Source organism: Halichoerus grypus, chromosome 1 (genome assembly GCF_964656455.1).
Source record: "Halichoerus grypus chromosome 1, mHalGry1.hap1.1, whole genome shotgun sequence".
Classification (NCBI taxonomy): domain Eukaryota; kingdom Metazoa; phylum Chordata; class Mammalia; order Carnivora; family Phocidae; genus Halichoerus; species Halichoerus grypus.
In genome coordinates this window covers 147,847,339-147,991,517 of record NC_135712.1, presented here as the reverse complement: position 1 = coordinate 147,991,517, position 144,179 = coordinate 147,847,339, and the positions used below count along the sequence as shown (strand labels likewise).

At 41.9% G+C, this 144,179-nt stretch overlaps 1 protein-coding gene across 3 annotated transcripts; it reads right to left on the bottom strand.

Annotated features, from left to right (window-relative positions):
• Positions 1-46,422: 46,422 nt before the first annotated feature.
• Positions 46,423-138,857, bottom strand: SCN10A (sodium voltage-gated channel alpha subunit 10). 3 transcript variants are annotated; one of them, XM_078061249.1, is made up of 27 exons: positions 138,588-138,857; positions 137,274-137,401; positions 134,180-134,260; positions 115,699-115,827; positions 115,037-115,128; positions 112,871-113,062; positions 112,373-112,439; positions 108,580-108,721; positions 108,242-108,439; positions 107,354-107,524; positions 103,851-104,141; positions 101,348-101,459; positions 91,285-91,523; positions 88,910-89,083; positions 78,131-78,490; positions 76,175-76,621; positions 74,658-74,798; positions 72,871-72,994; positions 71,666-71,820; positions 68,402-68,575; positions 61,579-61,701; positions 60,037-60,321; positions 59,270-59,323; positions 58,292-58,429; positions 55,843-55,947; positions 50,529-50,799; positions 46,423-47,636 (listed from the first exon to the last, which is right to left on the bottom strand). In XM_078061249.1, the coding sequence occupies exons 1-27, from the start codon at positions 138,855-138,857 to the stop codon at positions 46,423-46,425; spliced, it is 5,877 nt and encodes a 1,958-aa protein (XP_077917375.1). The 3 variants fall into 3 exon arrangements, with proteins under 3 accessions (XP_077917375.1, XP_077917383.1, XP_077917384.1); XM_078061257.1 differs by having other exon boundaries at positions 74,658-74,795; XM_078061258.1 differs by lacking the exon at positions 103,851-104,141.
• Between the last annotated feature and the right edge of the window lie 5,322 nt (positions 138,858-144,179).

Here is a 144,179-nt window from a genome sequence, read left to right as displayed (position 1 = left end):
TATTACAGTCTGTTTATCCTGTTGATGGACATTTGGTTTGTTTCTAGTTTTTTTAAAAAATATATTCTAGACCCAAGTCCTTTACTAGATTTGTATTTTGCAGATATTTTCTTCCAGTGTGTGGATTGTCTTTTCATTTTCTTAATGTCTTTTTCAGAACAGGAGCTTTACATTTTAATGCTGTATAATTTATTTATTTTCTTTTTATATATATTGCTTTTTGTGTTGTATCTAAGAAATATTTGCCTAGTCTAAGGTAAAAAAATATTTCTTCTATATTTTCTTCTAGGAGTTTTATAGTTTTCGGGTTTACAGTCCACTTAGAGTTAATCTTCGTATATGATGCAAAGTATGGATTGAGGTTCTTTTTCTTTGCATATGGATGTCCAATCGTTCCAGCACTGTTTGTTTAGAAAACCATTCTTTCTCCATTGAATTGCCCTTGTCAAAAATCAATTCACCGTATATATGCGGATCTATTTTTGGGCTCTCTATTCTGTTCCATTAATCTACATGTGTCTCCTGTTATTAATACTGCACTTCCTGATTACTAATGATTTATAGTAAATGAATCTGGAATGAGAAATTTCCAATTTTTTTCTTGAAAAATATTTTGGCTATTCTAGTTTCTTTGCCTCTTCGTATAAATCTTGGAAACAGCTTGTCCTATTTTTACAAAAAATTATGCTGGGATTGATTGAGAATATATTGAATCTATAGATCAATCTGGGGGAGAATTGACATCTTAGCAATATTGAGTCTTCCAATTCATGAACAACTCAATTCATGAATATTTATTTATTTCTTCTTTGATTTCTTACACTGTGTTTTGTAATTTTCAACTTGCATCTCCTGTACATATTATTTTGTTATATTTATACCAAGTATTTAATGTTGGTGCTATTGTAAAAATTTTTTTTAAATTTCAATTTGTATTTCACCTTGGACGAAACATCTCAACATGCTTCAGATCCTTTGGAAATTTTTACTGAGGTTCTATGTCCTTTCATTTTAATGGAGTTTATCTCAAATTCTCTTGTTCACATCTGTCTTGCTAAGGCAACTAAAGAACTTGCTATTTCCAGCTGACCAGATCTAATCAGCATAATATCAAGAATGAAGTATGCTGTTGTGTAGAATGTCAATATGATGATTTCTGCAGACTATATCATTGCAGAGAACAGGCAAGTTTATTAGCCCTGTGGCAAAACTGTGCAATAGTATTGTTAGCCATGCCAGGTAAAAGCAAATTGCTTTTGGTAATCTTTTCAAATTTATATGGAGGAAAAAGCATTTGCAAGGTCAATAGCTACATATGGGTGCCAGGGGCTATGTTGATTTATTCCAATAAAGCTACTACCTATGAAACAGCAAGTGCCATTAAAGCCACCTCCTGATTAGGTTAACAATAATCCACAGTAATTCTCCAAGATCCATCTGCCTCCTGCACAAGACAAACTAGTGAGTTAAATGGAATGTGATAGATGTCATTACCTCTACATCTTTAAAGTCTTTGTTGGTGGCGCTAATCTTTTAAATTCCCCCAGGAGTGTGATACTGCTTTGGTTTACTCTCTGGATAAAGATAGCAAATTCAAGGAGCTTTCACTTGGCCCTGTCTATTATGATAGTCCTTACACCATTATGTCGAAGAGCCAATGTGGGGATTTTGCCTGTTGTCAACTATGCCATTCCAACTGTCAGGGGTCAGCAAACTTTTTTGGTAAGGTACCAGATATTAAATGTTTGTGGGACAGATAGTTGTCTTCTCCTCCTTCTCAACACTTTAAAAATGTAGCCAACAAATTGGACAACCTCGAAGAAATGAATAAATTCCTAGAAACATATAACCTTCCAAAACTGAATCAAGAAGAAATAGAAAATTTGAACAGACCAATTACTAGCAATGAGATTGAATCAGTAATCGAAAAACTCCCAAAAACAAAAGTCCAGGACCAGATGCCTTCACAAGTGAATTCTACAAAACATTTAAAGAAGACTTAATACCTATTCTTCTTAAACTGTTCCAAAAAAAAAAAAAAAAAAAGGTAGAAGAGGAATAAAGGCTTCCAAATTCAGTCTATGAGGCCAGCATTATCTTGATACCAAAACCGGATAAAGACATTACAAAAAAAAAAAAAAAAAGAGAAAACTATAGGCCAATATCTTTGATGAACATAGTTGCAAAAATCCTTAACAAAATATTAGCAAACTGAATCCAATGATACATTAAGAAAATCATTCACTACAATTGAGTGTGATTTATTTCAGGGAAGTAAAAAAAAAGAAAAGAAAAGATAAGAACCTTTCTTAGCTTTCAGGCCATGCCAAAAGATCCCCAAAACCAAAGAACAAATAAAAGAAACAAAACAAAATGAAACTCCAACAACAACAACAACAACAAAACAAAAAGAAGAAAAAGGCAAAAGGCCAGATTTGGCCCACAGGCCATAATTTGTTAATCCCTGGTCTAGACCAGTGCTGCCCAATAAAACTTCCAGTGATAGTGGAAATTTAAATTTAAATAGCTACATGTGGCTAGTAGTGACTACATTGAACTACGCAGATCTAGATTCAGTAACTAGAGAATGGGTCAGTGAATCTACAGGATCTACTATGATTTGACCTTGACGTTATTCATCATCTGACCCTCATAAACCCCCAGTTTGACCAGTAGACCATAGAGGCATTTTGTTCCCCCCCCAAATTAGTGTCGATTCAGAGTCAGTGTTTTGTAACCTTTGAAAGGTCTGGGTATTTCCTTTTTCCCAGTGCACAGTTACTATAGTAAATGCTTGCAGATCCCTTTGAGAAAAGCCTGGTAGAAGATTTACAGTATATACTTATGGAGCTCTGCAATACATTCTTCAAGGAGAATTTGTCTTCCTTTCAAGTGAAGGGATCTTAGTCTGTGTTAAGGAGGAGAGGCTTGCTCTTAATTGTAGTGACTCAAGTTATGTTTCTGGCCACTGGATCTGGAGTTTCTCCTGTTAAATAGATCAAGTGAATTTTAGTAGGCTTCCCATCTATTTCATTCCCATTAATTAGCCATCCTCAGTGATTGCTATATTGCAAATTATTTTGATTACCTCTTCTCCTTTGCTGCCTATTATAGTAAAAGTACACTCCCCTGTCTTTTAATTAAGGCAGTTACACACTGCCTTTTGGCCTCTGCTACTCTGGAATTCCATCATCCCACTGAAATCAAGGCACCCAGGTCACTGACAGCATATACCATCATTATACCTGATTGCAGAAGACAGACACTACAGAGCCTTTCAAAGATGCTGGTTCTCCCCCCTCATTAGTGTATTTTTCAGTGCCTTGGAGAAGGGAAGGCTCTTTGACTATTTGGAGAGTTAGACTGGGAAGGGCTGATATGCAGGTCACACATAATAAATCTACTCCAACATTTCATGCTAGGGAACTTCCTAATATTATGTTAGGGAAATTCTGTCACTTCAACTTTATTAAATGTAGGCCACCATTGACTCCAAGTGGCACAAGCTGAGCATTCTTCTCTTTTTGCCAGGCTGTCAGCTAGAGGTGGTGGGGTGGTGGCAGTCTAATCAGTGGTTGGGCTGAGTTTGAAGCTTTCTTTTATTGGCTTTAGGTCTTCCTTTTGTGCTGTCCTTCTGAGGGAATCAATTTCCTGCAGCTTTCAGTTGTATTCCACTGTTATTTTTATAGGACACTTGCTAGCATGATGGTGGGCAGCAGGGAGGGAAACATCCTTTGATGTATTGACTTAGCCTCAGTCTTGGGAGGGTATGTGAACCTGGATCTTGGGAATGTAGCCTTCAAAGTTGTTCCTGCCTCTCCATAGAATGCTGGGTCTCCCACATATTCCTGTCTCCCCTTGCCCTCGGGGAGTTTTTGTTTTTTTGTCTGTTTGTTTTGTCTCCCAGCTGTAGTGGGTTTCCACCATGCTCTCAGGTTCATGTTTTGTCCTTCCCATTGCAGAAGAAGCCTTTGTTTTTAAGAAGAGATTAGGGAGCACTGGTCTGGGTGGAGTTCTGGCAGTGGCTGCTGTTCTTCTTCCCCAGCCAGCACTAGGGAAGGAGCTTTATCAAGATTCTTCTTAATCTTCCTTGTGAAAGTCAGGTGGAGTTCCTGGAGAAAAAGGATGCAAGAGGATGTGAACCCCTATTTCTGGGCCCCTCCAAGAACTTTACACTCTCAAGCTTCTCACTGGCTTATATGGCATTTCAAGGATCTGTCCCTGTTACACAAACGCTCAGGTCTTGTTCTTCCTTACAGAGCCTGTCTCAATCCAGATATTGGGTTAGTTGTTGCCTGTGAACTGCATTCTCTCAGTTCTCTGCTAATATCAAAAACAGGATTATGATGCCCGCTCTCACTGCCACTGATCAACATTGCTCAGGAGGCCCTCAGTGCATTAAGAGAAGAAAGGAAATGGAGGCCGAAGGGCTGAAAGGAAGACACAAAACATTTACTTACAAAAGTCAGACTGTCTACAAGGAAAATCTAAGAGAATGTGCAAACATAGCACTAGTAAGAGTTCAAAAGGTTTCCAGATACAAGATCAGCATTTGAAAATCAATAGCATTCCTGTCCAATAGCAAAAATCATAGGAGGTACTCATAAAAGGTAAAATGTACCTTTCTGCTATCATCTGAATATTTGTGTCCTCCTAAAATTCATATGCTGAAATCCTAATCTTCAAGGTGATGGCAATAGGAGGTGGGTCTTTGGGAGTGGGATTAGAGCCCTTACAAAGGAGACCCCAAAGAGTTCCCTAGCCCCTTTCTCCATGTGAGGATACAATGAGAAATCTAATCCAGAAGAAGACTCTCACCTAACTATGCTGGCACCCTGATCTTGCACTTGCAGCTTCCAGAACTGTCTGAACTAAGTTTCTGTGGTTCATAGGCCCTACTTCTATGGTATTTTGTTATAGTAGCATGAATGAACCAAGATATTTTCATAATAGCAACACAGTATTTCCCAGGAATAAATATAATAAAAACTTGCAAGTATTTTATGAAAATTATGTTCAGATGTTATTGAAGGACATAAAGATCTGAATAAATGGAAAGCTATATTTTGATATTGGATTGGAAGACTGAATATTTTCAAGATGTCATTTCTTTCCTAATAATCTATGAATTCAGTATATTCTAAATAAATATTCTAGCAGGTGATTTTGTGGAACAAATAATAATTCAAAAATTCATATGGACAATGAAAAGGCCAGGACAGTAATAAAATTCTGAGTGAGACCAGGGAAGGGAGACTGCTTGCCAGAGTTACTAGAGTAATTTACATAGTGTAAATAGTAATTTACATTGTGTGTTACAAGTACAGGGACAGAGAAGTAGGTTAGTGGGATTGCACAGAGTGCCCATAAACAGATCCAAGCATATGTAGGAACTTGATACTATATATGTCAGAGGTGGTATTTCAAATCACTTGGGGTGTGGAAGGCTCTCAAAAAAATGATATTGGAGGGGGGCGGAGCAAGATGGAGGAGGAGTAGGAGACCTAAATTTTGTCTGGTCTCAGGAATTCAGCTGCATAGGGATCAAACCATTCTGAACACCTATGAACTCAACAGGAGATCAGAGAAAAGAATAGCAGCAACTCTCTGAACAGAAAAGCGACCACTTTCTGGAAGGTAGGACTTGCGGAGAAATGAATTTGAGGCGATATTCAGGAAGATAGATGGCGGGGGAGGGGGCCTCCTTCCGCCGCTTCTGGCAAGTGATAGAGCAGCAGAGCACAAAATCGGAAATTTTGGAAGTTGGCTCCGCTGAGGGATGTCGCTCTAGTGGCTAAGCAGGGGGTGGAAACCTCACTGGGACAGTGTGGTCTCAGGACCCTCGGGGTCACAGAAAGACTGGGGGTGCCTGAGTGTGGCAGAGCTCCCACATATTGGAGCGGGGAAGCTGGCTGCAGAGATGGAGCCGAGGAGTGGGCTCTTAGCTTGGGGTTGCCATAAACCATGATCTGCGGCACAGTCAGGTGGGAGCAAACTGCAGGGATCTGCTGGGTTTGGAGACTCCACATGGGGTCGGGTGCCAGAGATAGAAATGCTCGGTCACAGGCTGGGTGAGCACAGAGTGCGGCCGGAGACCGGGGAGATGGGAGTGATTGACAGCTTTTCTCTGGGGTGCACTGAGGAGTGGGGCCCCGAGTTCTCGGCTCCTCCAGGGTGGAGATTGGGAGGCCACCATTTTCACTCTCGTCCTCCAAAGCTGTACTGAAAGCTTGCAGGGAACAAAAGCTCCCAAGAGCAAACCCGAGCAGGTTACTTAGCCCAGACCCGGCAAGGGCAGGGCAATTCTGCCTCCAGCAAAGACATTTGGGAACCATGGCAACAAGCCCCTCCCCCAGAAGATCAGCAAGAACAGCCAGCGAAGACCAAGTTTACCGATCAATGAGAACGGCAGAACTCCAGCACTAGGGGAATACAGCACATAGAATTCATAGCTTTCCCCCCCCATGATTCTTTAGTCTTTCAAAGTTAATTTTTTTTAATTTTCTTTTTCTATTTTTTTAATTTTTCTTTTTCCCTTTTTCAACCAACATCTTATCAATCCCTTTTTAAAAAATCTTTTTGATTTTTCATTTTTAGAGTCATATTCTATCCCTTCATTGTAGTTAACCTTATTTTTGGTATATATATAAATTGTTCTCTCTTTAAAATTTTGGGATACAGTTTCTTCTAACAGACCAAAATATACCCTAAATCTCTAGTGTATGGCTTTGTTCTAGTCTCCTGCCTGATCACATTCTCTCTCTCTCTTTTTTTTTTTTTAAATTTCTCTTCTTTCTTTTTTCAACCAACTTCTTGTCTTATCAATTCCTTTTATAAAATATTTTATAATTTTCATCTTTACAGTCATATTCCATCCCTTCATCATATTTACCCTTATTTTTGTACATATATAAGTTTTTTCTTTCTTTAAAATTTTGGGAGGCAGTTTCTTCTAACAGACCAAAATATGCCCAAAATCTAGTGTGTGGCACTGATCTGTTCACCAGCCTGATCATATTTGATCATATTCTTTTTTCCCCCTCTTCTTTTTCTTTTTCTTTCTTTCCCTTTCTTTCCCCCAAGTTTCAGGTCTCTTCTGATTTGTTTAGTGTATATTTTTCTGGGGACGTTGTTACCCTGTTAGCATTTTGTTCTCTCACTCATCTATTCTCCTCTGGACAAAATGACAAGACGGAAAAAATCACCTCAAAAAAAAAAAAAAAAAAAAAAAAACCAGGAGGCAGTACCAACTGCCAGGGACCTAATCAATATGGACATTAGTGAGATGTCAGAACTAGAGTTCAGAATGACGATTATAAAGATACTAGCTGGGCTTGAAAAAAGCATGGAAGATACTAGAGAGACCCTTTCTGGAGAAATAAAAGAGCTAAAATCTAACTAAGTCAAAATCAAGAAGGGTATTAGTGAGGGGCAATCAAAAATGGAGGCTCTAACTGCTAGGATAAATGAGGCAGAAGAGAGGATCAGTGATATAGAAGACCAAATGATGGAAAATAAAGAAGCTGAGAAAAAGAGAGATAAACAACTACTGGATCACAAGGGCAGAATTTGAGAGCTAAGTGATACCATAAGATGAAACAATAATAGAGTAATTGGGATCCCAGAAGAAGAGGAAAGAGAAAGAGGGGCAGAAGATATATTGGAGCAAATTATAGCAGAGAACTTCCCTAATTTGGGGAAGGAAACAGGCATCAAAATCCAGGAAGCACAGAGAACCCCCCTCAAAATCAATAAAAATAGGTCAACACCCTGACATCTAATAGTAAAACGTACAAGTCTCAGAGACAAAGAGAAAATCCTGAAAGCAGCTCAGGACAAGAGGTCTGTAACCTACAATGGTAGAAACATTAGATTGGCAACAGACCTATCCACAGAGACCTGGCAGGCCAGAAAGGACTGGCAGGATATATTCAGAGCACTAAATGAGAAAAATATGCAGCCAAGAATACTATATCCAGCTAGGCTGTCACTGAAAATAAAAGGAGAGATAAAAATCTTCCAGGACAAACAAAAGCTAAAAGAATTTGCAAACACGAAACCAGCCCTACCAGAAATATTGAAAGGGGTCCTCTAAGCAAAGAGAGAGCCTAAAAGTAACATAGACCAGAAAGGAACAGAGACAATATACAATAACAGTCACCTTACAGGCAATACAATGGCACTAAATTCATATCTTTCAATAGTTACCCTGAATGTAAATGGGCTAAATACCCCAATCAAAAGACACAGGGTATCAGATTGGATAAAAAAACAAGACCCATTGATATGCTGTCTGCAAGAGACTCATTTTAGACCCAAAGACACCCCCAGATTGAAAGTGAGGGGGTGGAAAACAATTTACCATGCTAATGGACATCAAAAGAAAGCTGGGGTGGCAATCCTTATATCTGACAAATTGGATTTTAAACCAAAGACTATAATAAGAGATGAAGTAGGACACTATATCATACTTAAAGGGTCTATCCAACAAGAAGATCTAACAATTGTAAGTATCTATGCCCCTAACATGGGAGCAGCCAATTATATAAGCCAATTAATAACAAAATCAAAGAAACACATCGACAACAGTACAATAATAGTGGGGGACTTTAACACCCCCCTCACTGAAATGGACAGATCATCTAAGCAAAAGATCAACAAGGAAATAAAGACTTTAAATGACACACTGGACCAAATGGACTTCACAGATATATTCAGAACATTCCATCCCAAAGTAACAGAATACACATTCTTCTCTAGTGCCCATGGAACATTCTCCAGAATACATCACATCCTAGGTCACAAATCAGGTCTCAACCAATACCAAAAGATTGGGATCATTCCCTGCATATTTTCAGACCACAATGCTCTGAAACTAGAACTCAATCACAAGAGGAAAGTTGGAAAGAACTCAAATACATGGAGGCTAAAGAGCATCCTATTAAAGAATGAATGGGTCACCCAGGAAATTAAAGAAGAATTAAAAAAATTCATGGAAACCAATGAAAATGAAAACACAACTGCTCAAAATCTTTGGGATGCAGCAGAGGCGGTCCTAAGAGGAAAGTATATAGCAATACAAGCCTTTCTCAAGAAACAAGAAAGGTCTCAAATACACAACCTAACCCTACACCTAAAGGAGTTGGAGAAAGAACAGCAAATAAAGCCTAAACCCAGCAGGAGAAGAGAAATAGTAACGATCAGAGCAGAAATCAATGAAATAGAAACCAAAAGAACAGTGGAACAGATCAACGAAACTAGGAGCTGGTTCTTTGAAAAAATTAACAAGATTGATAACCCCTGGCCAGATTTATCAAAAAGAAAAGAGAAAGGATCCAAAGAAATAAAATCATGAATGAAAGAGGAGAGAACACAACCAACACCAAAGAAATACAAACAATTATAAGAACATATTATGAGGAACTCTATGCCAGCAAATTAGATAATCTGGAAGAAATGGATGCATTCCTAGAGATGTATAAACTACCAAAACTGAACCAGGAAGAAATAGAAAACCTGAACAGACCCATAATCACTAAGGAAGTTGAAGCAGTAATCAAAAATCTCCCAACAAACAAGAACTCAGGGCCAAATGGCTTCCCAGGGGAATTCTACCAAACATTTCAAGAAGAATTAATACCTATTCTTCTGAAACTCTTCCAAAAAATAGAAATGGAAGGAAAACTTCCAAACTCATTTTATGAGGCCACCATTACCTCGATCGCCAAATCAGACAAAGACCCCATCAAAAAGGACAATTACAGACCAGTATCCCTGATGAACATGGATGCAAAAATTCTCACTAAAATACTAGCCAATAGGATCCAACAGTACATTAAAAGGATTATTCACCATGGCCAAGTGGGATTTATCCCTGGGCTGCCAGTTTGGTTCAACATCCACAAATCAAACAATGTGATACAATACATTAATAAAAGAAAGAACAAGAACCATATAATCCTCTCAATAGATGCAGAAAAAGCATTTGACAAAGTACAGCATCCTTTCTTGATTAAAACTTTTCAGAGTGTAGGGATAGAGGGTACATACCTCAATATCATAAAAGCCATCTATGAAAAACCCACAGCAAATATCATTCTCAATGGGGAAAAACTGAGAGCTTTCCCCCTAAGGTCAGGAACGCGGCAGGGATGTCCACTATCACCACTGCTATTCAACATAGTATTAGAAGTCCTAGCCACAGCAATCAGACAACAAAAAGAAATAAAAGGCATCCGAATCGGCAAAGAAGAAGTCAAACTCTCACTCTTTGCAGATGATATGATACTTTATGTGAAAAACCCAAAAGACTCCACCCCAAAACTGCTAGGACTCATACAGGAATTCAGTAAAGTGGCAGGATATAAAATCAATGCACAGAAATCAGTTGCATTTCTATACACCAACAACAAGACAGAAGAAAGAGAAATTAAGGAGTCAATCCCATTTACAATTGCACTCAAAACCGTAAGATACCTAGGAATAAATCTAACCAAAGAGGCAAAGAATCTGTACTCAGAAAGCTATAAAATACTCATGAAAGATATTGAGGAAGACACAAAGGAATGGAAAAACGTTCCATGCTCATGGATTGGAAGAACAAATATCGTGAAGATGTCAATGCTACCTAGAGCAATCTACACACTTAATGCAATCCCTGTCAAAATACTATCAACTTTTTTTCAAAGAAAAGGAACAAACAATCCTAAAATTTGTATCGAACCAGAAAAACCCTGAATAGCCACAGGAATGTTGAAAAAGCAAAGCAAAGCTGGTGGCATCACAATTCCAGACTTCAAGCTCTATTACAAAGCTGTAATCATCAAGACAGTATGGTACTGGCACAAAAACAGACACATAGATCAATGGAACAGAATAGAGAGCCCAGAAATGGACCCTCAACTCTATGGTCAACTAATCTTCGACAAAGCAGGAAAGAATGTCCATTGGAAAAAAGACAGTCTCTTCCACAAATGGTGTTGGGAAAACTGGACAGCCACATGCAGAAGAATGAATCTGGACCATTTCTTTACACCACACACAAAAATAGACTCAAAATGGATGAAAGACCTAAATGTGAGACAGGAGTCCATCAAAATCCTAGAGGAGAACACAGGCAGCAACCTCTTTGACCTCAGCTGCAACATCTTCTTCCTAGAAACATCTCCAAAGTCAAGGGAAGCAAGGGCAAAAATGAACTATTGGGACTTCATCAAGATAAAAAGCTTTTGCACAGCAAAGGAAACAGTCAACAAAACCAAAAGACAACCGACAGAATGGGAAAAGATATTTGCAAATGACATATCAGATAAAGGGCTAGTATCCAAAATCTATAAAGAACTTCTTAAACTCAACACCCAAAGAACAAATGATCCAATCAAGAAATGGGCAGAAGACATGAACAGACATTTTTCCAAAGAAGACATCCAAATGGCCAACAGACACATGAAAAAGTGCTCAACATTGCTCGGCATCAGAGAAATCCAAATCAAAACCTCAATGAGATACCAACTCACACCAGTCAGAATGGCTAAAATTAACAAGTCAGGAAATGACAGATGTTGGCGGGGATGCGGAGAAAGGGGACCCCTCCTACACTGTTGGTGGGAATGCAAGCTGGTGCAGCCACTCTGGGAAACGGTATGGAGGCTCCTCAAAAAGTTGAAAATACAGGGGTGCCTGGGTGGCTCAGATGGTTGGGCATCTGCCTTCGGCTCAGGTCATGATCCCGGAGTCCTGGGATCGAGCCCCACATCGGGCTCCTGGCTCAGCGGGGAGTCTGCTTCTTCCTCTCCCTCTGCCTCTCCCACTGCTCGTGCTCTCTTTCTCTCTCTGTATCTCTGTGTCTCAAATGAATAAATAAAATCTTTAAAAATAAATAAATAAATAAAAAGTTGAAAATACAGCTACTGTAGGACCCAGCAATTGCACTACTGGATATTTACCCCAAAGATACAAATGTAGTGATCCGAAGGGGTACATGTACCCCAATGTTTATAGCAGCAATGTCCACAATAGCCAAGCTATGGAAAGAGTCAAGATGTCCATCAACAGATGAATGGATAAAGAAGATGTGGTATATATATACAATGGAATATTATGCAGCCATCAAAAAAACCCACACAAAATCTTGCCATTTGCAACAACATGGATGGAACTAGAGGGTATTATGCTAAATGAAATAAGTCAATCAGAGAAAGACATGTATCATATGATCTCACTGATATGAGGAATTCTTAATCTCAGGAAACAAACTGAGGGTTGCTGGAGTGGTGGGGGTTGGGGGCATTGGGGTTGCTGGGTGATGGATATTGGGGAGGGTATGTGCTATGGTGAGCACTGTGAATTGTGTAAAACTGATGAATCACAGACCTGTACCCCTGAAACAAATAATACATTATATGTTAAAAAAAAAAAAAAAGAAGATAGTAGAAAGGGAAAAATGAAGAGGGGGAAATCTGAGGGGGAGACAAACCATGAGAGATTATGGACTCTGAGAAACAAACTGAGGGTTCTAGAGGGGAGGGGGATGGGGGGATGGGTTAGCCTGGTGATGGGTGTTAAAGAGGGCACATATTGAATGGAGCACTGGGTGTTATACACAAAACAATGAATCATGGAACACTACATCAAAAACTAATGATGTAATGTATGGATTAACATAACAATAAAATAAAATTAAAAAAATAAATAAAATAAAAAAATGATATTGGAACAAATGATAAGTAATATAGAAAAATATTGAATTCTATGATAGAGATAATCTGTTTTCAGAGTAATAGAATTTTCAGTTGGGCACATTGCCACTGTATCAGTCAAGGTCCTGTTAGGAGACAGAAACCACACTAGTTATTCACATAGGAAAATGCAAAGTATTATGAACTAGTAGAAAGTGCTTAGCTACTAAAAGGAGTAAAGAAGACTTTAATGGATCCAAAAGTAGCAGATGTGACAAATAGCCACCATAGGACAGAGGGAGAGTGGAAAAAAAATTATTAGGAGCATGCCACCCCCAAGGCTATTTGAGGATGATAATGGCTACCACAGGAACACACAGCCTGTGGGTGGTAGAGAAATTTACCATAGAGTGTGGGTTTGGAGTTGGTCTTCAGAATTGGTCACCATTGGCTGAGACTGTGGGTAGGCCAGACCTGACCTGAAGAAGTGATTTAATGGACGGTGTGCCATTCCCCAAGTGTGCAGCCAGAGCTGGTCTCCTCCTCCTCCTTCTCCTCCTCCTCCTCCTCCTCCTCCTTCTTCTTCTTCTTCTTTTCTCCTCCTCCTTCTCCTCCTCCTCCTCTTCCTCCTTCTCCCCCTCTTCCTCCTCCCCCTTCTCCTCCTCCTTCTCCTCCTCCTCTTCCTTCTCCTCCTCTCCTCCTCCTCCTTCTCCTCCTCCTCCTTCTTCTTCATCTTCTTCGCCGTCTTCTCCTCCTCCTCCTCCTCCTTCTTTTAACATTTTTAAGAAAGATTTTATTTATTTATTTGACAGAGAGAGAGTGAGAGGGAGCACTAGCACAAGCAGAGGGAGCATCAGGCAGAGGGAGAGGCAGAAGCAGACTCCCCGCTGAGCAAGGAGCCCAACGCGGGGCTTGAGTCCAGGATCCTGGGATCATGACCTGAGCTGAAGACAGACACTTAACCAACTAAGCTACCCAGGTGCCCCAGAGCTGGTCTTCTGTGATGAATAATTATAATGGAGGCCCAGAACCTGGAAGGGAATGTGTTCTTGTTAGAACCTAGTCATGTGGCAACATCTAGCTGTGTGGGGGGTTGTGAGAGAAGAAATGTGGGCAACTCCAAGTTATGCATTTAGAGGAGAGAATGTGTACTTCCTTTTCCTGCTTCACACTGGCTGGAATGTGGATGTAACAGCAGGAGCCAGAGCAACCCTTTTGGACCATGAGATGGAAGCTTCATGGTGAAGATATCAGAACAGCATGATAAAAGGAGCCTTGGCTCCTGATCATTCTCTTGCTGCCCTTCCAGTCCCACACGACTTGCCTAGACTTTTATGTGGCAGGGAAATGAACCTTGAACTGTTTAAGCCTCTGTTAATATGGTTCTCTCTGTTACAGCAGCCAAGGCTATATCCTAACCAACATAGACCCATACTTCATATATCAAAGAATAAAATTCCAGGTGAATTAAAGACTAACACGTAAAAACAAAACACACAAAAATTTAAACCTTTAGAAGAATCACAGAAAAATATCTTTATATTTTCTATCATATAAGGAGTAATTTCTTAGATAAATCATAAAAAGGGAAGAGATTGGCATATATGACTACATTTAGATTAAAATCTTTTTTTTTTTTTTACAAAAATCATTAAAAATAAAGAAATAGTAACTAACATGTATGGTGAGGATTTATTCTTTGCAAGTGATTGTTCTGAATTTCTCTTTAGTTATTACATATTTATGGTCAAAACAATGCTCTGAAGTTTGTGTCATTGCTATCTCATGTTGTCAATGAGGAAATGAAGGCACAGACAGGCTATGCCATTTGCCCATAGTCATAGGCTTAGTAAGTAGTAGAAGTGGGGCTTGAAACTTGGCAGTGTTGTGCCAGAGGCCACATACATGATCACCATATTATGCTGCTCTAAATTAATTTCTAAATAGACTAGAAAGAGAGAATATAGGCCTGGAGAAGACGTTTTCAGTGTAGATAATGAATTTATATCTGGAATACACAAAGAACTTTCACAAATTTAGAAGAAGACAAACAATGCAAGAGACAAGGGGACAAAAAATACAAAAAGGCAGTCCATAGTAGAGGAGGTCCGAATGGCAAAAATTTTTTTAAAAAGAATCATATTTACATATCTTCCAGAAAATGAAAGAGGAGAGAATACTTCCCAACTCATTTTATGAAACCAATATTACTCTGATATCAAAACCAAAGACAGTACCAAAAAAGAAAAGAGAGACCAATATCTCTTATGATATTAGATGCAAAAATCATCAAAAAAATTAATAAATTCAACCCAGCAATGCATGAAAATTATTATGCACCACTGCCAAGTGTGATTTACTCCAGGTATTCAAAGCTGGTTGGAAAATAATTTGAATCTTTGAAAATAAATTAACGTGATCACCATACCAACAGGCATTAAAAAAGAAAAATGTTATGATCATATCAACTGATGCAGAAGAAAGAATTTGACAAAATCTAACACCTATTCATGATAAAAACTCTCAGCAAGTTAGGAATAGAGGGGAACTTCCTCAACTTGATAAAGAACGTCTACCAAAAAACCTTCAGCTAACCTATTTAAAAGTGAAAGACCAAATGCTTTTTCCTCTAAGATTAGGAATGAGGCAAGAATGTCCACTCTTACCACACTTTTCAACATAATACTGGAAGTTCTAGCCAGTACAATAAGGCAATAAAACAAAACCCAAAAAACAGAAAAGCATGCAGAGTAGAAAGAAAGAAAGAAAACTGTCCCTATTTGTAAGTGACATGATTGTCTAGTAGAAAATCTCAAGGACTCTACAAAAACAAACTCCCAGAACTAATCAACGAGTTAAGCAAGATGGCAGGATACAAGATCAATACACAAATTTCAGTTACATTTCTATATACTAACAATGAGCACACAGAAACTGAAATTAAAACCCCAGTATCATTATAATTACTCCAAAGAAAATGAAATACTCAGGTATAAATATAACAAAACAAGTACAGAATCTAGATCTTGAAAATTACAATATGGTGGATAAAAAAATTCAAGAAGATCTAAATAAATGGGAGAGACATACCTTATTCATGGATTTTAAGACTCAATAGGGTAAAGATGTCAATTCTGCCCAAATTAATCTATAAATTTAGTGCAATTCCTATAAAAAATCTCAGCAATAGTTTTTGTAGACATTGACAAGCTTATTCTAAATTTTATATGGAAAGACCCAGGATCTGGAATAGCTAAAATAACTCTGAAAAAAAGAGTGGGAGCGTCATTCTACTTGATGCTAAGGCATAGCATAGCTACACTGCATAGCTACAGTGATCCAGACAGTATAGCAGTGGTGGAGGGATCAACACATTGATCAATAAAATAGAACAGAGAACTCAGAAATAGACCCATGCAAATATGTCCAAATGATTTTTGACAAAGGTACAAAAACAATTTAATGGAGAAAGGATAGACTTTTTAACAAATGGTTTTGGGGCAATTAGACATCTGTGGGCAAAAATGTGAACCTAAACCACAAAGATAACTCAAAATAGATCACACACATAAATGTAAATGTAGATCTAAAAACCTTAGGAAAATATGTCAGATTTCAGGTCTTAGACTTTGACACCAAACATATGATCCATAAAAGGAAAACTTGATAAATTGCATTTCATCAAAATTTAAAACTTTTGCAGCCCCAAAGACCCTGTTAAGAGGATGAAAAGACAAGTTACAGTCAGGGAGAAAATATTTGCAAACCACATATCTGGCAAAGGACTATTACCTAGAATATGTATAGAATTCTCAAATCTCAACATGAAAACATTGAATAATACTGACAAAACACCAGGAAAAAAAATGAAAAATGAACATAGACATGAACAGACATTTCACTAAAGAAGATTTACAGATGGCAAAGACATGAAAAGATGTTCAACATCATTAATCATTAAGGAAATGCAAATTAAAATCAAGGGGAGATATCACTGTATACTTATTCCAATGGCTAAAATACAAAATAGTGATAACACCAAATGCTGATGACAATATGGAGAAATTGGGTCACTCAGACATTGCTGGTAAGAATGTAAAATGGTAGTCATTCTGGAAAATAGTAATTTCTTACAAAAGCAAACATGCATTTATATCATCCAGCAATGGCACTTACCTTAGTCCATTTGGGTTTCTATAACAAAATATCACAGACTGGGTGGCTTATGAACAATAAACATTTATTTCTCACAGTTCTGAGGCTGGGGAGTCCAAGATCAAGGCCACGGCAGATGTGCCATCTGGTGAGGTCCTCTTCCTGGTTCACAGATGGCTGTCTTCACAATGTGTCCACATGTGGTGGAAGGGGCAAGGGAAATCTCTGGGGTCTTTTATATAAGGGCACTAATCCCATTCACAGGGGTTCTGCCCTCATGACCTAACACCTCCCAAAAGCTGCACTTACAAACACCATCATAATGGGGATTAAGTTTCAACACATGAATTTGGGGGGGGACACAAACATTCAGTCTATAGAAGCACTCTAGGACATTTATCCCAGAGAAATGAAAACTTATGTTTGTATGAAAACTTGTACATAAATGTTCATAGCAGCTTTATTCTTTTTTTTTAAAGAGAGAGAGAGTGCACACGTGCTAGCAAGGGGTGAGGGTGGGGGAGGGGCAAGAGGGAGAAGGAGAGCGAGAATACCAAGCAGGGCTTGATCTCATCACCCTGAGATCATAACCTGAGCCAAAATGAAAAGTCAGCTGCTTAACCAACTGAGCCACCCAGGCACCCCCATAGCAGCCTTTATTCTTTTTTTTTTTTTTGTATTTTTTCTTCTTCTTTTTTTTATTATGTTATGTTAATCACCATACATTACATCATTAGTTTTTGATGTGGTGTTCCATGATTCGTTGTTTGCGTATAACACCCAGTGCTCCATTTAGTATGTGCCTTCTTTAATACCCATCACCAGGCTAACCCATCCCCCCACCCCCTCCTCTCTAGGACCCTCAGTTTGTTTCTCAGAGTCCATAGTTTCTCATGGTTTGTCTCCCCTTCCTATTTCCCCCCCTTCATTTCTCCCTTCCTACTATCTTCTTTTTTTTTTTTTTAACATATAATGTATTATTTGTTTCAGAGGTACAGGTCCGTGATTCAACAGTCTTACACAATTCACAGTGCTCACCATAGCACATACCCTCCCCAATGTCTACCACCCAGCCACCCCATCCCTCCCAGCCCCCACCACTCCAGCAACCCTCAGTTTGTTTCCTGAGATTAATGTCTTTCTCTGATTGACTTATTTCACTTAGCATAATACCCTCTAGTTCCATCCACGTCGTTGCAAATGGCAAGATTTCATTCCTTTTGATGGCTGCATAATATTCTTAATAGCTGAATACTGGAAACAACCCAGATGTCTTTCAATGAGTAAATGGTTAAACAAATTGTGACATCCATACGTGTATCATGTGACTCAGCAATTGAAAAGAATAAACTATTGATACACCCAATGATTTGGAAGGAAAGAAAATAAATTACATATGAATCAAAGACTACATATTGCATGATTCTGTTTAGTAACATTATTGAGATGGCAAAATTGTAGAGAGGGAGAACGGATTAGTGGTTGCCAGAGTTTAGGGGTGGGATAGAGAGGGTGGTGACTGGCTGTTAAGGGGAACACAAGAAATCTTTGTAATGAATTTGTTCTGTGCCTTGACCTTGGCTGTCATATGAATCGCTGTAAGTGATAAAATTGCATAGAACAAAATACACACACCCAAATGAACGCTTGAAAAACTGGTGAAATCTGAATAAAGTTAGTGGATTCTATCAACGTAAATTTCCTGGTTGTGATATTGTACTATAGTTATGAAAGGCATTTCCATTGGGGGAAACTGGATGGAGGGCATATGGGATTTCTCTGAATTATTTCTTATAACTGCATGTGCATATACAATTATCTCAAAATAAAAATTTTTTTTAAAAAAATGATTTGGAAAATATGGACTCTGAAGAATTTTTAGGAATAACTTAAATTATTAGTTTTGCTTATATACTCATTTCTTTAAAATTCCAGCATAATTAACATATAGTGTTATATTAGTTTTGGGTGTACAAAAGTTTTGCTTATATACTCTTTTTCATGTATTCATAGAAGTGATACATAATTCATGTCTAAAGAAATCTAAGGGTACCTGTGTGGCTCAGTTGGTTAAGCATCTGTCTCTTGATCTCAGCTCAGGTCTTGATCTCAGGGTTGTGAGTTCAAGCCCTGCATTGGGTTCCGTGCAGTGTGTGGAGACTACTTGAAAAAAAAATCTAAAAGAGCTATTTTAATAGGTACAAAATAAAAATACTAAGTGAAAAGAAAAAAAAAGGAACCAGGAGAGTATGATTAAAATATCAATGATTTATTACTTTATCATATTAATACAAGTTAAAATTTCTGACATCTAAGTGTGGATGATGAGGTGGATAAATAAGAACTTTCTACACTACAGGTAGAATTTGCTTTGAACACTTTGGTTTGAGTGTATACAGCCCTTGAGGGGTATGTACCCTAAAGAAACTTTCACATATATGCCCAAACAAGTGTATTTAAGATTGTTCTGAGCAGCATTGCTTTTAATACTAAAAATCTGAAACAATGTAAATGTTCACCAATTGGAAATAGTTTATTAGACTGTGGTATATTCATAAGATGAAAAATAACAGTTAAAATGAATGATGAGCTCAAAAAATAACGATGAATGAAAAAGTGAGATGCAGAAAGTCACATGAAATATCACTTACACATATTTTAAAAAAATACCTGATGTTGTATCTTATTCATTAAACAAATTTATGCAATATAAATATAAAAACCCAGCAAAAAAATATATGTGCTCTAAATCTCTGAAAATGGTTGCTTCTGAGAAGGGAGGAAAATGGGATTGAGAAGAGGTACAAGGGGCACCTCAACTCATCTTTAATGTCTTAATTCTTTCAAGAATAAAGGAAGAGATCCAAAGTAAGTGGGATGGCTAACATTTGCTAAACAGTTACAGTGCTCCAAGCACAGATCTGAGTCTTTGATTCAGTCCCTGAGTATTCACAATACTATGAGGTGGAGGCAACTACTAGCCCTTTTTGCAGAGAGGAAGATGAGACAGGAAAGGTTAGATAACTCACCCAAAGACCCAAGTGGGCAGATCTGGATTTGATTCCGGGCAGGTTGGCTCCAGAGCCCTGCCCTTAATCACCGAAGAGCTGGCATTTTTTATTCAGAGCAGTGGAGGTAAATGGGTGGTTGTCTGTGGAATTGTTCTTTGTGTTTTTCTCTATATCTTAAAGTTAGAATAAGAATTAGAAATAAGAATTAGAAATCCTCCAAAGCAACCAAACAAACCAGAGTTAAGTGAGCAGAGAGCGAGTCTAAACAATTCTTTAGCCAATTTTGCTGTTAAGGAGTGCAGGGAGATGAGTCGGGAGGGAGATGTGGGGACAAGGGAGAGGGAGTGTGTGTGTTTTAAGATGGGATATAGAACATACTGGAAGGCTGATGGGAATGACGACACTGATGATGAAGGAAAAGGGTAACCATAGTGGGGATGAGGGTATAATGTGATCAGGGCACAGAATGACTTCATTGGAGGTGAAACTCTCTTTTTCCATTTTAAGAGCAGGGAATTCAGAGAATATGCTCATAGAGCCAAGTAGATTAATCTACTTGCTAGTGGGAAGACATCTGATAACTTTATTCTTTCAATGAAGTGTAACAGGATGTTCAATTGGAAGTGCTGATTGAGACACCAAAATATAATAGAACTGATATGCTGAAGTGAGGTATTAGACCAAGATTCAAATTTTTGAAGAAATAGTTACATGACTCTTAAACTCCACCCACATTGAGGGATGAAGAGGTAAGGCTGTCAGGATGAAGGTAGAAGGACTTTTGAGGATGATTCTTTGATGGGGAGACTGGATGTACTGAGACAGTGTATAGAGACCAATGCCCTGGAGAGGTGTTTTGTGGGGTACCTGTCTTTTATCTGAACTGTGTGAGGAGGTCCATTTTGAGAGCCATGTGGGTGGGAGATGTAGTGTTTGATTCCTGTTTGGGACATTAAACAGCTAAAGATGGGCTGTGTCTCTGCTGGCAGAGAAACTGAAGGAGTTCTGATAAACATACCCACCCAGAATTTGTCCATATAGAGGACTTTGTGTGTTGCCATGCATGAAATATGAGTTATCAGAGAGAGAGAAAGAGAGATCATCTAGTAGTAGGGCCTCTAAGCAGACAGAATCTGGAGGTGGACCACCTCAGGGTTTCTCAGGGCTGAGGAAAGAAGTGAGTGGGCAGATGAGTAGGAGAAGAGCACATTACTCCAAACAAAGGAACTACAGCTGAGAGATCTCCAGGAATGAGAGCTTTTAGATCAACTTATAAAACTCCCCAAAAGTGGTCTTTAAACATTGCCTAGGCTCAGAAAGCAGAGAATTTTCTACTTCCCTTGTCTCTCCAATCCCAAGCCCTGTAAGAGTCAAACAGAGCATCTATGAGAGAGGGGAAGGCAAGTGAGTGAGACAGCAATCAGCAACCCCTTCCCAGGCAGCAGGCAGCATACTGCAGCGGGCCTCAACTTGAGGGAGGGGGAGTAGTCAGAACTCTGAATGAAGTTGGAAGCCTTGGTTATTACATGGGATCAAGATTCTAAATATCATATCAACTGTGTTTTTGGACTTAAAGTAATCAATGGACTTCTTATTACATAAAAGCAATCAGAAAAATTATGGGACAATCCAAGATTTTATTCAGAAGTATTGCAATTTCCATTCTGAATAAAATTTAAGGGACAGTTAATGACACAAATGAAGTTGCATCACTGAACAAAGAAGTAAGAGTTAGGGGCATAGACTGAGAATTAAGGAGGGGAAGAAGGCAGGGGTTAGGAGGATTGGAGATTTGAGAAGAGAAGAAGAGGCACAAAAATATCATTTTGGTGGGAAGGAAAATGAACTTTCTAGGGAAATGCAATGGAATCATTGTACAGTATTTAGAACCCATCTAAAGTTTGTGGTCATGAAATTGAAGTGAGACCAGCAACTGTCTGGAGCAGGAGCAGAGAGTGAAGCAATTTGGGTTTAACAGGAGCAGTTCAAGGTTTTACTAGATGTGTAGGACGCAGAGAGAAGGTGGCAAAAATGTGAAAGTGTTTGCAAACATGTGAGTATAAAGGTAGACCATGACATCAAAGTGGATAAGGAGGGGCGCCTGGGTGGCTCAGTCAGTTAAGTGTCCGATTCTTGGTTTTGGCTCAGGTCATGATCTCAGGGTTGTGAGATGGAGACCCCATCAGTTTCTGCTCTCAGCTCAGAGTCTGCTTGAGATTCTTTCCCCTCTCTTTCCCACCCCCTCTGGTACTCTCCCTGCTCTCTCTCTCTTTCTCTCTTAATCTCTCTCTCTCTCTCTCTAAAAATAAATAAAATCTTAAAACAACAACAAAGTGGGTAAGGAGAGAATGGGAGTGATGGAAAGTCAAAAACCTACAGAAGACCTATAGCACTGGGAGAATTGTTTCAGTGGGGATTATAAGGTAAGTGTACTGGAGAGGAAATAATTGGCAAAATTAGGAGATTGGTGTTGCTTTGAGTGATGACAAGGTTCAGAGTATGACCACCTGAGTGGGTGGTGAATGTAGAATGGAGCATATCATCACTGGGCCTGAGAAACCTGTGTATTGGATGAAACATTCTGGGCCTGAGGATAGGTGTAGAGTTGGGAACAGTGAGCCAGAGGCCATGGCATTGATGAATGGTGTAGAATAACCTCAGACTTACTGTCGATGATACCCCAGAGTTCAGTGGATGGATCAGAAGCACTGGTCATTAGGGCCAGGACTAGGATGAGACAAAAAAGTTCCCAGGGTGCAAAATTTAAAGAGGCACTCACTCTTGGGTTAATGCAAGTACAAGATCAGCACTTGAGAATGAGCCCTTCCCTAAATTTTGTCCCCACATCACCTGGCTTGCCTCATTCTAGTCCCAACCCAGTAGATGGTACTAGAGGGGAAAGGACATCTTGAAAGAGGGGAGGAAGTTAGCCTTCTCTTTGAGTACTCTGCATACTGAGAAAGGCCAAAATTACTGTGTGGGGGCTTCTTGAATGGACCTCTACTTCAGAAACTCTGCTCCACAGTACTGAGGGCAATCCATGAGAACAGTAGGCACTTGGCGGGAGGTGTTGCTAGATCTAACTAGAAAACAACTTTTCTGGCCTAATATGACTAAGGATTCTCAGACTATACATTGCAGGATATCTGCTCTGGTGGGGTCCAGCTGTGGCACCTTCAGGATCTACTGAAATGCAGAAGCTCTACTTTTTCTGTGCTGCTCCCACCAATGACTGAAGATGGTGGGGGAACTAGAGTTGGGCCATTCTTGCTCAACAAATAGTCCTCCACTGGGCAATATTTTTTCTGGGACTCCCCACCAACTCTCACAGCTGCACTGGAGTCTGAGGGTCTTCCTGTCCAATCTTACTTCCTTCCCTTTCTCCTTCCAGAGCATCAGAGTTGCATTTCAGTCTGAGGCTCTCCCTGAAGACTCCTGTTTCCTCCCTTTTATTCTTCATAAAGGTCTACTCAACAAATCTCTTGCACATATAGTTATGACTTGACATCAGCTCTTGGAGGGCTAAGACTGACACAAGAGTCCTCTCCCCATCATGTTGTAAGAGAAGTTTGTCTTGGTTATAGATTCTCTATTGGAGAGATCCAGGGAAGGATTTTGAGAGCTGGTTGCTATAGGAAATGTTTCAATTGGCAGGATAAAGACATCTGGAAGTGCTCTCTCTTTTCCTCAAGGAGAGTCGTATTCAGAGATATAGAACTTTGTAAAACACAGTGCAGACTCTGTCCAAAGACAGGATAGTGAATGGGTTAGTTGGACATCACGGTCCACACATATGATGCCACTTGGACTGAAGGCACCAGTTTGATTCCTTATTTCTTGGTGTTCAGGAGAGAGCTTCACATGCTCATTGACTTCTTTTATGAGGTGGATAACAAAGGGGAAACCAGGAAGTTTCTCTCATAGTCTTCTGTTGTTTTGAGTGGCACAAATTAAGCTACTTATTAACTGACGGCCACTTAGCATGTGCCACGTGCCATAATGCCATGTGCCAGGAAAAGGCACATGACATCTTCTGTGTAAAGTCCCAACCTGAGGGTCTTGTTGCAAACTGTGAACTTCCAAGATGCCCAGTACAATACAGTGATGGAAAAGGGGGCCATAGCTGGTTATAGACTTGTCAAGAATCTTGTCAGTTTACAAGATGCACTGAAAAGCCCAAACTTGAGCTTGTAATGAACCTTTTATTTATCACAGAAAGGTTTGAAGTGGATGCAAGGATCCACTTAGTCCTAAGGCATTTCCCACCAAAATAAAATCTTTGGTAGTACTTTGAGAGGATGGGGAGAGGAGCCTCACCAGCATCACCAATCAGGAGTGGGGGGTGATGGGTAGGAAGCTAGAACAGGGAGATGACATTATCACTTCTGGATAGGACCCTGTATATGCCTCATATAACCTAGGGGAAGTTATTCCCTTCCTGCAGTCTTTTATACAGGAATGATATACAGCAAGCCTGTAGAAAGGACGATGGGTATGTGGACAGCATGAGAAAACACCTTCCTAATTCTGAGTGATGGGTTATCTGGGAGTTTGTCTTAATTTGGGTTCCCTCAAATCAGGAGCTGAGACAAAGAATTGGGGGCAGGTAGTATTTGGAAGGTGACAAAAGTGAAGAAGCAGTGAGAGTTAGCTAAGGAAAGGAGAAACTCCAGAAAACGGGATAGTGCTGTGGGCAAATGGGCAGCACAAGGGGTAGGGTGAGCCAAGAGAATCACCTAAGGCACAAAAGTTAAGGGGGCTCTAACTCTCAGGTTTGTGAAAATCTGGCTCTATGACCAGGGTTCAGTTCTTTTTGGGCTTCTCTGATCAACCTGACTCTGAACTGTCCCTCTGAGGCCTGGAAGGCTGGGTATTTACTGGTCTTCCAAATCTTGTCCTGCACTGGTTGAGAGTTGTGCTGAAGGCTGTCAACATCTGTCCTTCTCTCTGCACACCTGGGCTATTGTGCCTATGTGAAGAAAAGCTCAGTGACTTTGGAGAGAGCCCTGAGAGTGGAAAGCCACATGGTTGTATTCAATGTCAGATGAGGCAAGGAATGTAGTGTGTAGTATCTGCTCTAGGGTAAAAAATAGTAGGATCCAAGCATGGCCTCCCAAAATGGGTTCTGGAGAAGCTATCCTCCAGCCTGTGTACCATTCAAAGTGCTGGATGTGTCCAGGGAGGAACCTGCATGTGGTTAGATGCTCCTTTGCATGTGAAGCACAGTGTTACCCACCCTACATCTACATGTACACATATGAACTCCATGGGGGAGGGGCTGCAGCATTGCCCTTTCTGTGAACTTTCCTAGGGCACATTGTGGGATGGGTTCTCTGATTTTCTCCTCTGTTATTTTTCTGCTTCCTTCAGTGGGCAGAGAGAGCATTTTTATCTCCTTCAAACATTCTTGGTGGGTTCTGCAGGGCAGGAATCTTTACTCCCATTGTACAGACAAGGAAATTTGTTCAGAGAGGTTGTGACATGTGAGCAAGGGAAGGTCTGGAATCAAATTGGAACATTCTGCCCTCTCTTCCAGAGCTCAGACTAGAGCACCATACTGCTTACCCGATGAGTTGAGTGTTTTTGTGTGGATCATTTGCAGACATCTTCAGCCTCCAAGTGGTTCTGGGGCTCCCTGTTCTAAATACAGGAAGCATCATTATTCAACAGGCGCACACACACGCATGCCTTTATATTGCTTTATAATATGATTAAATCTGTAAGCAGAAGCAGCCACATTTCAAGTAATAAATTAACTTAGTTCTGGTCAGGAAAAAAAAATGAGTCCTCTTCATGCATACCCCTTTAGAATTTGTTATCTTCATATAATGAATCATATCGACTGAGTTTTGTTTTTGGTGTTGGTTCTATTGTCAGAACTGGTGTTTTAAAGGGTCAACAGTAGACATGAACTTTCTTGGTATAGATTCGATGTCTACAGGCAAACCCTGCTTTTCTCTGCCTGAACTCTCTTGGATGAGTTTGGGGCCACTGAAGAGAACACACTTCAAACATATTTCTATTTCAGGGAATATATGAGTGATTTTCCAGAGACAGAGTGTATTGCTGATATTTGGGTTCTAGGAAGTATTTGTCTGGAGGAAAAGGATTTGGACCTGTCACCACAGATGAAGATGGGAGCGAACATTCTGGTCCATGTCGTGTGTTGGGGGGGTCTAGCTGAGCATACTTAGCAACTTTAGTCATTTTGCTTAAGAGGTTCCCATTTGGCACAACCTCTTTCCCAATCTCTCTGTCCCAAACTTCAGCTTTTCCATGACTCATCACTGTGGCTGGAGTGATTTCTACAACACACAAATCCAACTCCTAATTTGTAACCTTCATTGGGCATTTTTGCCTGTCTAGTCACTTCTTCCTATTTGGTAAGGGTGCCTTAACTTGGTTTTGGTGTGTGTGTGTTTCTGGGATGGGAGCATGATGGTGGGAGGAGGTAATTGACTTGAGTCTTGTTGGGGCTCTCAATCAAAATGCCCTTCCCCTGTCTTGCTGGAGCTGGGCCAATCAAATCCCTGACTGGACACCTGCAGGGAAAAAGCCTGGGACTAATTGGTCCTGGCTCCCTGAAGAGATTGTCTGTTGGTGTCTATTGCCCAGAAACCTACCCAGACTTGGCTGCTTTTCTGGCTGATTATTCAGCATTTACTTCCATTCTGAGCTTCCCCATGGCCTTCCAGTGAATTTGTTTTATGTTGGAATTGGTGTCTGTAGCTTGTAATCAAATAACTCTAACATAGAAACTGATACCTGGAGGTGGGTATTGCTGTTAATAGACCTTAAAGTGTGGCATTGGATATGTTGAGAAGTGGTGGGACACTGACACTCTCCTATGCCAGATCTGAATCTGGAAGTTTGTTTTCTTTCTTTCTTTCTTTCTTTCTTTCTTTCTTTCTTTCTTTCTTTCTTTCTTTCTTTCTTTCTTTCTTTCTTTCTTTCTTTCTTTCTTTCTTTCTTTCTTTCTTTCTTTCTTTCTTTCTTTCTTTCTTTCTTTCTTTCTTTCTTTCTTAGATTTTACTTGTTTATTCAGAGAGAGAGCACAAACAGGGGGAAAGGCAGAGGGAGAGGGAGAACTGCTGAGTATGGAGCCCTATGCAGGACTCAGTCCCATGACCCTAAGTTCATGACCTGAGCCAAAAATCAAGAGTCAGATATTTAACCAACTGAACCACTCAGGCACTCCTGAATCTGGAAGTTTCTGTTATGCTTTTAGCTATAGCTTGTTGTATCTGGAGACTCAGATCACCTGCCCTTTGCAGCAGGAGTTTCAGGGATTTTGTAAAAAAAAAAACAAAACAAAACCTCTAGGATTTGGAAAGCTGTGGGCTCCTTCCTGCTGGCTAGTAAAGGCACATAAAGAAAGATGAACTTTGCCTCAACTGCTCCATGTGAAAGCAGAAAAGGAGGCCTTTTATGCCTATGGCTAGTACCCTAAGGTCTTAGAGTCTTAGGCCTTGGACAGTGGAAAAACAAATTTCTGTCCTAGACTGATATTGCTAGAGAAAGGGCATCATGGTTGGAAACAGGGGTGTGTTGGAGCCAGCTCATACTGCTTCAAGTTGACTGTGCACATCTCTTCTCCATTCTGCCTTCAGGGATGTCATGTTGGTAGCTTGACATGGGCCACGGTGGGAGTATTTATACCAGATAAATCAGAAAGTGCTGCAAATCAGAGATTTTTTCCTCCTGAAGAGCTAATTGTTAAGCATTTGCTGGCACACCAGTGATCGGAAACAGAGAGATGATGGTAAGAATGGGAGCTGGGAGAAGGCTGACACCCTTCCCCACATCTCTCCCCGCTAGTGATCCTGTCCCTCCACTCCCTATAGAGCAAAGGAGACATGACTCCAATTTATAGAGCTGCCCAGTGGGATATAGACTGGGATTGGGCAGGTGAGATGTGCCTCCACACCCAAGCCAGTTGTTTTTCAACAATATCTGTATACAGGGGCTGGTTGAGGTCAGGATGAAGGCCATTCAGCCAAGGACTGCAGGTGGGGGTGGGGAGAGGGGGCAAGTTGTCTATTGCTAAAAGGCAGTAATATCCAGTCCCAAGTCTAGATTGAAGGACCATAACCCAACAAAAACTACTAAGTTGGTAAAATACAAGAGATGGAAATTATACTATTGTTTTAAGGGAGTTGTATTGCCAGAGAGACTTCAGTTCAGGCAAATAATGGCTTGTGATTGCTCAAACATGAAGACAATTTCCAGAGCCCACTGATGCCAACAGAAAGTGCAATAAGTTGCCCATTCTTCAGGAAGAGTCTCTTCCCAGTGCTCCTTCTCATGAGGGAGTAGGACAGTGGATGAGGGATTTTCCAAGAAACAGAACCAAGAATCCCTCCACTGTCAGGGCAAGCAGTACATGCTCCAGTGTATACTGTGGACTTGTACTTCTGGATGTGGTTTCTTCTTTTCTGAATAGGGTTTTTTTACCAGAACTAAATGTTTTCCCTATATTATTGTATATCAGATGACTAGCCTTCGGGTAGTGGGCTATGAGAAGCTAGCTGTGAACTGATCAAGAAAAAAGCATTTCACTCATTTTCAAATATTGTGAATCTACTTTGACACTGTTCTAGATATAGGGGATCTATCAGTGAGCAAAGTAGGTAGAGTTCTTGCCCTCACAGAGCTTACATTCCAGTGGGGAAGACAGACAATAAGCAAGTACATGTATAATATCTGGGAGGGCCGTAAGTGCTATGGATATAGCTGGTAATTTGATAGGTTGGTCAGAGAAGAACTGAATAAAGTATAGGAATGAGCCATGTGGATATACTGGCTGAGGCAAAAGCAATTACAAGGGCCTTTATACCAAGGCAAGAGCATGCCCGGTGTGTTTAAGGAACAGCAGGAAGGACAATGTGGCTGGGAGATGAGGTCAGAGAGGAGTGAGAGCCATATTATGTAAAACCATTGTAATGACATCTACTCAAAGAACCATAGGTACTATGGATGGATTTTGAGCTCTGACTGCTGTTTTAGAATAGACTTTTGAGGACAAAAGTAGAAATGGAGGACCAATTGGGAGGCTATTGAAATAACACTTGTGAGAGATGATAATTATTTGGATAAAGTTGATTGTTAAGGTGGTAAGAAGTGGTCAAATCCTGGATATTTTTTAACATAAATATTAATTTTAATATTTTATTTTAATATATATTTAACTTTATAATATATAAATATATATTGAATTTATATATTTATAATATATTAAAATGTTGTATATTTTAATATAAATATTATATATAATATAATGTATAATATTTTATATATATATACATGTGTATATATATATATACATATATATATATATGTAATCTCACATCTTCTTTATCCATTCATCTGTTGATGGACATTTGGGCTCTTTCCATGTTTTGGCTATTGTGGACATTTGCTGCTATAAACTTTGGGGTGCATGTGCCCCTTTGAATCAGTATTTTTGTATCCTTTGGATAAATACCTAGTAGTGCAATTGCTGGTTCATAGGGTAGCTCTATTTTTAACTTCTTGAGGAAACTTCATACTGTGTTCCAGAGTGGCTGTACCAGTTTGCATTCCCACCAACAGTGTAAGAGGGCTCCTCCTTTCTCTGCATCCTCACCAACATCTGTTGTTTCCTGAGTTGTTCATTTTAGCCATTCTGACTAGTGTGAGGTGATATCTCATTGTGGTTTTGATTTGCATTTCCCTGATGGCTAGTGATGTTGAACATTTGTTCATGCATCTGTTGGTCATTTTGTCTTCTTTGGAGAAATGTCTGTTCATGTCTTCTGCCCATTTCTTTTCTTTTCTTCTTTTCTTTTTTTAAAGATTTTATTTATTTATTTGACAGAGAGAGAGAGAGAGCACAAGCAGGGGGAATGGCAGGCCGAGGGAGAGGGAGAAGCAGGCTCCCCACTGAGCAGGGAGACCGATGCGGGCCTGGATCCCAGGATCCTGGGACCATGACCTGAGCTGAAGGCAGACGCCTAACTGACTGAGCCACCCAGGTGCCCCTCTTCTGCTCATTTCTTGACTGGATTTTTGTTTTTTGGGTGTTGAGTTTGATAAGTTCTTTATAGATTTTGGATACTAGCCCTTTATCTGATAAGACATTTGCAAATATCTTCTCCCATTTTGTAGATTGCCCTTTAGTTTTGTTGACTGCTTACTTTGCTGTGCAAAAGCCTTTTATCTTGATGAAGTCCCAGTAGTTCACTTTTGCTTTTGTTTCTCTTGTCTTTGGAGACGTGCCTAGCAAGAAGTTGCTGTGGCTGAGGTCAAAGAGGTTGCTGCTTGTGTTCATGTCTAGGATTTTGATGGATTCCCGTCTCACATTGAGGTCTTTCATCCATTTGAGTCTATTTTTGTGTATAGTGTAAGGAAATGGTACAGTTTCATTCTTCTGCATGTGGCTGTCCAGTTTTCCCAACCATTTGTTGAAGAGACTGTCTTTTTTCCATTGGATATTCTTTCCTGCTTTGTTGAAGATTAGTTGACCATAGAGTTGAGGGTCCATTTTTGGGTTCTGTATTCTGTTCCATTGATCTATGTGTCTGTTTTTATGCCAGTACCATACTGTCTTGATGATTACAGCTTTGTAATAGAGCTTGAAGTCCAGAATTGTGATGCCTCCAGCTTTGGTTTTCTTTTTCAACATTCCTCTGGCTATTCGGGGTCTTTTCTGGTTCCATACAAATTTTAGGATTGTTTGTTCCAGCTCTGTGGAAAATGTTTATGGTAATTTGATAGGGATTGCTTTGAATGTGTAGATTGCTTTGGGTAGCATAGGCATTTTAACAATATTTGTTCTTCTAATCCATGAGCATGGAATATTTTTCCATTTCTTTGTGTCTTCCTCAATTTCTTTCATAAGTGTTCTATAGTTTTCTGAGTACAGATCCTTTACCTCTTTGGTTAAGTTTATTCCTAGATACCTTATGTTTTTTGGTGCAATTGTAAATGAGTTTGTTTCCTTGATTTCTCTTTCTTCTGCCTCATTGTTAGTATATAGAAATGCAACTAACTTCTGTGCATTGATTCTATATCTTGCAACTTTGCTGTATTCCTGTATCAGTTCAAGCAATTTTTTGCTGGAATCTTTTGGGTTTTCTACATAGCATATCATGTCATCTGCAAAGAGTGAGAGTTTGACTTCTTCTTTGCTGATTTGTATGCCTTTTATTTCCTTTTGTTGTCTGATTGCTGAGGCTAGGACTTCCAGTACTATGTTGAAAAACAGTGCTGTTTAGAGTGGACATCCCTGTTGTGTATCTGACCTTAGGGGAAAAGCTCTCAGTTTTTCCCCATTGAGGATGGCATTCACTGTGGGGTTTTGTATATGGCTTTTATGATATTGAGGTATGTACCCTTTATCCCTACACTCTGAAGAGTTTTAATCAAGAAAGGATGCTGTACTTTGTCAAATGCTTTTTCTGCATCTATTGAGAGGATATGGTTCTTGTCCTTTCTTTTATTAATGTGGTGTATCACATTGATTGATTTGTGGATGTTGAACCACCATTGCAGCCCAGGAATAAATCCCACTTGGTCACAGTGAATAATCCTTTTAATGTACTATTGGATCCTATTAGCATCTTGATGAGAATTTTTGCATCCATGTTCATCAGGATATTGGTCTGTAATTCTCCTTTTTAGTGGGGGTCTTTGTCTGATTTTGTGATTAAGGTAATGCTGGCCTTGTAGAATAAGTTTGGAAGTTTTCCTTCCATTTCTATTTTTTGAAACAGTTCCAGAAGAATAGGTATTAATTCTTCTTTAAATGTTTCGTAGAATTCCACTGGGAAGCCATCCGGCCCTTGGCTCTTGTTTGTTGGGAGATTTTTGATTACTGCTTCAATTTCCTTGCAGCTTATGGGTCTGTTCGGGTTTTCCATTTCTTCCTTTTTCAGTTTTGGTAGTTTATATGTTTCTAGGAATGCATCCATTTCTTCCAGATTGCCTAATTTATTGTCATATAATTGCTTATAATATTCTCTTATAATTGTTTTTATTACTTCAGTGTGGGTTGTGTCTCTCCTCTTTCATTCATGATTTTATTTATTTGGGTCATTTCTCTTTTCCTTTTGATAAGTCTGGCTAGGAGTTTATCGATCTTATTAATTCTTTCAAAGAACCAGCTCCTAGTTTCATTGATCTGTTGTACTGTTTTTTTTTTTTTTTCAAATTTCTAGGTCATTGATTTCTGCTCTAATCTTTATTATTTCTCTTCTCCTGCTGGATTTAGGCTGTATTTGCTGTTCTTTTTCCAGCTCCTTTAGGAGTAAGGTTAGGTTGTGTATTTGAGACTTTTCTTGTTTCTTTTTTTTATTTATTTTATTATGTTATGTTAATCACCATACATTACATCATTAGTTTTTGATGTAGTGTTCCATGATTCATTGTTTGCATATAACACCCAGTGCTCCATTTTTTTTAATTAAAAAAAAGATTATTTATTTATTTGACAGAGAGAGAGCACAGAGCACTCAAGAGAGAACACAAGTGAGGGGGGGCAGAGGGAGAAGGAGAAGCAGACTCCCTGCTGAGCAGGGAGCCCAACAATCCCAGGACTCGATCCCAGGACCCTGGGACCATGACCCGAGCCAAAGGCAGACACCCAATCGACTGATCCACCCAGGCGCCCCTAGACTTTTCTTGTTTCTTAAGGAAGGTCTGTATTGCTATATACTTCCCTCTTAGGACTGCCTTTGTTGCTTCCTAAAGGTTCTGAACTGTCATGTTTTCATTTTCATTTGCTCCCATGTATTTTTTAAATTCATCTTTGATTTCCTGGTTGACCCATTCATTCTTTAGTAGGATGCTCTTTAACCTTCACGTATTTGTGGTCCTTCCAATTTTTTTCTTGTAGTTGACTTCAAGTTTTAAAGCATTGTGGTCTGAAAATATGAAAGGAATAATCTCAATCTTTTTGTACCAGCTGATACCTGATTTGTGACCCAGTATGTGATCTATTCTGGAGAATATTACATGAGTACTTGAGAAGAATGTGTATTCTGTTGCTTTAGGATGAAATGTTTTGAATATATCTGTTAAGTCCATCTGGTCCAGTGTGTCATTCAAAGCCCTTGTTTCCTTGTTGATCTTTTGCTTAGATGATCTGCCCATTGCTGAGTGGGTGTTAAAGTCCCCCATTATTATTGTATTATTATCAATGAGTTTCTTTAACTTTGTTAATTGGTTTATATATTTGACTGCTCCCAAGTTAGGGGTTTTAATATTTACAACTGTTAGATCTTCTAGTTGGATAGACCCTTTTATTATGATATAGTGTCCTTCTTCATCTCTTATTACGGTCTTTGGTTTAAAATCTAGTTTGGCTGATAATAAGGATTGCTACTCCAGCTTTCTTTTGATGTCCATTAGCATGATAAATGGTTCTCCACCCCTCACCCCTCACATTCAATCTGGAGGTGTCTTTGGGTCTGAAATGAGTCTCTTGTAGACAGCATATTGATAGGTCTTGTTTTTGTTTTTGTTTTTAATCCAATCTGGTGCCTTATGTCTTTTGATTGGAGCAGTGAGTCCATTTCCGTTCAGAGTAATTATTGAAAGATATGAATTTAGTGCCATTGTATTACCTGTAAAGTCACTGTTTCTGTAGCTTGTCTCTGTTTCTTTCTGGTCTTTGTTATTTTTGGGTTCCCTCTCTGCTCAAAGGATCCCCTTTAATATTTCTTGCAGGATTTGCTCACAAATTCCTTTGTTTTTGTTTGTCCTGAAAACTCTTTATCTCTCCTTCTATTCTGAATGACAGCCTCACTGGATAAAGTATTCTTGGCTGCATATTTTTCCCATTTAGCATACTGAACATATCATGCCAGTCCTTTCTGGCCTGCCAGGTCTTTGTGGACAGGTTTGCTCCCAACCTTATGTTTCTACCCTTGTAGGTTAAGGACCTCTTGTCCTGAGCTGCTTCCAGGATTTTCTCTTTATCTCTGAAATTGCAAGCTTTACTATGTTATATGTTGAGGGGTTGACCTATTTTTATTGATTTTGAGGGGGGTTGTCTGTGCCTCCTGGACTTGAATGCCTGTTTCCTTCCCCAGATAAGGGAAGTTCTCAGCTATAATTTGTTCAAATAAACCTTCTGCCCCCCCTTCTCTCTTCATCTTCTGGGAGCCCTATTAACCAGGTATTATTTCACTTTATGGAATCACTGATTTCTTGAAGTCTCCCTTAGTGTTCCAGTAGTTGTCTTTCTCTCTTTTTTTCAGCTTCTGTATTTTCTATCATTTTGTCTTCTGTATCACTGACTCTCTCTTCTGCCTCATATTCTTGCTATTAGAGCTTCCATTTTTGACTGCATTTCAGTAATAGTAATTTTGGTCTGATTAGATTTTAGTTCTTTTATTTCTACAGTAAGGGATTCTGTAGTGTCTTCTATGCTGTTTTTAACCCCAGCTAGTATCTTTATAATCGTTGTTTTAAATTCTAGTTCAGACATCTTACTTATTTTTTTTAAAGATTTTATTTATTTATTCATGAGAGACAGAGAGAGAGAGAGGCAGAGGGAGAAGCAGGCTCCCAAGGAGCAGAGAGCCCAATGCGGGACTCGATCCCAGGACCCTGAGATCATGACCTGAGCCGAAGGCAGACACTGAACCATCTGAGCCACCCAGGAACCCCAGACATCTTACTTATAACCATATTGATAAAATCCCTGGCAATGAGTACTATCTCCTGTTCTTTCTTTTGTGTTGAATTTCTCCAACTCATCATTATGTCCAGAAAAGAATAGAACAAGGAGAGAGAAAAGACAACAATACTAGCAACAACAGAAAACAAAACAAAACAAAACAAACCAGAAGAAAACAAAAACAAAACAAAATAAGAAAAAAATCAAACCAGAAACAAAATACTAGATCCTGGGTGTATTTTGGTCAGTTTGTTAAAAGAAATGATCCCAAAATAGGAAAGAAACAAACACACACACACACACACACACACACACAAATAAAGTAAAATAAAGTAAAATACAATGAATGGAAACCAAAAAGAAAAAATATATATAATGTATATATAAAAATAAAAATTAAAAAAGAATTAAAAAAATAATAAAGTAAGTGAAAAAAAACTGGAAGACTGAAGAATAATTTAAGACCCTGAAAATGCTATATACTGTTTTCCCCAAGAGCTGAGGTTTTGCAGTTCTCTATGACAGGTAAACTTGGTGCTAGCAGGTTGTTTCTGCTGGTCTTCTGGGGGAGAGGCTTGTTGCACTGATTCTCAAGTGTCCTTGCCTTGGTGGAGTTGTGCCTCCCTTGCCAGGGGGCCGGGCTCTGTGTAGGTGGCTCTGGATTGCACTATGTGGCACTGTTTTGCTCCCTGAAGGCTTTGGGCACTGGTGTGAGGGATGAAAATGGCAACGCCCCAAACTCTAGCCCCAGAGCTGAAGTTTAACACCCCACACTCTTCAGTGAGCCCTCACAGAAAAGCAGTCAATCACTTTTTCCCTGGTTTCCCACTGAACTCTGTGTTCACCCAGCCCATGACAGAGCATTATTATCTCAGGCACGTGACTGAGTTTCACGTTGTTAAACTTTTATGGACTCCTGTGGCTCGGACCCACAGCATTCCTCCCAGGTGAGGGAGGGATGTCTCCCTATGCTTCTTCCTTTTGCTGGGACGCTGATCAGAAACTGGTCATGTGACTGCAGTGGTTCACAGTTTATGGCAACACCAACCAGAGTGCCGGTGCCTAGACTTGCTATTTTCAGCTAGCTACCCCACTTTAATGCCTGGGAACTCTGCCTCACTCAGGCACCCCTTTTCTTCTTGTGACTCCAGGGATCTTGAGACCACTCTGTGTCACATGGAATTCCATCCTGCTTCTGCCACCTGAGCACTTTTAAGCCAGGGATGTCTCCCACTGTAGCAGACTTCTAAAAGTTCCAATTTTGTGCTCTACTGCTTATAATACTTTGTGGTAGCCTCCTTAAGTTGGCTCCCTCCCTGCTGCCATATCCTCCAATTTATCGCTCTGATTCTGCACCTCCTATCTTCCAAAAAGTGGTTGCTTTTCTATTTGTAGAATTGCAGCATTTCTTTTCTCAGATCTCTGATTGATTTCATAGGTGTTCAGAATGATTTGATAATGATGTAGCTGAATTCCAGGGATTGGAGGAACTTAGGGTCCCCTAATCCTCCACCATCTTAACTCCTCCCTTCTTGGATATGTTTTGAAAGTAGAGTTGGCATGATTTGCTCATCTATTATTCAAACAGTCTTCAGTTGAAGCTGGATGCAATAACTGGACAAAGTTCTGGGCCGCCTTTCTTTGGGAAGAGGGGGAGTGCAGTTGTATGTAGGATAGCTACATTATGTTAGGAGGGTGTTTTTGATATTGCATGTCTGGAAAGAAGAATGTGTATTGATATTGGGTAGCTTAGGGGTGGACAGAGTGGATAGCTATTGTTTTAGTCTGTTCATCATCCATTCTCTCTTCTTATGACCACAGAACTTTTCTATTTGGGAACTGCTCCCAGCTCAGCTTGTGGCTTCCAGGGTGAGCATATGATCCAGGAATAGTCAATGAGTTGCATGTCTGGATACGGTGTTTGCTTAAGGAAAGGGATGTGATATGATCTGGGCCAGGGACATGCCTCCCTGGGAATTTTGTTAGAATTACTGGGAAAGAGTCATTTCCCTTCTGAGGTCACAGATGTAAAGGACTTGCAGAGTAATCTTTTGCCATTACATGGAGAGAGCCTGCTTGAGATTGGAGCTAATACAGAAGAAAGCAGAACCTGGAAGGAGAGACATAATATCCTGATGCATCATTTGAGCTCCTGGATCTAGGTAGGCCTGGATCCAACTGTATCTCTTGGCTTCCTGTTTAGTAGATGAAGATATTTTTTTCCCCATAAACTAATTTGGGTTGGATTTCTATCACTTGCAACCAGGGCTAATAATATTCCATTAGTATGCACAGGTAAAACAAAGTATTTCTGTACTGATTGGTAAATAGCTGCTGCCTCAGGTGCTTCCTACCTCTTCCCCAGCTTCCCTGGTCCTTTTTTGGGACCTCCCTCTAGACTTCTCCTTGATGCAACAACTGAAGGGTCTGGCACAGTGAGGTGGGGGGGAGGGGGTGCTGCCAGAAGCCTGCTTTAGCAATATGGTCAGTCCTGATTGGTGCCCTGTGCCAGGCAGGTTGTTAAGTATTTTAATATTACCCATGATACCATGCAAAATAATTTATGAAGATACAAAATTTTGTCCCCGTTATGCTCATATCACTCCTCCATTTCCTACTGAGCTTGGTTCACAATAGTTTGGTTACATTTGCTCAAACTCTTCCTCTACTCTCACATCTCCTTCATCTTTTGCATTTGCTATTCTTTTCCTCTAAAATTTCCTTTCTTTTTAGTCATTACAGGCATACCTCAAAGACATTGCAGGTTTGGTTCCAGACCATCATGATAAAGTGAATATAGTAATAAAGTGAGTCAAATGAATTTTTTGGTTTCCCAGTGCATATAAAACTTATGTTTACACTATATTGTTGTCTATTAAGTGTGCAATGGGATTATGTCTAAAAAATGTACATACCTTAATTAAAAATACTTTATTGCTAAAAAATGCTAACCATCATTCCAGCTTCCAAGGAGTCTTTTTGTTGATGGAGGGCTTTTCCACAATGTTGATGACCGCTAACTGATCAGAGTGGTGGTTGCCAAAGGCTGGGGTGACTGTGGTGATTTTTTTTTTTTTTAATTTTATTTATTTATTTGACAGAGAGAGACACAGCGAGAGAGGGAACACAAGCAGGGGGAGTGGGAGAGGGAGAAGCAGGCCTCCCACCGAGCAGGGAACCCAATGTGGGGCTCGATCCCAGGGCCCTGAGATCATGACTTGAGCCGAAGGCAGACGCTTAACGGCTGAGCCACCCAGGCACCCCTGACTGTGGTGATTTCTTAAAATAAGACAACAATGAAGTTTGCTGCATTGATTGACTTCCTTTGGTGAATGGTTTCTCTGTAGTATGTGATACTGTTTGATAGCATTTTACCCACAGTGGAACTTCTTTCAAAATGGGAGTCAGTGTTCTCAAACCTTGCTGTTGTGTTATCAACTAAATTAATATAATATTCTAAGTCTTTTGTTGTCATTTCATCAATCTTTACAGCATCTTCATCAGGACTATATTCCACCCTTTTTTTTTTTTAAGATTTATTTATTTATTTTAGAGAGAGAGAGAGAGAGTGCAAGTGGGGGAGTGGGGGGAGGGGCAAAGGGAGAGGGAGAGAACCTCAAGTAGACTCCCCACAGAGTGTGGAGCCTGAGGAGGGGCTCGATCACACAACCCATGAGATCGTGACCTAAGCCAAAATCACAAGTCGGATGCTTAACTGACTGAGCCACCCAGGTGCCCCATTTTTTTTAAAGATTCATTTATTTATTTGAAAGAGAAAGAGAGAAAGATTTGTAGGAGTACATTCCGTCTTAAGAAACCACTTTCTTGGGGCTCCTGGGTGGCTCAGTCGTTAAGCGTCTGCCTTCACCTCAGGTCATGATCCCAGGGTCCTGGGATCGAGCCCCACATTGGGCTCCCTGCTCAGCGGGAAGCCTGCTTCTCCCTCCCCCACTCCCCCTGCTTGTGTTCCTGCTCTTGCTCTCTCTTGCTCTCTCTTAAACAAAACAAAACAAAACAAAACACTTTCTTTATTCATCTATAAGAAGCATCTCCTCATCCATTCCAGTTTTGCCATGAGATTGCAGCAATTCAGTCCCATCTTCAGGCTCCACTTCTAATTCTAGTTCTTTTGCTATTTCTACCACATCTGCAAGTACAACCTCCACTTAAGTCTTGAACCCCTCAGTCATCTATGAGGATTGGAATCAACTTCTTAAATTCCTGTTAATGTTGGTGTTTTGATCTCCTCTTATGAATCACAAATGCTCTTAATTTCATCTAGAAAGGTGAATTCTTTCCAGAAGGTTTTCAATTTACTTTGCCCACATCCAACACAGGAATCACTATCTATGGCAGTTATACTCTTATGAAATGTATTTCTTAAATAATAAGACTTGAAAGTCAAAATTACTCCTTGATCCATGGGCTGCAGAATGGGTGTTGTATTAGCAGGCATGAAGACATTAATCTCATTATCCATCTCCATCAGAGCTCTTGGGTGACCAAGTGCATTGTCAGTGAGCAGTAATATTTTAAAAGGAATCTTTCTTTTCTCAGCAGTAGGTCTCAACAGTGGGCTTAAGTTATTCAGTAAACTGGTGGTGCCTGGGTGGCTCAGTCGTTAAGCATCTGCCTTCGGCTCCGGTTATGATCCCAGGGTCCTGGGATTGAGCCCCGCATCGGGCTCCCTGCTCCACTGGAAGCCTGCTTCTCCCTCTCCCACTCCCCCTGCTTGTGTTCCCTCTCTCGCTGTGTCTCTCTCTGTCAAATAAATAAATAAAATCTTAAAAAAAAAAAAAGATATTCAGTAAACTGTGTTGAAAATAGATGTGCTCTCACCCAAGCTTGTTGTTCTGTTCACAGGGCATAGGCAAAGTAGATTGAGCATTATTCTTAAGGGCCCTAGCATTTTTGGATTGGTAAATGAGCATTGGCATCAACTCAAAGTCACTGGCTGCATCAGCCCCTAAAGAGAGTCACTCTATCCTTTGAAGCCAGGCACTGACTACTCTCTCACCTTGAAAGTCCTGGTGGCATCTTCTTCCAATAGAAGGCTGTTTCATCTACATTGAAAATCTGTTGTTTAGTGTAGCCACCTTCATTAATTATCTTAGCTCGATCTTTTGGATAACTTGCTGCAGCTTCTACACCAGCACTTACTGCTTCACCTTGCACTTTGATGTTATGCAGATGGCTTCTTTCCTTAAACCTCACAAATCAACCTCTGCTAGCTTCAAACTGTTCTTCTGTGGCTTCCTCACCTCTCTCAGCCTTCACAGAATTAAAGAGAGTTGGGGTCTTGCTCTGGATGAGGCTTTGGCTTGAGGGAATATTGTGGCTGGTTTGATCTTCTGTCCAGATCATTAAAACTTTCTCCATATCAGCAATAACGTTGTTTTGCTCTCTTATCATTCCTGTGTTTACTGAAATAGCACTTAAAAAAAATTTTTGTTATGTTAGTCACCATACAGTACATCATTAGTTTTTGATGTAGTGTTCCATGATTCATTGTTTGCGTATAACACCCAGTGCTCCATGCAGTACGTGCCCTTCTGAATATCCATCACCGGGCTAACGCATCCCCCCACCCCCCTCCCCTCTAAAACCCTCAGTTTGTTTCTCGGAGTCCATAGTCTCTCATGGTTGTCTCCCCCTCCAATTTCCCCTCCTTCATTTTTCCCTTCCTTCTCCTAATGTCTTCCATGCTATTCCTTATGTTCCACAAATAAGTGAAACCATATGATAACTGACTTTCTCTGCTTGACTTATTTCACTTAGCATGATCTCCTCCAGTCCCATCCATGTTGATGTAAAAGTTGGGTATTCATCCTTTCTGATGGTTGTGTAATATTCCATTGTATATATGGACCACATCTTCTTTATCCATTCATCTGTTGAAGGGCATCTCGGCTCTTCCCACAGTTTGGCTATTGTGGACATTGTGTGAAATAGCACTTTTAATATCCTTCAAGAACTTTTCCTTCACAGCCACAACTTGGCTGAAAGATTGGTGCAAGAGGCCTAGCTTTCAGCCCATCTTGGCTTTCAACATGCCTTCCTCACTAAGCTTAATCATCTCTAGCTTTTGACTTAAAGTGAGAGACGTGTGACTCTCTCTTCCTTTCGCTTGAACATTCAGAGGCTACTGAAGTGTTATTAATTGGCTTAATTTCAGTTTTGTCTAAGGGAATAAGGAGGCCTGAAGAGTGGGAGAGAGATGGGGGAAATGGCCAGTTGGTGGAGCAGTCAGAACACACACATTTATCAATTAAGTTTGCTATCTTATATGGGCACAGTTTGTGGCACCTCTAAACAATTACAATAGTAGCATCAATGATCCCTGATCACAGATCACTGTAACAAATATAATGACAAGGAGAAAGTTAAAATGTTGTGAGAATTACCAAAATGTGACACAGAGACATGAAGTGAGCAAATGCTATTGGGAAAATGGCACCGATAGACTGGCTTGACGCAGGGTTGTCCCAGACCTTCAGTTTGTAAAAAACAATATTTGTGAAGTGCAAGAAAGTGACACACAACAAAGCACTGTATGCCTGTGTTGAACTCCTACTCCTCCTTTTATAATTCAGCTCAGATAATCCAAGTCCAAGATAGAAACACCATGATTCAGAGTAGCAGATAGGAACTACTTCTGTGTGAGGGAGGGGAATCTAAGCTAAGTCATTAATTGTTTTTAATCGTGAGATATAACATACGCACAGAAAAGTACATTAGACATATATGTTTAGCTTAACATTTAGTTATAAAGGCAACACTCATAAAGAGAACCACCTGGGTGATGAATTAGAACGTTGCCAAAAACCCAGTCACAAATGCCTCTTTCCCCCTAGTGGGAACTTCTACCCTAACTTTTACATGGTAATCTGCTTTCTTTATGCATTCCTAAGCAATATATTTGTTTTTGCTTGTTTTTGAATCTCTTTTCATCACATAGAATATGTAGTTTTATGTCTGGCTTCTTTCATTCAATATTATGCTTCTAAGATTCATCTGTAGCTATATCTCACCCATTTTCATTACAGCATAAAATTACATTTACAAAAATATACCACAATATATTGATTTATTCTACTGCTGGTGGACATAGATTGTGTCTAATTTGCGTCCATTATGAACAATGTTGATAGGAAATTTTCTTGTACATGTCTCCTAGAGCACGTGTGCATAGATTTCTCTAGGTTTCATACCTTAGAGTGGAAAATCTGAGTCATGGGTATATGTATCTTCAAGTCTTCTAGTAAACTGTTTCTCAGAATGACTGTGCCAATTTAATTACTTTCCAGTGGTGCAGTTCTTGTTGCTCAACATCTTTGCCAACAGTTGATATTTGTTAGACTCCAAAAGCTTTGCAGATCTGATAGATGTGTAGTGGTATTTCACTATGGTTTTACTTTGCATTTCTCTGATTACTAATCAGGTTGTGCACCCTCATGTTTCTTGCTTATTCAGGTTTCTTCTTTTGTGAAGTGCCTTTTTAAGTCTCTTGCCATTTTTCTACTGTGTTGTCTATTTTGTATTGATTTGAAGAAATTAATAAAAGTCTCCTCTGAATATTACACTTTTGTTGGGTCTAAACATTTTAAATATTTTTCCACTATAAAGTTTGTGTTTTCACTCTTTTAATGATCTATTTTAATGAAATGATGTTTTAAATTTTAATGTGGTGAAATTTATCAGTCTTTTCTTTATTCCATGGCCATGTAGATATTTTCCTTTATTATCTTCTAAAAGCTTTATAGATTTGCCTTTCACATTTGGGTACACCTGAATTTGATTTTTTAAGTACAGTTTTAGGTAGGGGTCCAATTTTGTTTTATTTCTCATGAAAACACTATTGTCCTATTACCATTTGTAGGAAGGTCATCTTTTCCTCACTGCTATGTGATGTCATCTTTGTCATATATTAAGTGTCCATATATGCTTTTGTGATTCTCAGCTAAATCAAATTATGGTCAGAAAACACATTATATGCTTTTAATTTCTTGAAAACTTTCAAAATCTTATTCTATGTCTAGGTATAATGACTATTTTTTAAATGTTCCCTAAGTACTTGAAAAAAAACACACCATGTATTTTGCAGCTACTTGTTAAATATTTACATGGTATATCTTTCCCCCTCTTTTTATCTTTTTTGATAATCTTAGATTTTAGTTGTGTCTTTCTATGAATATTATTTGTTGGAATTTTAAAATTCTGTCTTACAATCTTTGCTGACTTTTTGAAGTACATAGTCTATTTACATTTAATACAATTGTTGATATATTTGTGTTCAAATATACTACATTTCTCTGTCTTTTGAACTCATTCCTCTTGTTCTATATTTCTCTTTTATCTTCTTTCTTATCTTACTTTTTTGATTGTCTAATTATTTATTAGCATATTGCTCCCATCCTAGTTTGGAATATACTCTGTTTCTGTTCTGCTAGTGGCAATCCTAGTAATTAATTCATGAATTCTTAACTTATCAAAGTCTAATAATAATACCAACTTTTATTTTCCTTTTGAATAAAAGTAAAGCTTTAGAACACTTACTCAACTCACATCTTCCCAACTTACGTATTATTGTTGTCTAGTATTTATCTAGCATTTTCATTGTTTTCAGTTGGAGGGGTGATTCAAATAACCTAACTTGTAACTACTGGAAATCTTGGGATTTTTAAAAAAACTTTTTAATTAAACCTCAGCCTATATTCAGCTCCAGGCTGAGGATGTGTCTTACCAATTTTACATCCCCAGTGCTTAGGAAAGTGACCTCACCTAAGGCAAATGCTCTAGCAAACCAAGGCTCTGCCTACATCTTCCCATCTGTGTTGGCTGAATGTTCCTGAATGTTCTTGGCCATCTATGTCTGTGTGTTACACAGTTTAATGGATTAAAAAGTCAGGGTAGGGGATGCCTGGGTGGCTCAGTCAGTTAAGCATCTGCCTTCTGCTCAGGTCATGATCCCAGGGTCCTGGGATCAAGCCCTGCATTGGGCTCCTTGCTCAGCAGGGAGCCTGCTTCTCCCTCTGCCTGCTTCTCCCTCTGCCTGCCACTCCCCCTGCTTGTGCTCTCTCCTTCTGTCAAATAAATAAATAAAATCTTTTTTAAAAAGTCAGGGTAGTGTTTATGGTGGAGACATTATAAGGATCCGGCAGGTTCCAGATATTTATATAGTCAAACCACTGTTCTGTCTCTTGTTTCCCTTCAGCACTTAGGTATACTCACATAATCTGGGTCAGAGAGATTCCAGTGCCATTTCCTATGGGTGAGGCTGAGAAGCTAGCTCTGACCTTCCATCTGCCCTGGACCTCTCAGATTTGCTCCTATCTTGTAATTGGACCACCAGGTGAATTTTGAAACTAGATCTAGTGAAATATTCAAGGGCATTTGCACTGAATAAATTTCTGAAAACTCTGGGCAATGCAAGCCGTGTATATTGCATCACTTTTCCAGTGGTTCCCATCATAATTTGGTAAATGCATCTGTATGGAAGTAAATGTGGGGTGTGTTAGTTTGCTAGATGCTGTAACAAAGTACTACAAACTAGGTGGCTTAAAATAACAGGAATGTACTCTATCCCAGTTCTGGAGGCCAGAGTCCGAAATCAAGATATTGATAGGGCTATGCTGTCTCTGAAGGTTCCAGAGAAGAATCCTTCTTTGCCCTTTTCTAGTTTTTGGTACTTGCCAGCAATACTTGGCATTCCTTGGCTTGCAACCACATCATTCCAATTTCTGCCTCTGTCTTCACAAAGCTGCCTTCTCACTCTGTGTGTGTTTTCACGTGGCATTCTTCTCCCTGTGTGTTTATGTCCAAATTTCCTTCATGTTTTAAAGACATTTATCATTGGATTAGGGCCCACTTAAATCCAGTATGACTGTGTTTTAATTTGATTGATCTACACTCTATTTCCAAAAAAGGTCACATTTGCAGGTACCAAGGGTTAGAACTTCAACGTATCTTTTCCTTGGTGGGGGGGTGCACAATTCAACCTACAGCCTGGGGCAAAAAATGTATCAAGAATATCTCTGAGAATAATATCATCTACTTAATAAAACTAGTCTGATGATTTGGTACATTTAATTATTCCACTTAACATAAAAATAAGCCAGTCCCCAAGCTCTCTGTCTATCCAGCTGTCTTAGATGGCATTTTCATTGACTGCATGGGATTTAGATGTTGAAGAAGTGGCACCATTAATATCTGTGCTCCCTTGTTCAGTGGAACCAGTGAGGAAGAGCCATTTTGTTGAACTTATCCTTAAGATACAAACTAAACATCTGGAGAACATCTGATTTGTACTGGGACAGCCCAGCCCTCAGCTATTCCATCATTGTCTTATTAACCTACATCTGTGGGTGCTGACAAACCCCAACAAACATCTTGACAGCCTTTCAGCCTCTGATGGGCTGACAGTGACAGAGAAAGGAGATCAAGACCTCAGAAAATCTGTACCCAAGAGGCATGTATGGTGGACTAGTCTTTAGGCTTTGTAATTATATAAATGGGGAATCTTACGAAGTGATCAAATATATGTCAACAAATTGACCTGATCCTTGTCATTGTGGCAGGAAATGTCCCAAGGGCTAATAGAAGATCATGGCTGTCACTATGATCCTTATGTCCTATGTTTTCACACAAACTCCTTGCTCTCCTTCATCTTAAAACCCACCACATTTTTTGGCCTGAATATTCTTTTCTGAAAACCCTTTCTCCACTCACTGCATAAATCCAATTAATCATTTGGGGCTTAGTTTCCATTATCTCTTGTACTTAGAGTGTGCCTGTCGTATAATAGGTACTTAATTGTAGGATGTATTTGAGAAAATATTGACCATACCTTTTATCTTTCAGATCATCTTTTTCAAAATGTCCCTTTTCTTTTGATTATACTAATTATGGAATCTTGGCCCAAGGGGAATGTGAAAACTTTCCTTCTTAAAGTCTGACCATGAGATGGGAAACAGGTTCTGGAATGTATCCAAAAGCTACCTCTTTAGCTACACAGCAGAAAAGTCTGGCCATTGTAACTTCAGGAGAGTGTTTTCCTTATCTAAATTGGTGCAGACCACCAATGAGTTCTAAAACAAGAAATGCAAGGGCTATAGAGAGTGTCCATTTTGTCTCCCACCTCCCATCACTTTTACAATTGGAGAAACTGAGGTTCAGAGGGGAAAGAGTGTGGTGCAGGCAGCATGGCAGTTGGTGTAATACTTAGGATTGGAACAAACTTTCAGGACAGTGTTCCTTCCTGCTCCACCCAGATTCAAGCTCAAACTGCAAAATAATATCAGGAACTCTGAAAATGAAGAAATGATTTATGACACATGTCAGTATCACATAATTTTTAAAAATGATGCTTTAAGATGTAACATTGGTCTTGATATACCTTTAAAAATATTAATTTTAATGGATATCTCAAAGGCCTTTCATGACATAGACCACAGGTGTTACCTTGGGCAGGAGCAATTGTCTGGCAGCTCTCAACATGCAGTCATGCAAAAATCCTAAATAACATTGTCAGTCTCAGTGTGGTGTTTCACAGAGGACTAACTTGGACCTTCAGCAACATCCTTGCCATATATTTTTGGAAGTTCTGGTCCTGAGAAGTTTATCACAGTAAATGTAAGCTCTGGTCACAATTAAAATAAAAGGACCAGGAACATTTTCTGGAAAGTAAGAGAAATCAAAAGCGTTGTCACAGTGGAGATGCTCTTGGCTTCTGACTCCTGTTGGTTTTGAGGGCTTCTCCAAAGGTGGGCACCAAATGCATTCTCTGCCCAGTTCTGACACTGTGACTGGTGGCATGCATTGATGAGGTGGTAACTGGGTGCCACCTTTAGTGGGAAAGAGTTATCAAAGAGCAGAAGGTCACATCAGAACTGGGTAGGTCCATGCTGGAGTGTCCTCACTATGGCCCAGGGGCAATTGCTTTCTTATTGGTAGCTTCTTCTTCATTCTGCATTGAGCTAGACGTGCTCATGTTGACTTGATCACTAAGGCCTCTAGTGACACTGTCATAAGATGGTGGGAAAGATGTGGTAGATGCAGTTGCAGATTTGTCTGGGAGTGTGCAATTTTCTTTTGCCATGAATACAGCAAAGGCTTCACCTGGGGGTGACACAGCCTCCTCCTCAGCCCTGGGCACACCTGGGGGGTTGGAGATTGTCATGGAACGGTGTAACACATAGCTCCGATAGGCCTTTTGAATGACAGTAGCTGAAATGTCTTCCTGCTTCCACCGGAGGGTGGTTGCTATTGGTTCATAGGATGTTTTTGAAACATTAGTTGCCATAAACTTCTCTTCAATATTTGCCTTCAGAGAATCCAACTCCCCAGATTCTCCCAGAACATTCTTAGTGAAGGCAAAAAGAATGTCCAAACAGTGAATCTTATCTCCAGGGACCAAGGGTAGGTCCATCTGGATTAATGTATTCTGGTTGGGTTTTGGAATTCGCAGGGGGCCTGAAAGGGTGTCTGCAAAGTCTGAGAGGGCAGAAAAGGTAATAAACTGAGTGGCTTCTGGGTCAAACTTCTCCCAGGTCTCATAGAACATGTCAAAGTCATCCTCACTCAAAGGTTCACTGCTCTCCTGCGTGGCTACATTGAAGTTCTCCAGAATCACTGCAATGTACATGTTGACCACGATGAGGAAGGAGATGATAATGTATGTTGTGAAGAAGAGGATGCCCACAGTTGGGTTCCCACAGTTCCCCCGGGAGCCATTGCTGTTGGGCAGATTGGGGTCACAGTAAGGGGGTCCTGTGTTGAGGATAGGACTGAGGAGGCCATCCCAGCCAGCTGATGTGGTAATCTGGAAGAGGCACAGCATGCTGTTGGCAAAGGTCTGGAAGTTGAACATGTCGTCGATGCCAGCCTCCCAACTTACATGGGGGAAGCTGGCCATGCCGAAGATGGAGTAGATGAACATGACAAGGAAGAGCAGCAGCCCTATGTTGAAGAGGGCAGGCAGGGACATCATGAGGGCAAAGAGCAGTGTGCGGATTCCCTTGGCTGCTCGTATCAGCCTGAGGATGCGACCAATTCGGGCCAGGCGGATGACTCGGAAGAGTGTTGGGGAGAAGTAATTTTCAAGTGACGTAAGAATCGCAGAAAATATCAGGCCTTTAGAAGAGGGGGAAATGATCTAATTAGTACTTGCAAGCATGAGCCCTGACAAAGCTGGCTGCAGTCACACTCTCCCATCTCTGCTCTCCATGTGAGCATTTGTATTCAAGGAGTCTGGGACCTCTGAGCGTTGCACAGTGGCTGGCATAAAGTTGGGGCTCAGGGCGCCTGGGTGGCTCAGTCGGTTAAGTGTCTGGGTTAAGGTGCCTGGGATCGAGCTCCACATCCCGCTCTCTGCTCAGCGAGGAGCCTGCTTCTCCCTCTCCCTCTGCCTGCTGCTCTGCCTACTTGTGCTTTCTCTCTCTCTCTGTCAAATAAATAAATAAATAAAATCTTAAAAAAAAAAGTAGGGGCTCAGTACATGCTCATTGCATAAATCTTTTCTCTCTCAAGTAAGTCCCACTTTTCCCACCATTTTCTTATCTTTCTTTCCCTCCACCCAGTATGTCTTCTTAGTCAACCTCCATGGTCAAAGCCCTATCTTCTGCAGCCTAGTTTAACTGGAAGTGACTGCCCCATATTCCACATGTACACAGCCCTTGTCTGGTTTTGTCTATGACACAGGCCCTACTCTTCCCTGAGAATTCAGCCTTCGGACATGCCTTTTCCTCCACTTTTTCCTGGTCCTGTGCTCTGTGAAGGCCAGGATCCCCTGTGATTCCTCTCCCCATCTCCTACTGTGAAGATTGACTCAGTTCCTGGCACATGGTCCTGTGGGTAATTGTACAGAGCCTGGTGTTAATTATAAGGGAGCCTGAGGAGTCAGGCAACTTGCTGACAGCTAAAGTAGACTGGCTTTGAATGGCCAGCTGCCTGCATAATGGCTTTTATTTGTTTCATTCATCTCCAGCTGTGTTTGAACTCTATGTTAGGGCCTGGAGATGGGCTTGTTTAGGGTCAGTTATGGCCCTCCCACCCCCCAACTATGAACAAAGTTAGAAAGATGAAGAATGTATATGTCTCCCTATATGATACCTAACTTGAAGATTTGTGAAGCTTGATCTTGGGGCCTATTGGGACCACAAAAGATTAGGTGAAGCCTTTAGGTCAGACAGGATTCAAAACCTCTCAGGACAAATGGTGAGGAGTGTGGTGGCAAGCTCTCTCTCCTTGCCAGGTTTCCGTTGACCCTCTTCCCCTACTTGCCTTTTGTCATATGAATATGGGTGGTCACAGTATTGTGTTGGAAGGAAGAAGGAAATGGGAAGAGATTTGGGAAGTAATTATAATATTGTATTATAAAATCTTCATGAAAGCCCCTCTCTTAAAGCTAGTTTAACAGGGATATTTTTCCACAGCGTGGGGTATGTGTCTGTATAATCTACTAAGATCCTGCCAGCCAACCAGTCTATGTAATACTTCAAGGGAGTATGAGTCTTCATACTTGCAACAGTTAGATACTCAATCCATGTCTTGCTAGTGGGAAGGAAGAAAGGGAGAGAGGGAGGGCAGAAACATGAAGAGGTGGGTTCTTTCACTTGTTTTCCAGCTGTCTCTATGACTGATTTCTAACCAGTGGATGGTGTTGCTGTGTAGGTCATAGGAACTGGTAGTTAAGGTGTCCCCATCATAGAATGGAGTACTTTGAGTATATTTTATTTCTATAGTGTTGATATGGGAAGTCACATAAGCAAGCTCTTTTCTCTACTATAAAGTCAAAATGACCTTTAGAGTTTCTCACTTTGGAAAGCAAACAAACAAAACAAACCTCCCACCAAAAACAGCAGCAACAGGAAAACAAAACAGAAAACAAAAATAAACGTAAACCTCCCAAACAAATAAACACAACCCAAGGCTGTGTTTCAGCACCAGGGTGGGGAGATTAAGTGCTGCCAAGTTGTATTTAGATGCTGTTAACTCTTGATGGTAAATCAATGGGAAATTAAATCTACAGCTATGCTCTGACATGAAAAGTAAGCAGGTCATAATATAACAGGTCAGGATATATTTATAATGCAAAGTAAAGCTGGTGCACTGGGATTTGGCCTTTGTAGGGCCAAACTTTGCCTAAACCACAAGAAGGCTAAGGACATTCTCTTGGTTGTTAGTAGAAGGCAGCTAGTTCATTAGAAGGACATTAGCCTGGTCTAAATTCAGTTCTACCCTTTACAAACCATATGACCTTGCATAACTTTCTTAATATGTAAGGCTCAATTTTAAATGTATAAAATGAGGATAATAACACTCCTTCAGAGAGCTGTTGTGAAGATCCAAGGAGCCCAGCCCAGTCCTCAGAAGTACCAGCAAGAACTCAACTGTGGTGGCTCCGTTCCCCACTTTAGCTTCTGACTTTATGAGTTTTCTCTGAACACTCATTGGCCCCCAGATACTGGGCCTATCATTCAAACACCCAGACTAGGCCCTAAGAGCACTGATCTCTAGACATTGATCTTTGACTTGTCTATCACTCATATTCCCTAAGTGGACAGTTATATAAAGATTTAATTGCAGATCCTTGACTTAAGAATCTCCTTCGAACACTCTTAGTCTTTGCTCACTCTTCTGGCAACACCTCCTTTTCCAGAAAGTATTTAATGACTCACCTCACATCAAGATAAGGCCCACTGGAAGTTCCCTCATCTTATATTCTCTGGAGGAGTGATTGTCCCCATCAGCCCCAAAGTTCAGGCAATGGGCTATGCACACAGTAGGTGCCTAAAAACATTTTGTGACAGCATGGAGAAGGCCAATGGAAACTCTCCATTTCACAGAGAGGACAGGGGCATTTTAAATCTGCCGCTCTTGGAAAGCAGCAAATACTGGGCTCCTCTAACATATAATGTATATTGAAAAAGTTTGTTTGTTGCCCTCTTGGTTTTGAAAAAAAAAAGCAGTCCGAACAACCCCAAACAGAGTCTGGGCTTCCCCACCACCTGTAAGCCCACTTACTCCCAATGGAGAGGACCACGACAATGAAGTCAAACACATTCCAGCCGTTGGTGAAGTAGTAATGCCGCAAGGCGAACATCTTCATGACACACTCGCCCGTGAAGACAGCCACAAAGAACTGATTGATTTTGTTAAGGATTTTTGTCTTTTCTTCACTCTGCTCATCAGTCTCCACCATCATGGTGATCATGTTGAGGCAGATGAGGACCATGATGACAATGTCGAAAGCTTGTCTGGTCACAATGTCAAAGACAAAGCCCTGGTACTTGTTCTGAAAAAACAAGAGATGGTCCATCAAGGCCTTTCTGGCCAACATACAAGAGGGATCTGAAGAGGCTGCATTCTCCACAGATGGCTTTCTGAAATCTGTCTGTTATCTTCCTCACACCACATCCAAACAGAAGCCAAGTCTTGTCCTTACTCCTTCCAAAATTTTATTCTTAGTTGATTCTACTTCAATGCCTCAATTCAAGTCCTTGTTGCCTTTCCCACCCCCTTGAAGTCACCAGGCACTTTTTCCTCACTGGTGCACCATTTGCAAGCTCTTCCCATCCCATCTCTTGGCTATCTAAACCCCAATAGTCCTGAGTGATCCATTTTTCTTAAGCTCCACTCCTTCCAGGGAGCCCTCCTTAATCACCTAATCACATCACACCATATTGCCTATTTCCTCTCTCTTCCCACAGCCTTTGTAGTCAGTCTTGAGTTCTAGCATTTCATGTGTGCTTCTCTTCTTCTCTACTAAATAGTGAGCTCTTTGAGGATGGGGCCATGTCTTACTTAACATTGTGTTCCCATAGTGCCTGCATAGCATGAGTTCAAGAACTGCAAACTCAGTGGCTGCTCATTCTCCCCCATCCCAGGTACTCCAGGGCAAGAGGGTAAGCTTGGAGTCCTTCTTGTTTCCCACTATAACTTCCAGACCTTTGCTCCTCCTGCATCTTGCAAAACCCTTCCTCCTTTGAAGCTTGTGTCATGTAAGTAGTTCACCATCACCTCTTCTTCATTGCTGCCACTTACCAACCTCCTGGTCCTTTGGCTTCATTACTGAGGAGTGAGGCTTTTGGCCAGACTTGCCCACTCTTGGCTACTACCTCTTGGTTCCTTAGCTAAATCTCTAATGACCTACCTGTTCCTAGCTTAAAGGAAAATTCTTCCTGAACCTTACATCTCCCTCCAGCTACCACCCTACTTCTCCCCCGACTTTCACAGCCAAATTATTTTTTTTTAAAGATTTTATTTATTTGACAGAGAGAGCACAAGCAGAGGGAGAGAGAGGGAGAAGCAGGCTCCCCACTGAGCAAGGAGCCCGATGTGGGACTCGATCCCAGGACACTGTGATCATGACCCAGGCCGAAGGCAGCCACTTAACTGACTGAGCCACCCAGGCATCCCTCACAGCCAAATTCTTGAAGGCATTTTGTGCAGTCACTGTTCCCACTCACTCCTCAATTCACCTCCAAATGGCTTTTGTCCCCATCCTGTCACTGAGATGGTTCTCATTGAGATCACCAATGACCTCCAGAATGTAAGTCCAAGGACACCTTTTTGGCATTGCTTGCCACACCTGCCACCTTGAAACTCTCCTTTCTTAGTCTCCATCATGCCTTACTTCCCTGGTTCTTTTCTTGTCTTTCTGGCTATTCTGCTTTGAGTCTTCTTTATGCAACCCTTAGATGTTAGAGCACCTCAAGGCTCAGTCTTAGGCACCATTTGCTCTTCATCCCATTTTTTCTCTCTTAGGAATCTCTCCAACCTGTGAATTGGTATGTGTGTGATTTTCGCTAATTTTTTTAAATAAATTTTTTATCATGTTATGTTAGTCACCATTAAGTACATCATTAGTTTTTGATGTAGTATTCCATGATTCATTGTTTATGTATAACACCCATTTTTTTCCAATGTCACAGGACTATAGTCTCTTTGAGGGCAGGAACTTTGTATGTGTTGCTCATTGCTCTATCCCCAGTGTCTGCAGAGTATCTGGCATGCAATAGATGCTCAATAAATAGTTGAATGAATGGATAACAGAATGGACAGCTCTGAATTACCCATACCTCAAATAAAATTAGAAGGCCACTCTATTGTATACAACAGGCACTTACTGAATGTATACTATGTGCTGGGCTCTGCATGAGTGGAGGCAGAGAGGACCCTGTCATGAGTCTCATCAGGGAGCTCACAGGAGATGCAAAGCAGACATGGGGGAGAAGGGCTATGACAGAGGCTGGGTCTTGCTTTCTGCTTCCTGGTGGGGAGAGGTTGCTACCCTGTGGGTTAAAGCAAAGAATCAGACCCAAGTGGGTCTGGTCTGGCTCTGGGCATAACTGCTGGCCCACGTCTTTTCTGGAGTGGGAGGGGTATTGAAGAACCACTAATAACTTCCATTTCATCACTGAAAATGGTGAAAAAATAAAGGGTCATTCATGACCACACAACCTTTAATTAAACAGAGCAGGTGACAACATTACTAAGTTGTAGGCATTGAGTTTGCCCTGGATATTTGGATGCTGGGGAATGGAGCAGCTTGCTGGCTGCTCTTGGCTTAACCTGTGGGCAGGGTTCACTTCTTTGCAACCCTCAGTGCTCTCAGAGATGATGAAGTGGGTGACTGATAATGTGATATTCTAGAGCCTATTATTTTCCTATAAAGTGAAGTATATGAAACCTGCTTTTAGTAATTTCTATAGCAGGGAATGTTATAGAATAAAATTTCCCAGTCTTGTGGAAGCTGTAGTCTTTGCTATGGATGAAGCATACAATTTAGAACTTGAGCTTTGCCAGTGGTGAGGAGGAGTATGTGAGAGAGAGAGAGTGTGTGTGTGTGTGTGTGTGTGTGTGTGTGTGTGTGGTGTGTGTGTGTATTCCAGGTTGGCCCTGCTGTGAAATGGCACCCATGCACCTGTGGGGCAGAATTCCTGTGTCAATGCTCAGCTTATCTGACCAGCTCAACCTGTTGGGACTGCTAAGGGAAGAAGATGAGCATTCCAGTGCCAATAATCTAGTGAAAAGAGAGCTGGATCTGGGAAGGTGAATCTTAGGTAGGAGTGGGAATTTCTCTTTTTGCTTGTGTTTCTTTCTTGGCTCTGGACTTTGAGGAAAGTAGATGAGCAGGCTTGTCCCACTGGGTGGTGGATGCCAAGATATTGCCTGCCATATGGATGCTGGCCAGGAGAAAGGATGGGCCAAGATTTGTAGGCCCTGGAGATAAGCCAAATGCAGTTGCTGCTTGGGCCCCTGCTCTGCTAGTTTCCCCTTTGGGACCCCTAAGACTTCAAAGTCTTGTTTAAATGTTCCAGCCTTGCCTCGGCTATGATAAGGGAAACAAAGGGAAAAAAGTGTTGGCTATGCTAGGAACAAAGTATTAAGGAGAGAGCTACGTTCCTCAACTAAAGCTAGTACAGTATTGATAGTTAATTAGTAATACACCCCCTTCCCATCCAAAGGGATGATGAATCTCAGAAACACAGTTGGGCTGTGAGGTCTCACTTCCCTTATCCATGTGTTGGGCCTCCCCCATTGCCAGCCTTGGAGGGTCTTGGTTATGGCTTGATTAGGAGAAATGGTGATTTTGTCATAGGTCTTCCTGCCCAACCATTGACTTCCACTCCTACTGTAGTGCCTGGAATTTCAACATTAGGTTCCTACCTTTGTATTAAGATAGTGTCCTCTCCAGGGTCACTTTTTGAAATGCAGCTCATCCTATCCCGGTGAAATTGTCCTCCTTGAGAGGAGGAAGCTATGGTGGCCTGTGGGATTAGTTGATAAAATGGGAGAATCTGAGATGTTATAGAGAGATTGAGCAGTGTGTAGGGCAAGGTACTAACAATTGTCATGATTTTGCCAAGGGATGTCCCTAGCACAGGCTCCTTAGTGTCTGGTTCTAGATTCAGCATCAGTCCAGCCACCAGTGAAGGCCAGCAGGGACTCAGCTGCTTGTTTCTCTGTAAGTCTCAGGATCCTCCTCCCCTGACTTGATGCTGATTGGTTGGGCTCAGCCATTTACCTACATCTTTTAATTCTGAGCCTGTTCTTGCCCATTAGATTGGCTGACAGAGGGGTACTCCCTGAGCCTTAAGGCTCACTCAACCCCAGTTATCTTGACCTGATGGGGGATTTGGAAGGAAATCTCTGCCCCTACAGAAGTGTGAACGTCCTATCACCCCTCATTATAACACTTCTTATCAGAATTGAGCACAGTGATACGTTTATGACCACTGTTTCCAAGTAAAGTATATCCAAAGGTCATAGCATTTTTTTTCTCCCATAAATGTTCTCAAGACTATGTGCTCATGAAGTTTTTAGTAACTTAGACAAACCCATGCCTTGATTTAGAAATCCTAATGCCTCGGCCAACAGAATATATGTTTCCCTAATTCTAGGGAAAGGTCCTCTCCTTTGTTATAGGTCCTTAGGCTTTGCCCTGGTGGTAGTGGTGGTGGGGCCTAATGGCATAGTGTCCTAGACAGCACCTGTAGTTTTCTTCACAGGTACTGCACCTTAACCACAGAAAGGTTACATAAATGGACAAGATGTCAATTCCATTCTGATGGCTCAGAAATTCTTGGAAGAATTTCCATTGTACATTTCCTACATAGCAATACTCCCACTCTCAAACCTGTTCATCCACTCTCAACAGAGGCCAACTAGAGGTTTGACATTTTCCACTGAGAAGGACTGAGAGGAACTTAGGTGATAATACGTATGGTTTGAGTGTTACATTTCATGGGGGAATAAAAGGGCATGTCTCTTAGGGTTTTTGTGAATAAAGGAATCAAACTGGAGTATAGCTCTAAGTTTTGGTCAATCTTTTAAACACAATAATGGGATAACTTTTGGTTCCTATTGACCATAACTATGACTGGGGCCAGGATCCCAGGGGCTTGGGTTTTGTCCATTTCCTGTCTACTGTAGGCATGGTGTGGAATGTAGGGTGAGGCTGGAGATTTACTGCAACCTAGATCATGATGCATAACCACACAAACACTTCATCTCAGGGCTCTTACCACCTTTAGTACCATTTAGCCTAACTTTCAATTCTGTGATTGAACCTTAAACTGGTTGGGGAACTCAGTACTTCCCTAAACAGGTCTATCTGGAGTACCTGTGGGAGATATATACACTCCAGAAGACCAGAGTTTCTTCCTTTAGGCTTCTCATTCCTTGGGCCTGGGAACTCTCATTATGTCATCCCCAAATTCAACCCAGATTTCCCCCTTCACAGAGAGTGCTGGCTAACCCCTACCCACCATAGGCATAAGCTATTGGTTGGATTTCCAGACACACTCTGCTTCAGGGAAGCTCTGGGGCTCACCAGGGGCCGTGGGATAGGCTTCTGGGGCTTCTTGGAGCCCAGCTTCTTCATGGCATTGTAGTACTTCTTTTGCTCCTCTGTCATGAAGATGTCCTGGCCCCCTAAGTACAGGAGAGGATAACACACACCACTGTTATTAAAGCAACAAGAACTCCCAGGGATACCAAAATCAGAGCATGCTGGAGAAGAAGAACATCTCCACCTTCTCCCTTCTCTGCAGAAGGAAATGTCAAGGCCAGAATCAAGCAGTGTCCTGCCCAGGTGCCACAACAAGTGACAGAGTGGGTGGGACTGAGCCTCAGCTCTGACTCCCTGCCTGAGTCTCTGGAATAAAGCCTGTTTCTGGGTTCTGCAGGAACCCAGAGGTGCTGCTTGGGCAGAGGGTGGGAAGAATTTGGGAGCAGAACCTAAGGAGAAGGTAAATATCAGTTTAAATCTGAACCTTGCTTCCAGCCTGATCATTTTAGTCAAATCCACCGGGCTTCTGGAATCATAGTTCCTGTCAGGGGCAAGAGTTTCCCTCAGGGCCTTCTGCAGCAAAGACTTTGAGATCCAGACCCTTGACCCCTTCCTGGAGAGGAGGAGCTAAGGACAGTTCCTGCCTTATCCAAGGGTCTTGGGAGAACTCTTGATTGGTTCTCTTGAGGCCCCACCATTTGCATTGCCCTCTGCTGTTACAGTGCCAGAATTTCCACCATCGAAAATGCCTTCCTCCCTTAGTTTTGGGTTTTCTTTGAGGACCCTCTAGACCTCCTTCATTCAACCCCTCACCTTTCACTTCCTGGCATAATTTGAATTCTTCCCATTTCCATAGCATGTTTGTGTAACTGAGTTCACTGCAAATGCTCAGGAAATGGGCTGAGATCTCTGGGATTTGCGAGGAGATTTTAGAAAATCTGTGGATACAGGGAGCCTCCAGGGAGAGACATCTCAGTGGGGCAGGGGCAGAGGGTTGGGAGCACTGGGTGGGGCCGCACTGAAAATTCTGGGCAAGGAGTCAGCAAATATAGTTCCCCCTCCCCAGCTTCATCACTGGCTTATCTCATTCTATCACCTAACATGGCCAACTCCCTGTCAAGGTCTTACTCAATTTCCTCATCTATAAAATGGGAGAAGGGATTGCTTGAATGGTCTCAGAGCCTTCTAGGGTGCTGATGACATTGATCAGCACTTCACAGCTATCTTGCTGAGCCCCTCTGGGGTAGAGAAGGGCTGCCCACTTCTTATGCCCAGAACTCTGGCCAAGGACTTTCTATAGGTGGGAAGCCTATGCCATTAGACATTTATTTTAAATTATAATAGTTTAGTAGCTCAGTCCTAAACTAGGTGCTTCTTTTATTTATTAATGTTTTTATTTATTTATTTATTTGAGAGAGAGAAAGTGAGAGAAAGTGAGAGCAAGAGCGCAAGAGAGAGAGAGAGCGAGCGAGCAGGGGGAGGGGCAGAGGGAGAAGAAGAAGCAGAATCTCTGCTGAGTGGGGAGCCCAACTTGGGGGCTCAATCCCAGACCCTGAGATCATGACCTTAGATGAAGGCAGACACTTAACTGACACAGGCACCCCTAAACTAGGTGCTTCTTGTACAGGTTTTTACTTTCCCCTCACCAGAATCCTATGAGTATTATTAACTCCACTGAATGGATGAGAAAGAGTTTTTAGAAATTGCCAGAGTCAGCTATCTAGTGAGTGGCTGAGTCGGGAATGAAAGCCCAGGTTTGTATGATGCCAAAACCAATGCTGGGCTCTCAGTGCTATGCTATGTGACTTATCCATATGACCCTGTTTTTTCCTCTGGAACTCAGCTTACATTAGTCTAAAGTGGTGCTTTATCTACCTCAAAGGAATGGAGGGTGTTAAATGAAAGGATTAATACAGGGTAACAAGAAAGCATTTTACACCTTTAATGCCCTAATATTTTAATGTAAATATGAGAGGTTATCTGGGATTTGGTTCCTATTCATCAGAGTCAGCATCCATGGAGGCAAGGGTCTTCCTCCCCATCCCAAGGAGGGTTGGGATTCTGCCAACACTGGAGCTCTAGCCCTTGCTGAGGCCTCCTGACTCAGTGCTTCTGGGGGTCAGAGCTCCAGACAGAGGCAGAAAGCGCTGGAGCCTTTTCTTTCCCTGTTGATGTTTCCCAAAGGTCACCTGGGACACACCTAGCACACCTGGTTCCAGCTGGGAAGACCCGGGGCACTCTGGGAGAGTGGAAGGGGACCCGGACAGAATGAGGGATGTTGTTGACACAGAGAAATGCAACTCTTCCAGCAGCAGCCCAGGACACCAGGCAGGGGTGAGGGCTGCAATCAGGGTGCAAAGGTGGGTATTGGTGTTAAAGGCCAAAATTGGGCTCCTGGTCAGACATGAGGGCTAGGGATAGTGTTGGCTTTAGTTATGAAGCCAGGGGACAGGGAGTGCAAGATTCGTGGAAACACCTGAGCCCCACTTATCTTTTTTTTCTGTTGATTGAAGTTGTCAATTATGACCCCAACGAAAAGATTGAGTGTGAAGAAGCCGCCAAAAATGATGAAGATGACGAAGTACAAGTACATGTACACATTGTCCTCCCACTTGGGCTGCAAGTTCACCTGTGAACAGACAAGGTGAAACATGAGGAGCAGGTGGGTGTATGTTTGTGTTCATCCCTGAGACAAGAACCTGGGTGTGGGTGGGTGGTTTATTCAGGAGTCAGGAAGCAGGACTGAGGGAGGGGGAGGGTAAGCAGGAGAAAAGCCAAAGGGGTGTTGATAAGCAGGCTATCACTGGGGGGCAACTGACGCTCCATCCTGTTGGGGTTCTCCAATGAACTGTGTAGAATGCACCTCAGAATTGTACCTCTAAGGGATTGGGAAGCTGGAGCATTTATCAAACTTATCTGTGAGGGTTGCCCCTGTGGACATTCAATCCCCCACCCTTGGGGGAGGGGCTGCTGAGCAAGCTCTGATGCACTGAAGAAAGTCAAGTCTCAGAGAATCAGAAGCACAGCACGGGGGTGAACTCAAGAGGTGGGCTGAGGGGATTGGGGCACGGCATCAGCTCTGCCACGACAGCAAAGGGTTTTTCCTCAACAGCACCCATCTCCTCCCCCTGCTGCCATGACATACCCTTGTTGTAGCCACGACCCTGCTCCTCCCTCTGCCCAGGGAGTGCCCTCACACACAGTCCTGGAGATGTTATCTGATATTTTCCTCAATGGTGAGCAGGAGAACTTGAAATGCCTGGGGAGTGTGCCTGGTAGAGGAACAGGTGAGGTTGGCTTAAACATTCAATAGAGGGCCAGCTGGACACTGCTCTAGGGAGGGATAAGGCCAGGCTGTTGGGGGACTGCTTTTTCTGGTACCAAAGCCACCTTCAGTCCATTTCAAATAGACTGATGTGAGTGGGATGCACTGAGGGGAAGGCAGTAGGCACAGCAGACTGAGACTCACATCTCGGGCATCAACAGCTGCATACATGATGTCCATCCAGCCTTTAAAGGTTGCCTGGAAACAAGGAGCAGAGGTCACTCAGTGTCTGTGCATTGTCTACACTGAACTCTGTTTTGATTCACTTATTTGTCTGTTTTTCTCACAGGGCACAGGCCCCCTGGAGGCAGTTCTCTGTATCTGCCAGGGCTAAGCACAGCGCCTGGCCCACCACAGCTACTCAGGGATTATTTGTTGAACCAATGCATGAACAAACAGTGGAATGTAGGTAGGTGTGGGTAACTGCATGACAAATGTGTAAGCAATTGCATCAACACCTGATTGGATGGAGGCAAGGTATGGATGAATGAATGGAAGTGTGAATGTGTTTGCCTGTCATCACCACCAGCACTTTCTTTCATTATAATAGACCTGTAATACAATTTATTACTGTCTAGGAGAGGATCTTCAGTAGAAGACTGAACAGGTGGCTATATCATGTCTATTTTGTACAAATAGTGAATTCTAAATCATCACCTGATACAACTGCACTGCAGATTCATCCCTTTATTCTATGCTGCCAGCCCACACTTGTCTAATTGTACCACTGTGACATTGCTTTCATGGGTAAGGTCCTTTAGCCTCATGCCGGTCTGTAGGAATAGGTAGTGACTTCAGCTCACACTGATTGCTACCTTGCAGAGTCTCTACATAGCAACTTCTGGAAGACACCAGACCCTCTACATTATCAAGTAGCCAAAGGAAGAGACATGGTTGATCTCCAGACTTACCACCTGCAGAAGTGCTAGGTAACCCATTGCAACATTATCAAAGTTGACTTTCACGTTGACCCAGAAGAAGCTGCCAGTGTGGTTCTGATCTTTACAGTCAGATATGTTATTCACAATAGACAAAGGCACAAGAGAAAGGTGTTCATTGGTTTTGTTGATGCACCGCCCAAACTTCCCCGCAAAGAAGTTCACACCCATGATGCTGAAGATGAGCCAGAAGATGAGGCAGACGAGGAGGACATTCATGATGGATGGGATGGCACCCACCAGGGCATCTACCACCACCTGGGGGGGGGGAATGCAAAAGGATCTGGAACCCTTCTTGCTGGATCCCACTTCAGTCTACACTCAGTCTGCTTCATGAGCCAGTGGCCTTTGGAAGCAGCAAGAGAAGTGGGTTAATTAGGACAATAATTCAGACTCAGAAGATTGAGAGGCACTGGGCAGCTGAAGATGGGTTTAGATCTTCTCCCTAAACATTCTGGGCAGGTTTTAGGGTATTTTCCCAGGATTGAGAAGATGGATGAACTTATAGTACACACATGCTCTTTTAGGGGTGTGAGTGTGTGTGTTGTGCTTGCACATACAGACTTCTAGGACCTTGCTTTATTCTTCTTAAATACTATTTTAAAAGGACTTTTAAAAATATAGTTCAAGGTATGCCTTAGTCAAGAATCAGTGAAAATTGAAATCCATATTCACAAACTTGCTTTTTGTAAAGCAGCAACCTAGAGATAAAATAAAACAAATTTCAAACTATTTCAATCATAAGTTCCTAGTGTTTGTGAAGGCACAAGTGAATTTTTAAAGTCCACTTTTATTTTTGAAGATAGAATGTCTTCTTTGAGTCAATGGTGGAAGAAAGCAAAACCTCATTTTTAGTACTTGGAGCCTTTTGTCATTAAGAAGGGGAGGCGGACAAATTAACAGTCCCTTGTTCCCCCCTCTCCAGTAATTCAAGGGCCTGGCTTGTGAGCATTCCATTGTGAGGAAGAGAGTGAGGGCAAAGTGGAGGTGACAGTGATGGGCAAGGACAGGGGTGGATGAAAGGGAAGAATCCATAGGACCTCATGACTACGCTGTGTTGGAGAGGATGCATTCCAGTGGATGGTGGCCATGGTGCTGAGCTGATGGTGCCACCACATTTAAATGGAGTATCAGAGGAAAGGCTCATTTGTCTTGGAAAAATGAAGGGTTTGGGGTGTTCTGGAGATTTTGGCAAAAAAGGACAATAGGCAGGGTGGGGAGATGGAGGTAAGAGATGTTGAAGCCGGATCACTTCACTATGAGCAGGAAGTGTGAGTCTGAGTGTTGATAGACATGATATTTGAGTTGAGAAGGGAAAGAGTGCTCATAAAGGGACACGAAGGAAAACCAGAGCATTAGGACATGGCAGCGCCACCAAAGTCCCAGCAGGAAGCGAGGACCCAGAGCCCACCTGTTAGGGTAGGTCCAGAGCTCAGGTTCAGGGACATGGAGGGTGTGGGAGGGGGGAAGGGTACCAAATGCTGCAGACCAGAGCAGTTTGGAGATAGGTCTTACCCGCATGCCTTCAAATCGAGACAGAGCCCGCAGGGGCCTCAGGGCACGGAGGGTCCGAAGGGCTTTGATGGATGCCACATCAGAATACTGCAGGATTTTCGCTATAAGGCTTGTCAGGGAGATCTGAGTGCAGGCAGAGAGCAAAAGCATTCCAGAAGTCACTGGTAGAAGGAGACAGGAAATCCCTCCTATGCCCTACCCTGTCCAAGCCATCATCCTGGCTTCCATCTTATTTTGAACTCCAGTGAAAGGTCTAGAGAGAGTTCAGTCTCTTTCCCTTATTAAAGATTTCATTCATCACTTCTCTGAAACCCTGGGAAGGAAAAACTCAGTCTTCCACATCACCATGCTGTGGTGTGTAGGTGGTCAAGCTCCCAATGTATTATATCAGCCTTCCTTTTCCCCTCCAGAGGCACCAGCCAGACTTCAACAGCCTTGAAACTCTGACTTTCAGAGACTTGGAGAGATGATTTCCTTCGTGGGGGTTATGCTGAAAGTCTATTTTGAAGAACGCAAAGTGAGTCTCAATTGTATGAGCTCAGGAAAGTGGAGGGCAAAGAGTCCTGGTCTCGGTGGGGTCTAGTTCCCTCTCAACTCCTGTTTTTTTTTTTTTTTTTTTTTTTTTTTTGTGGTTTTGGATCAGTACTTTGCTAGTCCAGGTCATATTTTCCCCCTGTATAAAATGAGGGCGTCAAAGGAAGAGTGAATGGCATGGGTCCATGAAATCCAGCTTTGACAGATGGCTGAGATATAATAACTGGGTTGTGATTCCCTGTTGGTCTTCTTTTAAAGTGTTGGACCAAGGACTGTGAAGGACACAAATTGACATGGACAAATGGTCACACCTTCCAGGAACTTTGAAGGTGCCAGGGTGTTACCATACACATGGGCTTGGCTTGCTGGAGACTGTGACCCAGTCCTGGAAGGTCCCAACTGCACCATGACTGGTGGGCTGAATTCAGGCTTAGCATATCCTGGCAGCTAGGTGCGGAGGTACACCAGACCTTCAGAAAGAAAGGGGTCTACATTTGGGTGCTAGAGCCTCAAACAATGTCTATTCTCTGAATGGGTGGCTTATTCCACCAGGACAAAGAACTGGAATGGAAAAAAAAAAACCCTTTCTTCATCCATGCAGGACTCCAGACACCAGCAGGTGGCACCCAGCTGTCTGGCTGACAGAAAGTGGGGAGGTTTGGGGCCAGTTTCATGCTGGACCCCATTCAGTCTTTTGCTCAGCCTCCTGGGAAGGCTGCCTCATGTGCAAAATCTATAGTTGGAGCAATCAGGGTCTGGGGTCTCTCCATCAAAGCCCTCTACCCAAGCCCAGCTCCACTCCCTCTGCTCGGACTACTAGCCTCCCAACTGGTCTCTAGTATTGCATCCATTCTCCAATGCAAATTTGATTATAATCATGTGTGTCTCTTACTCCCAGACTTCACTGGTGCTTTATCACCCTCAGGTTAAGTTCCAGATTCCTTAGCCTGTGTTATGTAGCTGCAGACTGCTTTTTCAGCCATGTTTCACTCATATATTCTACCCAAATAAAATTGTTCCTTAAATATACCTGTGTCTGACGTGATACAATACATTAACAAAAGAAAAAACAAGAATCACATGATCCTCTCAATAGATGCAGAAAAAGCATTTGACAAAGTACAGCATCCTTTCTTGATCAAAACTCTTCAGAGTATAGGGATAGAGGGTACATACCTCAATATCATAAAAGCCATCTATGAAAAACCCACAGCGAATATCATTCTCAATGGGGAAAAACTGAGAGCTTTCCCCCTAAGGTCAGGAACGCGGCAGGGATGTCCACTATCACCACTGCTATTCAACATAGTATTGGAAGTCCTAGCCACAGCAATCAGACAACAAAAAGAAATCAAAGGCATCCAAATTGGCAAAGAAGAAGTCAAACTCTCACTCTTTGCAGATGATATGATACTTTATGTGGAAAATCCCAAAGACTCCACCCCAAAACTGCTAGAACTCATACAGGAATTCAGTCAAGTGGCAGGATATAAAATCAATGCACAGAAGTCAGTGGCATTCCTATACACCAACAACAAGTCAGAAGAAAGAGAAATTAAGGAGTCGATCCCATTTACAATTGCACCCAAAACCATAAGATACCTAGGAATAAATCTAACCAAAGAGGCAAAGGATCTGTACTCAGAAAACTATAAAATACTCATGAAAGAAATTGAGGAAGACACAAAGAAATGGAAAAACGTTCCATGCTCATGGATTGGAAGAACAAATATTGTGAAGATGTCAATCCTACCTAGAGCAATCTACACATTCAATGCAATCCCCATCAAAATACCATCCACTTTCTTCAAAGAAATGGAACAAATAATCCTAAAATTTGTATGGAACCAGAAAAGACCCCGCATAGCCGGAGGAATGTTGAAAAAGAAAAGCAAAGCTGGCGGCATCACAATTCCAGACTTCCAGCTCTACTACAAAGCTGTCATCATCAAGACAGTATGGTACTGGCACAAAAACAGACACATAGATCAATGGAACAGAATAGAGAGCCCAGAAATGGACCCTCAACTCTACGGTCAACTAATCTTTGACAAAGCAGGAAAGAATGTCCAATGGAAAAAAGACAGTCTCTTCAACAAATGGTGTTGGGAAAATTGGACAGCCACATGCAGAAGAATGAAACTGGACCATTTCCTTACACCACACACAAAAATAGACTCCAAATGGTTGAAAGACCTCAATGTGAGACAGGAGTCCATCCAAATCCTAAAGGAGAACACAGGCAGCAACCTCTTCGACCTCAGCCGCAGCAACTTCTTCCTAGAAACATCGCCAAAGGCAAGGGAAGCAAGGGCAAAAATGAACTATTGGGACTTCATCAAGATAAAAAGCTTTTGCAAAGCAAAGGAAACAGTCAACAAAACCAAAAGACAACTGACAGAATGGGAGAAGATATTTGCAAATGACATATCAGATAAAGGGCTAGTATCCAAAATCTATAAAGAACTCATCAAACTCAACACCCAAAGAACAAAGAATCCAATCAAGAAATGGGCAGAAGACATGAACAGACATTTTTCCAAAGAAGACATCCAAATGGCCAACAGACACATGAAAAAGTGTTCAATATCGCTCGGCATCAGGGAAATCCAAATCAAAACCTCAATGAGATACCACCTCACACCAGTCAGAATGGCTAAAATTAACAAGTCAGGAAATGACAGATGTTGGCGGGGATGCGGAGAAAGGGGAACCCTCCTACACTGTTGGTGGGAATGCAAGCTGGTGCAGCCACTCTGGAAAACAGTATGGAGGTTCCTCAAAAAGTTGAAAATAGAGCTACCATATGATCCAGCAATTGCACTCCTGGGTATTTACCCCAAAGATACAAAAGTAGGGACCCGAAAGGCTACGTGCACCCCGATGTTTATAGCAGCAATGTCCACAATAGCCAAACTGTGGAAAGAGCCAAGATGTCCATCAACAGATGAATGGATAAAGAAGATGTGGTATATATATACGATGGAATATTATGCAGCCATCAAAAGGAATAAGATCTTGCCATTTGCAACGACGTGGATGGAACTGGAGGGTATTATGCTGAGCGAAATAAGTCAAATAGAGAAAGACATGTATCATATGACCTCACTGATATGAGGAATTCTTAATCTCAGGAAACAAACTGAGGGTTGCTGGAGTGGGGGGTGGGGTGGGAGGGATGGGGTGACTGGGTGTTGGACACTGGGGAGGGTATGTGTTCTGGTAAGCGCTGTGAATTGTGCAAGACTGTTGAATCTCAGATCTGTACCTCTGAAACAAATAATGCAATATATGTTAAGAAAGAAAAAAAGAAGAAGAAGAATGTAGCAAGAGGGGAAGAATGAAGGGGGGGAAATCGGAGGGGGAGAAGAACCATGAGAGACGATGGACTCTGAAAAACAAACTGAGGGTTCTAGAGGGGAGGGGGGTGGGAGGATGGGTTAGCCTGGTGATGGGTATTGAGGAGGGCACGTTCTGCATGGAGCACTGGGTGTTATGCACAAACAATGAATCATAGAACACTATATCTAAAACTAATGATGTAATGTATGGGGATTAACATAACAATAAAAAAATTAAAAAAAAAAAAAAATATACCTGTGTCTGTACTTTTGCTCAGGGTCATCTTTTAATTAAAATTGCCCCCCCAGTCCTCTTTGCACCTCAATGCTCCTGCTCATTTTAAGCCCCATATTTAATGTCATTTCTTATATGAAGCCTTCCCAACTACCTCACCCCCACAGGTTCATGTCTCTGTGTCCCTAAGACACTAATTATTTTCAGCAGTGCTCACCACATCCCCCCTTATAATAGGTTTATTTCTCTTTGTGTGTCTTATCTGCTGAAAGATTATAGCACAAACTCCTGGAGACAGGGAGTTTTTATTTCTTGGCTTCTGCCTCTTCCAGAGCATTTCATAAGACAATCCTATATCCAGTAGTCACAAATAAACATTTGATAAATTTAAGAAAAGATAGAAGAATGTTGGGATGGATGAGAGAAAGGAGAGAAGAGAAGGAAGGTAGATGGAAGGATGTTTGAATAGAATAATGGATTAAAAGGACACAAAGATGGATAGGACAGGCAGTTGAAAGGAAGGATAAAAGAAAGAAGAAGGATAAAATATGGAAGTATAGCATAGTGGATAGATGGAATGGATGAAAGGGAGAAGAATGGATGGCTGGGTAAAATGATTGATGGATGAATGGAAAGAGAGTTGGATAGAATAAATGAATGGAAGAGATTTGAGAATGGATGGAAGTTTGATTGGTTAGGTGGAGGAGTGGAAGGAAAAAGGATGAGTGGGCAGATGGGTGGAAAGAAGGAAGGATGGGGGCATCTGGGTGGCTCAGTCAGTTATGGGCCTGCCTTCACCTCAGGTTATCCTGGGGTCCTGGGATGGAACCACATGTTGGGCTCCCTGCTCAGTGGGGAGTCTGCTTCTCCTTCTCCCTCTGTCTCTTCCCCCTCTTGTGCATGCACTCTCTCTCTCAGATAAATAAATAAAATCTTTTAAAAAAGAAAGAAGGATAGGTGGATGGTTAAAGGAAAAATGGGAAGATGGAAGAATGAATGGCTAGGAGGATGCTTGGATCAAAGTTGCATGAATGAGTGAATAGAAGGTTAGATGATTGAGTAGTCAGAAAGGTGAACCAAAAGCTAGAAAGATAGAAGGATTAAGGACCAGTTGATAGATAGATGAAAGGAAGGTTAGGATGAATGGATAGGCAGAAGAGAAGAGAGAAAGAAGAATGAGAATGGATGGAAGGAAGGAGAGGACTGACAGGATAGATGGAAGAAGTAAAGATGAATGGATGTTTAGAAGAAAGGAAAAAGGAAGGGTGAATGGCTGGGTAGATGGAAGGAGGGATATGTGGAAGTAAGGATGGATGACCAGAAGGAAGAATTAGGAGGAGGACGGATGGAATGAGAGGGTGAGCATTTAAGGTGATCAGGACTTAAATGAGTGAGATGTATGTAGGTAAGAGCAACTGTGCCCCTAACAGGGGTGTGAAGCCAAAATAAAACACTTTTCCTTCATTTATGAATAATTATTTTATATGCACAAAGCTATCACCTGTGACTCAGATTTCAAGCCTCACAGCTAATCCCTGTGGTACAGTGTCCCAATGCTGCCAGCACTTTGGTATCAGGAAAGAAGAGAATTGAGTACACAGACCTGCTGTGGGGGACCTGCCAGCACAGGAGGCTGGACAGAATGTTCTGTACTGGACCCCGTCCAGCTTCAGGAGGTGAGCATTGAATACAGACACATTTCCTGACACCTCTGATGTGCAGACATTGGTCCTGGTGGCTGCTGGAGTGTGGGAGGCAGAGACAAACACAGCATGAACCTCCCCCTGCCCGTGGGGACCCTCAGCTGTGCCACAGTGAGCAAATAACTCAGGCAGCCATCCTGCAAAGCCAAGAGGGCAAAGACCTGGACAGAGATAGAGGATGGTCATGGGTAGGATGAGGGAGAGACATCTCCTGGTTTTGGGGGCTAGGAAGGCTCTTAGGAGGTTTCATTGAGGATGGTCTCCTCACAGTGGTGAGGAATCACAGGTCTAGCACATGGGAGGCACTTGGTCAATCTCCTCTTGCAGTGGTAAGTGGCCCCAGGTTAGTGTGAGTCTGAACACATGTACTTCAACTCAGCATCTCTCCAAAGGGACCCTCTGTCCCTTTTAGTGCCACTGGGGAGAGGCTGGTGGGGCAAGCTCACTGATTCAATCTGGCTGCACACATATTGGACAATGCCTAGGAGCTTTTATAAGATACTGATGCCTGGGCTCCCCCTAGGACCGGAGAGATCTGAATCTCCGGGAGTAGCAGTGTTGGTTCATTGTATTTTTAAGAGTTCCCCAGGTGATTCTAAAGTATAGCCAGGGCTGAAGACCACTGAATCAGCAGGTGGGAAGAGTCTCTGGGCTGTGCAGTCCTTGGCTCCCCTCAGTCCAGAAGCCCTGTCAAGGGATGCAAGGTCATAAGACCCTTGAGAGCCTCACATGTTATCTTGCTTTGGATATAAAATACAGAAGGCAGTCAGTGGTCTTTCTGGATGGAGGCCTAGGAACCAAGGACTCACTTGAGCGTCACCACTGTGCCAGAATCGTGTACTGTCTGATCTTACCATTCACCAGTGTGCAGGCTATTCTCAGAGACCTTGCTAAGTGCTCAAGACTTTGGAGGGGCCCATGAGGCAAGGTCCCAGCTTCCTTGGTGCTAGCTGCAGCCATCCATCAGAGGTGAGGACCCCAAACCCCATGTGTGCCAATGAGCCACTCACGTTCACAATGAGGAAGTCCAGCCAGCACCAGGCATTGGTGAAGTAATTTTTGAAGCCATAGGCCACCCATTTGAGCAGCATCTCGAATACAAAGATAAATGTAAACACCCTGTCAGTATATTCCAGCAAGGCCTTCACTGTGGGCTTCTGGTCAAGGTGATGGTCTTCAAAGGCCTGGAAGGAAGAAAGGGAGCAGAATTGTCATCTGCCTGGACCCACAGCCCTGGTGCCAGTGATAAGGAAGGACCCCACCAGCCCTGCCCTCAGCCCCTAGGAGGACTTTGGGAACCAGCTTGCCTGTATCATTTTGTTTTCTCTGCTTAGGGTATGTGTGTGGGGTGGGGCTCAGAAGGATAGTGGAAGAGGCACTGTGACATACAAACCAGGACCCCCTAGAGCCAACGGGGCCTGAAGCCTGGCTCACTCTTTGCAGGGGAGCTGAAAGCAAGGGAGAAAGAAAACCTCAAATTGGGGCTTGGAAGCGAACCAAAGGGATCCTAACAGCGACTTGGTTTAAAAATAAAAGCATCAAAAGATGTTCACAGGCAGTTCCCAAAAAATGAAAGTAAGAATTGCCCATGAACCTCTGAAAAAGAATATTCTCTCTCACTGGTAATTAAGGAAATTCAAACGAAAAGACGATACCATTTTTCTCTCATGAGATTGGTGAAGATAGGAAAGAACGAAGGCAAGGCCAGCGTTGCTGTGGCTGTGGGGAGGTCGCTCCTCTCATACCTGACCGGGGGCTCAAAACCAGTCCAGTCTTTTGGGAGACCAATTTGGCAAGAGGACTCAAAGATTTCAGGAACCCAGCAATTCCACCTTCACGAATTTAGCCTAAGGACCCTGGATGTTCTTAGTGCCCCCGCAGATGCCCTTGGAGGGGCCGGGGCAGTTATCCCCCAGCTGCTGCCAGGTTGGCTGCTATCAGCTGGCGGATGCCCCCTTTTCCTGAGGACCTCCCTGAGCTGAGGGGAACTGCCTCCACCTGCAGAAATGCCTAAGAGGTTAAATGCCTGGTCTAGGGGCAGCTGCAGCCAGTGATTGCCCCCTTTGCCTCAAGGTGGGACAGCTCTGTGACACCCTTTATGCTCCATAGCTCCTGCGGCATCAGGCTGAGGTGGACTTTGTGGGAGCTGCGTCTTTTAGCTCCTCTCCTGGTCCTGCCTCCCTCACGGGCTCCACCTCAGAGCACGCTCTCCACAAGCAGCTTGCCCAAGAATCCCTGCTTCGGATTCTGCTTCTAATCGGACCCAAGACAGGAAAGAAGCCAATGTCCTCAAAGGAGTCGAGTCGACACAGGCTATTCAATGCTTATTAGAAGGAAACACCGGCATTATTTACATAAGTGGTGGTGCATTCCCGTAATGGAACGCACTGCAGCCACTAAGTCAGATAGTAGGAGTATATTTACTGTGAGAATTTACTGAGAAATTACAGAATGCATAAATGTGGTTTCAGTTTTGTAATATTTATGTATTATATGCATAAGAAAGATGGGAAGGAAGTATACTAAAATGTTTTCAAAGTGAGATTCTCTTTGAGTGATAGGAAAATGGGTGAGATTTTTTCTTTGCATCTTCCCATAATTTCCAAGGTTTTTTTTTTTTTTTTGCACTTTACTTTGTCAGATGAAACTCATGTTATTTTTTTTTTTAAAGTACTCAAAGTAAAAGCATAAGGAAGACTAAATTTGGTGCCAGCCTGTTCAGTCCCTTGGGGAAGGAGATGGGGAGGTGAGGGCCCAGCAGCTGGTGCAGGATCTGCCCTCCCTGCTGGGAGGGAGGGGAGCAGCTGGGGTGAGTGGAGTAGGGGAACAGAAAGAAAGGAAGGAGCAGGGGAGCATGGAGAAGAGAAATGAGGAAGGAGGCCCATGGGGAAAGACAGGAGAGGAGGAGGTAATGAGGGAAGCACCTTGTCAACAGCAGATGGGACTATTGTCCTCATCAAGGAGGACAGGAAAGAGGGGAGGGGAGGGAGAAATCAGCACCCAGCCCGCTCTTGCCCGACGATGTGGTTGGAACACCAGAGCTGTACAGAGCCGGCTAGGGCCGGGGACAATCGCTGCCCTGTGCCCAGCAGTGGGCCCCTTTGGATGCTGCCACCCCTCCCCCTCCCCCGCGGTGGCAGAGCAGCCCTGTTCCCAGAGATGCTCTTTGCCCTCGGCCCTAGTGCCATTGCCCGCCTGGCCACCCCCCATCCCAGATCATGTGGGCCATACACTGAGCTGTTTGGGCACCCTTCCTGGGAAATCTGGTGTTTAAGTAGGTGGCCAGATATCCAGTAGATTGTTTTTAGGGAGTAAATGACACATGAAGAGCAAAACAAGTGAAAACACTTGGAACCATGAGTCAGGAGTGAGGGTTTCTCGTCTTCCCTTTAACTAATTAGCTGGGACCCCAGGCAGTCCCCTTCATGTCTTTGGGCTGTGCCTTCTTCATTCCATAAGAGACAGACAACTGGGGATGACGAGTCCCTTCCTGTGTCTACAGCTGCCTTGGTCCACTGGGAAGATTAGGGAAGATTGTGCAGGGAGCATAAGCCATGGCGCAATCAGAAGCATCCTTCCTTGTCCTACAAAGCTGACCATTCAGCAAGGGGCCAAGGAAGTGGCTCCTAAGTCAGAATTTCTATGCCTGTAAGGCCTTGTTATTTAAAGTGTGGTCTTTGGAGCTTGTTGGAAATGCTAATTCTCAGGCCCCACCCCAGATCTGATTCAGAATCTGCCTTTTAACAAGCTCCCCAGGTAATTACATTTTGAGAAGTGCTGATGTAATGATTTGCTGTGAGCTTTGAACGAGTAATAGCATTTGCAAGTGGCTTGATAAGACAGAAGGATGGCAGTCTTTGCACTGGGCCTTCAGAGAAGGCCAGTGTTTAGGAGGCCAGGGGGTAGAAAGCCTGGGGCTTTGGGATCAAATGAGGGCAGAGGTAGGTTTTGCTGCTGACAAGCTGGGTAAACGTGGACAACTGCCTCAGGCCCTTTGAGTGTCAGTTTCCCCAGCTATGAAGTGGGAGGCATGCCCTCACTGCTTGAAATACTTGCAGCCAGGTTTAGCAGGTGGGGACACGGGGACTGCAAGAACCTACCCTCCCCTGCTGCTAAGAAGAACCCAGTGTGCTGGCCTGTAGATCTCCTGCCGGCCATCGGCTGGGGGCTTTCAGGCTAGGACTCAGGGGAGCTCATTGCTCCAGCTCCAGGGCGTTGGATTGTGGGAGACCCAATCTGGAGGGCTTTGGGGCAGGGACCCTGCTTCCCCTTACCAGAGACCCACTGCTGAGCAGGATCATGAAGATGATGAAGCTCTCAAACCAGCTGTGCTCCACAATGCGGTAGCAGGCCTTGCGCACCTGCCAGGCCATGGCCCACGGAAACTTGCTGGCGTCCACTTTACAGCAGGGACAGTGGCGAAGACAGCCTGTGGGGGAGAGGTGACTGATGGTGAGGGATGTCCCCCTGGGGAGGGAGGAGCATTTTTGCTCTAGCCCTGTTGGGAAAGCACTCTGCTGGGAAACCCACTTGCCACCCCATAGGAAAGGAAATCTCTGGAATACGAGAGAAGCTGCACCCCTTTCAGGTAGCCTCTTGATCCTGCCCTTCGGGTGTTCCTCCTTACCATTGGTCTCACCCACTCTCAACTCCTCCCCAATTATCGTCCTTCTTGGAGAGGATACAGGTGACCCCTGTCCTATGCCCACCCATTTCTGGAAGCCTGACAAGCCGTGGGGCCTGGGCCTAGTGCTGTCTGAGGGGCTATGCCCTGAGTCTTTGCTCACTTGAGAGGCCACCGCATGGCTGGGATGGGGCCTGGGTCCAGTCTAGCCCCGGGTTGTGTGGAACTGGAAACTCAAGGAAGTGTTGTTGCTTTTTAATGTATAGATTTTTCAGTATTGAAGCCACAATGACTTTCATAGTGTGAACTCTATGTATATCCCCTTATTGCAGGCAGATCTAGTGAGAACACAATGTGCCTCTCTATTCTAAACATGGAGGGAAAACAGACTAAGATGTATTTTCTGCTTTTAGGACAAGATGAGGTGAGTTCAGGGTGCTATGGCCGTGGACATCTGTTCTGCCTTTCAGAGCTACACCAAAGACTGAGGGACACAGATATGGCCTGGCCCTCCTCTGCGTCCTTTATGTCCCCAAACAAGAGTGTTTACCTTTATCCCGTTCAGCCTCGAGAGGCCTGGTTTTTAAGTCCGAGGTGTTTTCGAGGGTGAGGAGGAAGGCCCAACACTGGTGGCCGCGTCTGACATGGCCCCACTAGGCTGCTGGGAGCATGGTGTTTGTGTCTGATGCTGGCCCCTCCGGCTTAGGGAGGAGGCAGCAAGGGACCCTGTGTGTCTGTCTCCTGTGGACCCCAGGCCAGGGCCCTGGACACACAGGTGCCCGGATGAGAGCTTGCTGAGCGGGATTCTGGCCCGAATGAAGGTCAGCATGGGGAGGGCTTTGGTCCCTGCTTTACCTTCTGTGAAGCAGTCATCTGGTTCTTCAAGGTCATCTGCCAGCTCAGGGATCTTCCTCAGGATCTCCTCGGGATCCAGGCAGTCCACTGTGCTGCCTTCTGAGGAGCTTGTCTCGTCCCCTCCCTGCAGGGCAGAAGCCCAGGGCAGTGAACTCGGCTCTCTGAGGGCCCCAGTGAGTCTGCACACGGTCTATACAGGTCTGCCCGGCCAAGGGCTCCGAGATGCAGGGAGAGCCCGTTGGGGCCAGACCCCCCCCACCCCCCTGCAGTGATCCTTGTGTGTTTGGTGCCTTGCCAGCTGAGGCCCAGAACAGTGATGTTCTCTACGGAGCCCCAGAGGTTTAGCTGTGTGAGGCTTTAAACCTCCAGGCCCCTGATGGAGTGCTGGCGAGGGCCCGAGACACCGTAATTACCCCCATAAAGACTCGTGGCATTCACTGGGCCTGAATATTTAATCACGGAGCAATGCTGCAGGAGCCCTGCTGCCCTCCTGGCAGCTCCAGCCCTGTAATGTCTCCAGATGAATTCAATTAGGAGTTGAAGCTGCTCTCATATTAGTAAACCTGATAGCTCAGCTAATGGACCCAAATGGTGGGGTGGGTCCCCATCTGTCACTGTCAGGCCCTTCTCTGCCTGGCCAGGGTCGTGGACAAAAATATACAAAACAAAACCAAAACCAAACCAGTACCCAGCAGCTGCGTACTGAAAACACAGAGTAGAGACAACTAGCCAGGGGAATCCTGAGAATGCTCTGAAGGAAACACGATGTCCATGTGTAGAAGGTGGCAATCCTCGCCCAGCAGGAACCAAGTGGTTTCTGTTCACCCTGGGGTCCCCTAACCCCTTCTCAGCCCACCCTCTCCTTTCACCCTGCTGTGGTCATCCCTGCCCAGGGGCACACAGCCAGTGGCTGACATTCCTCAAGCTGAAGGGCGTGATAACTTGGGACATGAATGATGTCTTCCTTATCTTTGCCCGGCCTGGTGCCTGTCACGGCGTCAGCTCTCAGAGGCTAGGTGTCAAGTTCAATTCCTGACTTTAATGCCGTGGTATTAATGACACTAAATCTTTCTCGATGCCTCTTCCCTGTAGCTTGTTTTCTTCAAAGATTTGTAATGAAACCACCAAGTTTCCTTTTACCTCTTGTGAGACACTCCTAAACCCCAATTTTGCTTCCTGCCCAGTCTGTATAAGGCTATCAGTACACTACTCATTACAGACTGCCTCTCCAGAGCACCAGAATGTTTTTGGCTGGAAAAAAGGATGTGGACAAAAGAGAGTGGGGGCGGGGGGAGTCACAGGGAAGACTTCCTCACCCCCGAGCGACTCTGACTTTCATCTGCTGGCTCAGAAATATACTTTCTCTGCACATTGTCTTTTGTTCCCTTGTTTCTTGGCTGTCATATTATGGGCACTTATTCCATCTCAGGCAAGAACAGAACACTTGACAAGCAGCATCTCATTTAAGCTTCAAAAGAATCCTACCAGGTAGGCATTACCATTCAGTTTCAGAGACGAAGACAAGGAGACTCAGAGAGGTGGAGGATCTCGTCCTCATAACCCCTTACCCCCCAACTTGTGGAACCACCTTCTTTCCACTGAAATTGTGCTGACCAGCCCAGAGGTTAGGACGGACCTTAACACTACTCATGATGAGACGTGAGGTTGTGTGGTTGACTGCATTCTGAAACATCACTTCCCAAGCAGCCCCATCCTCCAGCCCCTACCATCGCACCGGTCAGTGTCTGGCAGGCTGTTCAACCTGTCTTGGAAGCTCACATACCTACCTCTGCAGGGGCCTGGGCAGCAGCATCGTCTTTCCATTTCTCACCCGCGTGGGAAGCCAGGGCCTCAGAGGACATTCCAGAGCCTGGGCTCCTGGGTGCCAGGTGGCCCTCACACCTCCCGACTTGCTGCAGCTGCTCCTGCTAGTGAGAAAGGGTCCCATCTGGGCACCTGTGCCCACCCTCAGCTGACTGCTTCTCAGTTTGAAGACATCTTGCCCCTCATAGTCTGCCAGAGCTAAGGACCTAATCTTTGCAACATACGTACATGCATGCATACACATACGCTTGTGGGAAGTGAGCCTGGAGTCTCTATAACCAGATCTGTTTAACTCTTGGCTCCATTCCTTACAAGCTATGTGGCTTTAGGTAAATAAATTCAACCTGATCTCCATTTTTCCCACCTGCAAAATTGAGAAGGCAAGATCTACTTTATTCAGTGATTTTGACAACTAAATATATGAATGCTTGTAAGACACTTGGCATGAAGTGCTTGGCTCAATAGATGTTAGCCATGACCATTATTACTTGTCCAGAGGTCAGAGCGGTAGCAAACTTGGCCATCTGAAGTCCCCCAAGAACCCCAAAGTAACTGAAAATGCCTCTGAGTGGAGACAGTCATCACAAAGTTCATGTCCTTTATTCTGGGGATGGTGACGCCCTGCCCTCGGCTGTCACCCATACAAAGGCATGTAAAATATGGCAGCTGATAATAGCAGCTGCTGGGACACAAGAGAAGTGACAGCTGCAGGGGGAGAAGGCTGTGGTAGAGCTACAGACTCAAAGCACAGCTGTCTGAAGTCACTTAGTGGCCTGGCCAGCAGCCCTGCCTGTCTCCAGACCCCCCGGGGACCCCTGCCTTCCCATACTGTGCAGAAGTGCATGCCCTGAGGCACCAAGAAGAGATCAATGAGGGTTGATATATCAGCTTAAGGTAGTAGGGAACTGTGCGAAGTATTTAAAAATATGTATATTACCAAAAGGCTTAAATGTGCTTTAAATTCTTTGGTGCCAAAAAGAACAAGTGTCATTTCCCTGTGACATCCTTTGTTAGGAAAAGCTGGATAAATGAGTCACCTAATGAGCAGGACTCCCTAGGCTTTTGAGGAAGATCAGATAAATCTCATTCTTGGACAACATCTGTTCTTAGAGGAGTCTTGTTAGTTCTTAGAGGAGTCTCGTTAGCATCTTAGGCACAGAGCCCGAGTTGGGTGAAGTAAGCGGGGCAGTTGTGTGAAAGACAATCCCAAGAATGTCAAAATGGCCTGGGACTAAGGTGCTGTCCCTGCTCTCTGCTTGCCTGGGAATTCTGACCTTTTTTTCCAGGCCCTACTCAAATGCCACCTCCCCCAGAAAGTTTGGCATGGTATTTGCTCCCTGACATCAAGTGCTCCTGTGCTTGGCTTGCCTGGGGCTCATCAAGGTTGTGGCAGTCCTGATGTTGGAAAACCTCCTTATTCTAATTTCCCTTCTGCCCCTGTCACTCCAGCCCTGAGGCTGTCCCATGGGAGGACTCTCACCTGCCCTTGAGGGATCACTTCCTGCTGGGAGCTCCGAGCATCCTCTTCACCATCCTCCTCCAGGTCATCAAGGTCAGATTCGCCTTCGGCAATGGGCACAGAGACCCATATGTTAGGATTGGTGATGAAGTCGTTGTGGTCCTCCCTGGGGCCTCTGGATACTGGAAGACCTCCGGGGCTCCCCACAGCTGCACCAGCAGCAATGTGGTTCTCAGCTTTGGAGCTGGAGAGTGGGAGCTTCACCACCAGCTGGGGTTCTGTCTTGGGCCAGGGCAGCAGGCAAGGCCTGGTGAAGAAGCTGCAAATGGCCTTCCTGGTACGATGGCCAAAAGCCTGGATCCGTGCCAGGGCGACCTGCAGGTTGTTCACCTCCCCATCTTCATCTGGAGCTGCAAGGTTGTCGGCGCTGAAGGAGTTCAGCAACAGGGCAATGAACAGGTTGAGCACCTGGAGAGAAGGAGTGGAAGCAAAGATGGCTCGAACAATGAACTGACTCCCTCCATAGTCTGCCAGGTTGGCAGATGGAGGGCAGGACCGCCACACCTGGGCCTCTCCCTGCCCACCCAATGTGCTTTCCCTCTTGGGGGAATGGACATTTTGAGAACCACTGAGGGGAGTCTTGGGGATGTCCCAAGTGACCTGCCTCATGTGGACAAGGTTTGGAAACACATTTTCTGCCATAGAGAAGGATCACCCCTGCCGAACCAAGGACATTCAGGGATAATGGAGAGGAACATGTATGGGTCTGCCCTGGGACCACTGTCATCTGCCAAAGCCCTGGGTTATTTTCCTCACTCTGGGATCCTGGGCAACCTCCTTGCTGTTTCCAACTTCATATTCTTCCCCCATGAGCAGGGAGTGGGGACTCCCTCCCTTCTGGAATGGTTGTGAAGAGGAAACTACCTGAGGGCTGTAAAAGTGCTCAGAAAGGGAAACTTCCTGCCTGAGGGTTAGGAGACCCTGTAGCTCTGCAGGCATGCTGAGCTCAGCCTGGAAAAAAGGATCTTCTGTCAACCCCCTAACTCGGGAATGGGGGGGAAAGGCATCTCTGGCTCCATGACCTGGGTGGGAAAGACTGAAAAGTCTGAATTTGTTATTTCATCTCTCCTGGTTTAGCTTTCTTGTGTCTGTAAAACTCTTACAGGAAAAGAATCCAAGTTGGTTGACTTTCAGGGCAGTAAGAAAAGGGCTTCTGAGGGTCCATATGTCCCCCTACAGTAACCAGCACTGGTACAGCAAGGGTGCCCAGAACCACAGTGGGTGAGGGTAAGCTGAGGGCAAGAGGCCAGCTAGGATAGAGAAGGGGTGCTGGGCCAATTGGGCTCCCCCAAATGTGGGAGTGGATTTTGTTATTGACATTGTGGCATTGGATGTTGTCCATGACCCAGCTTCTCTCTTTCATCTTGTCCCATCGTGCCCACCATCCTGCTCATAGCTAGGACCTGTGTCACTTAGAGAAATCAGTCAGCTCTCATGCCCTTAGAGAAAAATACCTTCTGAGACCCCCTAGAGTGGGGAAGGAAATTTTTCTTCAACAACTAACAGCTAACGTTTACTGAGTTCCTGCTGTGGCCTAGGCAATTTGCATATGTCATCTCCTGTAATTTAATATCCTGGGTAAGCCTATGAGCAAGCATTATTTTCTTGATTTTAAGGAAATTAAAGCTGGAGGAGATTGTCTCTTGTGCTAGGTCTTCCAGCCTTACTAGTGATAGAGCTGGGATTCTAAACAGGTCTTTCCACCCCTCTCCTATGTGCTCATGCCAGCAAGTCAGGTAACCTCCCAAGGGACAGTTCTTAGAACATGCCCCACATGACTTTGCAAAGTTTGAAGACTTACAGTCCAGGAGGCATGATGGGGGCATAAAAATGTGCAACCTCAAAGCTTTTTAGAATAACCCAGAAGTCTCTTCCATGGCCCCCAAGACAGTGCCCTCAGGGGGGCGCAGCACTTACCACCAGGTTCCCTAGCACCATCACTGTCAAGAAAAGGATGAGGCATATGGATTTCTGGCCAACTTCCATGCAGGCCCACATGTTCTCGATCCACTCTCCACACAGGATCCGGAAGACGATGAGGAAGGAGTGGAAGAAGTCATGCATGTGCCATCGCGGCCATTCTTCATTGGGTGCGGAGATATTATGCCGGTTGTCCCGGTAATTATCCCCGAGTAGCTGCTTGCCCACCAGAGCGAAGACAAAGACAATGATGGCCAGGATGATGGTGAGGTTCCCCAGTGCCCCCACCGAGTTCCCGATGATCTTGATGAGTGTGTTTAAGGTTGGCCAGGACTTGGCCAGCTTGAAGACCCGCAGCTGCAGAGAAACAGAGACTGTCAGGTCCTGGCTGCAGTTCTCATCACCTTTCATTTCCAGTCTTGACCCGAAACCAAGGGTCATGGAGGAGCACAAGGCAGCTCATTTCATTAAGATGGGGGTGCTCCCAGGAAGCTGCTTTTTGAGACCTTTCTGTCATCAGTTACTCAAAGATATGACCAGCCTTCTATGGGTCCTCATGTACCAACATGCTTCAGCAACTGTGGCAGTCAGGAGTTTTATAGTGGGGTGGTGGTCTTACCTTATGTATTCTATTCTGTAGCCACAGACTTCCTGAATATTGGCCTATTCTATGGGGGTATGATGGAACTCACAAATAAATGAGAATGACCTGCTTTTGACCAGAAGTAAGCTTAGCCTTCTGCAGGGAGATCAGGACCCACCGTATTTGAGAGGTATTGGTGAATCATATCTTAGGGCATTTCTCATCTTGGGGCTATGGACAGCTTCTGCTGCCACCACCAGCTCTGAAATGGCAAGTATATGATTTCATGGACCCAGCATTCACATGTTTGTTTAGTTGGCCAACCAAACTACTCACGTCATTGAATGTCACCCACGCATATGCCTGGCTCTGTGTGAACCTGTAGGGTGTATGGAGAGAGATGTGTGGGCTCCTGCCCTCATGGAACTAATGGCTTAGTTATGAAGAATAGGCAAAGATCCAAAGAGCCTTCATTATAAACCCGACGTGCTAAGTCCCACAAGGGAGCATAAACACTATGCATATAAATGTGTAGACAGTTTAAAAAATACACTTGTGTGGTTCTTTAATTTATTAGAAAGAAATATCTGGGTTCTGCTGTCATGGGTATTTATGGAGAACCTAGCAGGAGGGTGGCTCTGGCCTAGGGGTTAAGATGCAATGCTGAACAGAACAGAGCAACAGTAGGTTTAGAAGTCACACAGCAGTAAGCCCCAAGGGAGGTTTAATGCTCTTATACAGGAAGTTCCATTCCCACTTCTCTTTGTGGTGGTGGGGGAGGGGGCATGCAATGGTCTATGTTCACTTTAGACCCAACCTGGAAGTTATTCTCCTCATACTGGTAGCAGAGCCTAAAACACCAGTTTCGTAGACTAAACATAGAGGCAGCACATAAGCCCAAACAAACACTGAGCATTGGAAACTAGATGGAGCTGTTTTGTGGAGGGTATTGGGATAATGCCAAGTTTCCTTAGCAACATCATTGCTACAGGTTTCCACTCTCACAGTAAACTCTGGACAAGTACAAAGGCAGACACTGGAATAGGGCCCTTGTGGGGCACGACTGGGGACAGTGAGGGACACAAGGGCATGCTTACTGGCCATAAGCAAAGGACTGGGCATTGACTCTTGTCTTAATCGAATCGAAGTTTCCACTGGTTCCTTAGTTAGTTGGGGTGGGGGTGGAGAGTTTAGAAATTAATATTAGAGTCCTGTTAGGTAAGCAATTTGTTGTCCATAATTAAGCTTAGGTTAAACTGCAAGCAAGTTGTGTGTAATTGTCATTAGAGGGCATGAATCGAATGGTCCTCTATGAATTCTTTTATTGTCTTTACAGAAGCCAAGAGAACAAGATCCCTTTACTTGCTGTTCTAGAGATATCTGGGCTTGGGGGCCCCTAGTGTTAGCTATCAGTCAACACACAGTTACAGAGTGCCTAACGAGAGCTGTCTGGCTCTTGTTGGTGCCTAGAGTGAGTGGTCCAGGAGAGCAGCCCCACATGTGTCCATGATTCCTGAGAATCTCACCTCCACCCCTGTGCAATTGCTTTCTCTACACTTTGCCCAGCTTAGCATTACATCAAAATGACTTTCTTTTTTTTTTAAGATTTTATTTATTTATTTGAGAGAGAGTGAGTGAGAGAGAGAGAGAGCACAAGCTGGGGAGAGAGGCAGAGGGAGAGGGAGAAGCAGACTCCCTGCTGAGCAGGGAGCCCGATTCAGGGCTGGATCCCAGGACCTTGGGATCATGACCTGAGCCAAAGGCAGGTGCTTAATCGACTGAGTCACCCAGGTGCACCTCAAAAAGAATTTCTTTATAATATCACATAAGATTTATAAATTGTTGCTTTTAAATGCTGCTGAATATTGCTTCACATTTAATTAACCATTTCTGTAGTTAATCTCATAATACAAAAACTTCTATTTAGAGGGGAAAAGACTGGAAGGAAATAAACCAAGTTGGTAACATGGACATATTTGTATGGAAATATATCCAAATATCTCGAATCTTAGAGTTGAACTTTCTTTATATTTTCAACTTACTTTAATTAAGATGCTTTACTTTTAGAATAGAATGAAAAGTAAGTCTAAAGGTAAGTCGTTCCTCTCCTGGGGAGGTCACCACTTGGTGATGAAGTGGGCCTTATGACAAATATCAATAGGGTAATATGGTAGACTATACTGGACCCCCTTGGGTTTTCCTTTCCATCAAAAAGTTATTAAAAATGCTGGATAGGGGTGCCTGGGTTGCTCAGTCAGTTAACTGTCTGCTTTTGGCTCAGGTCATGTTCCCAGGGTCCTGGAATTGAGCCCCGCATCAGGCTCCCTGCTCAGCAGGGAGTCTGCTTCTCCCCCTCCTTTTGCCCCTCCCCCTCTGCTTATGCTCTGTCTTTAGCTTTCTCTCTATCAAATAAATACATAAAGTCTTTAAAAATGCTGGATAATAAAATCTAAGGTGCATTGATGATCTATCAATAAAGTAAGTAAATTCTTTAGCCAAAAATTAAATAAATATGGGAATTCAGATATATAAACAGATTGTTGAAGCTAGCATTTTCTCTGAAGACATTTGCTAAACCAAGTGAATCTAGCATAGGTTTTAATGGTCTCATGAAGCATGGAGAGCAGGAAACTTATCCCAGGGCCTGTCTAAGGTAAAAGGTCTAACAGGAATTTCTCCCCCCTTTAAGACTAGATCCCAAAGAGCTCTAACTTCCATGTAAAGACAAACCAGAAATAAACCCAGGAGAATGCCAGGAAAATTAAATGTCTGGTCCAGGTAGAGGGTGGGAAACTGACACCGAGAATTTGGACCCCAAAGTGGTGCTCACACAGGATTTTGGCTAGAATTCACACTACTAAGTTATTTCAACCTGAGAATTTAATTTAGAGCAAACCTACAAAGTGCCTTGCCAAAGTGAATGCAAATACTTTCTGAAGAAACCAGCCTGCATCCCAGGTCTCAAAGCACCCCCACCCAAAGGTTTCTATGAATTGCAGTAAAACAAACAAATACATAATAATGAGGCATCACGAGGGATTGAGATCCAGGATGTGTATGTGGAAACTGCCATTCAATTTCCTTAGGTAATAAAATTATTAGCCAGAGATAACAGTATAATTAGATATAATATGCTTAGAGAAATAAAACACAAACTGGAAGATATGTGAAGAGAACAAGAAACTATAAATAATAACAAGTTTTGAAAAATAACTAAATAGAATTTCTAGAAATGAAAAATATAACACAACATTAAAAAACTCTATGGAGGAGTTTCACATGAGATGTGATACAGTTTAGGAAAGAATTAATGAATTGAAGATATATCGGAAGAAATTATCCAGGAGGTAGCCAGAAAGACATAGATGGAAAATATCACAAAGGCACAAGAACACAGAGAATAGAGTGGGAGAGTTTAATATACATCTAATAAATTCCAAGAGAAGAAAAAAAGTGGTGTGGAGGCTAGATTTGCCCATAGAATGTCTAGGGACTTTCTGGAACTGAAGAAAATCACAAATCTGTAGATTCAAGAAATCAAAGAATCCTAAACATTATAAATGAAAAAATAAATAAACCCATACCTAGACACATGCTAATGAGATTACAGAACAGCAAAGACAAAGAGAAGATTTTAAAAGCATCCAGAGAGAAAGGAACAACAGTTAAATTGAAAGCTGATTGCTCATCAGCAACAATAGAGGCTTGAACACTGTGGAATAAATAATATCTTCAATGAACTGAGATAAAGTAACTATCATCTATCAACTTCCTTTACATTCATTAGAAATTGTTCTTAAAGACAAAGGCAAACTAAATGGCAAATTTCAGATAAATGAAACTGAGAGAGGTTCCTGCCAGAAGACACCCAGTTAAAGAAATTGTAAAAAATCTACTTCAGGCAGAGGGAAAGTATCACATGCAAGAATGTAAAAAAAGCAAGGATGTGCTAAGCATGAGGGTGAATCTAAATAAGCATTGAGTGGATACAACAATTAAGTCTCATGGGGCATGGCAGAGACTGACTATATGGTCACCATTCTCTTCTGCTCCTCTCAGACACAAAGGAAGACTGTTTTCCACCTTTAATTGCAAATAGTTGAGGTCATGTTATTGGATTCTGGCTAATGGAGTGCAGATGGAGACAGAAGTAGTGTATGCTACTTTCAGGCATAGCCATAAAACACCAATGCACTTTCTCATCCCCTCCCATGGCCACTGTAGAGGTCACCCATTGAAGATGGTGACATCATATCATCCTGAATCCCTGAGTCACTCCATGGAGCAGACACTCCAGGAGAACTTCCCAACCAGCACTGAATATGTTGTGAAACAGAAACCTCTATTATGTCAACTCACAGATGTAGAGATTGTCACAGTAACTAGTTGTACTTATCTTGAGTAATGTAGAAACTGGTACATTGAAAAGAGCTGTCGCCATTCCAAGACATCAAATGTGTGGCACTGGCTTAGTGGTCATGTTGTGGACAACAAGAAAACTGATATAAGAAGGCTCAGAAAGTGCTGATCTGTGTTGCAATGGCAGAACTATTGCCTGTGATAATTCTGGGGCTGATCATGAGCCTCATGAGCCAGTAGCCCTAGGGGAAGGGTTTATAAAACAGAACCTTAGTATTGTGGGTCAGATGTAGATGGTTACATCTGTCAAGCTGTTACAAGAAAGAGATGAGCTTGGAGAATATTTGGCTGATTAATAAGAAATAAAAGGAAATAGAATCCAGAAATTTAGAGCCTTGAAGTTTTAGGAAAGTATACTGTTTTAGATCCCAATCAGTTAAGCAATAGGATTAAGTCTTTAAGTATTGAAGACCAGTTAAATTTTTCAATTGAAATGAAGCAAATCTTAGCAAAGATTCTCTAAATGCCCTAGCCACCATTTGAGAGCCACCAGTTTAAAGAGAAAGGCATGGGGATAAGAAAGCAAAGAAAAAAAGAGGAACTGAGAACTTTGTCACAGACCACAGAAAGGTCTGAAGCCACCTAAGTTTTGAAGGAATTGCATTGCAAAAGAAACCATGAGCCCTGATTGAAAAAGCCTTTGACTGTTTAAAGCTGAAGACAAGCCTTGGCCATGTTTCCACAAGCAGGAGGCAAGCTTTGAAGATTATACAGACCTTCCTTGGATGTGGCAATGTCACTTCTTGAGAGTCCCACCTGGAGCTGACTGGCTTGCACCAGAAGATGACATGAGTGAGAAATAAATCTTGACTTGGTTAAGCTATGGAGTTTTGGGGATTATTTGTACAACAGCTAGAATTATTTATCATCGATTAAGTCACATAGCTTTTTTTAAACACGATAAAATTAAAATGCTTAGCACAGTAGTAAGTTGGGAATTATTTATGATTGATTAAATCATATAGCTTTTTAAAAGCAAGATAAAATTAAAATGCTTAGCACAGTAGTAAGTTGGGAAGGGATAACTGGAGTGAAAAGTGGTCTTGGAAAGTAAAGGTCTTAGCTAACTTTTGACTTTAATTAAATAATCCCTAAGGTAACCACTCAAAGAATAAAAACAGAGAGGTTTGCAAACCAATAAAGGAGAAAAATGGAACAGGAAAAATAAACAGTCCAAAATAAACCAGGAATTGAGGAAGAGAGGGGGAGCCTGGGTAACTCAGTTGGTTAAGCATCTGCCTTCAGCTCATTTCATGATTCCAGGGTCTTGGGACCAAGCCCAGCAGGGAGCCTGCTTCTCCCTCTCCCTCTGTCTCCCCCACCACCACCGCTCATGCTCTCTCTCTCTCTCTCTAAATAAATAAATAAAATCTTAAAAAAATAATTGAAGAAGAGAGTACAAAAATACTAGGACAGATGAAGCAAATAGAACCCCCAAAATATAATGATAGACACAAATCCAAACATACCAGTATTCACAATAAAGTAAGTGGGCTAAATGTTTTGGTTAAAAGACAAAGATTGGATTGTCAGAAGTAAATAAGAATCCAAAATCTGACTGTATGCTATTTACAAGACTCATACAAAAATCCTAAAGGTATACAAAGGTCACAAGAAAAAGGATGGGTAAAGATACATCATGCAAATTCTATATCAAAAGAAAACAGGGTTATTTAATTAATAGGAGGCAGATGAGATTTTTTTTAAGGCAAAAAGCAGTTTTAGGGAGAAAGAAGGTCAATTCTTACTGATAAAAGTTTCACTTTACAGGAAAGATATAACAACTTAAAATATGTATGCATTTAATAACACAGCCTCAAGATAGAACCATAAGGAGAAACAGACCATGCCATAATCATAGTGGGAGATATTTTTATACACTACCATCTCAGTAATTGCTAGAACAGGCAGACAAAAATAATCAGGGATTTAGAATATTTGGACCACACAATGAACTTTCTTTACCCGATGGATATATGCAGAGTATTTTACTGTACAACTGCAGAAGACACCTTTTCAAGTGAATAAGGAACATTTTCAACATGCTGGGCCAAAAGAACATTACAATAAATTTCAAAACATTAAACATGCAGTGTATGTTCTCTGACTATAATACAATTAAGATAGAACTCGATGGCATAAAGATAACCAGAAATTAAAAACCATGCTTCTAATTAACCTTTGAGTCAAAGAAGAAATCAAATTTGAAATTAGAAAATATTTAGACCCAAACAATAAGGAAAATTCTACATATTAAAGCAGTTCTTAGAAGGAAAAGAAGTCTTCAATGAATATATTGGAAAGGAAAATAGGTTGAAAATTCCATCTTAAGAAGTTAGAAAAGCGTAAAATATGTAGGACGGAGGATATAATTAAGAAAAGTTGCAGGATTGCTTCAAATAGAAAACATCAATGAAGGAGAGGAGACCAATGAGCTAAAAGTTGGTTCTTTGAAAAGACTAATTAAATTGAGGACCTTTGGCAAGGCTAATAAGAACAAACGAGAGAAAACACAAATCAGCATTTTTAAAGAAAGAAAAGGGTAACATAAGTGCAGGTGATATAGACCCTTAAAATATAATGGCATAGCATACACGACTTTATGCCAAAAAACTTGAAAATTTAAATAAGGGAAATTTTTAGAAAAATATAACTTACCAAAACCAATTTGAGAAACAGAAAACCTGACTAGTTCCACAGCCAGTAAGAAAAATAAGTCAGTCATGAAAAATCTTGACCTCAAATAGCCTCATTGGTGAATTCTACTAACCCTATAAGGAATAAGTAATTCTAATCTTACCCAAAGACTGGGTGTAGAGGAAGAGGACTACTTCTCACCTCTTTTTATGGAAATTAGCACAACCTTGATACCAGATGCAAACACCTGGCAAGTGCAACATAGGAAGGAAAATTACAAGCCAAATATTACTCATCAATACAGATGAAAAAATTTTAAGCAAATTATAAGCAAACTGAATCTTCCATTGTATAAAAAAATGTATCATAATCAAGTTGGGTTCATCTGAGGAAGGCAAAGTTGATTTAACAGTAGAAAATCAATTAATGTAATTCACCACTTCAATGCATTAAAGGACAAAAATCATTTGATTATCTTAATACATGCAGGACAATTGTCTGATAAAATTAAACATCCATTCATGATGAATATTCTTAACAAAAGAGAACTTCCTAAACCGATAAGGTTTCTTTTTTATCTTAAAAAAAAATATTAGACTCGGTGAAATATTGAAAGCACTCTCTTTGAGATCAGGAAAACATCAGCAAGAATGTCTGCTATTAACACTTCCTTTCAACAGTATACTGGACATCCTAATCATCACAATAGTGTAGTTAAAAGAACCAAATGTTATAAGCATTAGAAAAAAAGAAACAAAACTCACTATTTGCATATGATATGATTGTGTTAAAAAATTTAAGAGATTATATGGATAAATCAGAATTAATAAGAAATTTCTGGATACAAAAGTACTAAGTAGCAAAATGTTAGCAAAAAAAAAAAAACACTCAGAAAAGGACATTTAAAAAGAGATTTCATTTATAATAGCATAATGAACTAGGGAATATTTAGGAATAAATCTAACAAAAGATGGAGAAAATTCCTTATGGAAAAAATTATAAAACTTTAGGGAGAGATTATACAACTATTGAAAGATTAAAAAAATGGAAAGTGTGTGTTTTCATAGGTCAGAAGACTACATAATGTAAAGGTTGCATTTCTTCCCAAATTGATGTATAAATTATTACAGTCCCAATAGAAAGAACAACAGTTTGTGTGTATGTGGGGGATGTAACTTGGCAAGTTGATTCTAAAATGAATATATGGAGGTACAGGGGCCAAGATATTCTTAAGAAGTAAAACAAGATGGGTTACTTGCCTTACAGACACAGATACCCTCAAAGTAATTGCAGTACTTAAGACATGTGGTATAGCTACAAGGACAGACCAGTGGATGCATGGAGCCAGGATTTCAACAGTGGGAAGTTAGGCAATGTACTTTGAGAGGGAGCAAAAAGCAAGAAAGAAGACACAGAATTTTCATTTCTTCCTTCTTTCCTTTTTTTCCTCCTTTCTTTCCTTCTTTCTTTCAGTCAGCAAGTGTTTATTGAGTTCCTACTATGTGCTGGGCTTTGGGATAGAATGGTAGACAGAGGGAATATTTGGCTTCAGTATTTGCTAGGGTTTTGCCAAATGCAAAAATGTGAAGGGCTAGAGCCAAAAGGTGGTTGAGTTTCTTTCAAGGGTATAGTAATACTGATGGAGCATGGTATCTTAGTCAGGTAATGAGAAATGGGGAGATGGTGGAGGAGGAGGACTAAAGGCCCCCAGGAAAGCATGGGGTTAGTGGCCGTAGTTAGGGAATGGTGAGATGAGCAGCATGTCAGGATCAGGAAGGTGGGGGTAGAGGGGCAGGTGCCTGGAGAATTCTGTAGGCCTAGGCTATGGAGTAAACCTGCCTATTTGTGGTTGTTTGAGAATACAGGCTTCATGGAATTGGCAAAAGAAGCATGTAGACTTGAAAACACCAAGCGTGTATTTCTCCAAGTGTGCCAAAAATGTTCATATTTTAGTAGGAAACTAACTTCAGGCCCTCCCAGGGCATAGGGAGTATGGAATCCTGCTCCCTCAAAGTTTGTGCATGGGTGTCTTACACGGACCATCAACTGGTGGCCTGCCTCTTGACATCGTTTTCTAGATATTTAGAGAAATCTGTCCTTCTAAAAATGTCCTTCTAAAAATCTGTCCTTCTAAAAATCTGTCCTTCTAAAACACTAAAAAAAGTGTTTTAATTCCTATCTTCTCAAGTTTCCAGGTTACAGGTAAAGGGCCCTGTAAGCCCACTATGCCTTTCTCTCCATAGGACAATGAAAGACATCATCTCAGACAGATGTCACTAACTGGTGGTCCATGACACAAATGTGTCCCAGGACGTGCTTCATTTTGGCTTTTAGAGTGCCTTTTTAAAAACTGGATTAGTAGCCAGTATTAGAATCTGGATTTCTTCTTTCTCATGAAAAGTTGCAAACTATGACAATGATGGATAGGGCCACCTCTTTGGCATAAGTCACCCTGGCTCCTATGTAAATGCCTCTCTCTGGAGTCATGCTCTGTGTTGGGTCTGCCTACCTGTGTACGTGGGACAAATATCCAGTGCCAAGATCTCTTGCTTGGCCAGCTTTATGTCATCACCTGCTTGATTCCTGCAGGCCTTTGAGTTTGCCACCCCACTGCAGGTAAACCAAGTCGGGGAGCTCAGTGCTGCTTTGCTGGCTCCCACAGGCCCCAAGCAGACTTTCTGGCCTAGAAGTAGACCTGATGAGATTGCTGGGCATTCTCTCCTTCACTCTGTCCTCTCTTTCCAAAGCTGGACACTGGACCCTATTTGGCACTGAGAGAATACTGAGGATGGTCATTAGCCCACGCTAACAAGCCATGCCATGTTATGTCAGGGGCTTAGCACTGTGCCTGACACATTGTCAGTGCTCAAGAAACAGTAGCTGCTATGATTATCATTGTTATTGTTATTTGATAAGAGAACAGGAGGGTGCAGATGAAGGGGCCCAGCCCCAGAAATGAGAAGGCATGCCCCCACTTTGAGTAAGTAGAAAGGATCAAGTCTCCAGCTTCCTGCACAGGGACAGGAGAGGAAGAGTTTGCTGGTTGGTAAGGTCCCCAAAGGACAGTATCTGTTCTGAGGGGTGTGGCTCCCTGAATGTGGAAGGAGTTTCCCCAAGTTGCCAAGACAGAACATTACCAAGCGGAATGTCCGCAGCACTGACAGGCTCCCCTTCTTGGCCGCACCCAGCTCTATCAGGCTCACAGTGACAATGATGCTGTCAAAGATGTTCCATCTCTTCTGGAAGTAATAGTAGGGGTCGAAGGCAATGATTTTGAAGACCATTTCAGCAGTAAAAAACACAGTAAAGACCTGTGGTTGGAAACAAGGATCCATCTCAGCAGGGTCTGTGGGGTCAGGGGGTAATAACAAATAGGGCAACGGGGAAATGTCTAGTTTAAAAATAAAATAACAAATAATTTGATTTTGTTTTTATTCATGTTCTATATACTCTGTGGGCTCTTGAAGGACTGGGGATGGGAACACTCAGCGTGACAGCATAGAGAAATCTCTGGACCAGTGCTTAGGTGACATGCATTAGAACCCATGCTTCAGTGTTTTCATAAGAATGGTGGTAGAGATGGGTAATCATTAGGATAATAATTATTATGTAATTATCTAAATGAGAAGTCAATCTGGTTCAGTTGTTTAAAGCCTTGGATTGTAGGGCAACACAGACCCAGATAAAAATCCAACTTAGCCATGTCCGAGCTTGTGAAAGCAGACACAAGTCAATTTCCTCATCTGTATAACGGGCATAAAATGAGATAATGCATATGCAATTCTCAGCAAAGGTCCTGGCCAATAGTAACTCATTAATAAATAATAGCTGTTAAACTAGAACAATAATAATAAATTCTAAGATTCTTTCAGCTCTGAGTGTCTTTAGTTTGTCTTAAACAGGACAGGATTCTGACACTGAGAGAGGTCAAGCCCAGGCTCAGGTCATGGGAAAAGTAGCAGGGAAGGGAGACAAGTAAGGAAGAAGGGTTGGGTGCTATTCTCCTTTGCTCTTAGCAAAGCCTCTCGCCAGCTTGGGAAACAGAGGTGGTTGCATCCCCTTTACACAAAAGGAAAGGCTGGGAGTTTAAGTGATCTGCCTAATACCACAGACTGCAACTGTGTAATTCAAAGAGCATGCACAGAGTGCCCTTTGTAGACAAGCGAGGCATGGGAGGGTAGCGCTGAGGTCCCGTGTCCTACTGAGACCTGGGTCAACTGGCTCCATCGTCATGGGCTGTACCATCTTGGGCAAGATACTCAATCTCTCTTAGTCTCAGTGCCCTCTTTGGGGCTGTGAGGGTGGTGATAGCCTCATAGCAATGTTGTGTCATAAAGATAACACTTACAAAGCACCAAACTCTGCCTGCCTTTCTTGCTTTCTTTTTAAAACATGGAACCATGCTCTGTCCCAACAGTAAAGGCCTTTTTCCTTTCTTGTTACAACTTCTCCAGCTATAAAATGAGAGTGTGGGCTTTGAGGTCTCTTCCATAAGACCCTCTGTGGTCTATGCTGACTTCTTGGAAATAAGCTCTTCCTTCTCTTTCCACTTCCCCTCTTCATATCAACTTTAAATAGAACGCGGCCTCTCAGCCCAGGTGCTGCCAAAACATAAGGCATGCTATGCTGGTTCCATAGTGTCCCAGGACCTGCTGGAATCCTCTTCACATCACTGGATTCTGGGAGAACGGGAGGTTTCTAGGGAAGAGTAGTCACATTTCCCCTGAGACCCTTCCTTCTACCTAAGTTTATAGCCTATGAGGAGTTGGAAGAGAGGGACGATCCTGGCAGACCAAACAGTCCACCTCTAGTGGGGTGGACTCTGCAGGGGACATGGAGGCAGGATCCCGACCTTGTTCGCTTCTGTTTACCATGTAGTGAAGTCCAGTATGGGTTTTATCTTATTAAAAGCAAATAATACTAAAAAGAAATAATGGAGGACAACTTAAAGTAGCATACTGTCCAAACCAGATACAAAAGAAAAGTTCTGACTCCCTGGTGCTTTTGTTACAACAGCAACATTTCCATGTTCCCTCCCTCCCATTGTCTTCCCCGCCCCACCCCCACTCTGTCTGCCCTTAAATGACATCGTTGAAAAACCATCACCATTGTGTTTTGCAGTCATAAAAGCAATAGAACTAGGAGGAAACTCTGCAAGTCCGTAGGCTGTCTTTAGATGGGGAAGTGACATTTATCCTAATTTCAACATAGAGGCAGCTGAGATCCAGAGAATTCAAGGGCCTGACCTAAGTTCTCTAAAGAGGGAGCTAGCTGCCCTTCAGTCAGGACTCTCTAGGTCCATTTCCTTGCGCTGGTTTGTCCAAAAGCAATTTGCACCAGCTCAGCCTGGCTCTCCAGACTTGACTTCCTGCTCTCAGTGCCACCACATGTCCAACACCACCCCTCTGCTCTCAGCTAGCTGTATCAACACTCCAATGAATGAAGGCACGCTGCTACCGCACCCAAAGCCTCCCCTCCATGACAGCTGGGCAAAGGCTGCCAGTGCACTCACAATGTTGCCTATGTGGAGCATGGCTTCGAAGGTGGTGCTCATGCCGTGGTGCTCCATGGCCATGAAGAGTGTGTTCACCACAATGCACAAGGTGATGGTGAGCTCTGCAAAAGGGTCCGTCACAATCCCAAAGAGAAGCGTCTTGAGCTTCACCCACGTGGGGCAGCACTCCCAGATCAGATACTTCTGAGCCAAGCTGGTCAAGCAGGGTGGGCACCTCCGTTCAGACTCCTCGAATTCTGTATCACAGATGTGGTTGATGACAGCTGTCAGCCATGCATCCCCTCAGACTCCCATCCCCTAGACCTTGTCAATACTAGTACCACTTGTGGTCTCCACCCCAGCACCCTGCTCTGATGACCATTTCCTACTTTCTGAGCTCCTTCAGTCCAGCAAGTGCAGTCCAATCTCTGTCCTCATTTAGTCCCCCAAAGCATGGACCCTACACTTTTTAATTGCCCATCACCTATGTCATGTTCTTAGTTCTCAGTTTACCGGGCTTAGATTTCACATCCACCCCTCTATATACCCCGTTGCAGACATGCTCAGTTCCCTTGCCCTTCTCCACTCCTCTTCTCCCTTGAACATGCAGACTCCTCTGCACCTACACCCAACCATGTAAACCTGGTTGTATAGAAAACTATATAGAAAAACTATACAACCATGCTGACTGGTCCCATCAGCAATTCATGAACCCCAGTTTGTCACAATCCAGAAATCCTGCTGTTTCTCCATTTCAGTCCACTTCTTCAGTCTTCCAGACTAACATTTCTCATTTCCTCTCTTTCCTCCAACCTCCCCCTATCTACTCTCTCTTTGCTGACCAGCTCCTTTTGATTTCCCTCAGAATATAGAACCACTCACAAAAGAACTTCCTCTTCATCCTTTCACTGAGTCTACAAGGAATCTACAAGTCCGTTCCCATGTTCTGTACCCTGCCCAGCACATGAGCTCACTCTACTCTTACCTGTGTACCTGCTCAAGGCCTGTGTCATCCCCTTTCTCTGCCCTCTAGACTATTCCCATCAGCACATGAACATGCTTTAAGTGTATCTCTTCAAAAGATCTCCCTGGAACCCTTGTTATTCTTCATCTACTGTCCCCTTAACAGCAAAATTCCTTGTAAGAGTTTTCTACACTTAACTTTCTCACTTCTGTTCCCTCCCTGACCCCTGGAATCAGGCTTTTACCTCTTCCACACTTAAATTATCAATTTCTAGTTATCCCCTTACTCTGCCTCTCACAGCATTGGACAGAATTTGTAATGCTGTCCTTGAAATCCCTTGTCTATCTTCCAAGACATCACAACCTCTCGGTTTTTCTCCAATATCAGTGACTGCTTCTTCTCAATTTAAGTTCCTGTCTCTTCTTTTCCTGCCTCTGAATGTTGGAGATCCAAGCATTCTTTCCTTGATATTTCTTTTTTTCTCTCTCTAGGTAATCTCAATCTTAAAAAACCTGTCACTATGCTATCTGCCCCCAGATTATATGTTGAGTTTCTGATCTTTTCCTTAAGTACCAGGCTCATCTCTAGCTGCTTCCACTAAATCTCCATGTGGATGGGTCCTCAACAGAGGGCAACTATATAGCTTTAGGTCTATCTATAAATTCCCCTGTAAGATATGCACTCTGCAGATATACCAGCCCATGTGGCAAGGAAAGATGATGTCCATTGTTTATAATAAGAATAATATAATAATAATAATAGAAACAACTGATAAAGTCCATTATGAAAAAAGATGAGACAGATTTATCTATGGAGATGAAAAAAAACCTTTATATATATGTGATGTGATGTGATGTGATGTGATGTGTGTGTGTGTATGTGTGTGTGTGAATGCATAGCATATTGCATGAAGGATACAAGAGAAACTGAGAGTGCACTAGGATACTGGGGAGCAGCAAGAAATCTTTAGTAGGAGAGAGACCTAGTTTGCATTGTATATGCATCTGTAGTATTTGAATTTTTTTTGCTATATATATTTTTTCAAAAGAAAGGAATTTATAGAAATAAATATATGCTCCCAAATTTTGCTGTTTTATTTTCCCATAAGTAAATTAAAAAATTGTGTGTAGTCAAATTTATCCACGTTGTTCTTTATGTTTTCTTGCTTTCATGCCTTGCATATAAGCTATTCTCATCACAAGATTTAAAAAAATACCTATACACATTTTCTTCTAGTTCTTTTGTAGCTTTACCTTTCCCTTAAAATTTTAGTGCATTTGGAGTTTATTTTGAGTAAGGATTAAGATATTGATCCAGTTTATTTTTTTCCAACCTCTGGTTATTTATTTATTTATTTATTTATTTATTTATTTTTTAAAGATTTTATTTATTTATTTGAGAGAGAGAGAATGAGAGACAACACATGAGAGGGGGGAGGGTCAGAGGCAGAAGCAGACTCCCTGCCGAGCAGGGAGCCCGATGCGGGACTCGATCCAGGGACTCCAGGATCATGACCTGAGCCGAAGGCAGTCGGTTAACCAACTGAGCCACCCAGGCGCCCCAACCTCTGGTTATTTACATCCACACTGTTTATTGCATAATATCTCATTTTCCAAAGAATTTGAAATTTCATTTTGGTCATAAGTTATTTCCATATATGCCCATATACTTTCATAAGCAAGTGTCCATTTCTCTTCCATAGATAAAACTATTTATTTTTACTATCACACTGCTGTAATGACTTACAATCTTTGTAAGCCTTAAAAATCTTCAAAACATTTTGTCAAATAAAGTAAAAAATTAACTGAGAAAAATAACTGTGGCTCATGTCATAGACAAAATGCTCATTTCATTAGTATGTAAGAACTCTTAAAAATCAATGAGAAAAAGATCAAACCAATAGAAAAATGATTAGACAGTTTCTAAAGGGAAAATTCAAGTGGTTTATAAATATTTGAAGACATTTCCAATAATACTCAAAATGAGGTAAATGCAAAATAAGAAGATATTATTTCATGGAACAGATTAACAAAGATAAAACAGTTTGATAATTGTGTTTGGGAGGATGTGGATTGAAAGCCAGTATCACCCATTGCTTGGGTGGGTGAAAGTTGATATATTTATGCAGAACATCCATTGTTGTTCAAAACTAAAAATGCTTACCCCCTATGACAAAGCAATTTCATTTTGAGGCATTTAACCTATAGTACATGTAGAAAGTGGTGTATTGACCGCAAAATTTACTTCCCATCAAGAAGGGAATGGCTAACTAAATTATGGTATGTCTATACAACATAATACTAACAGTTAGTGGAAAATATAAGGGTACTTATGTGGAATGGTTTTCAAAATATATTCAGAGAAAAAAATTATGGCACAGAATAGCATATATGATATGCTACCATTTGCAAGGGAGAAGAAAGACTATATATTTTTTGATTGAACATAATAGAATATTTTTGGGAGGAAACACAAAACAACTGGTTTGGACATTGTTTCTGGAGAGGAGGGTTGGATAGACAGAGGAATATTTCCCTTTTTTTATATGTCCTTTAGTATGTTTTAAATCCTGTATAACATATTGCCTATACAGGGGCACCTGGGTGGCTCAGTCATTAAGCGTCTGCCTTTGGCTCAGGTCATGATCCCAGGGTCCTGGGATCGAGCCCCGCATCGGGCTCCTTGCTCCACGGGAAGCCTGCTTCTCCCTCTCCCACTCCCCCTGCTTGTGTTCCCTCTCTCGCTGTGTCTCTCTCTGTCAAATAAATAAATAAAACCTTAAAAAAATTGCCTATTCAAACAAAAGTGTTCTAAATAAAAATTTGATAAGGAGATTTTATTTAAAATAATGGAGCAAAGAATGTGCTGCTCTTTCTACTTCCAGAAATCAACAAAAGCATCCAGGAGACTGAGAAATAGAAATGCAAATTCTTGGCAATGATTTTGTGGATTTGATACCAAAAGCAAGTCAACTAAGCAAATGTAAACACATAGAATGACATCAAACTAATAAGCTTCTGCACAGCGAAGCAAACCATCAACAAAAGGAAAAGGCAACTTATGGAATGAGAGAAAATATTTGCATGCCACTTATCTGATAAGGAGTTAATATCTAAAATACATAAATAACTCCTACAAATCAGTAGCAGAAAAACAAATAATCTGATTTTTAAATGGGCAAAGGAACTGAATAAACACTTTTTCCAAAGAAGATATACAAATGGCCAACAAGTACATGAAAAGGTGCTCACATCACGAATCAGCAGGGAAATGCAATTAAAAACACAATGAGATATAACTTTACACCTGTTAGAATGGCTGTCATCAAAAAGACAAGAGATAATAAGTGTTGGCAAGGATGTGGAGAAAAGGGAATCCTGTGCACCGCTGGAGGGGATGTAAATTGGTGCAGCCACTGTGGAAAACAGTATGGAGATTCCTTAAAACATTAAAAATAGAACTACCATGTGATCCAGCAATTCCACATCTGGGTATATCCAAAGGAAATGAACTCACTATCTCAAAGAAACATCTGCACTCCCCATGTTTATTGTTGCCTTATTCACAATAGCCAAGACATGGAAACAATCTAAGTGTCCATCAATAGATGAATGGATAAAGAAGATGAGAGACACACCCACCCACCCATACACACCCCTCCCCCCAACACGGGAATATTATTCAACCATGAGAAAGAAGGAAATCTTGGTGTTTGCCCTCAAACTTGAGGCATTATGCCAAGTGAAATAAGTCAGACAGAGCAAGGTAAATACTGATATTACATGGTATCCCTTCTATGTGGAATCTTAAAAAAAAAAAAGATGAATGTGTGAGGTGTGACAGATGTGTTCATTACCTAGATAGGGAAATCCTTCCACAATGTATCCATGTATCAAATCATCACAATGTACACTTTAAATATCTTACAGTTTTGTCAATTATTCTTCCAAAACTGAAAATAATAAATAAAAGAATGTGCTGCCCCTCTGCTTCCAGAAACCACTAAAGGCATCAAACCTGAGAAATAGAAATGCAAACTCTATTTTTGATGAAACTAGGAAACATCTGTAAAACTCAAATCATAAGTTCTGTGCAAAGGTTATCAAATATAGCACAGGTCAGTCAGAGTACAGGAGAATGCTCTGAAAGGACACTTGAGATGACAGATATGTAAACTGGCAAAGCATAGTTTTCTAAAGCAGTTGACACATCCTGGGGGCAAAATCAACAATCTCTAGTTGAAACAAAAGCAGGCACTTCCCTGGACCTATTTTGGCACTAAAAAGCGCAGGAAGCAGTGTTGCATGAGAAATCTTGCAGAGGCGCCATTATGGCAGGAAGCGCCTGTCTGTGAGGCAGGACAGGAAAAGACTCAGCCTTGTAAACAGCCTTCACATTGCTGATCTTGAATGTCTGGGGAGATACAGAGTCTAAGAGAATCATGCACTTGCTAGCTTGGAACATGATCACAGCTCTTCCCCTGAAAGAATCTCCTGCAGAAAGCTAATCCAGAAAGAAATTTCTTCCTTTCTTTCTGCTACAATTAGAGATGCCATTTCTCCTATTAATACTCTCCACTTGTGCATCCTCTCTTGCCATGTCAGGAATCTATTGAATATTCTCTCTCTTTCCTTTATCTTCAGTCTTTTTCATTCTCATAGACCCTCCCCATTAGCATGTAAATATACTTTTTTAAAACTCCATACAAGAAAATAAATAAGCAATGCTACTTACACCCTGGTGACGTTTTACTATTTCCTTCCCTTCACAGGCAAACTTTTGAAAAAGTTGTCTATATACAATATCTCCTTCTCCTCCCACCACACCTCCATTCTTCAACTCCTCCCCTACTCTGCCAATCCTCACTTCTTGGATCACCAAAGACATCCCTGTAACTAAAGCCCCTGGACTCTTTTTGGGCTTGATTTTACTTGATTTTTCTACAGCATTGCCTCTTTTGACTTTTCTATTCTTCCTGAAGGAATTCAGACCCCTGGGTCTGTGTAGTATTCTTCTGGGTCTTCTCCTATTTCTGAACATCCCTTCTCAGCTTTCTCTGCTGGCTCTGTCTCTTCTGCTCAATCACTAAACATTATAGTTTCTTTAGAACTCTGTCCCAGGTCTTCTCTTCTTACTCAATTCCCTTGACATTTTATCCACTTGCACCTTTCCAAAATTACCATCTACATTCAAATAGCTTTCAAATATGTATTTCTAGGTCACCCTCATCTTCTAAGTTCTAGACCCATTTATTGCAAATCTGACTTCCCACTGGAAATCCTTACCTGAATGTCTCAAGGGTGCCTGAAACCCGCTATGTCCCAGACTCAATTTATGATCTTTCCTCTCATCTTGCCCCAATGAATCCCCCTAAAGTATTCCTTTTATGAGCTGTTGCACCAGTATCCCTTCAGTTGCTTATGCCAGAACCATGTGAACCACCAAGTCCTGAATCTTATGTCCCTTAGATAGCTCTTAATCCTCCCATTTCCCAACACTCCTACGGCTACCACCCCAAAGTCCAGGCATTGCCATCTCTCAGCTAGTTTCCTCCCAACTGGTTTCCTTGCCAACACTCTTCCCCTCTTAATTCCATTCTCTACACATATTCAGAGTAACCTTTACAAAATGCAAATGTAGCTCCCCTGCCTCCAATCCTTTAATGGCACCTCACTGCTTTTAGGATGAAGTCCAAAATCTTTAATTTGGTATAGGAAATTCTGTAGGTTTGGCCCTAGTCCATCTCTCCAGCCTTATTTTGAGCCCCTCTCCTCCTTGCTCTCTGTGTTCCCGCCACATCAGGATTTTTCATTTCTTCAAATATTATGCTCTCTTCTGCTTCAGAGATTTTGCTGTCCTTTCTGCTTGGAATACTTCCTCAACTCCAGGTAAACTTACCATATTTCCTTTAGCATCCTGAACTTCTCCTTCAAGACACTCAGCACCCTGGTAATAACTTGTTCCAAGTCCCTCTCTCCCACTCAGCATGAGGGCAGAAACTGGGTTGTACTTACTGTTGTGCTCCTGCTTCTGGTCTTCTGGTCTGGACAACTGCCAAGTCTTAGCTTGTGTGCCAAGCATAGATGGTTCACGTGCCCTGAGCTCAGTGAATTGCCAAGTTCTTATTGGCTTGAGCCAAACTTTCTCAGGCACAATCACTCCCAAAGAGGTGGTCTCTGTAAATCCTATCACAACTCAGACAGTGCCAAGCACCCTTCATGTACTCTGTGAGTGTCGTGGGTATTATGTCCAACCAGAGAAGATCAGAGGTCATCTGCCCTATGCTCAAACAACTTTGACCTCTTTGCCCTAATCTGAAGTTGTCTTTACCCATATTCTCTTAAAAATGTCAGTGTGTCTCCTGCTTTTCCTAGTCTATTCACACAGCATCTTCCTTGAGGGGAGTCTGTCCTACCTCAGGATATCTGACCATTCCTATTCTCTTCCTATTTATCAGTGCAGGTCATTATAATTAGCATCATCCCCAAATGTCACTTTTGTGTTTCACTCTCATTCACCATTCATTCAACAACTGTCTGTTGAATGCCTACCATATGCCAAGCACTACTCTTCCAGGTACTGGAAATCTAACTGTGAGCAAAACAGACACATCTCTGCCCTCGTTTACAATTGAGTAAACAAGAATAGCTAACATCTGCTGAACATTTACTAAGTGCCCGTTGTGGTCTAAGCACTTTACTTATGCTAATTCACTTAATCCTCAAAAAACATTACAAGATAAATATATTTTCACTGTTTTACAGGTGAGGCAATTGAAGCATAGAGCAGTTAATAGAGCTCCAAAGTTGCACAGCTTACCCTATGTGGCAGAACCAAGATGCCAACCCAGGCAGTTTAGCTCCACTGTCTGTGTTCTTAACTATTATCCTCTGTTGTTTCTCATTGATTCTGAGACCTCTTTTGTTCTTACCTGAGTTGGGCTGTGTTTGGAACACTCATTTTTTTAATTCTTGTCTCATTCCTGCAAAATACATTGCATTTGCCATTCATCTGTCTAGAAGTCTCTCCCCTAGGTTCTCATAAGTCTGAATCCCTTACTTCATTCAGATTTCTGGTCTCCTTAGGGAGAATGGCCTTCTGCATCTACCTTATCTGAAATAGCCCCTCTGTAGTCCTCTATTCCCCATCTCCTTCCCTACTTTATTTTTTTCCTACTTCTTATCACTACCTGAATATCTACTTGTGTTTATTATCTGTATACCCTGGTCCCCAGAATGTAAATTCCATGTGTGCAGGCTTCTATCTTGTTCACCACTGAATTCCCAGCACCAGAATAATGCCAGACATATAGTAAGTGCTGAACAAATGCTTGTTGAATAGTAAATAAATGAAAAAAAAAAAAGGAGGGAGCTTGATAGTTTTGGGGGATAAATGAAAAAACAAGCTGTTTGTATTTAACATTAACTGTTTGATGGCTAATAGCAAAAAGAAAAAAGAATCCAAGCAACTCACCTGGCCAATAAAAATTCACAAGCATAGCAGCATAGTTACATTCTAAACAGCCATGAAAAATGCTAGGCATACAGACATTATTACAATGAAATGTGATTTTTAAATAATGACTAATGAGGGAAAATAATATGAGAGAATATGTATAATATGTACACACTGTTGTTACTGAAATGTGTACACATTTCACAAAAAAAACTCATGTATGCAAGAAATGTAACTTAAAGGTTTTCTCCCCCCATGAATGAATTCAATATATACTGCAAGTCCCCAACCTGGGGACCTTGTTTGAGTTAATTCAATGTCTGCTACTACTTCACCATCTTAAGTTGTGTCTGAGTTCTGGAGGGCCCAGGGTTCACCAACAGTGGAGTGTTGAGCTGGTCCTTGGTCATTGCCAAGTGTATTTTATGAGTCATCATAGTTCCCATGTGGTTTCTGGTGGGAGAGCTGCCCAGATGGCTGTTCCCTCTTTGCCTCTTACTCACTTCCTTCTCCAGCCCTCAACGGGGGCAAGGTCATCATCCAGCTACTCTCCTGCCATGCGGGTCACAGGGCACTCTCTGGGGCTGCCTCAGGTCTTTTCTACCCAGGTGGATTATCTGCCCTCTCTACTGTACAGTTTCTGTGCCATGCTGGGTATGTGGGTCTTTTCCTAAGACTTGCTACCTCTCGCTTCACCTAGAAAGTAAAGCATAGATTGGTTCTGTTTTCAAATCCCTCAAACATCTTTTTTTTGTTTCTTTTTTTGTTTTGTCATGCTCTCCCTCACAGTTAGGATTCAGCCCAGGACTGGTGGGGGAGCACACAGAGAGCCCTTTCTTAGAAACACACCAGCATCCAAGCTTCCTCTCCTTCCTTTAGCCCAGTACATGTTAAATTTGTCTAGGGGAGGCAAGTAACTGGACAGGACAAAGGCCATATTTTCCATACCCTGAGGCAAAATAAAGGCTGGATAAGAAGACAGGCTTTATACTCAGGGTAAGGAGGATGCAGTCATGCTCTTTGGGAACTTGAGTGTCAGGTGGCTGTGAACCAGTGCCACTGTCTTCCTCCAGCTCCTGGTTTGGTGTAAGCAATTGGAACACATCTCTGAGGAGGCTAAGTGGATTCCCATTTGATTGATGGAGCCCTGAATTAACAAGAATTTAGTTAAATTGACTGATTAATTTACTTAAATTATCTTCCAATGCTCAGCATAATGGGGGCTTGAGACAAAAATTAAGTTATAACCATAAAAGTTACAACCATGAAAAATGACAGGATAATTCTGCTGTATTTGAAAATTAAGGACTGTAAAATTTCTTGCATACCTGAGGTAGCTTGAAATTCTATGGTGCCTGCCAGATCACTTTCTCAAATTTAGTTTTGTGAATACATATGAAGCAGATGTAAATTTGAACAAGAGATGAAACTAGGGCATTAAAAACTCATCAGATTCTATTGTTTTTGAAAAAATTGTCCATACTTCTAAAAAAACACATTGATAAAGGGTGATGGGACCAAGGGCATAAAAAGGAGCAGTATTTAGGATCCCAGGACACAGATGGGTGACATCTTTGACACAGGTTTGGGGCATCTCCTTTGCTGCTCAAATGCAGACTCATTGTAGCACAGTGGATGGATATTCCAATGAGTGGTACTTACCCTCGAGGACAGAGGTCATGATGCTGACAACACTCATTGCCCTTTGGGCTCGGAAAGGTTCATTCAAGTATTCAGCTGATAGGAAAGTCTTCTTCTGTCCTGCATCAAATGCCTGCTGGGACACAAACAGTCAGGATATTCCCCAAACTTAAAGTCATCAGTGGCAAATACAGGTCACTTAGCCTCTTATTGGCCAGTCTTGTGTGGTCACAAGTTGCCTGGTGAAGCTATGATCCTCTGCAGTTGTGCTTTGGGAAATGGGGCTGCTTCTTGAACTTGGGGTAAGAGCTTAGGCATGAAGACCAGGACACAGAGTTGGGGGTACAAGCAGAATCTAGGTTTGTAGCTAACTCTATAACCCAGGCTCACCTGAGACTCTGCAAACTCCTGCTTGAGGACAGGTCCCTGGGCACCAAGGTGGGGATGAGGGCTCTCTCAAGGGTTTCTACCCAAGGTAAGTGAGAGCTGCAGGAGCAGTGGACCAGGCAGTCATTCTAAGACTTTGTCTGCACTGTGCATACAGGTTCACAAAGACTTCCTCTCCAGGACAAGTTTTCTTGACCTCCTTTCTAATAGGCTCGTTTCCCTCCCCAGCATACAACCCAGTTCTAAACTCCTTTTCCTCACAGTCCTTTTCCTTCTGAGGGAATATTTGTGTGTCTTGATTCTCCAGTGTTAGTTATCTGACACAATCCTTTGAGCCTTCCTTCTTTAGGCCTTCACTGGAAGTTCCATCTGGGTTCCATTCCCCTAACTTTAGTCACACACTACCCTGGATATGGGAAGTCCGGGGCCCATAGCAGCTGATTTGGTGCTACACAACCATTCAGAATCCAAATCCGACAAGCATCTTTGAGCACCTGCCATAGGCAAAGCTCATAGGTATACAGTAGTAAGTGCCTTAATACATATATAGAACATTCAGAAAGTTTTCAACCATGAAGACTCAACAAGAGATGCTAGCAGCTATTGTTATTTGTCAGACACATGTGTATCAATGCAGGCACTTTATGATTCTATTTAACCCTTCAGCTATTTAGAAACCTTTTTAATGGGACACTTGGGCCTTGAAGAATTTAAGGAACTTGTTACAGGTGACTTGGCTGGTAAGTGGCACACCTGTGATTGAAACCCACATCCTTGTGACACAGAAGGGCTTAAAGAGTTAATCTTGCACTAGCCAAGTAATTTATGAATCAATGTCAGAATATCTAGGAGAGTGGTAATCTAGGGAGAAATTCTTGAATGAGGTATTTTCTAGAGTGTTAAAGCACCTCTTTGTGTTGGTGATTCTCCTTTGGCTTCTGGAGACCCACTCTCCACCTTCTCTACTCTGCTCTGTGCCTGCGGAGGGTGGTCTGTACAAGCAGCATCACCCTCACCATCCTGTCCTGGTCAGGCTCGGCCAATGAGAGGCACAGACAGAAGATCAGAGTCTGGAAGGAGAGAGGAGTAGGCTGTCACCTGGTTTCTTCCCTGCTAGGCTGTGGCTGGGTCATGGCTGTGGTCTTCCACCTGGCTCACAAGTTCTGTTGGGCCACCCAGCTCTTGCTGGGTTCTGGTTCTGGTCCTTCCTCTCACTTCTTCAGCCTAAGCATGTAACAGCTCCCTACTATTGCTCATCTCCAGGTGCTTCACTGTCCCTCCTTAGTTCAGAGCCCAGTGTACACCTCTGTAAATACTTCAATAAACTCTCCCCACTTGCCCATTGGGGTGGTTCATCTGTTTCTTGCTGGGATCATATGGCGTCCAGTCAGAGATGGAGCTAAGGTAACCCTGTAGGACTTATGCAAGTCAGTAGAGCCATATCATGGTCGGTTTACAAGTCTGTTTGCAAACTGCTCTGTGTCCCTGGCTAGACAGAGAGGGCAAATGAAAAACACTAGAAGCATCATTACTGAAACTAAAGGGAGAGCTCAAATTAAATCACAGTTCTCAATCCAATAAGGAGTCCCTGGTTTGCCATTACACTCTGCCATTATTCTATTAAGAGTGCTTGCCAGTTAGTCGCTGTTGCCTAATTTGTACATTTTGGCAAGTTATTGCTTCTCTGAGTAAAGCAAGGGATACTTTGCTTCTGCTAATATCTGTGCAGGGCAACTCCCAGAATTTCACTGGATCCCATGTGCTAAGCCCAGCATAGTTTGCACAGAGCTACAGGCAGAAAGAGAACTTTCCATTTTTCTCATATTCATCCAGGAAACAAGCAGGCCTGTCTCTAAAGCAGTGATAGTGAGTGGGGATAGAGGAACACTGAAAAAAAAAAAAAGGGATCAACTGGAAAATAATTTGTATTTATGTACTGCAGAGTAAACCAGAAAACCTGTTCGACCTCAGGTAAACCCAATCCCTCTCTCTGGCTCTCACCTGCTCTATCTGTAAAATGGGGATAGCTGGGAAATGTTAGAGTGTTGCCTAAAGGACCCTTCCATGAGTGACACCCAGGATTTCTTGGTCTCTACCTGGAGGGCAGCCCAAGAGTATGGAGCATAGACAAACTTACCGAGACTTCGATGCCCCCAGGGGCAAGCTCACCGGTGGACAACGTGGAGTGTCTGTCTTCTCTACGTCCTGGACCAGGGGAGGGTTGAGGCAGTGGACTCCTAAGGAGGGGGCCTTGCTGGCCAGCACCTCTACCCAGGAGCATGGAGCCCCGATGGCTCTCATGGTCTCCAGGAAAGACTCCATCATCTGTGACTCCATCAGGGAATGAGGTATCCAGGCAAGGGGCACGGAAATGGAACACACTGCCATGGCTAGCCCGGCGTCTCCCAGAGGTGAGGCCTAGGAAAGACTGGGCATTGCCCCAAAGGAGCAAGAGATAAAGGCAGGCTGGAAGCTGAGCCTATAGGCAAATCTGGAGCTCAACACTTCTTCCACCCACTCCCATTTCCCTGCCCTTATTCTCATGAATTTCCAGAAGAAAATTAAAGACACAGATCTAACGGGTATTCTAGGTAAACATGGGAAGAGAATGGAGGAGAAGAATATTTTTGATGTAGCCTGGGAAAAGGTCAAGAGAGATGAGAGATTATAGGGTCCTTAAGATCATCAAATAGGTCATGATGGGCAAAAATATCAGAAGACAACCTTGTCACCCAGAAGGATCAGCTCTTTACCAGCATTTGCCCATAGGGCTGGACAAAGCTGTCTTAAATTCCCTGCTCCACATGTAAAGCTGAGACCTAAGGAGACTATTTTGCACACCAGTACTGGAACAAGCCTGGTAAATGGTTGTGGAATGAACAAGTGCACTTTATTGTCTGAAAATTAGGTCCTGCAATTCATTAGATCCAGCCTATATAAATGTGAGAGTTTGTGCTGCAAAGGAGACAAGAGCTTTGTAATGTAATGAGCTTCCAGGATCCCTTGAGGCAAACTTTGAATAGTCAACAGTGGAGAGATTGAAGGGAGAGTTACAGCCTAATTTCCTGGAAGAATAATGCCATTCCTCCAAATCAATAAACATTTCCCATCAAAATCTCCCGCTGAGGGAACTGTGAGGCTTACAGTTGCCAGAGGAAAGGAGCTAATTCACAGGCCTAGAGCCACTGGAGCCTGGGTTGGCTAGTACCCATGACCACTGTGGGAGCTTGACCATAACAAGTTATCAGTTCTGTCCTAGGCCATATGAAGTATTTCAAGATCTACACACTGACTTCCTAGCAAACTCTGATCATACTGCTGAATGTTTCCCCCTTCCTTAATTTTATTTACTAAACTACTGAAGTTAGGACATCTTGTCCATTAGAGTCCTCTTTACTTATCCCCCTATCCCACAGAACTGATGTTTCCTTTCTGGATTATTTGGAGCCCAATCCTGTTCAGCAACTATCTTTGCAATCTCAGTATTATAAACAGGGCACTCTTTACTTAGAATATATGTCCAAGGATTATGGAACTCATAAAAAATCCACAAATCAGTCCCACTTTTGAAGTAAAGGAGCAGATCTGGCAAATCTTTATTAAAAATGGGATGGCTGAGTTATTTGCAGTTGGGCACTAAACAAACCAATGAAGAAACTAAGAAGAAGATTTTGGTCCCATATTTGATGGCACTGCTTCCCTGGCCACCAGTTAATATTTCAGAATTAACCTATTTGACAAATGGTGGCAATGACCTCTGAATCTAAGCACTAGACTTGCCTTAAAATGTATCATCCAGGCAGACCAACTGGTGTCCTGTGGTTTCCCTGAAACCCTTGCTGTGTCTCTCCTAGTTGCTACCCCCAATCTCTCACTCACCGCTGCTGGTTAGAAAATGGCTTTATATGAAAACTGCTTATGGGCTATTTACTACATGAACACACCTGGGAAAAGAGGAAGGGGATGCCCTCTTGAATGAATTCCAATCCATTAGTGAGCATCAAAAAGTACCCAAATAGTGCTTCTGTGCCTTTGCACATACATGTTCTCTTTTAGGCCTGAAAAATACTCCTCCTCCCCTCTCTTGCAGTCCTCAATTATTGGAGGAATACTCACTATTTACTATTCATTTCAATTATCTCCTCCTCCATGCAGCCTTTCCTGATACACCTCCACCCCCATAAGAGAGGATGCCTCTTCTATCCCCAAAACACCATGTATGTTTCCCTAATATAGTACATAACACATAGTTTTTATATCTGTCTCCTCCACCAAATAGAAGTCCTTGGGAAATGGACCATGTTTTACACCATTGCACCTAGTATTGTTGAAGTAAAAAGACACAGCTCCTCTTTTGTCCACTTGAAGGTAAATCTAGTTGGAGAGAGGAGCACATACACACCAAACAATTATTGGACATCCAGGTGCTAATCTATGTGGGACTGACTGAATGAGGGGAATTAAAGCCCAATTCACAGTATCATTGACATTTCCATGGAAGCTGTGATTCATCCTGTTCTGTGATTGTCAGAGCCCTAGTCAAATCCTCTTTCAAACATCTTCTGATCTGTACCCTGTGCATGCCAGGTGCTGCTCAAAAGAGGCAGAGCAAGGAAGGGAAGGGCACAGAATCTGATAAATGCCGAAGTGTGTATGTCACTGAGACCAGTGTGCATGTGAGCATGTCTGTGCACAGACAGGCACACATAAGTCTGGGGATTACAGAGACTATGTTATAAAAAGTAGAACATCCTTCAGACGAGCATAGGAAAAGAGATTGAGAGGGAAGTGACAGTCAGGAGGCCTGAAAAATAGCCATGTCGATCCCCTTTTCCATACTGTTAGTGTGGGAACTACTCTTCCACAAAGGGGTTGTCATCTCTTGGTCTCTGGAAAGGGCATGTTTGGAGTACACAGGACTTTCAAGGGAAAGTGAGGTGGTGGGAGGAAACTTGGTGAGTATAGGGAATCTTGGAGTGGGATGTAGAAGGTTTGGGTGGTGAACAGAATTGTTACAGGGTCTGAAGTGAGGTACTGAAGTTATTCCTAGGCTGGACTGCATCAGAGATGGATCTGGAATTCTCTGTACCAACAACAGGTGAGAGTTTGGGTTGTGGGGGCTGAGACATGAGGTCAGAAATAAGCTTGTAATTTATTTCAGCACCTTGGACAGAATTGCAGATCAGAGTGTTAGAAGGAAGCAAACCCTTGATGTCCACAGGTCCATGGACAACTCAAGGTCAGTGTGTCCAATGTGGGCTCACCACTTTCCCTACAAACCTGGGTTCTTCCTCCAGTGCTCCTGCCTTAGAATCACTACCCATCTAATTACCCAGTTCTGGAAACTGGGAGTCATATTGGACTCCTCTCTCCTTTTTCCACATTCCACAGTTCCAGTCTTATTGTCCCCTACCCTGAATAGAAGTCACAATCCACCCCCTTTTCACATTTATAATGCCCCTGTCCTAGTTTAGGTCACCATTTGGTGGGGGGTCAGTGTGCTGTCTGGATTACTATAACATCCTCCTAATCTTTGTGCCTCCAACTGTCTCCCTGCTACAAACATTTTCCCACTCCAATCATTGTCCATAGCAGCTGCAAAGGTGGGTAATCTTTAGAGAACAAACTTGAGCCTTTTACCATTCTGCGTTGGTTGTAAGGATCAGATTGGGGTGATTTGTTGTCGTCTGTGGAGCCCTCTGACACCCTTGGTTTCATTCTGTGCTTTCTCTCACTGGCATTTTTGGAGGCTAAAGGTGATCCATTGTGGGAATGGAGAGAGGCTGTGTCAATCCCCAGCGCTGCCAGCACCTGAAGAGAGAGAACAGCAGCTGCAGCCAACAATATGTGATTGAGCTTAACATGAATTTGTCCCTTACACATGCGGTGTCACAGAGATGAGGGCATCTAAAACAGAGGAGGCCAGGATTAGAACCTGGGTGGTAGTGGGATTGAGGCATGGCAGGAAGAGCCACCTCTGGGTTATCCCTTTCATTCACATCTTGTAGTATGCCCTGCTGATGCCCTGACCAAATCCATTTTACCAGGTCAGTATACTCATCTTCAGCTGCTTGAGTGTAAGCTGCTAATTGATCACAGCCACAGTATTTTGTAGAATATTTCCTTTGACTGTACATTTGGCTGGGGCAGGTATGGGGGTATAAAAGGCCAGCCCTCTTGCCTCAAGGTACAGCTAACTTTGTGGTACAAGGCATGCCCCAGAGCTCCCCATGGGATCAGGCTGAAGGTCATCTCTAGCTGAGGCCACCTTCTTGTTTAATGCTTCTCCTGTCTCATCCTACTTCCTGCTCTCTCCTTTTCCTGAGAGCACCCCTCAATAAATCAGTGGCACAAGATCTTCGTTGGGTTCTTTTTAAAGAAAACCTGACCTAAGATGGTCCTTAAGGTACAATGAATCTTCTTACAGTTCCCTAGAATGACAATCTTAATCTAAATGGTTCATCCAGACCTCTGCCCAATAATGTGCAGCCTGCAACAGACTTCACGAAGCATCCACCCCTCACAGACCTCCTGCTCCTTCCGGAGCATCTCAAGGGCCTCTTGGAACTTCTTCTCCTTGGCTTCAATTTCATCAATTGTTGCCTGGTTCTGCTCCTCATATGCCATGGTGACCACAGCCAAGATCAAGTTGACCAGGTAGAAAGACCCCAAGAAGATGACAAGCACGAAAAAGACCATATACATTTTCCCAGAAGCCCTCAGGGTCTGCAGATTCAAGAGAAAGGAGATCTGTATCAAAAGTTTATGGGCCTCTGATGTTGCCAGGCTCCTCCAGGAAAAACATAGGCATGCATCTGACTCCCCAGCTTCCAAACAAGTCTGTAGGGGGACATGCAGATCAATACCTGCTGGTAGAGGCGTTCCCAGGAATCCTGTGTCATGAGGCGGAACAGTGACAGGAAAGCCCAAGCAAAGGAATCAAAGCTGGTGTAGTTAAAATCTGGGTTGTCAGATGTTTTAAGACAGATATAACCTTGAGGGCAGTGGCTGCAGCAAGAATAGAGAAGGTCATCAATTGCATAGCCTCCCTGCTTCTTGGGGGCAACGCAGCCCAGGGCTATAGGAAGACCATAGGGTTTGAAGTCCAAGATTGGAGCTCAAGGCCTGGCCTCCCTCTTGTTAGCTGGATGACCTTGATCTCTCTAAGGCTCAGTTCCTTTTGCCCATTTATTTTTTATTTTATTTTTCTAAAGATTTTATTTATTTATTTGAGAGAAAGAGTGAGAGAGAGAGCATGAGAGGGGGGAGGGTCAGAGGGAGAAGCAGGCTCCCTGCTGAGCAGGGAGCCCTACAAGGGGCTCAATCCTGGGACTCTGAGATCATGAACTGAGCAGAAGGCAGATGCTTAACTGACTGAGCCACCCAGGCGCCCCCCTCTTGCCCATTTAAATGGGGATGATAATACTTTCACTTCAGAGTTTCATGCAGAGGGGAGTGGCCTGGGAAGGCCAGCTGACTGCCCAGACATTATCCCATAAGGTGGCAAACTCTCTGCAGGTTCACACCAGGGGAGGGAGAATCAGTATCAATAATTCAGACTTAAAACCTGAGCCATTTGGCATCATCTGCCAACCTGTCCATCAAAGGAGGACTCACATTAGTCAAGTTCACTCACCAATTATATATAACAATGAAAACAACACTTTCCACTTACTGGGCACTTACTGTGTGCCTCTTTCTCTCTCCTAAGTGCTTTACAAATGCTATAAATTAATCATCTGAACCATCCTTTCTTACAGATGTGGAAGCTGAGGTTCAGAGAAAAGAAGACAGTTGCTAAAACCACACAGATGCCAATGTATTCATTCAAAAGGAGAAATATAACTGTCAAGTAGCCTATGAAGACTGACTTATGAAGGAAAGCCAAATTGAAGATGACCACATGGTGAGTATTGGGGTGGGCAGTGCTGGACTGACTCTTCACTCTCTCATGATAAGGGAGTAAGTTGATGTCAAGAAGTATCTCTAAGCTAAAGGCATGTGAGGTATTTGCACCTACCTCAGTGGCATGGCTTTGCTGAGAAAACAGTAATACCTGGTTTGTAGTTTGGGATGCTACCACTCCAGCATGCCTCCACTAACACCAATCTCTGGGGCTGTCCTTATTCTAGACATCCATGTAAACACACAATCCTGGGACCCATACAATTGATTAGGGTCCCAGCAACTTGACTATAATTAATACCAATTCTATCTTCAATCTTGATTGGAGATTTGTGAGTTCCTAGACTCTCTAGACCCACATTTAAAGACAGACAGTCTTTTGATTTGCTCTCCAAAGGAGCTAGTCAACCCATTACCTGTAGGTTTGCTAGTTAACTCCAAGGGTAGCCTTATTTCCATGTCTTCCATTAAACTCCACTACAGTTGCTACACATCAATAATGAACTGCTCTGAGAATTAAATGAGACCATACTACAAAGCTTTTTGCATGGTGCCTTCAACATAGTAAATATTATATGTAAATTGCAAATTAAAATTCTTGCTATTTTTAACCTGAAGAGACCAAAAGAATGGACTAGAAAAATACATTTGAAAGAATGCTGGAAATCATTAAGTGTTTCCTAGTGCTTGTGAGACCCCGGACTTTCCTCCCACAGTGCCACTGGTCAGTGAGGGCCTTAGCTCAAGGCTCTGGCTTCTCTGTGGCCCAGTACAGGACCCAGTTTCCATCTTCATGGTATGTCCTTCAGGGCTCACTCTGCCCTTCACCCTGAGCTGGCCTCCCTTGCCAACCCAGCCTTATACACTTATTTCCTGGCCAGGACCTGCCCAGCAGGATGTCTGGCCTATTTTGGAGCTGGGTTGTGGGGCCATGAGTGGACCCCATAACTTTACCACAGATAGTGCTTAGGCTACCCTGGAGCCATTGCCATGAGAAATACCATTATCCAGACAGGAAAAAAGACACTGAGGAGGCCTTTGGTTTAGATTTAAGTCAAAGGCAAACTGACATCAGAACAGCCCTATCTCTGAACCAAAGAACTAAATGCCAAGTGCATTTGTGAAGAAAGAGGCCAAGGACCCTATGTTGATCAAATTCTCAGCTCTATCTGAGATTGTTTGTCTAGTGAGCTGATTAAGGCAAAGCTCCATTTAGGTCCCACCCAGCTCCACTTGGGCAATCTGGGGATGTTAGCCATTCAGGGAGTGGGGTCATATGGGCTTCGGGCTCCAGACCCCCAACATGGAGATGGGAAAGATAAGCCTTGCTGATATGTTGCCTGAACTTTCTGCTCATGCTTGCTCCAGTGGTCAAAGCAGCAGGCAAGCCTGAGGGGAAATCTACCCCTTTGCTTTGTTTCACATTTTGTTCTGCCACCTGGAATGGCCTCCATCCAAACGATCTCTTGTTCAACCAAACTGGAGACATCCTGCCTGTCCTTCAGTGCTCACTGCAACCACCACCTCCAGGAAACCTTCCCTGACCTCCTGCACTGCCTCCCACCATCACCTCACTGTGTCCCCTCAGCCCATGGAACCTCTAGCATAGCACTGCTTCTTCACAGGGTAGCATCTTTATGTATATGCATCAGAGCTCACAAATTGGCAGCTTGCAGGCTGAATTTGGCTTGCAGAAATATTTTGTTTGGCCCACAATATGTAGACATTTTTTGGAATTGGTGGCCAATGTTTGTAGTTGGGAGATTTCACATAAAAATCTGAATTCTTGTCTTTCTTTTTTTAAAAGTTAGACGAGCTGGAAGCAGTGGACCCACATTTCCATGTGGCAACCAAAAGCTGGGCTGAGCAGTGGCTGGCCCTTCTAAATGGGGCACAAACTGTCATCGCCTAGTTCCCACCCAGCCTAATCCTCTCATTTGTTATGTATCTAGCCTCTGTAAGAATTTGAAATGGCAAAGGCTGATGCACCTGTTTCTTCCTGTGTGGATAACAAAACCCATATGATGGAGTTGTGATGATTAAATGTAGAACATTTGACACAAAATGTATTTATATTAGTTCCTTCCTGGGGTAGATTGTTTGCCAAAATGGCCACAACTATTCTCCTATCTGTATCCATACCCCTTTGCCATAAAATTGCCATAGCTCCTACAGTCAAGAGGTAAAGGTTATCTCTCCATCCCTTGGATTTGCACTGGCCTGTGACTTGCTTTGTTCAATAGAATGCAGAAGTGACATTGTGCCAGTTCTGAACCTAGGTCTCAAGAGACCTTGTACACTTCCACTCTTTCTCTTGGAACCTTCTCTCTGCCCTTGAGAACAAGACCAGGCTAGCCTGCTGGGAGATGAGACCACATGGAACAGAAAAACTGCCCCAGCTGAGACTGTCCTAGATCAGCTGGCCCCTGCTAATCTGTCCATTGTTTGCAGATGTATGAATAAGCTCAGGCAATGCCAGAACACCAGGCTGATCTCAGTTCAACATGCTAATGTGCAGAATCTTGAGCTAAGTAAATGGCTAGTGTTGTAAGTCACAAAATCTTGGGGCTGTTTGTTACATAGCAAAAGCTAACTCCTACACTCCCTCCCCATGAGCCTGGGATGGCAAAAGACATGACTTATTAATTTCTATATCACCTTGGGGTCTGCAAACCAGTCTCTATCCAGAAAATGATAATGACAAAGAGAAAGGACTGCTGGGCATTGGTGCTTTGTCATGGGTTGAGCACTCACCCTGCATCAGATCCATTGCCACACAGTAAGGGATCTGAAGTGCCTGGCTTATTATAGTAGAAATCTGCAGGAGAAAGGAAGAAATGAGAAATGAAAGCCATGAATATAGTTCTGAACCCTCTAGCTTAAGTCTTATGTGGTGGAGGCAACACCTCCTAAGTCTTCTGCCTGAGCAAGATGTGTTCCCTTGGCTATGTGCTCTCAGTAGGCATGCTGAGACATTTGGAAGGGGGAATGTCCCATCTGGGAAGAGAAAAGTTGATCAGTGACTTTAGCTCTGAGCCTCCCCCAGCAGAATGATTTGCTCCTAGATTTATAGCTTATTTTCTTGTAAAAGGGACATTGGACAACAGAAAATGGGGACCCAAAAGTAAAACATAGCTCAGGAGAAGCATTTCAGCAGGAAAGAGGAATCAAAATATATTTCTATATAGGTATGCAGGGGCTTCACACCCTTGCCAACCAGACCTTTGTCCCTATGGCAGAAGTTCCACTCTTGTTTTCCATAAGAGGAGTAATTGCCCGTCTCGTTGAGAGTTGCACAATTCTTGACACATTTGTTCTTGAGATTGCCCTTGAAGAGCTGTAGACCCACCAGGGCAAAGACACTCAAGCAGAAGACAGTAAGGATGGTCACATCTGCCAGTTTCCTCACCGAGTGGATCAGAGCTCCCACAATGACCTTCAGTCCTGTGGGAAGATGACAACAACACTCCCACATGGATGAGATACCACACACAGCACACTTGCATGCCTGGCATGCCTGCATCTTAACCATCCTATCCTTTCACTACATATAGGTGTGAGGTACTTTACAAACTTTAGGCAGTTCCAAGCATAGTTCCCCATTTAAGCCTTGCAATAACCCTGAGATGGAGACAGAGATTATTGTTCCTTGCAAGAATGTGACAACATACCCAGATGATGTATTTCTTATCATTGTAAGGCTAATAATGATTCAGTCCTGGGAGGCAGCTTGAGGATGGAAACACATGGACCTCAGTGTGTGTGTTGAGAGAGAGAGAGAAAGAGATGCAAGGGAGATAGAATGAGACAGAGAAAGAGAGACAGAAACACAAAGACACAGAGAGACAAACACAACAATAGAATGAGACCATGAGAGCATTAGGACAAGCACAGCTGGCAGTAAAGTTGAGGTCTCTGCTTGTTTAAGGAGGGAGGATTTGTAACTGTGGAGAATAATATCAGCTTCTTTCAGAGAGCAGATTCACAGTAGCAGAAAGAGCTCTGAACAGGGAAGCAGTCTGAGACTGATCCTTTTCTTGTCATTTTGGTTAACAAATAACCTATTGTGCACTAGCTCTGTTGGTTCTTGGGCTGGGAGCTGAGCAGGGGGCTAAGGCAAGGGCATGTGGTGGGGTTGTTTAACAACTGATGGGGAATGCCATTGCATTATTGAGCAGGTAGGCACACATAGGAGCAACTCCTAATTGAAGCCTAGGGTGGGGATAGGATGGGGTGGAATGTGAGGAAGTTGGGAGAGACCAGGGAGTCTCCTTGAGAAGGGCAAACCTTAGCAGAGGCCTGAGGAATGAGTATGAGTCGAATGAAGAGAGAAATGACTCTCTTAGTAGAGAAGCAGCAGGGCCAAAGCCTGGGAGATGAGCAAAGGCAAGGACTATTTGTAGAACTACAGGTAGATTCTAGAACATGACACAAGGCAGGTAGAGGAGAGAGATGAGATCAGAGAGGGAGTCTGGACTGGACAGGTCTTATAAACAAGACTCAGGGTCTTCCTGGCTAAGATTAGGTGAGAGAGATACCAGGTGGCAGCACTGACTACTTCTCGCTATGGCTCTCTTCATGAGGAAGCTTGTCCAGTGGAAGTTGGCAAAGACTTTCTAATCCTTCACTGCCCAGCCAGACATGGAATGGTAGAAAGGACTTCCCCCATGGCTTGAGTGTTTCTGTTTTCCAGATGAAAGCATGGATTCTCAGGGGTAAGGGAAAGGAGATAATCCATCAGACCACAAGGTGGAAGTTGTCTCAGTGGTTTGCCTGGTATCTGGCCTCACCATCTTTTCCATCAACCCAGTGGTGGGTAAGGTGTATCCCTGAGATACTGGTGACAACAGAAGTCTTGAAGGCTCGATAAGATAAGCTGTGGTGGAACACTTTTGTTTCTGAATTCTCTGTAATCAAGAATTGCCCAATTCTTTTCTCCTCTGTGGGTCCAAAGACAAGAGTGAGGCTCAAGCTTTCAGGTATATGGAAATGGCAAAGACACTCACAAGAGCCTAGGACTGCCTACACTCTTCCTCCTTATATTCAAGTTTATACCTTTAGTTTAGGGTATAAATGAGAACCTCCAACTGGAGGTTTGCCTGAACCCCACAACAAGAACATAAAATGAGGACATGACCTTCTTGTCATTTATTGATGATGATGTCATGAGGTATTATGCACAGAGCATTGGCCTAGGAATTGGGACACTAGATCTCCAGGTGACACTTTGCCTCATTAGTGGTGAGGACTTGGGATTGTGTTTTCTGCTGTCTGGGCCTCAGTTTCTTTGTCTTTTAAATGGGGACAACAGTTTATGCCCTGGAGCTTTATAGGACTCTTGCAAAAATCAAAGTAGGACATTAGGCTGTGTAAACCAGCATATGCTCTATGAAAACATGTAATGGTAAAGCAGCTCACCAGGGATCACAGAAACTGTCTTTAAAGCTCTAAGAACTCTGAATGTCCGCAGGCCTGAGATCCCTCGGAGATCTGTCGTTTCACCAATGTATCTGTAGGACCAGAAGTTGGTCAGTATCTCTGCAAGGAAATGGTCCTGGGAATGTATGCAGCATAAATAAGGACAATTTTGGGTAACAAGAGCCTAAGAAGGACCCAGAACAGACACAAAATCTAGTGGCACTTCCACCTATAGACTGACACTCTGATTTAATTATTGCAATAGCTTTTAAAATGGCCCCTTTGAGAAGATGCATTATGATCCTGAGGGCTCTGTGCACTACATGTATGGATGGGTATTCAAGCATGTGGGCTTGGCCAACAAGTCTCCTCAAACACTGGTTCCTCAGGCAAAGAACTTCAGGTCAGGTAGGTACAAGGCTAAGCCTTGTCTGCTCACTTTGACAGGCCATTTATTAGCTCAGAGTTGAGGTCTCTGACTTCTACCTGAAGGTATGGGACTAATCCTAAAGTGACCATCAACGTAACACTTAAAAGCAAGGAAACCCCAGGCCATGCAGTTTCATATAAGGGAGCTGGATAGAGATGAGGAAACACCCCCAGAGCGTGAGTCACCCAGGAGCCCCATGCAGACATATACATCAGCATGGAGAAATACTCACGCCAGGGTAATGACACTAAAGTCCAGCCAGTTCCAAGGATCTCGCAGGTAAGCAAACTCATTTAGACAAAATCCTCTTGCCAGTATCTTTATCAAGGCTTCAAAGGTGTAAATGACAGTGAAGACATACCTGAGAAGGAAGGGGGAAAGGAGTATTAACTGTGCCATAGAGAGAGTTCAGAGGGGAGCTACTAGGATGGCTCCATAGGGAAATGTGCAAAGATCATCAGCAAGGTGGGGAAAAGGAAGAAGTTAAGGTAAGGAGGCAAGACCCGGGAACTCAGAGAAGTCACACAGATGGAGATGGATGTGTGCAGCTGAGAGAGTTGGCAGCATCTTTGGCTTGAAAACGTGGGCAGACGGCAATGGTAGGTATAGAACCACCAGAAGGTTCAGAACAAGGATGCTCCTGTTTGCTGAGGTGCCCAGGGGGAAGCTGAAAGCTCCTCTCCCAACCTGCTGTTGGCTGACATGTGGAAGAGGTGGAGGCCCTGCTATGTCCCTCCTCTCCAAACTTCTCTATTTCCAACTGTCTTTTCTTCGCCCACCATCCTTGGTCTGCAAGTGTTTTTGGACTCAGGAATCCCAGTCTAAGAGGCATATAAGGCAGGAAACAACTAGGTGTCATTTAAGAAAAAAACATCTAAACATTTTCTCTGGAGGTTGGGTCTTGCCAGAGGAAGTCATCTCAAATAGTCCTTTGAGTCTGCTGGGCACTTTGTGGCTTTGGAGGTGAAGAGATGGATCTAGAGGTAAGGTTGAGAGTAAGGTAGTGTTTCTCAAATGTTCAGAATCCCTCAGTCACCTATGGCAGGAGTTTTCAAACTCTAGCAAGCATCTGAACCACCTGGAGGGCTTGTTCAAACATAGATTTCTGGGTTCTACCCCCAGGGTTTCTTATTTAGTAAATCAAGCATAGGGCCTAAGAGTGTGCATTTCTAACACATTCCCCAGCAGATGTTAATGCTGCTAGCCAGAGGGAACTACCCTTCCAGAACCAAAGGGATTCAGATGCACACATAATTTTGGGTACAGTCAATTTTTTAAATTATAAAATCATAAACATAAACACTGGTATTAAAAATGGAAAGACTTGATTACATATGGCAGATTGAACATATGTATTTACCTCTATCCTTTCTGAAATCCTTCTTAAATGTTAGTAGAAGGATTTTTCCCCTTTTTTTTTTTTTAAAGCATAAACCCAGTAGGAGGGAGATAATGGAGAACACAACAACAGCATTTTGGAAACTAGGAAGCAGATGGATGGGTAGTAACTGACAGAGCAGACCCAAGAAAGCTAAAACCTGAGCTGGGAAGTGGGGAGTTCCCAGAAGCAAGCCAACCCACATTGCAGGACTGCTTAAGACATAGAGACACTAAATACTTCTGAAAGTGGGGTTTTGGTAGAGGTTGTCAGGTGGAGCTGGATACTGCTTGAAAGTCTTTACAAGAAACAGCTATTCACTGAGGAACCCATTCAGTGAAGAACTGCCTCCTCTGCTCTGGAAATAGATTGGATGTTCATTCTTTCAAGAGTTGAACAACAGGGAGAGAGAGTTACATGCTGAAACAGGAGTATAAAGGACACTTTATACACTGAAAGGCAGGCAACCCTCCCACCACCTACTCCCTTCTGCCTTTCAGTTAGTTTCTAGAAGCCTGACAGTCAGGTTAATAGCCCAAGAAGATGCTGTATTTTTAATGTGAACCGCTAGGCAATGAGCATCAGGAATTGGAAGGATGCTTCTAACACCAAAGACTAAAGCAACCAAACAGAAAGAAAGAAAAGCAAGAGACAATGCAGGGAGCAGAAGAAAAGTTAGGAAAAAGTTATCATGAATATTTTTAGAGAATTAAGAGATGAGAAGATATGGGATACATAGAACAAGAACAGAAGGCTGTAAAGACTATTCAAGGAACAAAACAGAACTTTTGAAAAGAAAAATGTGATAGCAAAAGTAAAACATTAATAGAAGAGCTGAAAAAAAAGGTGAAGAAATCTTACAGGAAGTGGGACCAAAAAAATGATGAGGTAGTTTATAAGCATGAATATTAGAGAGTCAGACCAGCAGGTACAATGTCTGACCAATAGGAGATCCAGAAATAGACAGAGAGACTAGAGAAAATTATCAAAGAAATAATTCAAGAAAATTTCTGCAAACTGAAGGATCCAAGAATTCAGTTAGAAATACCCAGAAGTGTTCAGGAAAATGAATGAATGTCAAGGCATAACATCACCAAATTTCATAACATTGTACACAGACAGAAGACCCTAACTTTTTTTGAGGGAGTGAAAATCACAGGTTACAACCAGAGGATTAAGAATCAAAATATCATCAGGTTTCTCAATGGCAACCTTGGACAGTATCAGACAATGGAACAAATACCTTCAAAATTTTGAGGAAAATAATTTATAATATAGAATTTCTTCTCCAGATAAACTGTTATATTGAGGGCAAAATAAAGACAATTATAGATATACCAAGTCTCAGAAAATGTACTTTCCATCTAACCATCTGAGAAAGTTACATAGGATGCTCCACCCAAATAAGAAAGTAACCAACAAAGAGGAAGATCTGGGGTTGCAGGGGAGAGACAAATGGAATCCAAAAGAAAATGGAGAAGGGAAAATCTCCAGAAAAGAGCCATACATCATGCTTCAAGAACACCTAGGCCATATTGAGTCAGGAGATGGAGGACTCCGGGAGTGATTTCCCCAAGAAAAATGGAACCTGATGGATAGCCTGATATGTTGGACTAAATTGAAGCAATGAATAAACTCTGCAGAAGAGTTGGGAACAAATTAGGATAAAGACATAGAAAACAGAGCAAATGAAGCAATGAAATCTTTATTAACTCCAGAGAAAGCAAAAAGGAGCATGTACTCAAAGGACATTGCACGGCATAGCTGTGATGCCATTTGCTTGGCAATACTATTACATAATCATGTCTGTAGTCAGATGACATACGTATCATCTGATTACCTAACCCAAAATGATAGTATAACTACAATATGAAGATAAGTGTGAGCGGAATTGTGTGTGGGTATGTGCACCTAATTCTTTTTTTCCCATAACAGAAAGCCAATAGATAATATCTAAAGTGGAAGAATAAAATATATAGTACAAGTATCTTATCAGAGAGAAGGGAGTATCAGAATAAAGAGGTAAAAAAGCTGAGAGCACTTGCCTCTGGAAATACAGGATTAGGGTTGAGGAGATTAGCAGCATGAAATTGTTGTTTTTGTTAGGATTTTTGTAGAACTCTGCGATCTTTTAAATCATAAACCTGTATATCTTATATAAAAGTAAAAATCACATTAAAAAGAGAATAGCAGTAATGTCTTTTCATATCTGCGAGAGGGAAATAGTGTTTGAAATTATTCACGAAGAAATCTATATCTGGCTGGATGGCTGCTTGAGCTGTCAGCTTTCATATCTTGTTGGTTCCCCCCCCAACTCTTTATGTTTTCTAAATTAGAAAATCTTAACTCAGAATTATAGGTTGTTGGGAAGCTTTGACGGATATTTCTGGCTTTTCAGATCAAGTGCAGATCCAGAAATTATGGAGAGAGTTCTAAAGACTATTTTCAGTGTTTTACCAGAGGACGTGAGCAGAGGCTTTAGCACCACCCGAAGCTGGAGGGTTAAAGGTCTCAACTCAGGGGACAGTAGCTGACAGTCACATCCTCTTTCTGGTGGCATTTGGCTCACAAAGTATTTTTTCATGTTCTGTTGCAATGTTTGGATGTGATTTTTAATACGCAAAAGACACTCCCGACGGAGGAAGAAAATCACTGGGTATTGAGAAAAAGTCAAACTCTCAGCCATCGAGCCATTTGCCCCACTGATCAGTTTTAAGAAATCCTGGTGTCTAATCATGAAAAAATTCTGATGTTTAGGCCCCGAAGTCAAAGATCCATACTGTTCAAAATCCTGAATGTATCACTGAGACCCACCATGTGTATTAGCAGAAATGGTAATTTTAAAATATTTTATTCCTTATTTTAAAACACTATAAGCCTTTTCTGTTTGCCAGTCACAGCAATTCAGTGTGGGAAAGCAGCATCTTATACTCACTTTCATCTCAGCCCTGTAGGCTGAGGAGACTCATACTAAGTGGCCACAGTCAGTTTGTATTCACAATTTCCACTGTGTCCCTCAAAGGCAATTCAGGGTCTGAAGGCATGCTATGGACCCCCATTGTTTTCCACGAATGAGGAATGTAGTACATTTGGAAGGAGCATCTTTCATTTGTATTGTGATGCCTTTCCTTGCTGACCACATGGCCAGAGCTTCTTCAATACCAATTCAACATATCTTTTCTTTTTTTCCCAAAAGTGGTGAAATATACATAATATAAAATTTACTGCTGTCACCATTTTTTTAAAAAGATTCTATTTATTTATTTGACAGAGAGAGAGACTGCGAGAGCAGGAACACAAGCAGGGGGAGCGGGAGAGGGAGAAGCAGGCTCCCTGCTGAGCAAGGAGCCCGATGTGGGGCTCGATCCCAGGACCCTGGGACCATGACCTGAGCCGAACGCAGACGCTTAGTGACGGAGCCACCCAGGCGCCCCTGCTGTCACTATTTTAAGTATGCAATTCAGTGGCATTAAGTGTATTCACAATGTTGTGCAACCACGACCACTATCCATCTCCAGAACTTCTTTATTATCCCAAACAGAAACTCTGTACTAATCAAACAACCCCCCAGTCCTCCTTCCCCTACTCCCTGGCAACCTCAATTCTACTTTCTGTCTCCATATATTCCTATTCTAGGTACCTCATATAAGTGGAATCAGACAAGTCATACAATTTGTCCTTTTGTATCCAGCTAATTTTACTCAGCATAATGTTTTAAGGTCCATCCATGTTGTAGCGTGTGTCAGAATCTCATTCATTTTTAATGCTGAAAAATATTCCATCGTCCATACAATAGATCTATCACATTTTGTTATCCTTTCAGCTGTTGACGGACATTTGGATTGTTTCCACCTTTTGGCTATTGTGAATAATGCTGCTATGAACCTTGGTGCACAAGCTAACATGCATTTTTAAGTTTACAAGTTAATCTTTAATTAATTAAACCAGAAATCTCTTCTTTTAAAATTAGCTTCATGATTAATAAGACAAAAAGTCATTGAGCACTTCTCTCTCACATATATGGTGAATGTATACTGAAAACTGATACATCATAGTTTTATTAAACTGTAAAGTAAAATGTCTGCTTGTTTACATACATAACAGTCATTGATTTTAAATGCCAGTCACATTATAAGAAATCTAGTAGTTCCGATAAAGCAATTCCACCAATTGTTTCCTGCTTTCTTTCCAACTACAATATTTGTCATTGATTTGGAAGCTGGTTTCATGTCTTACCAGCAAGGGTATAGCTGTAGTTGTTTTTGCTGCGAGGAGGAATGAGGACACTATAGTTTTCATGTCTTTTCAACCTTTAACATCAAGTTTTGATAATTTGTACTGGAAAGCCTAATTTTGTTTTTGTACTAGAAATAATCAACTGGTTTAAAAGTGAGGCTGATAAGCTTTATTGGAAAATAATATGGAAGTTTTGGTAGCTGTATATTATTATTTGATGAAAATGTTATTAGTAGATAATAAACTGGGTGCTAGGACAAAAGGCTCATTGATCCAATAACATTCAGTGATCCATTTTCATTGTCATGCTGCCTGTTTTCTTGTTTATTTTTTATCTGCCTTTGTGAGATTATCCACATCCATTGTCCACTTGTCTCATGACTTGTCTCAGATTCAAGCTTTGTATTTATGACAGAGTCGATTTATTATTTTTATTTGTGACCTTATTTCATATTGTGAGGTTTACTTTTCTATTTTCATCACCATTGTCGTATTTCTGCAAACCACTTTTGAAATGATTCATTTTTTTTTGAACTGTGATATTATGCAATTCAACAGTAACAGTGATAAATCCAAGTTTAACAAATGTAAACAGGAACTGCTGGGTGACAATAAAGCACATTAGTTAGGATAAACTATGTAAGATTAACTTCATGTTAACCAGTATGAACTGTCAGTCCATGAAACACATACATTGCTTTTAAGAACATAAAAAAATCAGAAATTCTATGAAAATTATGATCAATCTTACATTTCAGATTTTTAAACTATCTATGCATGAAAGGATTGCATTGCTTTTCCTTCTGTATCTGTCAAATGATATAGAGGCTACTGAGAGACTAGGGACCAACAGAGATCCTTGGACAACTTACTGAGAAACATTGTAGGAGAGGGAGCTACCTGAATTGCTATGCAAAACAGAGAAGAATTTGGAGTTCTGGGGACAATACAGAAGGAAGACAGTGAGGCAGAGAGGTGGAAAAGCAACCCAAAGGGACAATTTATGAGAGAAGATTATAAATCAGCCTCATTTACCAAGACAGATCAAATGAAATACTGGCAAGTTGAATCCAGCAATGATCAAGCTGGAACTATTAAAACTAGACTGGAAAATTTATTAATGTAACCTACTATATTAACAGATGAAAGACCACATGATAATCTTAATGAAATAGAAATATTGATAAAAACCAATATCTATTCATAATAAAACTCTTAACAAACCAAGAGTGGAAAGAAATTTCCATAACTTGATAAAGGCTAATTATGAGACTCCTTTAGTCATCATGATAATAGTGAAAATTAGAAGCATACTCTTTAAAATCAAGGGCAAAAGAAATATGCTTGCTATTGTAGCTTCAGTTCAGCAATGTGCTGAATGTCCAGCCAGTTCAACAAGATAAGAAAAACAAACAAGTCATATGAGATGCATAAAGAAAGAAACAAGTTCATCATTATTTGCAGATGATATAATTGTTTAAATAGAAAACTAAGCGAATCTATAGAAAAATGTTGAACTTGTTCAGTTCAGCAAGGTTGCTGGGTGCAAAACCAGTATGTAGACATTAGTAACACTAACATATTTTAGCAATAAAAATAAATATTCAAAAGGATAACCAAAATTATCATGTACCTAGGGATAAGAAATGTAAGAACTTTACGTAAGACAATATTACAGAAGAATATAAAAGAAGGCCTGTATAAATCGGGAGATATCCCATGCTGATGTGAGGGAAAGTTTGATATCATAAATGTGGCAATTCTTCCAGTGTTAATAAATAAATTCAGTAGATTTACAATCAAAGTTTCAACAGATTTATAAGTGAAAAGCTTGAAAATGTGACGCTTAATTTGATATAGAAAAGTAAAGAGAAGGACTAATAATTTTCAAGAGGGCAAATAAGGATGGGTGTTCTAATCAACAGGTCAAATTTTATTATCAAACATTTAGACCAGTGTGGTGTTGACTGATGGAATAACAAATCAATGACCAGGAGAAACAGACCTGGTACGCACAAGAATCTGGTGCATGACAGAGGTAGTAGTAGGAATCATTCAGGGAATGATGATCCATTAAAAATGGTGGGATAATCCATACAGAAAAATATCAGAGCCTATCTCAAGCCATGTGCATACACACTAAAGTCTAGGGGGGGATGGAATATCTAAATGTAGAAAGAAACTAAGACTTTTAGAAGAAAATACAGAAACCCTTTATGGAATATTATGTAGCAGTAAAAAATGAATGAAATAAGTCTACATGTATCTACTTAGACCCATCTCAAAAACACAATATTGATTTTTAAAAAGCATCAGCTAGAGCGTGCATACAATATGATGTCATTCATACATATTTGAAAAGACACAAAACAGTACTTTTTTTAAAGATTTTATTTATTTATTTGACAGAGAGAGAGAGACAGTGAGAGCAGGAACACAAACAGGGGGAGTGGGGGAGGGAGAAGCAGACTCCCCGCTGAGCAGGGAGCCAGACGTGGGACTCGATCCCAGGACCCTGGGATCATGACCTGAGCCGAAGGCAGACGCTTAACGACTGAGCCAGCCAGGTGCCCCTCAAAACATTACTTTATGCATGCAGCGCCAGGTACCCCTTCCCCTGTTCGCCACAGGTTCCATTTCATTTCATGTGTTCTTTTCCAGGTGAGAAAACATTTATTTTTCCACTGCACTTTTCCCTGCAACCATATTGCTGTATTTTGTCAAATGTTTCTCCAGATTCTCAGTATGGCTAGTGATGGGTGTCCTAGGGCCATGAAAGGGCCACTTCAGTGATTCTCTGTGAGCTCAGGGGATGGGTATGGTGGGATATTCCCCTGCATTTTTCATCTCCAGCTGGGGCCCAATCTGATACATTCTTCCCCTCTTTGGCTGCAGTGAATCTCTAGTTTCTTTCAGAGCCCAAGAAGGGATTTAAAAATGAAATATGTATATGAAATCTTCCCACAAGCAGACAGAGAGGCAGGTAGCAGTGCAAAGCTAATGTTTCAGGGAACGATCATGGCTGGGAGGGGAGATAAGGGATAGGAACTGCTTGTGTCCAAAACACTGTATCAAGAACATGGTGATAGGACAGGCTTCTGATTCCTCGCTGGCTGTGATCTCATTTCTACTCAAGAATACGTAGCATGATCTTTGTAATCCCAGACTGTGCCAGGGACATTTACTCCTTTCCTCTGGGCTCCCAGCAACATAGTAAACAACCAATGGCTGTTATCAGTTTGCCTTTCAAAAATAAAATCTGGAATCTGATCATTTTTTTTAAATTTTATTATGTTATGTTAGTCACCATACATCATTAGTTTTTGATGTAGTGTTCCACGATCCATTGTTTTCATATAACACCCAGTGCTCCATGCAGTACGTGCCCTCCTTAATACCCATCACCAGGCTAACCCATCCCCCCACACCCCTCCCCTCTAAAACCCTGAGTTTGTTTCTCAGAGTCCATAGTCTCTCATGGTTCGTCTCCCCCTCCGATTCCCCCCCTTCATTTTTTCCCTTCCTTCTCCTAATGTCCTCCATGCTATTCCTTATGTTCCACAAATAAGTGAAACCATATGATAATTGACTTTCCCTGCTTGACTTATTTCACTTAGCATAATCTCCTCCAGTCCCATCCATGTTGATGTAAAAGTTGGGTATTCATCCTTTCTGGTGGTTGAGTAATATTCCATTGTATATATGGACCACATCTTCTTTATCCATTCATCTGTTGAAGGGTATCTTGGCTCTTTCCACAGTGTGGCTATTGCGGACATTGCTGCTATGAACACTGGGGTGCATATGGCCCTTCTTTTCACTACATCTGTGTCTTTGGGGTAAATACCCAGGAGTGCAATTGCTGGGTCATAGGGTAGCTCTATTTTTAAATTTTTGAGGAACCTCCACACTGTTTTCCAAAGTGGCTATACCAACTTGCATTCCCACCAACAGTGTAAGAGGGTTCCCCTTTCTCCACAACCTCCCCAACGTTTGTTGTTTCTTTCCCTGTCCATTTTTGCCATTCTAACTGGTGTAAGGTGGTATCTCAGTTGTGGTTTTGATTTGGATTTCCCTGATGTCTAATGATGATGAACATTATTTCATGTGTCTGTTAGCCATTTGTATATCTTCTTCAGGGAAGTGTCTTTTCATATCTTCTGCCCATTTTTTGACTTGATTGTTTGTTTTTTGGGTGTTGAGTTTGAGTTTTTTATAGATCTTGGATAACAGCCCTTTATCTGCAGTGTCATTTGCAAATATCTTCTCCCATTCTGTGGGTTGCCTCTTTGTTTTGTTGACTATTTCCTTTGCTGTGCAGAAGCTTTTTATATTGATGAAGTCCCAAAAGTTCATTTTTGCTTTTGTTTCACTAGCTTTTGGAGATGTATCTTGAAAGAAGTTGCTGTGGCCGATGTCAAAGAGGTTACTGCCTATGTTCTCCTCTAGGATTTTGATGGATTCCTGTCTCACATTGAGGTCTTTCATCCATTTTGAGTTTATCTTTGTGAATGGTGTTAGAGAATGGTCGAGTTTCATTCTTCTGCATGTGGCTGTCCAATTTTCCCAGCACCATTCATTGAAGATACTGTCTTTTTTCCATTGCATGTTTTTTCCTGCTTTGTCAAAGATTATTTGACCATAGAGTTGAGGGTCCATATCTGGGTTCTCTATTCTGTTCCATTGGTCTATATATCTATACCTTCAATGTCATCCCGATCAAAATTCCAATGACATTTTTCAAAGTGCTGGAACAAACAATCCTAAAATTTGTATGGAATCAGAAAAGACCCCAAATCGCCAAGGAAATGTTGAAAAAGAAAAACAAAGCTGGGGGCATCATGTTGCCCGATTTCAAGCTATATTACAAAGCTGTGATCACCAAGAATCTGATCATTTTAATGGGGCCAAAGATGCTGAACGTCATCCAGTACCTACCACATACATTTCTAGAAATGAGACCAGATAGGTAGATTTTTTATATTTTATATTATTTTCAAAGTGTGTTTATAAAGCAAGTTTTGTCAACAATTCAGTTCATACAAAATCTGATGAAGAATGAATTTAGTAATAGTGGGAATGGAAATTGGCACAGCTTTGGAAAACAATTTGGTAATATTTCAAAAATTAACCCAGCAACTCCACTTCTGAGAATTCATCTCTCACAGGTACCCATGTTATGTGTGCAAAGATGTGTGTGTAAGGAAGGATACGCACTGAAGAATCATGATCGCAGAATATGAGGATTATGTTGATTAGGGCCAACAGAAATGCCTATCAATAGGATAACAGTTAAATAAATTTTGCTTCATCCATATAAGTGAAACCTATTCAATTTCTACAGAACATCAGGTGCTAGGATTTTCATTAGGTTTCAGTGAATCTATAGATTAATTTGGGCAGCACTGGCATTTTAACAGCTGGTGAGTTGTCTAATCCCTGAACACAAGATACTGCTAAATTTATTTGATACTTTAAAATTTCTCTCAGTTGTGTTTTGTTATCTTTCAGTATAAAAGTCTTGCACATATATTTTCTAACAGCTTTTGGATTCATTATTTCTACTGTTTTTCTATTTCTTTTTTAAAAAGATTTTATTTATTTATTTTAGAGAGAAATAGAGAGCACAAGCAAGGGGAGGGGTAGAGGAAGAGGTTGAGAGAGAATCCCAAGCCTACTCTGCACTGAGCGGGGAGGCCAAGCTGGGGCTTGATCCCAAGATCCTGAGATCATGACCTGAGCCGAAATCAAGAATCAGATGCTTAACTGACTGAGCCACCCAGTGCCCCTGTTTTTCTATTTCTTAATGTGTTGTTTTTCTTTGAAATTTTTAATTCTTCTTCCCATTTTCCTTTCATTATTGTACTTTTTCTAGTTTTATATTAGGTGCTTAAAGAATTATTTTCATTTTGTACTGAAATAAATATTCTGTTTCAATGCAGATTATTATTTTTATTATTAATTATTCAGATTGTCCCCTGAACACATCTTTAACTGTATTATATAGGTTCTGATTAAAGTGCTTTTTAAATTTTTTCTTCTCTAGAAATTCTATAATTTTAATTTGTAGTATTTTTTTAATCTAAGAGTTGAAAGGTTTTTAACATTACCAAATGGAAAGGGTTTTTTTTCCCTCTAATTTTGTTTCTACTTTATCGCTGTGTGATCAGAGAATGTTTCCTGTATTATTTTTACTTTTTGGAGCTGATTGAGGTTTTGTTGTGATTTAATATTTGGTCAGTTTGTATGGAGGTATATTCTCTATTTTTAGGGAATACAGTTTGATATAAGTGAATCAGATGTGTCTATTAATTATTCAGGTCATCTATATCTTTACATACCTTTTTATACACTTGACCTGTCATGAGCTGAAAGAAATTAATTACACTTTCCAATCCCTGTAATGTTTTTATTTACCCTTATACTCTTATAATTTTTCAATTTATGAACATATTTTATGCCATATTATTTATTGCAAAGATATACGTTACTGTTTTGGATTATTTAGCATTACAAAGTGTCATTTTTATCCTGTTTAATGACTTTGGGCCTAAATACCACCTTCTTTGATATTCACATCTGACTTCCTGCTCTCTTTCTGTGTGCCTTGGCTTATATCTTTGCCCATTCTTTAATTTTGACCTTTCCGTAACAGTATATTTTGTTCAACATAAAGTTGGATATTGCTTTGTTATATATGAATATGTGTGAATTTCTGAAAACAGATGAGTCCAATGCATTTATATTTATTAACATGACAGAGTTGCTTGATCTTTGTTTATATAACTTTAAGTTACGCATTTAATAGTTTTAAAAAATATTTCATTGTCTGGTATGTTTTATTTGCTTTGTGTGTGTGTGATTCTAAATTTAGAACAGTTTTTATTTTAATTCTAGCAGTTGCCTTTATAAGTATAAATTCATAATTATAACTAAAACTGTGTAATGTATTGCCCTTAGTGTGCTATCTCTTTACATTCTATTTGGTAATTTTCTTTTCGCCTCTGTTTTATGCATCATCTGATTGTACTTAGTTGTATGTTTTCCGTGTTAACCTTTGTACTGTTAAATATAATTATTTTCCTTTCCTTGATTTATCTACTTTAAAGAATACTCTTTAACTCCTTGCTATTATAGAAGCAGCAGTAAGTGAGCATACTCTGCTCCCACGTTCTTTCCTCTTTCCTTTTATTGCTATTTGTATCATGTCCACATTTTTAGGGCCTCTGAGGTTTTAGGGGTAAGATGCCTTGATCATCATTTTTATCTCTCTCTGCAGGCACCTTGGTTAACAAGCCCCGATGTGCTGAGTCATTTACCAAGCCTCCGCCCACTTTTGGCCTTCCGAGATTGTTATGACATCTTTGTCCTCTGCGCTTTTCTTTCTCCTTCTCTTTGTTCTTATATATTTATACCGTTCTTTTCCCATGCTGTCATTTTATTGGCGTTCTGAGAGGGTTGGGGTAAAACATATGCATGCTATCTTCCATATTTAACCAGAATCCCCAAATAACTCTTACTTTTGAGAGAAAATGCTTTGCATTAAAAGTTCAAAATAAGGATAGAGATTTTACATGCTATATGATCTCAGCCTATATATAGTTAAGAAAACTGCAGACCCAAAATGATGCCACTTAGACTGAGTTCCCAAACGGGGGCTTAAAACCCAATCTATTGGCAGTTTCAGCCTCCTCTGGAAATGTGGCCTTGACTGGTCAGTCAGGAAATTGTTCTTTCCATTGACATCAAAGAGTTGGTCACTTGGGTCCTCTCCATCCCCCAAAGAAAGGTGAGGTAATCTGCATGAGAAGACACGTTGCTTTTTCCCCTAGCAAACTGACCCCTCTGGAAGAACCCTTTTCCTTTGCTCATAACTTTCTTGCCCCCACCCTCCTACCTATAAAAACCCTCCATTTTGTACAACTCCTCTCAATGCCTCTCTACTTGCTAGATGGCTGCTGCCTGGTGCATGAATCATTTGATAAAGCCAATTAAATCTTCAAATTTATATATATAGATAGATAGATGTATATATCTATTTATATACATAGAAAGAGTGAGAGAGAGAGATTGAGAGAGAGAAAGACTAAGAGAGGGAGAGAGGACAATAAGCTAAAATACCAAAAGTGATTTCTTTACCTAGTTACTCTCTTCTGATTTATATTTTTCAGTGGTCTGCATTTTATGCAATGGCCATTTTTTTAAATTATTTTTTTTAAAGATTTTATTTATTTGACAGAGAGAGACACAGCGAGAGAGGGAACACAAGCAGGGGGAGTGGGAGAGGGAGAAGCAGGCTTCCTGCCGAGCAGGGAGCCCGATGCGGGTCTCGATACCAGGACCCTGAGATCATGACCTGAGCTGAAGGCAGACGCTTAATGACTGAGCCACCCAGTCGCCCCCAAAAATCATTTTGTTTTTAAGCTATCTATTATGATATGTAATGTGCATAATAAAAATACACGTGAAACATAAATTCACTGTAAAACGAACACTTGCATATTAGCTCAGTCTACCATAACAATGTACCATAGACTGAGTGGTTAAAGCACAGAAATTGACTTCTCACAGTTCCAGAGGCTGGAAATTGGAGATGAGGGTGCTTCCTGGCCAGGCTCTGGTGAGAGCCTTCTTCTTGGCTACCTAAGGATTGATTTCTTGCTGTGTCCTCACATGGCAGAGAGAGAGAGTTCTGGACTCTGTTCCTCTTCTTACAAGGACACCAGTCCTACTGGATCACGGCTCTGCCCTTATGACTTCATTGAACCATAGTGCCATCCTTAAAGGCCAGTAGAGTCACGTGGGTTAGACCTTCCACATGTGGATTTGGGGGGACATAATCCAGTCCATAGTGGCCATGTGACAACTACTCATGTCACTAAATGGAACATTATAAGCACCCCACAAACCCCTTCCCAATTATGTCCTCTTTCCTCTGCCCTAGAGGTTTTATTTATATTTTTTTACCTCCTAAGTAAGCATCTCTAAACAAAATAGTTAAGTTCTGCTTGTTTTTGAATTTTGCATAAATGGAATCATACTTATGCAATCTTTTGTGTCTGGTTTTTTTCATCCTTGTTTTGTAGAACTATAGTTTATTCATTTTCATTGCTGTACATTATCCCTTTTTAAGAATGTAAGAGAGATATTTAACGTATTCAAAAATCTTTGGACATTTGGTTGTTTCCAATTGGGGCCTTCTACGGGCAGTGTTCGTAAACTTTCTCATAGCTATATCCTGGTGCCCACACATATTTCTGTTGAGTGTATGTACGTAAAAGTATAATTAAGAATCACAGTATATGTGTGTCTTCACCTGTATTTGATGATATCCACTGATCTCCAAAGAGGTTGTACAAATTTACATTCCCACCAGCAGTATACGAGTTTCTGTTACTCCATATCTTTCTTAATACTTGGTATTGTCACAATTTAAAACTTTCCTCATCTGATGCATATATAATAATCTCTCAGTGTAATTTTAATTCACATTTCCTTGATTAAGAAAAAGATTAAGAATATTTTTATGTTTATGAGAGACGATGGACTCTGAAAAACAAACTGAGGGTTCTAGAGGGGAGGCGGGTGGGAGGAACCATGAGAGAGGATGGACTCTGAAGAATATTTTTATGTTTATTGACCATTTGAGTTTCTGCTTTTGTGAAATATCTATACAAATTTTTTGCTCATTTCAAAATTAGTTGCTCTGATGTGTTTCTAATTGATTTGTAGGGGCTCACTCTTCTGGATATAAACACTTTTTAGGTATATGTGTTGCAAATATCTCCTACTCAGTAGGCTTGCTTTTTCACTCTTACAAAGTTGTCTTCTGATGAACAGAAATACTTAATTTTAGTATGCTAAAATGTATCAGTTTTTTGCTCTATGGTTATTGCTTCTTGTGCCACATGTAATAAATCTCTCCCTAAACTGAAGTAATGCAGAAATTCTTTTTTTCCCCCTAAAATCTTTATGTTTTTGTCTTTCACAAAGAAATTTAGATGTTAATCTACCTAGAACTGATTTTTGTATGTGGCATAAAGTTCGATGTTCAAAGTAATTTTTCTTTTTTTTTTTAATTTAAATTCAATTTAGTTAACATAGAGTGTATTATTAGTTTCAGGGGTAGAATTTAGTGATTCATCAGACATTTCTCCAAAGAAGACATACAAATGGCTAATAGACACATGAAAAAGTGCTCAACATCACTTGGCATCAGGGAAATACAAATCAAAATCACAATTAGATACTGCCTCATGCTGGTCAGAATGGCTAAAATGAACAACTCAGGAAACAACAGATGTTGGTGAGGATGCGGAGAAAGGAGGAGCCCTCTTACACTGTTGGTGGGAATGCAAACTGGTACAGCCACTCTGGAACACAGTATGGAGGTTCCTCAAGAAGTTAAAAATAGAGCTACCCTATGACCCAGCAATTGCACTACTAGGTATTTATCCAAAGGATACAAAAATACTGATTCAAAGGGACACCTGCACCCCAATGTTTATAGCAAAAATGTCCACAATAGCCAAACTATGGAAAGAGCCCAGATATCCATCGATGGATGAATGGATAAAGAAGATGTACACACACACACACACACACACACACACACACACACACACACACAGTGGAATATTACTCAGCCATCAAAAAGAATGAAATCTTGCCATTTGCAGCGACGTGGATGGAACTAGAGGGTATTATACTAAGTGAAATAAGTCAGTCAGAGAAAGACAAATACCATCTGATTTCACTCATATGTGGAATTTAAGAAACAAAACAGATGAACATAGGGGAAGGGAAGGAAAAATAAGATGAAATTTGAGAGGGAGGCAAACCATAAGAGACGCTGAACTCTAGGAAACAAACTGAGGGTTGCTGGAGGGGAGCTGGGTGATGGGCATTAAGGAGGACAATTGTTGTGATGAGCAAAGTAATTTTTCTATTGAGATTCCTAATTCTTCAGCATCATTTATTGAGAACTGCCCTTTGCCTGCTGATCCACAGTGCCACCTTCAGCACAAATTCAATGTCTGTATGTGTACTGGCCTGTTGATGAGCCAACTATTCTGTCCCGCTAGTCTGACTAATCACCCCAGTCGCACACAATTTCAATGATTAGAGCTTTACAGTACATCCTAACATCCTGCAGGGCCAGTTCTCTTCTTCCACCTTGTTTTTCTTCCTCAAAAGTGTCTCGGCTATAATTTGCTCTTTGCATTTTTATATAAATCTTAGAGTCAGTTTGTTGAGTAATGAAAAAAAACGAAAAACAAAAAACAAGCCTATTGGGATTTTGATTGAGCTCATATTAAATTTATTAATCATTTTGGGGAGCTTACAATATTGTGATTTCAAATCCAGGAATATAATACATCTCTCCATTTATTGGGTTTTCTGTAATATTACTCAATATTTTTCATAATTTTCTTTGTAGAGATCTTACTCATACTTTGATAATCCTGCTTCTAGATACTTGATATTTTAAAACACCAGTGTAACTGGTATTTTTAAAAACCATGCTATTTTTCTTTGTTGCTAGTATATAGATATGCAATTAATTTAGGTATATTGACTTGTACCCAGCTTCCTTTCTATTCTGTCTTGTTAACTTTAATAGTTTATCTCTAGATTATATTGGCTGTTGTATCACACAGTTGTATTATCTGTAAATCATGTCATCTTTGCTATTTTTCTTATTCTTATACTTTTTTTTTTCTTTTCCTTGCCCTACTATGCTGGCTGGGCTCTCCTTTACAAAGTTAAATAGAACTGATGAAACAGACATCTTTCCTTTTTTTTGTTTCTGATCTCAAAGGGAAAGTTGGTCATGTTTCACAATTAAGCATGATGTTTGCTACCTCCTTCAAAGTAATTACCATTTATCAGAGTGCAGCAATTCCCTTCTATTCCTGTTTTTCTAGGTGTTTCTAATCACAAGCAGATATCAAACTTTATCAAACTATTTGTCAGCATCAGTTAAGGTGACCACATGATTATTCTTCTTTAATCTATTAATAGAAATACAACTTACAATGGACCCTTGAACAACTCAGAGGTTAAAGGCGCTGACCCCTCCCATACAATAAAAACCCACATATGAGTTTTGACTCCCCCAAAACTTAACTATTACCAGCCTACTGTTGACAGGAAGCCTTTTTGATAACATCAACAGTCAATTAGCACATATTTTGTATGTTATATGTATTATATACTGTCTTCTTACAGTAAAATAAGCTAGACAAAAGAAAATGTTATTAAGAAAATCCTAAGGAAGAGAAAATACATTTACAGTACTGTAGTGTATTTATTTTTTTAAAAATCCATGTAAAAGTGGACCCACATAGTTCAAACCTATGTTGCTCCAGGGTCAACTATATTTTCTATTGTGGCATGTATTAATGTTATGATCAGCCAAAAATTTTTTTTTAAATTTAAAAGGTAGAAAAAGAGAAAATTCTACAGAGTTCCTATTCTTGAGGCAAAGGTATATCAGTCTTGCCCTGAGCTGGGGGCACCTCTCCTGGATGTGTTGGTGCAGTGTTTTTGTGAAGTCCCCATGTTCCAAAACTACAGAGGTTCCATCTGCTAACCCAGGGGAACAGAATTCTCTTGGGAATATTAAGGTCACTTTGAAGTATATGAGCCATGATAACATAAAGAGCTTTATTCATGGGTAATTTTCTGAATATGCTCCAGAACCATTTGTTCTTAGTTCTGTTTCAGGTTTGCTCCTGCCTCTCAGAGTAGGCTGTCCCTAAACTTGGTTCATGTGTGTGCCTAGCAGGTGAATGTGGGGGGTAGATGAGGGAGGCTCATCTGCCCAGACTGCCCCAGGCCAATGAAATGAAACCCTCTGGGACTGAGACCAGGCATTAATATTTTTAAAATTTCCCCAAGGGATTCCAAGGTTGAGAACCACTACTGATAGTTCTCCAAAGTTGAAAATAACATGTGTTTATGCACCGAAGTCCACAGAGAAGGAAATATCTAACCACTCCAAAGAAAAATAAAAGAAAAAAGCCCCCAAGTGAAGGAAGAGAAGGAGGACAGAAAGAGGAGGCACAGGAATGACAGTGACAGCAAATCTACTTACTCGATTCTTTCTGGAAGCTCAGTTTGGGTCATGCCCACACAATTGACCAAAATAGTGACTGTAATAAATAAACTGAACCACCTGAGAGGACTGTGTTAAGGAAAAGCTAAGAGTCACCATGTTTCTCTGATGTCACCTATGATCACCTTGACGCTGAATGATTAAATTCATAGCTTTTAGCTAGGATCAGCTTTTCGGTCTTGTCGCATAACAGCTGCTAACATTTACTGAGTGCCTATCCTGGGCTGGTTACTTCATCCAAATTATTTCTAATACAACTGGACCTGCAGGTAAATATTATATCTACACTTTGCAGCTAAGAAAACAGACTGAAAATATCTTAAATAGTTTTTCCAAGGTCATACAAGCTGGTCAGCTATGGTGCTGAGATGTGACCTCAGATTGATAACAGAACCCTCAGCAAGATGGAAAGAAACAAGAATCCCTTCTCCAAAATGTCCTTCTGCCCTGACACCTTCACTTCACTATACAATATAGCCTGAAATTTCATCCAGCGAATGTCTCTTTTTTCCTAAAAAACAAAGAGACGACTTCTAGGAAGTTAGAGGTAAAGGGAGGGTTACCAGCTGTCATGGGAATTAGTTGAGTCCGATTGTTTTCCCGACTTAGCTGAGATCAGTCACTTTGAGGGAATGGGCCCCTGGCTAGGAATGGTGGGGGCAGGCACAGGGAAGTAAAATGCTGGCTCAAGGAGAAAATTCCAGATAGAATTAGGCTGGGGTGGAGAACTCTGTCTAACCAGAGAGAAGAATTTTCAAGGTTGAGCCAAGGGATTACCACAAGGGGAAGGAGACACTGAAGAAGGTGAGTGGAAAGGGGTGAACTGATGGGAAGAAATGTTGGTGGAGAAAACCCAAAGAGAAATTTCTCCCACTGGACATTTTTCTCAGGACTAGCTTGGGTTCCTAACAATTACATCCTAAAAAAAAAACAAAACCTGAAGATAAGCTTGACCTACAGAGAGAGTGAACCACTCATCTTTCATAATTTCAGTTTGAGCAGAAGTATTTAAATCTATTTTAGTTTTCTGTAAATGTCTTTAATGTGCCCTGTTTTACAGTTACTTAGGAACACATCTATTTTGAAAAGGGAAATTCTGTTAATTAAACCACATTTTCCTGTTGACTTGCAATTAAATTAAGAAATGTGTTCACATGGGGGGAAAATGTTAACCCAAGGATTAAATTAAAATCATATCTCCAATTCCACAAACCTTTAAAAGTAATAGGTTACACACAATATTACTTGTGGAAAAGTTCATAGCAAATTTGATTAGAATTATAATTTTGGTGAAATATTAATAATAAGACACTGAGAATTCCATACCTTGAAGAATATCTTTTGGAGTGGAGCTACCAAGTTCATAAGATTTAAATATATAAATGCAGGCTTTTGTGAGAAGAAGACACCTAACAGCTTTTCTGTCCAGCTATGACTCCATCATCAAATCTCAAGGTGAAAAGAATATTCACTGGTCACTTGGTTCTTTAAAGGGATTTTATTTCTAATTAGCTGTTTCTTAAAGCTAATTAAGATGTAAGTCAACATCTTAATTAGCTTTAAGAAATATGGAGAGGAGTTTGTATATATGCTATTTTTCTTTATTTGTAATTTTTATGTAATTGGATATATTTAAAAAAAAAAACACCCAAGTAGAGATGACATACTGAGAGAATAAATTACCTCGGTTCATTTCCATTAACTGCCTACTTCCTTATTGCTGATACTGTTCTAAGCAGGGTGCAGGCTGGACCTCTTAACTGGCTCTGTGACCTTGAACAATTTATTTAATGCCTTTGAATAACAGTTTCATCGTCTGTAAGATGGGGATGCAAATCCCTTCTTCAAAGGTTTCTGTACCTATGACAGTGATGACTCTTAGGAGGTATTAGCGAATGGTAACTTACTATTATCGTTAAATATCCTTCTATAGGATCAGAAAATCCAAGATTGAATTAAGAAAATATAACTCCCACTGCTTGGCCATAAAGATAAAATATGTAAAAGGAAAATGCAATGCAACTACATGGAGCAGTGCAGTTTCATTTTGAGATGACTCTTTGCCAGAGCTACCAGCTCACTGAGTGCTGTCCAGCAATCCAGCAAGCTTCCCCAGAGTGGGGGGGAGAGAACTCCTTTTACTGGAGCCTCCCAAGAAGAGGCTGGCTACCATCTGTCAGGCAGCTGAGGCAAGCCTGTTCTTGCAAATCAACCTCCTGGAAGCCAGGGCTGAATCTGTCATTAGGAACTTCCAATTTGGACAGTCACCAGGGAAGATCCTTGGAAACCAAGCCAAAGTCTCTTTTTTGTCCTAGTTTGGCTTGCCTTGAAAAACAAAACAAAATAAAACAAAAACTGAAGGCAGATTCTGAAGCTACCTAAAGCCGTTGATATAATACAGACATTTGACTGATTTGTCTCTCATCATTACTATATTCCCCAGTGGCATGAACCTTGAACTATTAACATCTTTTTGGACTATTGACCTTTGTAACCTGCTAGTAGTTGGGGGTAACTTGGGATATTGGCAGCGCCTGTGACCAATCTGATCCTGCTGAGACAATCTATGCTCTGCCCATTGTGGTCTGTCCTCTTTGTCCTCTGGCAGGTGCTGCTCTTTTGCCCAATAAACAGCCAGTTCTCATCATGGCTAGATGTAACAGAGTAACAACTCATGCCTATTTCATCTGCCCAAAGAAGTCTGGGGGCCCTCTTATTGGTTATTATGTTGTGAGACAAGCATTCTTATTATGTTGTAAGAATGTGCCCGGATGCATCAGCAAAGCTTATTCATAAGGGGGACATTTTTTAGGTTGTGCATGCACAGGTGTGTCCAGACTAGTCTAGGTGAACCCAAACCCACCTCTGGCTTGCATGAGCACCTCCTCTGTCTTAGGACTGCTTTCAGGTGTTGGACACATTAAAGCCACAAACATTTTTCTTTCAATGTAATGATTTCATTGTTTCAGGATTCAATTAGAGGACATGTATTCTGCTAACCTCTGAAGAAGGTACTGGGCACAGTGGGCAAAGCCTGATTCTAAAAGGAATCATGTGGTAGAAGCAACAGTGCAAAGGATATGAGTGGACAGACACTTTGATGGCTGTTCTTCTGATCAGGTTGAAAGGACTGAATAACCACAGGGCCCGAGTGGCACTAAACCGGGAAATTGTCCTCCCTTTGTTCAGCACCATAAATGTCTACAACAAAACAAAGCAGAAGATGGACCTGAAGTGAGAAGCATGCATCCTCACACAATCATGTTTTTGAGCACGAATGGTATCATTTCAGGCTTATGAGCAAGAAGGGCTCTGGGAACCATGAATCCATCAGTGGAGAGCCAAGTGGAGGGGCAGAGTTAGTGAGGATCAGGGACTGAGAGCCATATCCTCACCTCCTAGCAAAACTCCAGGCCCTGTCAGTGACTGTGAATCAAGATGAGCCCACTGAGAGTACCCAATGGGCAGGAATCTGACCTGGGGCTGGTAGGATGCATCAGCCCCAGGGCCAGGATTCTGGCAGCAGGATGATAAAGTTCTGGCTGCATTAAATTCCTCTTCTGATTAGTGTATCATCCCTGGTGCTGGGATGCTCCCTCTGCTTTCCACCTTCTAGGTCTCCCCTTTTAAGCCCTCTATCTACTGGTTCCCTCTGAGCATCTAGGAAGGTGAGGGTTCTTGACCTGTGAGAGGAGGGAGAAAGACATTTTAGTGTCTTTTTATTCTCTCTACAAACCATATTTGAGACGGCTGATTCCTATCCCTCCCAACTCCCAAAAATGCACACATCATTCTTGGGGGGGTGCTGTGTGGAACATCTAAGACACAATACAAATGGGGGAATTGTCATGAAATAGCTCTCACTTAAACTAGTGGTTCTCAAACGTTTTGATTTCAGGACCCTTTTATACTCTCAAAAATTATTGAGGACCCCAAAGAGTTTTTGTTACTGTTTATACCCTTTTGCTTATACCATGTATGTGTGTGTGTGAGAGAGAGAGTGTGTGTGTGTGTGTGACCTCCTGAACCCACTAAAAGGGTTTTGGGAACCCCAGGGGTTCTGAGATCATACTTTGAGGACCACTTGTTAAATCATCCTGATTTCTGTTCCCCTTCTCTACTCTATCCCCCACCCCCAGACTCAGGATCTCTGCTCCCCATTTGGAAAGACAGCCAACATCTTTGGAGATCCTGGGCCAGTGGTCATCCAAGAGAATAGCCAACTTCCTCTAAAAATTTAATAGCAGTTGTTGTTGCTTTGAGGATTTGAGTTTAATTAGTCTCCACCATAAATATTATAAAAATTCAGGAGAACTCCCTAGGCTGAGTGGGGCAGAGGCTTCCTCTCCCAGAGCTGAGAACAGCCTTCCCAGCCAATCACCCTTACCCGGTGTGTGCTGTAGAAGGGGTCCAGATCCTCCAGGGGCTCCCCAACCAGCTCTGCCGGGAGCTCACCATAGAACTTGGGCAGCTGGTTGCAAGCTTTCAAGTCTAGCTGAGGCCGAGGCTTCTCTTCTTGGTCCTTCTGCTCCCTGTGCTTATCTTTGGCTTTCTTTGCTGCCTGCTTGGCAGCAATTCGCTTTTCAATCTCCACCAGGGACTCTGGAGTGAATCGACGGAAGTTGGTAGTTTCCAGGGACCCAAAGGTGAGTTCCATCTTCTCATTCTTCTTCAGGAAGAATTTATACTCTTATGAAAGTGGACATCACCACAGAGAAGTAAGAGCCTTCCCACTGGCCCTCTCCCTCCAGTTCTTTTCCTTAACACACTTCTTGATGGAATAGTGCCCCCCCAACCCAGTTCCTTTCTTAACTCACACTGAGCTCTCCCCAGAGTCTCACTGCCCCTGTGGCACTCTCAGGGGAGGCTGTTTATTCGATCCTCCTCCAGGCACCTCGGGGTTGAGCTATGTTCTCCATGAGCTTCTAAGGCATGGCTCCTTCATCTATTGCTCCTTTACCACCACCACCACCACCATCAGATTTAGCCATACTGCCCTCTCTTCTCAATTCTATGACCACTGAGCTACAGGTACTCTCCTGCATTCATCAAAGACTGTTCATGTGGTCTGTGGCAAAAACAATGCTAGTAAAATTTTCCCCATTGAAAAGCATTTGTTAAAAAGTATGGAAGGCATTAACATTTTTATTATTCTTTTATTATGCAATGATATGCTTTTAAGAAGTGACAGCCATTCCTGGACATAACAGCAAGAGAGAGGAGAAGGCCCAGGACCTTGAGCACATGGCTGCACTTGCCAGCTGAGAGTGTGCTGTCTGCTGAATGCTCTAAGCTTGGCAGCATATTTGTATTTTTTTTTTTGTTCTTAATAAAATACATTATTTAATTTTCCTAATTGGTTGCTTTTTCTTCTAATGTAAAGTTTTTCTTTAAAAAATCATATGAATAAGATTTTGATTTTTCCTTTTTCAAATGATTGATTCACGAGCCCATTTTTGCTGCTTATTTTAATCTAAGTGCACCCACATTTCCTGACAGCCTATCGATGACTTAACAGGTCATGATGATTTAAAAATTGTTCATAAGCTTGTAAAATCCTGATCTAATACATGGTCTCTAATGCTGCCAGACAGGGTCTTTGGGACTCTGGTCCACCATGGTCCATAACAAAGCCTGGAAGGCGCTCCAGTGACTAGGTTTTCTATGGGTTACAATATTCTCAGGAAGTTTATCACCCCTAGCACTAGTCTGGAAGCAAACAGGATGGCTTGCCATCACAGATGGATAGAGCAGTATCTATGTGGCATTCTCCTGACTTACTCTAGAGAAGTTAGACCTGAAGTCTGTAACAGGCATCCATCCTTTCAGTTCTCTGCAGTCACCACTGGATCTCTGGATAATGTAGTTTTCCCATCTACTCTAGTGCAGTGATCTTCAAATGCCAGTACACAGTGTGGTGCTGCACCAGCTGCGTCATTGTCACAGGGAGTGTGAGTTAAGATACAGATTGGTGGACCCCTCTTCTAAGGTGAGATCTAGGAAGCTGCATTTTACAGGCTCATAGCTGAAGCTGTTGAAGGTGTTCTACTTTTGAGAGGCGGTGGAAGCCACTGCAACTGTGAACATGAGATGGAGTGAAGGTCAGGGTTACAAGATCAGAGTAAGATCTGATGAACTGCTCCCACAGCTCTAGATTCTGGAGGAATGTCTTCCTGGATTCTAAAGGCAAGTCAGAAGCCAGTGTTGGTTGGATTAGAGAAGAAGAGACCTGGCATCAAGTGGCTGGGTGTTCTTATTAAGTGACCATCCTAAGAAACTGACTCCTCACAGGTTTTGGTAGGGCAGTCCTTGGGACCTCCTTCCTTCTATTATCAGATTTAGGGCAACTGCTGGCCAGAAACTTCAGGGAGCTTATACTCAGGGGATGGGAACAAAGAGTGGAATTTGGTTGTTTCTGAGGATTAAGTTTCTGTAGGTATTTGTCCTGTATCTAGAATTTCTGGGCTACAAAACCCTACTGGATCTCCTCTGGATGGGCCATAAAGGCATCTTAACTTGGATTTCTGAGCCCTGGTGGTAGGCAGTTTCTAAGAAGGACCAAAGGGGATTGAATAGACAACAGGTGTTTCATATTTGTCATTTCACTGGTGATAGAAATAACTGGTTAGTCTTTAATCAAGATCTATGATCTAGGCAGGCCAGCCGACTCAAGGCTGCTAAATGGAGGTGAATGTAAAAAAGGGTACAAATGAGGGTTTCCTTGAGATTACAGTGGGCAGGGCAGGTGTGATATCGTGATTTATAATAAGAAATAAATATTTAGTCTTTGTCCCAATTTCTGGCACAGAGCTCTTAAAACCCTTGGAATTTCCAAACTGAGGTCTTTTGTATGTTAATGAGGTACCTCTTGAAAGTCACCTAAGGATGGGGACTGATTGCTAACAGAACCAAACATTAGAGGATTGAAACTTTCAGCTCCCCACCTCACCTCTTACCTCCAGGAAGAGGAGAGAGGCTGGAAGTTGAATTCAATAACCAATGGTCAATGGTTTAATCAATCATGCCTATGTAATAAAGCCTTCATAAGAACCCAAAAGGACAGAATTTGGAGAGTTTCTGGGTTGGTGAATACATAGAGATTTGTATTGTATGTATCTCAAAACCTCAGAGAGGATATGAAAACTCCACACTCCTTCCCCATATTCTACCCTATGCATCTTTTCCATCTGGCTGTCCCTGAGTTATTCTTTTTATAATAGACCTCTAATCTAGTAAGTAAAATGTTTCTCTGAGTTCTGTGAGCCATTCTAGCAAATTAATTAAACCCAAGGAGGAGGTCATGGAAACCTCTGATTTATAGTCAATTGTTCAGAAGCACAGGGAACAACCTGGGTTTGCAATTGGCATCTGAAGTTTTGTGTATGTGGGCAAGGGGCAGTCTTGTAAAACTGAGCCCTTAACCTGTGGGATCTGATGCTAGTTGAACTATAGAACACACAGCTGGTGTCTGGAGAATTGCACCTTGGTGGAGTGGGAACCCTTCCGCCCATCACCAATACACAAACACACATTGGAATTGGGTATTAGAACATCTTAGCAGGACAGAGGGTTCTTTCTTCCAGTCTCTGTTGTTGTTAGTAGAACAAATGTTTCTATGGTCATGCAGCAAGTCTGAGTTGCTCACAAAGATGGCTGAGCCTCATGAGAAGAGTTACTTAAATTACCAATCCACAGTGACAAGAGCGGGCACAATTATCTCTCTCTCTCTTTTTAGAGAGAGAAAGAGAGAGCATGAGCATGTGCACAGTGGGGGAGGGGCCGAGGGAGAGGGAGAGAGAGAATCTTAAGCAACACGGGGCTGCATCTCACAACCCTGAGATCATGACCTGAGCTGAAATCAAGAGTCAGATGCTGAGAAACAAACTGAGGGTTTTAGAGGGGAGGGTGTTGTGGGGATGGGTTAGCCTGGTGATGGGTACTGCATGGAGAACTGGGTGTTACACGAAAACAATGAATCATGGATCACTACATCAAAAACTAATGATGTATTGTATGGTGACTAACATAACATAATAAGATAAAATTTAAAAAATTAAAAAGAAAGAGTTGGATGCTTAACTGACTGAGCCACCCAGGCACCCCCACAATTATCTCTTTTAATCCCCACAAAAATCCTATAGAGTAGGTAGAAGGTATTTTCTTACATACAAGACAATTAATAACCAGTGATTACTATAGGTTACAAAGATATTATTGGACTAAACAATCTTGTCTCTGAGTCTTGATTCCATACCCAGTGCTCTCCTATTTCTGGGATGGATCTCACTGGCTGTAGCAGTTCTGGAATCTTACTGACTGGGGTATCATTGGAGGGCTCTGGGTCTTGAGAGGTATGGATTGATCTGAATGCATTCAGATTTGATGAAGTTTCAAGGAGTCTCAGAGAACAGCCTCTTTGTGTTATATAGTTCATTGATGCTCTTAAGAAACCAATGGAGGATTTTCCCCACTAATGTAGCTTTTGTCTCTGTAGGGCAGATATGATGTAAGCAAACAGATAATTATAATTTTTCCAGAACCTGATTAGTAGGTGAAAGTATCAGCCCCCATCCCATGTAGGATTTCATCTTCTCATGCTTCTTATGGTTGTTCTCATCTATTTATATACAACAAAAATGATCATTTTCATGCATGTGAGTCCTAAATCTGGACCTTTCTTCTGAGCTCTGGACCCACTAATCCAATGTCTTTGACATATATCTCTTTGAATGTTCCATAGACACCTCAAAGTCATTGTCCCCCATGATATCTCCATCCTCTCTCCACCCCAACTTTTCCTCCTCCTTGTTCCTATCTCAATAAATTACATAACCATTTTTCCAAAATGGAAGCTTAGGGGTCCCTCTTTATGCCTCTTTTGCTCACAAGTCTTCTTCCCATTTGTTTTCAACTCCAGGGATACAGCAATGAAAAAAAACTATAGACTTTTGGGAGCTTAAATGTAGCTCTGGGTCTCAGCCAACTTAGGCCAGCTTCCTAGAGAGAGACTTTCCAAAAAAGATTGCAATTATGATGACATCATGGGAAGTCTGGAGTTCACATTTGAAACATAAATCTAAATCTATATCTCCAGCCGAGGCCTTTCACTTACATTCTAAATTGTTATATTTAGCTAACCATTCATTACCCCTCACAAAGATGTCTGATAGATGTATAAAGCCTAACTATTGATATCCTTATCCTAAATGTGCTCTTCCCTTTGTCATGATCATTTCAATAAATTGAGACTTCATCCTTCCAAGGGCTCAAACCCTGAGTCTTGAAACTTTGGAATTATCCATTACTTCATTTCCTCTCTCGCAAATCTCACATTTAGATGACCAGAAAACTCTAATAACCTTGCATCTGAAGTACGGCTGTCTACTTCTTATCACAGCCACTGCTACCTCCATAGCCCAAACCGCTATCATCCACCTCCACGGCTACTGCCATGGTCCAACCACCATGACCCACTTCCATGGCTACCTCTATAGCCCAAATCACTATCATCTGCCACCACTGTCACCTCCATAGTAAAAACCACTATCACCTACCTCCACTGCTACATCCATAGTCCAAACCACTGTCATCCACCTTTGCTGCTACTGTCATGGTCTAAACTCTGCTACCTCCATAGCCCAAACCACTGTTGTGTCTTGCTTGGGCCACTATTTTATCTTCTCAACATGTTTCACTGCTAGGATTATCTCAAATCTTTGCAGCCTACACTTTTGGAAGCAATAGGAGTGATCCTTTGAAGTGTATTGCCATAAACTTCATCTCTGAGCTCACCTCATATCATTCTCTCCCTTGCTCACTGAAACCCAGGCCTATAGACCACCTAGCTATTTATTGGACACAACAAGCACACTCTTGCTCAAGGTGTTTGGACTTGCTATTCTTTCTGCTTACTATTCGCTTCCCATTTATGAACACAGGGCTCATTCAAATATCACCTGTTAGGGAAGACTCCCCTGAC

Coding starts and splice junctions, on each gene's coding strand:
- SCN10A (XM_078061249.1), bottom strand. CDS start 138,857: ATGGAACTCACCTTTGGGTCCCTGGAAACTACCAACTTCCGTCGATTC. Junction 104,142..107,353: donor CTTACAACCAACGCAGAATG/GTAAAAGGCTCA, acceptor GGCAATGCCCAG/TCTTTCCTAGGCCTCACCTC. Junction 47,637..50,528: donor CGTGGTCCTCTCCATTGGGA/GTAAGTGGGCTT, acceptor CCTCTTCTAAAG/GCCTGATATTTTCTGCGATT.